A 112,977-nucleotide genomic window follows, 5' to 3' on the forward strand; every position below is an offset into this window, starting at 1 on the left:
GAACCAGGTCACTGCCGCTGGTTTCCAAGCAGCAGAGGTTTGGAAGAGCAGAGGATCATTTAGCAGAGCGACAGTGAAGGTTCAGAGCAGAACCTTCAAATTACACGCTACAGAGCACTCTTCCTGCCTAAAAGGTCTCTGAAATGACTGTGGCGGCTCTGAAACGAAGCACTCTGTATGCAATTGTTCCCTGGGGCTTGCAAAGGAGACAGAGCCGGGAGAGGAGAGGTGGGTCTGCGGTCCCTGGCACGGGCAGCTCCTCATCAGACGAGGACGCACGCTTCTTCTGGGCTCCACAGCACAGCCGTGCCGCTTCCCTAAATCTCCCCAGCTGTTTCTACCAGTCGTCGTATTTTTTTTTTTTATTTTTTTTTTTTTTATTTCTCACTTCCTGCCTTGAACTTCACACAGCTCCCGGCCCCTGGCTGCAGAGCTGCTGCTCAGGGTGCGGGTGTCCCCAGGCCGGGCTCTGGGCCCTGTGCGCAGACCCACGCTGAACCCCCCCACCGTCATCGTTCTCGCCATGCCTCGAGGCACACCTCAATCCCGCAGGGAACAACGGGGAGGAGAGAGCGCTCAGGGGGAATATTCTCCATCCTTTTCTCTATTTCCCTTGGCTCCTTCCCATCCTTCTCCGCTCCATCCCCTGGCAGCTCGAGGTCCATTTTCATCAGCCAGTGACAGACACCAGGAGACGCGGTCTCAGCGCCAGCCATGCACCTGACCGCGCAGCGCCGGGGCACCACGCACAGCCAACCTCTGCCTCTCCCACCGATGCATGGGTGACAGCACCCGCATCCGCAGAGCCACCACAGCGCTGCTCGCCCACCTGGGGAACACGAGCTGCCACCCTGGCGAAGGCAGCTGTGGGGTAGGAGCGCTCCACAAAGTCCCGGCACCCAGCAGAAAACCGTTTCTGGACCCTCACGGAGGCTCCGGTGATGCCCAAGAGCTGGGGCAGCTGGAGCTGCGCTGGGGGAGCCCTCAGAGGGTGCTGGCACCACCAGAGATGCCTTCCCTCCGCTTGCACAGGGCCCTGGGAGCGCTCGGCCATGCGAAACCCCACACTGTTGGTTTTACTTCTCCAAAACATCGCTTTGGGAGGTCACCTGAGGGCAGGCAGCCAGGGCACCGCTCGCAGCCGAGGGGCAAGCAGGAAGGAACCCAGTGGCCACAAGAGCTTTCGCAAAGCCAAATTTGCTCACGTCTAAGGGACGGCATCGCGCTCCGTCAAAGGCGGCGGGGAACGAACGCACACCCCAGCAGCTCCCCGCTCTGACGTCAATGAAAACCTCCGGCAGGTCTGCGACGTCAGCCGCGACGCTTCGCCACCGGCCAGAGAGCCCTCGGGATGCCGAGCCCTGGGCCGGGGGAAGAGGCCGCTCAGCATCTCCGTTGGGATCCCCGACGATGCAAACACCACCGGGCTCAGGCGGCTGTTCCAGCTGCACGTTTCCAGGGGTAGCGGGAATGGGACACACACACACACGCTGGAATTTAGCTGGAATTTAGCAGCTTAAAGGCAGCTGCAGCAGAAGAGCTCGGGGGGGGGGGGCCGGGGCTCCCAGCCCGCCTTCCTCCGGGGGGGCTTCAGATGCACCAAGTCCCCCGGCGTCCGCATCCCCGCACTGGCAGCCGGAAGCACCGCGGCCACCCGCGGGCTGCGCGCACCCGTGGGGCCGGGGAGCCCCTCGCTGCCCCCCCCCCCCCGCCCCGTGACGTCACCGAGCTAGGGCCAGGCTCGCGCTTGGGGGGTCGCAGGCGGAGGGCGCGGGGGGGGGGGGGGGAGCCGGAACGGGCTGCGGTTGCAAATGCGAGTGCGGTGCGATGGGAGCGCGGGCGGAATGGAGCGCTGGGCAGCGGGAAGGGAAGGGAAGGGAAGGGAAGGGAAGGGAAGGGAAGGGAAGGGAAGGGAAGGGAAGGGAAGGGAAGGGAAGGGAAGGGAAGGGAAGGGAAGGAACGGGAAGGGAAGGGAAGGGAAGGGAAGGGAAGGGAAGGGAAGGGAAGGGAAGATGCCGGCAGCGCGGCGGGGACGCGCTGCCGCCGCCGCCGCTCCAGCGGCAGCAGGAACGCAGCGGGCCCGGCGGCAGCTGCGGCTGCAGCCGCCGTTGCGACGCGAAGCGAGCGGGGTGGCAAGGCGGGGCGGCGGGCAGGGCCCCCCGCAGGCCGGCAGAGCACGGGGGCTGCGGCCCCCGCCCCGCTCGGCCAGCCCCTCTCCCCCCGCCAGACAACGGCTGTCACTCCCCGCCCCCCCCCCCCCGCCCCGGGCCCCCGGCCTCCCGGGGCCCGCCTCGGCCAGCGGGGCAGAGCCGGGGCCCGCCCCGACCCCCGGAGCCGCAGCCGCAGCCTCCTTACCTGGCGGGCCGTGCCCCGCTGCGTCTCAGCGGCGGCGCTGGGCGGGGGCGGCCCCGGCGGCCATCCCCGGGCGGCCGCGCCGCTCTCCGCCGCGCCGCGCCGCGCCGTGCGAGCCGCCTCGGCGGTGTCAGCGGGCGGGAGCCCCGCGCGGCGCCGGGAGGGAGGGGAGGAAAGTCGGGGGCATGACCGAGCGCCGTCGGAAGTGCACGCGCGCCCGCCGCCCTGCCCGCGACGGCGGCGACACCTGCCGGCCGCGCCGCGCGCCGCCGGTAACGGGCACCGCGCGCCGCCGGTAACGGGCACCGCGCGCCGCCGGTAGCACCGGGCATCGCAGCGGGGGCTGGAGCGACAGGCACTGCGCATCGCGTACCGGGCACCCCACGCCAGGCGCTGGGCACGGCACACGGGGCACCGGGACCCTGCACCGGGCAGCGGTTGCTGGGCTCTGGGCGCCAGCAGCCGGCATGGTACGGCAGCTGCTGGGCAGCACACGCTGGGCACCGGGTACCGGGCACTGGGCGGTGGGCACCCGTACTGGGTGCAGGGCAGCACCCCTCGGGTGCTGGCGCTGGGCACCGGGTGCTGCCCGGCAGGGTGAGGTCCCAGGCACCGCGTGCACCGGGAACCACACACCAGGTCCTGGATCTGGTGGGCTTAGATCTGGATTTGGCTCCGGGTCTGTGCCTGGATTTGGGTCTGGGTCCGTCTCTGGGTTTGGATCCACATTCGGATCAGGGTCGGACCACATGTGGGGCTGCATTTGGATCTGGGTCTGGATTTAGATCAGGATTTGGATTTGGATGAGGATCCACATCTGGAATTGCATTTGGAGCTGGATTCAGATCCTCATCTGGATCCGCATCTGAATCCAGAACACCCATCCTTTGCAAAGGATGGAGGTGGCGTGTCCGACCCCCCGCTCTCCGAGCATCCCACGGCAGCCCCAACGATGCACAGAGCACCGTCATGGCACGGGGTGCTCACGCCCCGAGGGTGCTGCCTGCTTTCCCTGCCCCAGGCGGCTTGGGGAGCCCCGGGGGAAAGCTGGGGGCTGCAGCAGCCGTGGCAGGAGCCCCGGCCTCCGAGCCGAGGGGAGGGACAAAATGGCAGCGGTCCCGCTGGCCTTGGCTGTTGCTCAGCGGTGCGTCTGGGGCTGAACGTGCTCCAAGGAGGAGCTGAGGTCAGGGAGGGGGACGAGTGCAGGAAACATATTAAGTGAGGAAAATTGGCTGCAGCCAGCGCTGCTGCCTAATGCTTGCTTGGGATTTTCTCTCCATCAGGTATCTGGTATAAGCCCTTGCTGTTCAGCCGTTGCAGCTGGTTAACCGATTGCATCTCAGAGGTGCCACCGGCCCGCCGGTGCCCGCTCTGCATCGAGAGGGGTAGCACCCAGGACCCCTCCTTGCTTGTGTCCCCGGTGCTGACACCCGGCTTCAGCCACGGCGATGTGTGCAGGTATTTTTAACGGGAAGATTCTGGGCTCTCACAGCCCGGCTGCTAATTTATAATCCTGTTTTCCTATTAAAATAAAAGCCTCTCTCTTATTCCCGAACATGAGAGCCAAAGCGAAACTATGAGGAAGTGCCCTGTTTGCAGAACACGCTGTGAAACGCACAAAGGAAACGAAGCGAAAACAGCGTTTTGCACGTTTTTTAGCTTCGTTTTAGCTGGGACTTGGAACCGCAGAAGGGAAATCTTTTCCAGCAGGATGTGCACAGCGGGGGGGTGCGTCGAGCTGCTGGTGTCTCTTTGGAACAGGGCCACCTGCCTGCCAAGGGACAGCAACCTCTGCGGGTCCCTGCTTTGTCCCCAAGGGGTGTCAGGTCCCCTGGAGGTCCCAGGGACGTGGGCTGGAGCAGCGTGTCCCCCGCGGGGCCGGCCAGGCGGGGATGGCGGCCGATGGCAGGAAATACCTGCTGCTCCACAGCTTCTCTGGCCAAAGCGAACAAGAGGGAGAGTGTTTGGAGGGCGGCTGTGGCCGCGTGCGGCAGGAGGAGCCTCCAAGGGACACACGGGCCATTGTTCCTTGAGCACGCGGGGCGGAAATTCAGATGGATCCGTTGCGTGCCGCCCTCCCAGCACTGTCGGGGACTGATCCTGGGCTGTGAGCGGGACCCAGGAGCTGCCGAAGCGGATCAGGCTGGGAATTCATCAAACCTCGTGTCTGGCAGCTGAGCCGCTCGTGGCGGCGGTGGGACAACCCGCTCGAGGGGGCTCTCTTGCTCCTCGTAGCTGGAGCATGGCATGTGCCCAAGGACTTTTAGCCATTCCAGAGCTCTTACTGATATTTGTCGTGGCCCTGCGGTAGCACTGCTGTCTGTCCGTCCACACCCCCACCAGCGCCCTGCAGCAGCCTCGCAGCCACCTGGAAAGACATTTCACGTGGTCTGGTTTTGATCCGCGCTTTGCCATTTCTTTAGGCACTCCCTGGTGTTTTCCTTTCATTTGTACAGCGCCTTTTACCACCAACACTCCCCCATTTCTTGAAAAAGGAAGAAAAAGACTTGCAGAATGTGCCCAGCCTCGCAAATCCCTAATTACCCTCCACACGTCCTAGCAAACGGGCTTCCCTTTGAGCAGCGAAGGGTTGCAGGCTCTCCTCAAAGCGACCGATCACGCCGATCCTCCCTGCTGCCCTCACAGGGAGAGCAAAGAGGGGTTTGTCTCACTGCTCCCACCCAAGCAAGCAGCTGGCTCCGCTCTCCTTCCCCCCAGCGCCCGTCCCCGCGCTGGCTTCCAGATCTGAAGAGGTTTTCTGGGAGGGAGGCTGCAAAAAGGGGGAGAGAAGAGAACGTGCTGCTCTCCGTCCTGGCCTCCGTGCTTTGCCCTTTCTCAGGAACTGGCCAGATTGTTTCCATTAGGAGAAGCTGAGGATCCAAGTATTTGTCAATGGCCAGGAGAAGATTTGCTGATCATAACTGCCGTTCCTTAGAATAACGTTGAGCGAGGTGCTTGGCACGTAACCATCCTTTTATGGTAAAATTAGGGATAAACGCTCGGTGGATTTGCATTTGAAGTTGATTGATACGTGGCATTAATGCACGCGTAGATAATTTTGTATTTGGAGATTGCTGAGCAAGGAATAATTTTTATTTTGGGTCAAAGATAAGGGCATTGTGTTGAGATGAAATATGCAGGGGTTTTGATCCGTGTCACAGGCGGTGCGTTTCTCTTTGCTGGGTAAGGTGACGGCAGGCCCGCATTAGCCATTCCTGCCCTTGCTTTTAAGTGCTTTGGGTCTGTGCCCGATGCAAGGAGTAATCCCCCGCTGCCACTTAACGCTGGGACACGGTTCCAACTTTCTGAGCTTTGGAGTTTCCCATTTAAAAAAAAAAAATAAAAGAAGAAACCTCTGTTTTATTTTGCTTATTTATTTTTGTGCAGGCAGAAGGCTCTGCCACTGAGAAACATTAATAAATAGAGCAGTGCAGCTTGATCATTATGGGAAAGGTGCAGGCAGAGCGTTGCCAAGCCGGCGATGCCTTTCAAACCCACCTCTGGCAACCTGGACTGAAGCCGTCGGCAGCACCTTGGCCCTCCCAGCTGCTCAGCGCCAGTCCCTGTCCTTGTGCCAGCCCTCGTGGCGCATCCCGGATGGGGTGGCACGGCTGGTGTCACACCGGGAGGTGCACGGGGCTCTTGGCTCCCTCACATTGCTCAGCCTCTTGGGGTTGCTGCGTGCTGAATGCAATCAGGCTTTTGGGAAGCTGGAGCCTGGGGTACGTCCACCTCAGCCGGGCATCTCCTCCCTTTGCAGTAAGGACATGGGCTCAATCCCCTTGGGGACTCAGTGGTGGAGGAGAGGGGCTCCCCTTTGGGTCCCCGAGCTGCCAGGGCCAAGGAGCTGGGGGCTGCTTTGCTAAATGCATCAGCACAGGGCACCTCTGGACACGAGAGGTCATCCACGAGGTCATCCATCCATCCATCCATCCATCCATCCATCTCCCAGAGGAGGCTCCAGGAGGGTGGCTTCCAGCTGGAGCCCGTGGGCTGTTTCGGCAGGGGCAGGCAGCGGGAGGCGATGCCATTCGTGGGGTAAAGGGAGCTCTAACGAGAAGGAACCACGCGGACATTAATTAGGCAGGCAGTGAGATCCTCAGGTGCAGATAACTCAGCAAAAGCACCGGGCCATTTGCATGCAGGAGATGGCAAACGATTGTGTCCCACAGGTACGAATTGAACCCTCCGGCGTCCCTCCTTGCCCTTTTGGTCGGGTCCCAGGGCCACCGCAGCCGGCGGGGCAGGGGCTGGCGGCGGGGGGCTGCATGGCAAACCCCCTCCTCCTCCTCCAAAGCAGGTGGTGGGAGGAAAAAAGGAAGGGGAAGGAGGAGGGAGCAGAGCTGAGGAGCAAAACAAGCTGCGCTACAAAGCGCCCCGAGCAGTCACTTGTGCTTGAGGCCATCCCTGCTGTGTGGCCGAGTGGCTTTTTCCAGGCCTGGCAGGAGAAGCCTGGAAGGGTGGGAAGGGAGAGGGGGGCCAGGGAAGGAGGGAGACGGCCCCAGCCCTGCCAGCGTGCGTTCAAGCCTCAATAGGTTTCAGAGGCTGAGGCTGCGGCGGGTTTCGGGGATGAAAGCTGCCCTGGGGCCCCTCCCAGCGAGCAGCAGCGCTGCGAGTAAGCTGCAGGCATCGTGTTTGTCTGGCTGGCGACTTCCTTGTTACGCTGCAAATGGTATTAAAAAAAAAAAAATTAAGGAAAAAAAAAAAGGGCAAAATGTACAACAACAACAAATATAGCACCAGCCCCCCTTCCACCCCCCGTCTCCACCACCCAACAACAACCAAGAAAGGCAAGATCTTTCATAAGCCCGGAAGATGTCACCATAGAAACAGAAATCAGACCCACTCCAAGGATCCTGCCGCCTGGGAAGGCGATAAAATGTTTTTTATCGATTGCTGTCGGGAAAGTCACTGCTGATAAGCCATCCGAGGAGAAATGGAGCGGGGATGCAGGGACGCAGCAGCTCTTCAAATGAGCCTCCAGATGGTCCCTCGGTTGCCCCTGCGCAGCGGTCGGGGCCGAGGGACCCCGAGCTCGCCGGGGGCAGCTGCTCTGCCCCGGGCTGGTGCCAGCGCGTGTGTGCAGAAGAGGAGGTGCGAGTGTTTCGTGCCTTTGGTGTGGCGATGTGTGCGTGCCCTGGCTGTACTAAGCACGAAGCGGAAAGCCGGCTGCCTGCTTTCCCCTTTGCTTCTGCAGCAGAGCAGCTGTTCCTGGCGAAAACGCGCCGTGTCAGGGCGGCTGGCGAAGGCGGCTGAACTTTCCCTTGGCTCCCAGCATGGCATCGCCAGGCTTTGGCATCCTCTTGCCTCCCCTCGGTACCGGCAGCGCTAAACCCTGTAGTGCTGGCGTGGCTGGGCAGCACGGCGCCCACCGTGCTTGTGCCCTCGCAGGACTCAGGTCCCCGGTCCCTGTTTGCACGCAGGAGGCTGCTCTGCAGTTGGGAGCATCCCTGCGGCTGCGGCACCGGCCAGGATGTGCGGGATCTTCACGGCGGCTCTTCCCAGGGCGCCGCACAGCACTGGGGCCCGGCTCACGCGCCCTTTGAAGAGACGGAAAATCCTATTATCTGCTCATTCTTCTCGCAGTGTGAAGCCTCAGAGCATTCAGCAGCAGCCGAGTGTGGTCTGCTGCCTGCAGCCCCACGCTGCCTCCGCTCCCACCCGTACGGGAAGGTCTCCGGGTCATCACAGATGGGCATCACCTTCGCATCCCCGGCCCCCAGTCCGTACCAGAGCTCGGGGATGACACAGCTCTCCCTGCAATGCCATTTGCAGCATCCAGCGGTGGGGTGCAAAGGTGGGGTGTGCAGGGAAGCGGGGTGGGGGGCTGTGGGCTGATCCCCTGCCTCCGTGGGGAGCTGAAGCTGCCACCGCCGCCTGCAAAGCCTCACGTCATTAGGGCCGGGAAGGTGGTAACCCATCTTGCATGCTCCATCCCCGCGCCATCTTTGCCGCCAGTAATTGGCAGCAATAAAAGAGGCAGTTAATCCAGGCCAGCGTGGGACGCAGGCACATTGATGTCTGCCGTGAAAGGCACCCTGGCAAGGAGGAGCTGGGGAAGAATACGCTCCTGGGCACAATTTGCAGCCCTGGAGAGCTGGTTGGATGCCACGGGGAGCATTTGCTGGGGATTTTGTTAATGATGCAGGCGCAGCCTTCCCAGCTTGGCCTGTGCTAAAGCCCTGGCTCGCGCAAGCTGAGGCTGTTTGGCTTGAACTTAGACCAGCTGCTTTCCACTGGCTGGTGGATTTGTGTCTTGTCACTGGGTGGCTCTGTGTGGGAGAGGAACAAAGGAGCAGTGAGTGGGTGATTTTACCTTGGAGGGGTTTTTTTTGGAGGAGGAAGGAAGGGTTAAACCGGGTCTTGTGACTCAGTTATTTTAGGATGGTAGCGCTGAAGGGACCGCAAGAGGATTTCTCTGCATGTGGGAAGATGGAATTTAATCAATATTGACAAGAGCCATTCAACAAAACAGGCTCATTCGCTAATGCAAGCCAGACCTGGTGACTCCCCGGGGAAGGACGGCTTTGGGAAAGAGGGGAAGGAGGCACTGGGAAAGCCAGGGCTCCCTCTCCCATGCCGCTGGTTCTTATGAAACCAGGCTGCATTTGGGGTTGATTTTCCCAGCACGGAAAGGCTTTGGCTTGTTTGCCTCATAGCTGCCGGATGCCCAGGACCGGCCCTCCTGGCAGCAAAGCAATGGCCCCATCCCTGCCTGGGGACCTGGGTCCAATGTCACCCCCCAGGCACCGATGTCCCAGTGTCAGGCAGAGGCTGGGACGCCTGCGATGACAGCAAAGCGAGCCCCGCAGCCGTGGCGTGGGGTACAGCGGGGCAGGACGGTGGTGCAGGGCTTTGCCCTCCAGCTCAGACCACAGCTGGGGTTCCCCGTGCAGTGAAGTCTCTTTCCTTGAGCGGAGATGTTTCCACCCAAGCCATGTAATCTGTTGGGTTTTATAGCACCTATTTAACTCAAAAACCCACCAAGGCGGTGGGAGAAGAATGTTTTTGTTAGAGATTTGTGTTTTCTCCTCTATCCTTGCAATTAAAAGCAGCAAATAGCCAAGACACCTCTGAGACCAGCCCCTTCTGACAACATAGCACGTGGAGAAGAAACCTAATTTCTGTGGTTGGCAGCTGGTATTTCCCCTTCGCTGCCAGCTCTGCGCCCTGGAGCCAAGCTGAGCTCACTAACACAGCACTGGGGGCTGCCCAAAACCCCGCAGGCACAGCCGGGGGCTCGGGCATTGCCCAGGGGCAGCTGGGGCTGCCGGTCCAGGACCTGCCTGGGGATTTCCCTGGGCACGCCGGGGACCGCCACGGGGCCGAGCCACGGCCAGTCGGCAAGTGTGACCTTGCAGGCACTCCAGTACCTGCAGCTGCCTCCTGGCCTCCAAAATCACTAGTCTGGGCTCGTTGGGCTGTAAGTTTGACTCTGAGATTTAGGGTCTGACAAAAAGTGCAGCCATTCACCCCCTGTGCGTCCCCAGCCTCCTGGAAAGCCATGGAAGATGTCAAGCCCGGGCGTCCTTCTGCTCCATCGCAGCATCGGTGCAGCGCAGCGACCCGTCCCTGCCGTGGGGAGGGGTTGGCTTAATTTGTTGGGCACTTTTTTCTCCTTCTAAAAGGCAGTATCTCATCCCCCAGCCTTCTGGTGCGGCCGCGGGGCTGCTCCCGGAGATGGGGGGGCTGAACAGGATGCAATTGGAAAGAAGGAAGATTTTGATCCCCCGCCAAGCCCACACAATCCCGTCCAAGTTCACACTGGCAGATAATGAGCTTTAATGAGCAGGCCACACTAATTGGTAAGTGATTCCAGAACCGTCTGTGGCAGAGGCGAGGGAAGAGCTGTGGCAGCTCCGGGCGAGGAAGGGGCCAGGGCTGTACAGCCCGCGGCGCTCCGGAGGGCATGGGCTTCCAGAGCCGGGGCTGCCCGGAGCAAGGACTGGGGCTGCCTGGAGCAAGGACTGGGGCTGCCCGGAGCAAGGGCCGGGGCTGCCTGGCACGGCGGGTGCCTGCTGGGCTGCCGGTGGGGATTGCAAGCAGGACCATGAGCGGGGTTTGCAAGTAAGATCGCAAATGGGGTTTGCAAGCAAGACCATGAGCGGCGATCGGAAGCAAGACCGCGAGCAGGGTTTGCAAGAGCAAACCGATGCCCGGCCGGCTTTGCGAGCATCACCAGAGTGAGATGCGTGGGCAAAAAGAGCCACGGGAATAACCATGCCTCCTGCTCCTGAGTTCTTTAGCAGGTGAGAAATGGGGTGCAGGGAGATGGAGGCATTTGCACTGCGGGGTGATGACCGGCCAGTTTACACCCTCAGCCCTTGAACCCAGAACAGGGCAGGGTGAGCCCGGGTGGCCGACCCGAGCGGGCAGACGTATGCCGCTGCCAAGGCAGTCCTAATCGGAGATCATTGTAAATTCCCCTCTCAAATGGAGTGGAAAAATGCTATTAAGCTAATATAACATCACGGGGGAAGGACGTTCTGCCGCCGCGGTCTCCAGGGAATCGGGCCGTAATGAGGGGAAGGAGTAGGAGGTGACAGCAGCCGGTGTGCTCGGGGTGGTGGGAGCGCAGACCGGCTCAGGACCACCCAGCCCTGCTTTGCTGTGCCCTGCCTCAGTTTCCCCACGTGGCCAAGGAACAGCGAGCTCTGCTCCAGCAGCCAGGAGACCCCAGGCGCTGGCTGAAGGGCTTATTTGCCGTCGACCCGCTGTACAGTCTGGGGAAACTGAGGCATGGGAGAACTTGCCAGAGTCACCTAGGAGATCAAGGACAGCAGCAGGATCCTGCATCCCCTGGGTGTCTCGGTGCCACATTCCCTAGGAAAAAGGTGTATGAGGCACCTTGTTTAAATAGAAACGTGTCCAGGAGGGCAGCTGGAGCCGGGGATCACCCAAACAGTGGGATTTTGGGTGCCTGTGCCAGCTGGCGAGCAGGAGCCGGGGAGCAGCACGGGCCGGGGGCTGCTGGCGTTGCTGCTGGGGGCTGCCCTGGTTGATGTTGGAAAAGGCGATGACGGCTGATGCGGGCAGTGCCCGGGGAGGGACGAGGACGTTCATCGGCCGCCTTGGGGGTGCAGGGCTGGCAGGGGATTACGCAGCAGCGGGGTGAGGTCTGCCAGCACCCCAAGGGACAGGGCAGGGGGGTGGAGGAGCACGAGCCCCAGCCGGCCCCATTAGCAATAATTAGCGGAGCCATCGTTAAATGGGAGCACCCGCACCCAGGGCAGGCTGGGCTCTGCCCGGGGGAGCTCAGGCACCCCGGGGTGTGAGCGGGAGCCTGGGGAACCCCCCAAGGAGCAGAAGGGTGGCCTGTCCCCAACCGCAGGTGATCTGCCAGGTCCCTGCAGCAGCCGTGCTGCCTTCCCAACACTAAGTGGCAGCCTCTGCCCGGCTTTGGGGCAGCCCCTGCCCGGCTTTGGGGCAGCAGGGCCTGGGCAGCAGCACCCTCGACGGGGGGGTGCTGCAGCATCCTCTGGCTCCCAGGACTCCCAACCTGGCGGACACCCGCCTGGGTGCAGACCACACTGGGGGTCCTTGCCAGGGGATATCCTCACCCACACCGCCATGGGTGTCAGGTTGAGCCCAGCTCGGGGTCAGATCGGGTCAATGCTGCCTGCTAGAAGGGAGATAAGAAGCAGGGTTGGCAGCTGTTGGTACCATCTGCTGAATTAGAATCACAATGCACTAAACAAATAGTGTCTTGGGATAAAAACGTGCTGCTTAAGGCAAGGAGGTATTTCTGCTGCAGGTATTGCTATGACTCGGTAACCCGGCGTGGGGATTTGCAGCGCTATAAAGAAGCGCAGGGATATAAATGAGTCCTGGGAGTTGTATCCTGCCTGTGTGCAGGTCTGCGTGTCTGTGCCTATGGAAGGACGCTGGGTCTGGTGCTGTATAAAGTGCTGACACTTTGGGGAAATGGTGCTCTGGATTTTCTGCAGCACAGAATGGGGAAAAAAAAATAAATCCAATGACCATCGTGAGGGTTTTGGTGGAAGCCACCAGCTCAGTCCGGCGTGAGAGATCAAAGAGACGGGCAGCGGGGCAGCCCCCGCTCCCTCCCAGGCGTTGCCCTTGGCACGACACCAGGTTTTACCCTTGGGAATCACACCCAACTTGCCAGGATATTCCTGTGCAGAGCAGAAACCCTCGCTCCCACACCAAGCTGCTGCTGGTCCCGCAGCCTGTCCTGCACCACTGGGGCACGAAATGCCGCATGGAAGGTTGGGATCTCCCCAGCCCTGGTCTAACCCAGCACGTGCAGGTAATACAATCCTGCGTGGACCTTATAAAATAGATATAGCAGGCTATATTATACGTGCACCCCATCCCCATAGTCATCTAGAGGGGAAAATGCAACCTGCAGGGCTGCAGACAGTTTTTCCCCTGGGCTGGGGACAGGTACAGCTGATGGTCACCCGAGGACGCGGTGACTTTTGGCAGCACACAGGTCCCAGCCAGCCCCACTCCCCAGAGCTGACGCCGACGCTTTGCAGCTGCGAATGCCGATAAAGCACAGCCTGGCTCATCGGCCGCCAGCTCACACGCATGTAAGCCCCTCGGTGCCGATGCTTTGTCACAGCTAAGCGCTCACGCCGGGTTTAACACAGCCCAGTCGGCTGGCACGCATTCCACTCCACATTTATCCCTTCCAGTTTTGGAGCAACCAGCCGCTCATAACCATTCGCCCTACTGCAAACAGCCCCGGGCTGAGCTCCGTGCCTGATCCCCTCCTGTCCTGCACCAGCCACGCTCGGGAAGGCTGCATCTCCTGCAAGCTAAACGAGGTACATGCTGAACACCCCCAAAATCCTGGAGAAACCCAGCCTCCAGCAGGCTTGGGAGGCCTCCAAGGAGATCTCTTCTCCCTGGTATCCAGCGATAGCACTCGTAGGAGGGGTTCACAGCTGCGCTGGGTGGGGGGTTTGGACTGGACATTGGGAAGCATTTCATCACCGAGGGGGTGGTCAAACACTGGAACCGGCTTCCTAGCGAGGTGGCCGATGCCCCAAGGCTGTCAGTGTTTGAGAGGCATTTGGACAATGTCCTTAATAACACGCTTTTACTTTTGGTCAGCCCTGAAGCGGTCAGGCAGTTGGACTAGATGATTGTTGTAGGGCCTTTCCAACTGAAAATACTCTATTCTGTATTTTGAAACACATTCCCACAGCCACTCCAAAACCCCTTTGGCTTTACATATCTCCCCCATCCACCATGCCCAATCTCGGGCTGCTGAGTTATTTCCATCGCCACCGGACGGTTTGTGGCCACCTGCCACCGCTCAGAGGACGGGGACGCTCAGATGAACCACCCAGCATCTCTCCCCCACTCTGGTGTAAATCAGCACAACGCAGGCGATCTCAGCGGTGCTGATTTACGCCGGCAGAAGGACGCTCCAAAGTACGGCCATGATTTAGCAATCCCATTAGGACCTTGCCACTTCTGCAGAAGAGGCATAGTAGGTCGGTTTGTTTTCTCCTCCCGGAGAGAAAGATGCAGCGATGAGCAGTGTCGGTGCTGGCAGCTGGCCGTGCCGCTGCTCCCCGGCCAACTCCAGCAGGATCAGTGCTCCGAGAGCACGGCTTCATCCCAGGAAGGTAAAACCTCCTCTGTGATTTATAGCAGGCAAGAGAAGCCAATCCCATCTGCTACCCCAGGCACCTACTCTCTTTTTTTTTGTATTAAAGCATGAAAGCTAACTGCGAAAAACAACAGAGCTGCAGGAAAAGTGTCTTTGATGGGCATGGTTCTTGGGGAGGCAAAAGCTGCAAGGCGGTGGGAGCTGAATTTACCTCCATGGGAGCCGTGGAGAAGATGAGCATCATTTTGCAAACGGGAGAGTGAGGCAGACAAGCCAAAAAAGTCACCCAGAAAAAAGAAAATCTGTTATCAGTGCTCTCTCATCCTCCTTTCCCTGACCGTTCCTCTGGTCTCCGCACACACTAAAGACATTTTACCCTACGTGATGCTCTGTGCACAAGCAGAGCACAGCTGCGCAAATCACCCCTCGGCCAGGCTAACAAATAACTAAACAACTGCAGCGGCACTTTGCAGCATCATTTTTTCCAACGGCTTTAGCAGCAGACTGGCTTTTACGGTGCAGCTCTCCCTTCAGTCGCTTTATCCAGCCTCTGTAATGTACCACCCCCTCAAGAAAAAAAGAGGAAAGCAGTTAAAAAACAGGCCATTTCAGAGAAACAGCACCCACGTACAAAATGGCTCCTTGAGGGCTGCTGCAGCCCTCCATGCTCTGATTTAAAGGCCAGGCAATTAGCGCAGCGAGCTGGGAAAGTACTTCGGGTAGTGCTCAGGTAGGAGGTTTGCTGCTATTTTGGGGTGCTGAGGCTGGGAGCAGGAGCTGAGCAGCCAGCGTTCAGCTCGGTGCGGGGGTCAGGGGGAGGTTTGCAGGTCCCACCGGTGGGAAGGGGTTGCTGAAGATGAGGAAGACCTCTCTGGAGGATGCAGCTGGGGGAGATGAGCATTGGCTGCAGCTCCTGGGCTGGATGCTGAGTGGCCTGGTTGAAGGAGCCCCTGGAAAACATCTGGGTGCGGGGTGGCTTGGGCTGACACAGATAACACCAGCCCAGCGAGCAGAAGGGTGTTAAACTTCCCACAGGCAAAACCTGTCTCTCGCCTGGCTCGGCTGCCTTTCCGCCTCTGCCTTGCTCATCGCAGCCGTGGTCTCAACGTTGTGGGCTGCTCCATGCATTTTTGGGGGAAGGCTCCTGCTGCATCGCCCCAGCAAACAGCAGAGTCCCACCAAGCACAGCCTCTCCCGCCTTACCTGGACCCCCCCAAAGGCTGGTTTACTTTCTCACGGCATCTTTGCCACTGGGAGCAGTACATCTTGCACCTCTTCCCTTGCTTCTTGGCAGCAACACCACCAGGATACCCCATCCTCGTCCCTGGAGGTGGGGGACCCACGGGGCCACCCCTTCCCCACCACTGCTCACCCGGCAGCTGAACAAGAGCTGCTCAGGGGCAGCTGATGGGGAAAAAGGAGGTTTTAACCCAAGCCTGACCCCAGGGAAAAAGGCTTTCCCATGGAAGTGTTAATTGAGATTAATAGAGCCACAGGGAAATGATTTGCATTCACCAAATCAATCACCTGCTGCTCATCACCCCAGGTGCATTTTGCTCACAAGCTGCTACTTAACCTGGGCACATGGCCAGCATTGAGCTTTCCTGGTGTTACACCCCAAAACATGCTCCCGTTTCCCTTCCCCAATGGCTTTCACCTGCTTCCCCTGTCCCAAAGACCCCCGAGACCTTTGCCGGGCAGACGTGTCTCCTCCCGGGCGGAGAGGTTTGCTTTCCCAGCCTTCCCCCCGGCTTCTGCCCTCTGTGTCTCATGGCTTTGGGGTCCCCCTCACGCCCCTGTCCCCCACCCCAGGCGCTCGCCTGCGGGGACGGCTGCCCCAGCACGGCTGGCTCAGGTCGGTGGCACTGCCAGAGCTCTGCCCGATGCCAGGGCGGCCGTGGGTGCCTCTACCACGGCGGTGCCTTCCCAGCGCTCTCTTCTTGGGGCAATTTAGTGACGTTTTGGTTCCTTTTTGCAGCTTATTGTAACAAATGTCCTCAGGTTGTTTTTTTAGCGCTTGAACACATTATATATGTGCTGGTGTGCTTGCGCGGCAGCCCGCGGCGGGGTTTTGTGGGTTGTCCGTCCTCCCTTTCCCCTCACCTCTGCTGATGGCAGGATCGGTCCCCGAGCTCAGCGCTGTCATCGGCTGCGTTTTGGGCGTCGAGAGGGGAGCTGGGGGGGAGAGGAGCTGCGAGCTCTGGGGAGGACACAGGGCATCTGGGGGACATCCCCAGCCCTCGGGGCAGGGTTTGACCTCCACCAGCCAAATCTCCCTCATCTTTCGCTTCCTCCTTCAGGAAAACAAAACTTCGGTGGTTCGTCTTCCGCAGAGCTTGGGATGAGGCGATGCCGTGCCAGCAGCCGCAACCTTGGAGAGCGGGGACACACCGTCCCTCCAGGGAAACTCCCTGAAAAGACAAGGCCAGGCTGGCACCAGGTCCAGCGCGCTCGGAGGAGGCTGGATTTACTTCTGACTGTAATAATCATGTAATGCCAGAGCCTTGCTGTGTGCCCTTGGTCACATCCCTCGCTCCTGGCGATGATGGTGCTGTTGGAGACCGTGGGTGAAAATATAATCGTGATGGAGGGATGGAGCATGAGGCTGCCGGCCACACGCTGTGCTCCTGGCAAGGCTGGGAGCTGCAGATGTGTAATGCCACTTCTCCCTCGCGGTCTCTAGGATTAGCTTAATAGCACGGGGAAATAACAGGATGAAAAATTTGCTCCCCTCCAAGCACTAAAAGCCAAGTTTCAAGGTTAATTGTCTGCCCTGTAGGAATAGCTTTTGCACGCTGCGAGGGGCTTAATTAGCGTCATTTTAGCCAAGCAGAGAGAGCGTGCCCTGAACCCATACCGCATGCCCCCAAGCCTATTTTCCTCTCCACATGCCGGGGCGGAGAGGTGATACATTGCAGGCAGCTTCCCTCCACCAGCACCCGTCGGGGCCGGATTTGGGGCCGATCATGAAACCCCAAGATGCTCCTTGGCAGCTGCAACGCTGCCGTGGCCTCGTGCCCTATCCCTGCACCCACCGCACCCCTGGGTCCTGCGCCCGTGGGCCCTGCACCCGGTGCTTTGTGAGCCTGCTTGGGTTGTCCCGTCACGCTGTAAGCTGACAAAGCGGGAGGAAAGCATCCAGATGCGATCGCATGGGGAATATCTGACGTGGGGGGACGAAAGGCAGTGTTTAAGGAAAGCCGGAGCAGGCTTGCAGGGGGTGCAGGACAGCTCAGAGTCCTGCCCAGCACCGTGGAGGCGATGCCTGCCTGCCATGCATTGATGTGCTGCAAAGCAGCTGGATCCTGCCTCCTTCCCCACATGCACCCATGTCCCCCTCGGCCGGGGGGCACCCATCCCCACTGAGCACCCGCCTGGGAGAAAAAGCACACGCCGCCAGGCTTGGCTTTAATGAGAGGCACAAGGAGATGGAGGTAATTTCTCGTCCCAACTAGCGTTGTCCTGCATGCCCCCACCAGCTGTGGGACATGGCCGCTCTCCACGCAGCTGAGACTTGCTTGCAGCCCAACGCCGATCCCCGGCAGCTGGTACGGGGCCAGACGCCGGCCGGCACTGAGGGAGGAGGAGAGGCAACTGGTTTGAGCCCTGCCTTGGAAACCAGGGCCAGTACCAGCAGTGGGGTCTCTGGTGGCACAGGGACAGCCCGTCTGCAGGGGCGACCCAGGGCTTTCCCATCGCAGCGTCCGCAGCAGTGGGGGGGAGCAGGTCTCTGGGTGCCCCCACGGAGGGTCCCCGTGCCCTGGCGCAGAGCCACTGGCTGCCCCCCGAGCGTGGTTTCCCATCACCCGGCATCCATCCTGGCTGGGCTCCAGCTCGCAGAGCCCGCGGGGACAGCCGTGACCTCCTGCGCAATCCGGGCCAGGAGGCTCGCCGGGACGCCTGCCCGTCTGGGCTGGAGAAGACCTTGGAGAGGAGCAGCCTGTTGGGATTTAAAGTTTTCCCTATGCTGAAGAATTCACGGCAGCCCCCACTAAACCCATCTGCTGGCAAAGCTTTCTTAGTCCTGCTCCGGCCGCGCTTCCAGCCGGGCTGTCCTCCTCCCACCCCTGCCGTGCCCACGTCCCGTGCCCTGCCATGGGGCTGCGGCTGGTGGGTGCCAGGTCCACCCCGTGCTCCCAGCCCCGCTCCAGCCTCTCATCCTTCCCCTTCTGCCCTTTGGATTCAATTTCTCCCCCAGCAGCCGATGTCCAAACGGGGCCCCAGGGGCGTCAGCGACAACAAACCGCAGCAGAAAATATCCATCCCGATGGCCGGGGCCAGCACGGAGCCTCTGCACCCCTGCCCGGGCAGCGACCTGCAGCCCAGCCGGTTGCCCTTTTTATGGGGATCTGCAAAAAAACCCCAATTCTTGGCAAGCGAGCGATGCTGCAGGCAGGCGCTCTGGCAAAGGGGATGTCTGGGTTTCGGTGCTACCGGGCGGTTTCTGGCTTCTCTGGGTGTGGGAAGAAGGAGGGATGTGTGGAGGAGGGAGCAGGGACAGCATCTTGTCTTTAGCAATAAGGGGATTAAACACCTTAAACTTTAAACAAGATAAACAGTCTGCTTTGATTTAGGTGGGGAGACCCCAGCCCTTTTGTTTCAGGCCCTGTTTTCTACACAGCAGAGATCCGTTTGCACTCAGAGTTCTTCATCTTGCTGAAAAGGTGAAGGAAAAAAAAATTAAAAGTTGGCTCCAGCAGCTTCTTTTTGTTGAAACGACCTGAATCGGCACCCAGCAATGCCCCCCAGCTCCCAGTCTGCCTGCAGGGAGGGTCATGGCAGGGAAACCTGGGTGCATGATTTGGGGGGGTCCAAGGGCCAAGGGAGGAGCCCCCCACGGTGGGGAGGGGGTCGGTGGGACAGCTGGCGCACACGGCTCGTCCTCCCCTCCTGCCGCTGCGACCCAGGGCTTCAGGCTCACGGTGGTGAGGAGCAATGTATTTTTAATTTGTTTAAGGGAATTAAGCTCATCTGTGTCTGACGGCTCACATTGCCTCCGTTTTCATTAATTCCTGAGCCACTTGCCTGGTTTCCTTTGGCTCTGGCAGGGGTTTGGCATCGCAGGGAGACCAATTTCCTGCAAATTCAACAAATGCTGTGGCTGGGGAGCGGCGGGAGACCCCGTTAGCCCCCTCCCTGTGGTGGGGGGCACTTCTGGTCACCCACCACATTAGTCCTACGGGGTCCTGCTGCCTCGTGACCGGCCACTGATCGAGGGATGGCGCGGGGAGCTGGCCTTGCCCGGAGCTGGCCGTCGAGCAGGAGCGGTTCATCCCAGCGGAGGAAAGTGTCTGGCCAAAGTTTGGATGGGAGTGGAGCAGAAAGCCCCTGGGATGCACCAGGGAGAATGTGGGAAAGCTTCTGCTGGGCTTCTACACCCCTTCTGCTTTCAATATCAGTCCAGCCTGGGGCGAGCACGATGCCCGGAGAGGAGGAGCTCGCTGCTCGGGGGGCTGCCGTGCCCCTCGCCAGTGGGACGCGAGGGCAGAGCTCCTGCCCATCGCGTGTCGCTGGGAGGGCACCACGCTGGGAGCCGGGGAGCACGCTGGCCACAGGGCTTCTGCTGTCCTGACGTCCCCAACCTTCTTCCCAGGGTCCCCGAACTTCTTTCCATCTTCCTTTATGTGATGCAGCTCACAAACAGCCGCAGACGCAGGGGGGAAAGAAGAGAAGATAAAAATAACAGCAGCAGGAGCGGGTTTGAAGTAAATAACGACAAAACATCAAAGAGGAGGGGGAGTGATGCTCTGAGGAGGTATTTATAGCCAGCTCTGTGGTTCCTCAGGATAAACCTGTGTGCCCCCACGGAAGCCTCTTCCCGTGAGCGAGTGTTTGTGTCCCAGACCTGCAAGTCAGCCCTTCTCCAGGGGCTCCCCGGGTGCTTTAAGCCCAGAGGCAGAGTACATCCCTCAGCTTTGAGAGACTACTCAGGGAAGGGCTGTTGCCCCAAATAAGCTCCAAGCCACAGCGCTGAGCACCGGGGCCGGGTTGCCTGCTGCGGGGGCCGTCACGCACGGCACGAAACAGCCCCCACTGCCAGGCTTTGCCCCCCACCGAGTCCTCGATGAGGGTGTTTTTCTCTCCGCAGCGCTCCTGGGTGTCACACATCTGAGAGCAAGGCTGATTGCCCTGGAAAAGCCAGCCACCAGCGGAGTGAGGGATGAGAGATGCCCATGGAGGTGATGCTGAGCACCGTGACTCAGCTCCCTCCATCATCCCTGCTGTGGAGAGCATTAGGCAAGCGTCTGGATGGCTCAGCATCCGAAACCTGGCTGCTTGGCTAATGGAGACACCCTGATTATATGTGTCTGGAGCAATGCCCCTTCTCCCTGGGCTGATGACATGCAGGAAAGTTTTTTGGAGGCTGGTTCAGCCCTCTGCAGCTTGCACCATACCGCCAAAGGTGCTGGGGGTGCACAGGGTGGTTTGTAGGTGCAGAGAGGACCGGGAGGTGCAGGCAGCCTTAGGGAAAGCTGCCCGGCCTCTTTGGATGGACCCAGGGGGCAATGGGGGTTGTTTCCCCGCCCCGGCGTGGGACATGCTTGTGGCCAGGGGACGCGGTAGCAGTGACCTTTTCAGCTGCCTCCTGCTTTGAGAAGCCTCAGCTTCTCTTAAAGCATCTGTCCCCTTGAAAGGTACCTTCGGAGGGATTTAAATGGAGGGCTTTGGGGGAGAGCAGATTGGCAATAAACCCTCCAGCCAGCTGTGCAGAGGCAGGACCTTTTGGAGAAGAGAAAGCCGGGGGGATTTCCACCCTCGGAGCCCCGAAATGTCCTCCCTCCTTGCAGCCATCTCCCAGGCTGGGTGAGCAGCCGTCGCTCTGCCGGGCTGCGGTAGCAAGGGCTTCTGCACACCCTCACTGCTGCTCTCTAATCAGACACAGGGTTTGCAATTAAGCGACACGGAGTACCCTGGGGACAGAGCCTGCTGTCTGAGCCGAGCTCAGACGAGTTCAGGGAGGGAGAGACCTGATTTCCCACTTAGCAGACAGGTCACGATCGGTGGATTCATTGATCCCAGAAAGTAAACCCTCCGCTTCATTAGAGACATGCTGGTGATGAACGTGGCCTCGGGGAGTGGGGAAGCTGTTGTGCATCCTTCCCTAAATGTTGTCTCCACCAGGCTCCGAGCGCAGATGCTGGGAAGCTCCTCCGACAGCGTGGCTTCCTTCGGAGGGAGCCTGCTCCTTCCTGCTGCGCCCATCACGCGCGCAGCTCCGTGGGGCACTGGAGCTCCCTGGAAATAGGCTGAGGCTGGAAAGATGCACCTTAGTGCCTCTGTGTCCGTCCCCTCCCTCTGCGGCTCGTCCCACCCATGCGTGACAAGGGCACGATGCCCTGGGTTAAAGCGAAGCAGGTTGTGGCTCTTGCCAGGGCAGAGCACCGAGGCGAGACCCACGGGGGTGCTCCCTGGCTCCGAGCTGCTGATGTAAGGGTGTACCTGGGGTCAGCTGGGGTGTTCCCAGAGCCTGGGGTGCTCACGGGGGGTGGTGACCCAGAAGCATGGACATGGCCTCGGAGAGCCAGTTCGGGTGCAGGCAGCACAGGCAGGGCAGAGAAGAGGCAGCCGCAGGCGATCGGGACACACTGATGCTTGGCAAGACCCTTGTGCAAGGTCCTGCCTGCTCTCCTGCTGAGCCAGGACCTTGCGTACGCAAAATGTTTTGACTGTAAAGGCAGAAGGGCCGTTGTTATTCCCCTTTGCCTGCAGGCAGGACAGATCCTGCTCTGTGCTCTGCTGCGTTTCTTATTTGCCCTCCCCAGATCAGCTCTCCCCGGAGGGAGGTTTCCTCGCTGGCTCCTGCCAAGAGTTACTGGCAATAACTTCTCGGTGCCCTTCAATGCAGCTGCTCAAGACAGCAGATGGGGACGTGGGTTGTAGCTGTGCCAGGCCGGTTGCTCTGTGAGCCTGGTTCAAGATGAGCCATGCTTATTCAAGTACGCCCAAAGGTCCCACTCCCTCCGGTAAACACCTCTTGAGATACTGGTGTAGTTACTGGGAGCACAGCGGGAACAGCTTCACCAGGGGTGAGCGTTGCCCACGAGCTGGAGCAGAGCCCTGTACCGTCCCCTTCGCTGCATCACGACTGCACATAAGCTAGCACGATAACAACACCCACAGGCGATAAAGCAAGGGAAGGACTGTGAGCCTTCGACGTGGAAATTTTGGAGGTTTTCCTGGTTCTCTGCGTGAGGGGAGCCACGCAGGGGAGATGGCTTTTAAGGAGGTTTCTGCTCCAGGGAATCACGCTATGCTGGCGGTTCAGGGCAGGGTTGTGTCATCCTGCTCCCGCAGGTGTTAGGACTTCTTATTGCTAATTCTTTCTTTCAGGAAAGCATCTCCCATGGGCAAACCTGCCTGGCAGGACGCCCCGACACCTACACAGGCATCCTCAGCTTTCAACGGCGACAAGCCTCCCACGCCGTGACACGTCCCCTTCGCAGGGGCTGCTGTTCGACAACTGCTCTAGGGGCAGATCTCGAGCTCCCAGGCATTTGGCTCTGGTTTCTGGCTCGTGCCGATACATGGAGGAGCTGGAAGCAAAGCATCCTCTTCCCAGCCTGGCTTTCAGTTTGGGAGCACCTCAGGCTTTTGGAGAATTTAGGTGCATGGAGTTGATCTTGGCTGCTCTCTGCATCCTTGGGCATTTCAGGGAACGCATGGAGCAAGCGGGGCATGGAAAGAAGGAAAGGAGCAGCTGCCTCTCCGGATTTACAGGGATCAGGAGCCAAGCGAGTCCCCAGCAATAACCAGGGTGTAACTGGGAGCAGAGTCTGACTCACATACCATATGTTCCCAATCCACCGCGTTCAATCAAGCCTAATAAAATTGATAGGGGAGCATTGAAAATCTCGTGATTAATTCTTTATGATCTGTAATAGGGGAGCTGTGTGCCAATTACTCGAGTAAATCATTCATCAGAATATAAATAGAGCTAACCTCCAGCACAAACACTAGAGGATTTCCACTAGGATTGCAGGTCCGGATTGCAGCATTGCGCCGCTGGTGACAACGTGTTATCTGATGGAGGACAGAAGAGTATCTGCAATTTTGCTGCTTCTGCCCAAGGTTTCAGCTCTGTGCTCCAGCGTTATTTGCTTTTCTCTAGGCTTGCAACGCCATCCTTTACCACGTGTGTTTTGATCCTCTGTCCTTGATCTCCATGACCCATCAGTCCAAGCCCTTGCAGGTTTGCAAGGGTTAAAACCACGGGGGTCAGCTTTATTTCAGGGCGGGTTTGAACTTGTGGACAGTGACACGGCCCTTGGGAAGGGGACAGAAAGGACTGGGAAAAAGGCCCCAGCCCCACACTGCGCCCATGGGACCTCTATCAGCAAGGGACGTAGCTGGGGTGGGACCAGGCGGATTGCAAGCTCGGATCTGAGAAACCAAGGTCGCCAGCAGAAAACGGCCCTCCCTGGTGACCACCAAGGCTCGCTGGGGACAACCATCACGTCTGGTTGGCCTGGCTGCAGCGATGGGCAGGAGGGGGGTTATAAGAGCTGCAGGCAAGCAGGGAGTTCAGGAGCTCGTCCCGCTTCGCAGAGGATGGCAGCAAGAGTCACCTGCGGAGAGCGGAAGCTGTGGCTGCTTTATATCCCCTTTTTTCCCTTTTTCTCAGCGAGGAAACCAATCCTTTGGCCTGGAAACTTTCTCCTGGGCTTGCAAGGAGACATGCCCCTCTGTGCTGAAGTTCACCTGGCTGCAGTTTCCCAACCAATGTCCCATTTCTGAGGGAAACCCACCCGACAGCAATCCCTGCCCTGGATTTCCATGCGTTGGGAGTCCTCTGGGTCTCCTCGTGTTTGAAATGCTCCTGAGCAAACTGCAGCTCACTGAGCCGCAGCGTCCTGCTAACTCATAGACAGCGACTGGCGCACACATGCATTGCTGAGCTGCATGCGATGAGCGTGTCAAACATGTGGAAACCCTTCGGTGCCGCTGCAGCAGATGCCAGCGGAAGCAACGGCGGCTGCACAATCCCTGTGTGCCGTTAACGGCTGCCAACTGGCGAGCCGGCTCCCGGTCCTCCCTCCGACAGGGCAGCTCATTGCTGCCATTACAAGTGACTCTAAGTGCCTTCTGCCCACGCAGGCATTTGCAACTCCGTATTCATCGGTGATGTCTCAGGGCCGTGGTGGGATTTCAAAGGGCGCTGGGGGGGTTCAAGCTGAGAAGGGACTTGGGAAAGCTGAGGGCAATGCCCTCTTCCTTAGCTCAGTGCTCAGAAATGGAGAGCGGGATAAAAGGCACGCCACGGGGAGAAGGGGAGGGATGGGGACACAAAGAAAAATCCAGTCCTGCAGAAAGCCCTCTTTGTCTGCTTCACAGCTGCCGGGATGTTTCCGAGGTGAGATGGAGGCCGGCGTGGAGGGGCCCTGCCACCGCAAACAACCCTTGTCCTTCTTACGTGGAAAATGTTCCCTGGACAGGGGATTTGGCAGCGGGAACGGTGTGGGGGCTCCTGGGTGATTCCTTGCCCCAAACACAGCCGAGCTGGTGGTAGGGCACTGGGTCCTGCAGCACATTCACTGGGTGCCCCCCAATGTGGGGCGACAGGACAGATGTGTCCATGACAGCCCCGCTCTGCTGGCCTCGGGCAAGGAGCCAGCGAGACAGCTCACCCCTCTGCACCTCCTCACCGCCTGTCCCTCCCTCCATCCCTCGGCCAGACCCATTCCTCCTCCCAGCCTGCCACGGCATCCTTGTCCCTTCCCAGCTGGCACCGCTGGCAGCACCGGGATGTCCTCACCTTTCAGAAGGGAGGACGCTTTGGAGAAGGTTTCTCCCTGCTAATTCGCTCCCTGGGGGGACGTTTCCCCCTCTCTGAAAACAGCCATCATTGCTTTCCCCACCGCGTCCCCTTCGCCCTCTCCGCTGCCCCAAGCACCCAGCTGGTGGGACTCGCAAAATAAACATCCTCCCATCTGCTCCCGCACCCCAGCCTGGGAGACGACAGAGACGATAATTACACGCTCAGCACGGCAAAATTATCCAGCGTGAGGGAGAAGAGGCCGGAAGCAGCTGGAGATCATCCGTGGGGAACGCTGCTCCCACTCACAGCGCCTTCCCGTGTGCCTCACCCCCAACCGGCCCGGTGCTGCGATTTATACTGTGAACGTGCTCGTCGGGCCCGGGCGGGATGGGGTCCAGCCCTGGGCGAGCACCCCGAGTGCAGGAGCTGACCCCGCAGGCGGGGAGGTGGGGATGCGCTGCTGCAGCGAGGGGTTTGGAGCAGCGGAACTAAGGAAACGCGGTTTCCCATGGGGCTGAGAGTCGTAGCTGGGATCCCCTGGGTCTGTTGAAGCGCATCCTCCGAGGATGCCGTTTTACTGGGGAGGGCTTCACGTGAGCCATCACTCACGCACATTTTCTGTGCCTGCTGGGGCACGAGCGCTCGGACATCCCGTCCCTTCCCCACTCCCGCGAGACCTCTGGGAAGGACACTTGCAGCTCATTCACGCGGCTTCCTTCATATCAAACTCCTGTTCGAAGACAATTTATTTCCCCTCAAAGGAGGGTCTGCGAAAGCGGATGGTCTGTGCGGAGACCCTCAGAGGTCTGCGGGGGTGATACTACCCGATTCCCTGCGCACGGGCAGGTCTGGGACTGCAGCCCGTGAGGTGCGTTAACTGGAGACATCCTAGAGAGGAGCGAAGAAGAGAAATAATATTAGCGTGAATAATAACAGCAATAAAAAAAAAAATAAATTAACACCTGCTGAAGGCAATAGGGCGCAGCGGACTGTCCTTAAAATAGATCCAGACTTGATGGCTTTACATTTTGCCCTGGAATGAGTAATGGTGGGCACGCAACGTTGAATTTCCGCAGCCTTTCCAGTAGCAGAAAACCAGCGGAGCCGCTTCCCTCCCCCGGGCCGGGCCGGGCGCGCTGCCCACGGGCCGGGCCTCTGCCCCCGTGCAGCGCCGGTGCCCCTCTGGGGTCTTCCACCCCCACCCCACGCACGGCCCCGCGGTCGGCCCCACGCCAGCTGCGCGGTGGGGCGAAGCCGCGTCCCCGGGGGGCCCCGTCCCGCCCGCTCCGGGGGAAGGCGGGGGGTGGCCGAGGCGCGCCGCGGCCCGGTTGCTTCACCGGGCAGGGTCGAAGTCCGCGGGCCGGCAGAACGGGCCGCCCTCCCCGCCGCCGCGGCCGGAGACACGCTCGCAGCCCGCGACGGAGGCGGCCGGGCCCGCGGCGAGGTCAGTGCTTCCCCGGCGCCGCTAGGCCCGGCCCGGCCCGGCCGCCAGGCCCGGCTCCCCCCGCGCCCTGCCGGGGAGAGCGGCGGCGGCGGAGGCGGGACTACGCTTCCCGTCAGCGCCACCGCGGGGTTCCGCGCTCGGCCGGCCCTGGGCGGGGGAGGCGGCGGCGGCGGCGGCGGCGGCGGGGCGACCCCGGGCCGCGGCCCCGCGCCATGGCGGGGCGGGCCGGGCCGGGCGCGGGGCGGCGGGCGGCGGCGGCGGCGGCGGCGGCGGGCGGGGTCCGGCCTTTCCCGCGGGAGTGCTGCGAAGGGCTGGGCGGCCTGGAGTACGGCCAGGTACCGGCGGGGCCGGGGGGGCGGGCGGGGAGCGCCGGGCTCACTGCGGCCCCGGGAACGGGCCCGGCCTGGGGCGCTGCCGCCCGGCTGCGGGGGGCGGCCCGGGGCCGGACACCCCCTCCCCAGCCCGGCCTCTGCCGCTGCCGCCGCGGGGCTCGGCAGAGCTGGTGGCAGTAACCCCCCGGGGACGCTCGGTACCCCTTGCCCGAGGCGCACCCGCCACCGTCCCTGGCCCGTTCCCACCCAGGCCACGACGGCACGCTCTGGCCATGTGGCAAGGGCTGCACCGGCACCCACACCCGCACAGGAGTCCCGTGGGTGCTGCCGCCGGCTCGCCCGGGTGCCCGTGCACCTCTCGCCCCGGGTGCCTGTGCTGCTCTCGCCCGGGTACCCGTGCATCTCTCGCCTTGGGTGCCGGTGCATCTCTCACCCAGGTGCCCGTGCATCTCTCGCCCCGGGTGCCTGTGCTGCTCTCGCCCGGGTACCCGTGCATCTCTCGCCTCGGGTGCCCGTGCATCTCTCACCCAGGTGCCTGTACATCTCTCGCCCTGGGTGCCCATGCATCTCTCACCTCGGGTGCCCGTGCATCTCTCAGCCAGGTGCCCGTGCAGCTCTTGCCCCGGGTGCCCGTGCATCTCTCGCCCCGGGTGCCCGTGCATCTCTCGCCTCGGGTGCCTGTGCATCTCTCACCCAGGTGCCTGTGCATCTCTCACCCCGGGTACCCGTGCATCTCTCGCCCCAGGTGCCCGTGCATCTCTCGCCCCGGGTGCCCGTGCATCTCTCGCCCCGGGTGCCTGTGCAGCTTTCGCCCCAGGTGCCCGTGCAGCTTTCGCCCCGGGTGCCTGTGCATCTCTCACCCGGGTACCCGTGCATCTCTCGCCCCGGGTGCCCGTGCAGCTCTTGCCCCGGTGGCCACGCAGCTCTCGCCCTGGGTGCCCATGCATCTCTCGCCCTCCCTGACTTTGGGGCTGCGGGCAAGCAGGCAGCGTTTGCCACTGTTATTTATCGCCTGTCGGGGAGGAGGGGGCAAAGTTGAATGTTCTGTGCCCAGCAGCTTGCAGAGACAGCTCATCCTAACGGGCTCCCCTTTTATCCCTAAAAGCACAAACTAGGCACAGGCCAATCTGCCTCCCGCTGACAGCGGCGAATTTGGTTGTTGAGGAGGAGAAAAGAAGGTGAGTGCGATGTTAACGATGTTGCCAGCCAGGAGTTAGTAGGTCAAGAAGCTTTTGTTCAGCCCGTGCTGGCGGTGTGCCTAGCGCCGTACGAAACGAGAGGAAAGAAGCTGTCCTGGTCCCACGGGTTTGCACTTGAAGCGGGACCAGACAGTTCGGCCCCGGCACCAGCAGCTGTCTCGGTGCCCAGGTTACAGCTTGACAGCGCTCGGTGTGAAGGGATGAAGTCTGGTGGCGAAGGGCTGCTCGGGGGTGAAGGGAGGTGGGGAGAGGCTGGGGAGAGTGGGAATAGGGGGAGATGGGTCAGGATCAGGCCCTGGGGGTTGTTCCCTTCGTTCCTTGCCATCAACTGCATCCTGAGGGCTCGGATGGAGGAGCCCAGGGGAGCTGGGGCCGTTTGAAGGCAGCCACAGACCCCCGCGGGGTCCCCCCATTTCCCCAGGGCCGTACAGCCTCTGCTCGTGCGCTTTGCACCGCGGGCGGTCACGGCTGTGCGGGAGGCACCCGGAGCAGCTGGACGTGCCCCGGGACAGCATGGGAGCCATTCCCAGGGCCTTTGCTCTTGGGTACAAGAGACGGCAGGTTTAGCAGCCCCTCTCCATAAATCCCACTGCAGCTCTGGTTCCTTTAAAGAACCCATGAAGAGCCAGTGGGAATTTCTCCCCTGGATGGGCAAGGTGGAGCCGATGCCTTTTCAAGGCTTTCCTGTCCCCTGGCATGCAAAGGACTTGCAAACACAGCTGTGTTTGGGAAGCAAAAACCTTCCACGGCTCGGTGTTGTCTTGATTTTCATTCAAGCGAGGGAAGGGCTTGGGCTGGGTTATTTTGTCTTTTGTTTTCAAAATTTTTGGTAAAAAAAAAAAAAGGCTCTGGCTGTTTTTCATCCAAATACCACTGCAGGGAGAGGGGGCGGGGAGGGAGAAGCAGCATGGCTTATTGCACGTAAAAATGCTGGCAATATCAGGGAACTGTCCTGGGAAAAATATCTCTTTCTTAAAAGGAGAAAGGGGGGAAAACCAGCGATCTTTAAGGGGTTTTTGTTGTTGTTGTTGTCATGAAATAAAACAGGAGGGTCTTCTGCAGCTTCTTACAATGCAAATGCATGCCCCCTCACTGTGGAGGGGGTTTGCATCACTCCCACTTTATGGAAGGCAAGTTTGAGGCTGACACAGTTCATTGCTTGGAGTTTCCACGCAGCCCAGCATCCCTGGGACAGTCCTTCGTCCCTGGGGACGCTGAGGCGCTGTGAAACGGTGCTTCCTTTCTTGCAGCTTGGAAACACGCTTGGCTTGGCAGCTGCCCCGTAGGGCTGGTGCTCGTCCTCACAGCAGCAGTGTCCTCGCAGTACCCGTGTCCTTCTGGGTGCTGCTGCAACCGCGGGGCTCCCTGAGAGCCCGGTGCCCCTGAGGTGTGGGGGGAGACGGCTTGGAGGAGCCCCCATCCCTCTTCTTGGCTTTGCACCCTGACATAGTGCTTTGCAAGCCCTAACAACGTGTTGCTTGGGGCCGTTAAAAGATTCGTCTGCTCTTGCAGGGCAGCTGATGCATTTGGTTTGAAATCAAGCGCTCCGTATTCGGGCGCAACGCCCGGTGCCCCCGCAGGACCCCGCACCCCCAGTAACTGATTCTTCCTCCCCAGGTGGATGTGACAGCCATGGCGCGGCTCTTCGGCTACGTGGACGTGACTGACTCTGGCTTCATTGCTGCTGTCCTCTCCATCGCCTTCAACCCGCTCTTCTGGAATGTGGTAAGAGCTGCCTGCGCGCTGGCCGCCCCATTATTTTTAGCCTTCCTTTGCCAGCTGCGGGGGGATCTCCTTTGGGCCGCACTGGAGCAAAAGCCTTTTTTGGGGAAGTCTGCTGGGCTGGGTGAGGCGAGCAGTGCTCGGTTATTAGGTGTTAGAAGTGGGTAGGCAGGGAGCTGTGCTGCAGAGAGAGCTCCTGGGGCAGGGGGTGGCTGTGATGGGTGTCACAGAGGAGGTGAGGGTGGGAGCCAGTGTGGGATGCAGAAGGAATTAGGAGCTGAGCTTGGGAGAGGGGGCAGAGCAATCAAACCCATCCTTCAGTCACCTCCTGCCGCATCCTCCACCCCAGCAGCCGGGCACCGGTCACCAATGGGACTGAGCATAAATGGCGTTAACACCCGGCGGGGAGCTGTACTGGGTACGTTGCCCGCTGCAGCTGGTTGTGTGAATGGCAGGAAGCAAAAACAGTCAGGGAGAAGTTAACCTGAAGAAATTCCCCCTCCACCATGCTGCAAAGTCTGGCAAAGAGCTGCAGAGCTGGCAGCAAGCCAGCCCTAAGCAGGAGTGGGGATACCTGTGCACGGGTGATGCTCGCTGTCTCTGTGGGTGCCATAGCGCTTCGGGAGCTGAGACTGGAAGAGTCTCCGCTGGCCTTCACCGCTGCGGTTTGCTACCTCCCTGCAAGAGCAGCGAGAATCATCGCCGACCCCATTTTGGAGCGTTGCAGAGCCAATGTGCCAAGCGGGGAGCCCAGGCTGGCTGCAGGACAAGGTGACTCCCACCCTGCAGCACCCTCGGCAGTGCAGCTGAGGTGCGGGGCGAAACCTTCTCCCCGTGAGCACTCATGGGAACGGGATGTCATCTCAGCCAAGATTCCCAAAACCGCCTGCCAAACCTCCCCGCAGGGATTCTCACCCTGGGGAAGTCTCCTTAAAAAGGACTTATTTTTCCAGAGGGGGAGGATTCAGCTCTCTCTGAGCGCAGGGGCTCTTGAGATTGCCTCACGCTGGGCTTTGGAAAAGCGAGGCTCTCCTGGCTGTGAGTCACTTTGGAAGCCTCCGTCGGGGCTCTTTGTTGCAGCCTCCCTAATTTTTCATGCAACTCATTATTAAAAAGTCTCACGGTGTCTGAAATGCGAACTAGAATATGCCACATTATTTCGATTGCGGAGTCATCATTTAGCATAAAGAATCAATGAACAAGAAGATTCAGGATGTGGTCTCTGGGGGGAGAGAGACCGGCTCCAGCGAGAAACTGCATAAAAGGGAAACAAAAAAGTACTTTATTAGCGTCTGCTGCTACGCCTGCGACTCGGGGGACGCCTGCAGCTTGGGAAATAGCGTTGCTTTTTGGAGCAAGAGTTTGGCTGCTGTTAAAGGACAGGGAAAGCTGATGTAACAGCAGGAAGTTCATTGCTCTGCGTTGCTGTTGTCCCCTTCCAGCGTCTGAAGAGCATTGCCGTTAGCGGCAGGTGGCACTGCAAGCAAGATGTGCAGGGCCTGCGCCTGGGAGCAGAAGGCATCTCTGCATGGGTTTGCAGTCAGCAACCTGAGCTGGTGTGGTGGTGGAAAGCTCTGGGGAGGTGAGCGTGGCACTAGATGTTTCCCCGGCTGTAGCGAGCCGGCTGGCTCTCGCAGTCCGTGTGCCTTCCTCCATGCGCTTGCTCTGCGCAGGCTCCCCAGCATCTCCCTGGCGTTTCCAGGCTCTGCCAGTCCCCGTGTATGGCTTACTCCAGGCACTGCTGGAAGGCTCTTGCAGGGGGGCTGTGGGACCTGCAGCCCTGAGCAAGCCCCGGCTATCAGGTGTGTTTTAGCAGGAGTGGCCCCAGCCATCCCTGGATTTTCCCTGACATGCTTCCCTTACCTCCTCCCCATCCTTTTTTCCATGTGATCAGTGTTCCCCGCCTGCACCTAGCCAGCAGCTCTTCTTTCTTTCTCTGCATCCCTGCACAGGCTCCCTTTGTCTTTTGCTATTTGAGTTCCATCCCAGCAGCTGAGATTGCTTCTGCATCTGAATTACTTTGGGCTTGCAGGAACTTTAGTGCAAAGACTGGATTTCTGTGCGGTGCCAAGCACTCTCTGCTCTCTGTGCTTAATAAGTAACGTGGGACCCTGGTCAAAAACCCTTCTGTGCATGAAATTCCTGATTTGGGTAGAAATTGGGTGGGGATGCAGTGATTTAGTTCAGTGTCTTAATTCCCCGTTTCTGCTGAACTCTGGCCAGGTCTGCCTCTTGCAAAGTTTGGCGCCGGGTTGTCCTCGCTGTGCAGCGCCTCTGAATAAATATGCGGTGGGGAAACCCGGGCTCCGTACCGTGCTCGGCCGATGGAGAGGCGCACCTCGAGGCCTCGAGCATAGCGAGGCGTTTGCCCTGGTAAGCACCAGGCATGTTTCTTTGGGACAAAACCTGCAGGGTTTGGGGACGAAGAATGAACTCCGAAGGCTGTGGGGGGGAGCGTGGTGCCGGAGAAAACCTTGAGGTTTGTCGGGTCTATTTATGTACTTCAGTTAAGAGAGCAATTTAGAGGACCAAAGCCTAAGTGGGGCAATTTGCAGGACTCCAGCCGGGCTGTGCTGATGCTCCCTCCTGTTCTCCACAGGGGAGAAAAGCTCACCAAAAAAAAGCCTCAGGACTCCCCATTCTCACCCTCCTCCCTGCAGGCATGTGCCAGGGGGTACCATGAATGTCCCCCGGGGTCGCTCGCTGCGTTTTCCCACCAAACCCAGGGCTCACACCCCCTCTTCTGCTTCCCCCCCACTCCGTGCCAATTAAAATCCCGTTCGCCCCCCATGGCCCCCAGGTTACGTTGTCCACGGCACAGCTTGGATGCGTTCCTGTGTTATTCTCTGTTTTTTTTCTGTTTTTTTTTCATCTCTCCTCCTCATGCTGTCTCTGCTTTCCCACCCACCGCGGCTGTTACGAAAGGAGCTGCTGGGAGCCACGATCCCGTGTGAGGTAGGGTGCAGGCAGGGCCCCGAAACGCAGCGGTAGAGCCATTTTGGGGATGGTGTCGCTTAAAACTCCCCAGGGATGTTCACTGCAGCCGGGAGACCTGAGCCGCTGTGAGGCTGTTGAGGGGCACCCAGCGAGGAGTAGGCGCGTCGCTGGAGCTGTGCTGTAAAACGTTAATGAGGTCAGAGTGGTAGAAACTTCAATAAATCCCATCTGTGTTTGGAAAGCCGCAGAATGATGGGAGAAACTTCCCATCCCTTGGTAACTGAAGAAGATATTAAATAACAGCTCCTCGGGGACAAACCTTTTCAAGCCAGGAGAGGCAGATAACCTGCATGCGGGAGGCTTTAAAGAGCTCGCTGAGCCTTGGCACACAGGGAGTTTCTAGAAAGCTGGAAGGATTCTGACACGCTCTCAATAGCAAACAAACAAGTGGCATAGCCGTGAGCCAGGTAGTCTGACGTCCATCACCATGCAAGTGAGTTTCGAGTGGGAATCGCATCCATCAGCAATCCTTTTCTTGATTTGAGCCTCTTAAAAATTTACGGCTGGCGTCACGGACCGATTTAGAAATGGCACATCTTCAGCTGCCGCCCGAGAGCTTGCTCCTCCCGTCACCTCCGGTGACCCCTCGAGACACCCATGCCTCTTGAGGGAATCTGCAGGGCGAAACCTCAGATGTCACGGTTAGGAACAGGCTTAGCGTAATTTAGCATGATTTTAAGGAAAATAGACCCCATCAGACAAACGTGATTTTATTCTTCAAGGTTGCAGCTTTTCCTGTTCAGGGTAACAAGATCTCTGTTCTAGACTTCTGTCAAGTGTTTAAACCGCATGAGTTTTTGATTAAAGAAGTAGTTGCACAGGGACCTGGGCTGACAACGCCTGGCTCCTGATGGATGTGTATCTCTTGGTTCATTTATTTTTAATTTCCCATCCTTTTCTCCTTCTTTGGAGACTAGAGGAATCTGCCAAGTGGGTAAGAAGAGCTTGTGCTGGTGGGGAGGGGGGAGTTTGCAGGTGCTGGCAGCCCAATTTCACCTACCTCTGACCACTTCTTGCTAAACTCGGCCCCAAAACTCCCCCACGCTGCTGGGAAGTGGCCGGAAGCTCGGGAGCTGTCGGATTCAGACCTCAGTGAGTCAAACTCCGAGAAACCTTCTGGGGGCAGAAGACAAATGCCTGATGCTGGGGGATTTCAGCAGCTCTCCCTGTCTGTCTTCGAGAAGGGAAGGATTGAGCGGTGGCTTGATGGCGGTGTGTTAGCACCTCGCTGGGGAAAGGAAATTGCAGGGTATGAAACGGCTGTGCGAGGGCCGGGGCTGGAGCGGCAGGCAGAGCCTCGCGGGGAGTACGCCTCGGTTAGCTGAAGTTTACCGGGTTGGGAGATGAAGGAGTCAGTGTGATTTCATGGTCTTTTCTGGCCTTGAAATTCTGCAAACCTGCAAGAGTTTCGTGGGCTCCCCCGCAAACCTCTGCCTGCCTGCAGCCGTGGCTGAGAGCAGAAAACCAGCCCTCAACCATCTTCTGGAAAGTGCTTTTAGATTCTGTTGTAGAAGCCACAGCACAGTAACGATGATTATCTGCTTATAACAGATGCTAGATCAATAGCAGGGCTTCAAGCTATGCTGCAAGGCAATTGACTGCAGAAAGCGTTTCTTTATTGGGGGAAAGCTGCGCTCGCAACGAAGCTCGGATTCGCTCTTACATCTCCGGTCTTAGAAAGTCACCACCAGCTCTGGTGCCTTTCATCCTTTGTGCAGGGAGAGAACGCACATTATTCGTAATTGGACTCTCTACCAGGCAGCAACAGCCGTTTCCATTTCCTACAATGCCTGAGAAAGGGTGAGGATTTGCTTTTTTTTTTTCCTCCCCCAACAGCATTGAGTGGCAATTTTATTCCGAGTGACTTGGTAGCGCTTCCCACTCAGGCGGCGAGGGCTTTGCAGTGATGCTGTAATGCGTGCGGTGAGCAGACGGCATCGATTATCCGGCCGTCTTGTAATAGAGCGCGTCCTGGCCGGGTGTGTAACACTATGCCTGTTTGGCTCCTAAATTTAGCTTTTCCAGTGTGTCGGCACCGCTGCGAGCCACATAACAGGCACCAAAAGTGGGTCGCATCCTCCGGCCTGCCGGCTGGAGTGACACAATTAGGATTGCTGATTGCTGTCACCTTGAGGGAGAGCCACATCCTTCATCCCAGCGCCGCTTCCCTGCAGCCTCCCAGCTAGGGGTGGTGGTGTTTTCATCTAAATCCTCTTTAAGAAGCCGTGCAATATCTTTTTACAATGTCCTTGCAGGCTGAGCTGCCTGTGATGGGGGGGATCGTGGAGCCCAGCCTGGCCAGGCAGATGTGAGCTGAGATGCTTCATCTGTGTGTCGAGCCAGGCAGGGTCTCAGCCCTCAGGGCTCCAGGCGAGGTGGTGGCAATCATTTGAACAGCTGCCCAGCCACCGTGCACGGGTACCTGCCGAGGCGGGGTGTGCTTGGGTTTCTGTGCCCGTTCCTAGCGTGAATTTGGGATGCAGCTGGTGCGCAACATGCCTGCTCAGCATTTCTCTAAACTGAGGTCAGAATCTGTCTCTTATCGCACAGTCCCCTGTGGATCACAGCCAAGCTGACCCGAAAAGCAGCCTCCTTTTTTTTAGCTTCTGCAGAATACGTCTCTAGAAATCCAGGGAGTTTGTTGTATATACTGGACTTTTCTTGTTTAGTGTTTTAAAAATAAACTGTGGGCTGCTGGCAGCTCTGCTGGAATAAGTCAGCGCACGCACAAAAGATAAGAAAATATATTTAAGCCAAGAGCCTTGTTTCCATATGCATCACAGGATTAACTGTAGACCCTAGAAGTTGGGAGAGGCCCTTTCCTCTCTGTCCCACTCCATCCCTATCCTGCTGTGCTGCTGCTGAATACTTTCTCCTCCTTGATGAGGTGCTGCTCAACGATGTTAATCAATGAAATGGCAAATCTATGACCACCTGCATCCCATGGAACAAGGCAAAAAGTGCAGCTGGAGGCAAAAAAGATAGTGTGATCTACCGGGAGGCGTGGAAGACGGCGTGTCCTGCCGTGTGGCCCTGGGCTTTGGCAGCATCTCTGTAGCCTCCGGGCTGGGAGCTGCTGGAGCTCTGAGCAGGGAAACCCACTGCCTCCCCCGGGACATTGGCTGTCCAGGGGCCGGACAGGGGCTTCCCGGCTTGCGTGCCTGCCGCAGTCGCAGACGTGAGCTGGGTGTTTTCTGGCTGTGCCGTGGCGCAGAGCATTTAGGAGAAGCCTGCCCAGTTCCCAGAAGGACGGGATCTCCCAAAATAGGCTGCTTTGACGAAGAAATGCAGAGACACACAGTCTGCTCTTAGGAGGTTATTTCTGTAAGACCCACTGCCCGGCTTCCGTCACGATGCAATTCCATCTCCTGCGTGCCTGGGGACTCGTGGTGGGGAGGGAGGCATTGGGGTTTCATGGTGCGGGTGCTGGATCCGGCTTGCGGCAGGCTGGTGGCACACAGGGTTGGCACCCCAGAGAAAATGTTTCCTCGTTTTCTCTATATTCTCCCCTTTTGATGAACTCCGAGGGGACACTTACCTCCAGTTGTGCACGTGGCAGTAGCAAATGGGTAGTAAAGTAGATCGGTAAATCAGTAAAGCAAACCCTTCCTTCTCTTTTCCACCTATATTGTGTCCCCAATGACACGAGTAGCTGGAAGTGGCACTTGGCACAAGCAACCCACATCCCTGCTCTCTTGAGTGTGAAACCAGATAGTTCAGCAGCCCGATCACAGCAGCACTTGGAGGGCACTGGTTCCTGGTAAATATTAGGAGCCTCATCTCAGTTAAAGCAAACAAGTATCTGCACTCCCCCCAGGGCTGCCTGCCTACATCGGCTCCCTTACATTCCCCTTTCTAAGGCACCCTGACAAAGCTTTAAAACACCTGTACCCCAACGCGGGGAGAAATAGTATATTTTTGGAAGCTGGTGCTGATGTATTACGTTGATGGAGGACATGAGCTATGGACATAGAGCGTGCCTGGGCAGTGGCTTTGGTTGATACGTTGCAAAGGGATAGGAGCAGCGGTGCACCGGCTGTTCAGAGCAAGGGGCTTTGATTTCAGAGGGTGGCCCCGACCCAGGGCTGCGGAGTGGGATGAAGTAGCCCTACCCAGCAAGCCGCTGCCTGATTTTCCTTTTCCCTGCCAAGCCATCCGAACCTCCGTGCTTGCTCATGTGCAGGGAAAGAGGGGCAGCTCTCTTAGAAAATTAGGAATTTGGTTGCCAGAAAAAAGCTGGAAGCCCCAGGCTTGTGCAGCTGCCTGTGGCTTCATCGAACTGCCCCCATCTCCCAGCGAATGTTAGGCTCAAGGAGAGGAAGGCTGGTGGGAGCTCTTGACTTTCCCATGTGTCATTGAAATCATGAACGCCCACGGTGCATTACCTACTCGTCTGGATTTGGCAATGTCTTACTTGGTTTTTTTCTTTGCAAACACGTTTTTTGTTCCCTCCCTTTACTCCTCCAGACCAGGGATGATGCAGCCGTGGGCTTGTTCTGCAGGTCGGGACGTGCGAGCTGCTGCTTTGTCTGGCTGAAGGGTTTTCACTTGCTCTCTGTGTAGGCACAATTATTTTTGGTGTGATCCTTTTTGCGCTTTTGGGAAGAAAAAGCAGGCTGTGAGCAGCTCACACCCCTGAAGTGGGTGAAATGGAGATGGGTTTTAGCAATTTTCTCTGCCTTCAGCTGTTGCAGGGAAGCCTGACCGTCAGGACTCACAGAACGCCTTCGTCGCCTCCTTTGTGCGGTGGGAGGTTTGCTCATTATCTGGTTTGTGCTTCGCTTATAAAAGAAGCTGTAATTGTGGCAGCTCCTTGCCATAAAAGCACAAAGACATTTTCAGGGAAGGAAAATGTCCATGCAGCTTTTATGATCCTTTACAGAACTCCTTCTGCCTACTTTTCTCGCCTCCTGCCCTTTCTCTAGCATCAGCTCTGTGCCCAGTGCTCAGCGTGACTGCCTCTGCCTCGAGCTTCTCCTTTGCTATAGAAATGCTCCTTTTAGAAAGAAAAAGTTGAGCATCCTCCTCGTCAGTCTTGCTGGGTGAAGAGAAGAGGGACCCCAAATCCCCCCATGTAGTCGGGTGTTCGTATTCCTGCCTCTTCCCTCAGAGCTGTTTTCTGGGGTGAGGCCGACTCTGCAAAATCCCGGGGAGGATTTCAAACTGGGGAAAAAAAGCCCGTCCATCCATCTGTGACTACAGTGTTACACCTGGAACAGGACTGGAGTAGTACCAAATCAGATCACTTTGGGGCACACGTGGCTGTTCGTATTAAAAACCTAATGACCTCAGACGAGATACAGTATTTTTAACTACGATGCATTCCTATTAAGTGCCCTTTCCTGTTTATTTTTACCAGGACATTGTTTTAATGACTGCAGAGTTACTCATTTGATTCCCAAGGCTGGAGAGCAGCAATGAATTAGTTTCATTTCGAGACTTTGTCGTGCAGTCATTTTCCAGAGATTGATGTACTCGGAAGCCAAAGCGAGCGCATTGCCCGACTGAGGAACATTACTTCCCTGCCTGTACCCGTCAGGCTTTGGTCCCTGGTGCGGATGTGCGGGGATCCTTAGCTGGAAGGACTTGCTCAGCCTCCCCCATCCACCTCGGTGCAGGGCTCCGGTACAAATCCATGGAGCAAAAGACTGTAAGAGTGTTTGAGCACTGCATGCCGGGCTCATACGTGCATCTCAGCGTCGGGCTTTGAGGCTGCAAAAGTGGGTAGGAGCTCCCCTGGGGTGCAGATCACTGGGTCTGGGGATGACTGATTGTTCGCTGCGCTTTTGGGTTACGTTTCTTGCATTGAACAAATACCGTGGGGCACGTGGTTACACCCATCAACACCCACAGGAACCCCAGAGATAACACCAGCAAGCCCGAGGGGTTTGATAATTGTATTTAACCCTTCAGATTGTTATTACTTGTTGTGCCGCGCCGTTTGAACATCTCATCCCCGAGGAGAGGGGAACAGAGCGCGCGGCTGCCCGTGTTACATAAAGATCAAATTGTCCCTCTCTATTGTTGGCCGCCGGGACGACGGCAGCATCGCAAACATGCGTGTCCTCGGCGCCGTGGGAAATGTTCCCAGGGGAGGCTTAACACGGAGCGTGGAACGTGATATGTCGAGCAGCGAGGGGACGGGAGGCCCTCCAGCCGAAATCGGCGCTGCGCCGAGGGCGGCCGGTGCAATCAGTACCTCCCTTCCAACGAACTCTCACTACTCTGCGAAGGGGTTTTAGATTTCTCTTGCATTTTGTGCTCTGCGAGGCGTATTTATCTTTTTTCTCCCCCCTTCCCTGTCCCCCCCTCCCATCACAGCCCCTGCGGGAGCGATGAGCGAGTACACGCTGTCCAGAGGACGGGCGTGTTGGGAGTCCTTATTAGCAGACTTATTCCAGAGAATTAAACCCTAATTTCACAAAAGGGCAGCAAGAGAGTGGCTGCAGCTCTGGGAGAAGCCGAGCCGGCTTTGCGTATTGTTTGCAAATGGCACAAGAAGTCCTGGTCTGAGACTGCTGGCCCTGATCACTGGGGTATTATGACCAAGAGAATAATTGTTCTGTTTCTTTACTATTTAAAACAAAAATTACAAAGTAGTGTACAAGGAAACCAGTCATGTCTCCTCTACCGTGCTGTCACTTGTGCCTCCGCTTGTTTTGTTTCTGGTTTTAGGCAGGGCTTTAAAATGTTCCTAATCATCTTGCACTTCACCTTCTGACAACCTCGCTGCAAAATGTGCCTCTGCGACACCCGTCATTGTTTCTCCCTGAGTTAATTGTTGTGTGTAATTACGACCTGCCGCAGGACGCTGTCTTGCTCTATTAAAAAGAGAGATGCTAATGAAGAACATTGGGTACCATATTACGGGAGAGCAAGGCTCGACTCGCTGGGACGCGTACTTGGCGTACTGTTATTGCCAGCCCGGGCAGAAATGGTGCTTCTGTCTCTCGTCAGTCACTGGCTAATGATCGAAATTTTTACTTGCTGAGAAACTCTGGATATAATGGACTTCATTAACGGATACATGAGATGCTACCAGGCCTGCATTAGGGGGAGAGAGGAAGAAAACAACCCCTGCGTGGAGGCAATTTTATTATTTATTTGTAGCAATAGGAGTGATCCAGAATTAGCGTCCGATTCGGCATTGTGGCTAATGAGCTGGGCTGAGCTGGAATCCAAGCAAACCTATTAACGAGAGCAAATTGCAAAGATGATGCCCGAGTCTGAAAACCCTCGCATCAAACACAAGATCCCAGGCAGCACTGGGATGGCTCGGCTGCTTTTTCCTCCTCCGCGTGGGGCTGTGTGGTTGCGTGTTGATGTGTTTGCGTCTCGAGAGGCTTCTGCTTGCTGATCACCCCCAGCCTTTCCCCATCCCCTTCTCTCCTCCCAGCTCCGTCTTACTCTTGTGTGTTGGGTGAGCTGGAGCTTCTGATTTAATCTTTAAGGCAACAGAGCCAAATTATTTCCACTCCCATGGGCCACATCTGCTTGAAGAATTGCCCGACTTGAAATACAGCGGCATCCAGCCCCAGTTTTTGGTTGCAGGCAGTGGCACATCTGCAGGTCCAGCTGGTTGGGGACACGGTGGCAGAGCTGGGTGCTCACATGGCCCCTGGTACCCGAACGCATATCAGAGCCGCAACTAAATACAGGTCGTGTGGGAGAGCAAAAAGGCATTTGAATGAGCTGCCATCTCTGGTATAGCTTTATACGGTCTCTTTGCAATGAATCAGAGGCTGCGAGAAACGTCAGAGTCGTTAGGTGACCTCAATCTCCTTTTACCCGCAGCCAGTGAAGACTTGTCTCAGTTCTGTAAGAGGGTATTTCTTACATAGGATGCACTTGGTGAAGACTGTTCATTTTTATTCCAGCTAGAATAACTGGTTTAATCAGGCTGACCTTATTTGCAACGGTGACAGCAATTTGAACTAGGTGTTTGCAGCAATCGTTGGAAAGCTTTGAAGAGCAGGATAGATGCTTTGTGACGGAGATAAAAAGCTTTGTCCTCACATTTAAAACCAAACCCAAGGTGTTGAAGTCTGCAGCGAATTAAGAGGGATTTGACCTCAGCACTGTGGATCTGCTGGGATCCAGGGCCTGATTTGGAAATAACACAACGGAGCGGAGGCACGAAAATAGAAGGGAAGTCTTAAAAAAAAGAGAGGCATTTGTCTTGTAACGTGGCATTTGTACTGAGCACTTGCTGACGGTGTGGTGCAGCAAAGAGCTTGCCTTTCTAAATCGATGCCAGTTCAAACATCGTCAGTGCTATTGTTGGATCGCTTTGTTTGAAAATGGGTCTTTTGGGTAGACGGCCTGTTTCGGTAAAGCGGCTGTGTGTGTAACGCTTCAGGCACTTTCCCCAGCTTTGCTTTTTCTAGTGTTGCATGAGTATGAGCAACGGGGAAAAAAAATAAGCAAATACAGGATGTGAGATGGGCAGAATAGTCTCAGTCACCCAAGAGACCGACACACGCCTTTGCTTCTGATTGGTCTGGGAAGGTGCCTGCTATGGACTGCCGGAGCAAAATCAGACCTGTTTCGCTCAGAGAAAACGCTCCAAACTTCAGAAAAATGTATGAAAATATGAAGTTTGTGGTTTTCTGGGTGGGAACTGTGTGCAGTGGGAAGCTGAGTGTGGTCCAAGTCATCTGAGCATGGAAGATGAGGAAAAAAGATCTGGTAAAATACCAGGCAAAATGCTTCCCCCTCCTGTGCACGAGATGCTCATCTGGCAGCACTTGCCTTCCCTCTGGGCTCCAGCAGAGCCCCGAGTACTTGAGTATGGGCAGCCTCTGCCTTTCCCTGATCTTGGGAGATTATTTTATTTGGTTGTATTATTGGTTTAGAGGAGCTGGGTGGGTCCTGGCTGCTCCCCATGCAGCCTGTGTCCCTCCCGGTGCTTGGCCATCCCCACCACGTCCCAGACTGGGACTGGAAAGATCCTTCCTTCTCCATCCCGTGCTGCACTCTGGAGAAATCATTATTTTGCAAATACTTTTTCTGTGGGTTTAGTTGGCCGGGAGAGTCCATTCAGGCTGTCCATGCTGGTTCCCTGCGGCTGGAGCACGTCGCCCTTCCCCTGCTCAGTCTTGGGGAGCTGCTCATAAGGGCTCCCTATGCCCACACTCAAAATTAACGCAGCTCGTTCTGGGTTACTCAAAATCACCTGCCTTCCGCTTCCATCTCTTCGGACATAAATCGTGAGCTCCTTGCCTTGAGGAGAAACCGTTCAGATTTTGTGTTGGAAATTGCTAGCAAATACAGCCCATATTCCATGTCATTTTTGTTTTTATTGAAGAGGAGAGGATGTGGCTCATGGAACATCAACAGACCCGGGCTGCCTTGGCGTACGTTAAGCAGGGGCTTGTTTTTATTGCAACCGGCTAATGAGATGGTACTTTGACAAATCACATAAACACTATTAGAGAAATGAAATTTATTATCTAGCTCTTTATCATGAGTGGATTCAAGGTAAAGACTCGTGTGGAGGTAATCTCAAGGGATGGCTTTGAGGTAAAGCGTACCTAGTCCTTATGAAACCCTTATCTGTTTACCTGCTGCCTTGTTTTGTTTCCCCAACTCAAGGCTGTTAGCTGAGGTGACCTGTGCCATTTCAGTCCAATTACTTTCACTGAGGATGGATGCAACGGGGGTTATTTTTTAGGCTAAACTCACACATTGTGGAGGCAGGCTGGGTTTCTTTAACAGTCATCTTTCCACTTCTAAAGAAGTGGAGTCACTTGACTCTTCTCCGTGTCGAAGTGCTCAAACTGGACCCTGTTGACCCCGTCAGCGGCCGCGTTTGTTGGGAAAGAGTCACTAGAAGAGGCACTCCAGCTTGCGTTTTGTCCTCTTAACCCGCTCGTTTGGGCGATGGGCATTGCGGGCAGTGGGGGTTTGTCACGCCGGCTCGTCTCAGCGCTGCAGCTCCACAACCATCCCCTTGGCTTTGGACAGGACCCCCCCCGCTTTCCACTTGTAGATAGTTGTCTTCTTCAGCCCCTTGGACGTTCTTATTTTTTTGCAGTCTTTTGTGCTTTCCACGTCTCCGGTTCCACTGTGAGAGCCTGCAAACGTGTGGTTTTTCCCTCCGTGAAACTCTCTCGTCACCTGGGTGTACAGCCCCGCCATTCCAGCTGGCTGTTCCGTGCTGCAGTATCGCTGCATAGCGAGTCTACGTACCAAAACCCCGTCTCTCCGAAACCCCGCTGCTGTTTCTTTTGGCTGGAATAAACAACAACCCCCCCATCCAGAGCTCGTGAAAGGCAATGGAAAACTCTTCCCTGAGTCGAATCGATGCCTTCCTTTCCAAACCGAAAGCTCTTGGCAGACACGGATGAGCTCAGCCGTCCTGCTTGGCTGTGGCTTGCTGACAGCTGTTATTGCCATTGTACCAGTGGGGAAGTGGGAAAGGGGAAAAACTAACTGGTGTAGCCTCCTGGGGAGACCTTCTGTGGCTGAGCCAGCCCGTCCCCATCTCCTGGGACATGTGTCAGGTCTCTGATCATCAGGTCGGGGTGCCCGGAGCTTCCAGGCTCCAATGGTGATTCCCTGCCCTGCTCCAGCTCCACGTGCATGGGCTGTCACCCATTGTCCCCAGGGCGCATTGCTCATCAGCAGTCCCGCTCTGGGTGCATCTTTTCTTGGTGCATTACCATAAAAAAGACCTTTACAAGCTGCATGGGTGAAGTCTCCGGCCTGTGTTGTCTTACAGCTCACGGGAAACTGTTAAGACAGTGCCTGTCTCTTCTAATATCGCTTCAGTGTTTTAATTGCATGAACTGGAAGCCGCTGCTCCAGTACTTAGTGGGGGAACTTCACAGCGCTTTAATAATTTGCTAAAAAGCTTTCGGGCTCCATTACCGTCTCATGGCTCTCTGTAATTGAGTGCCTGCGAGTTGAGAAGCCTTCAGAGAAATAACTCGGTCTCTAGATGGGGTAGTCCAGAGCTGCTGTGGCTTTCCCCAGTGCAGACAGGAAGCAATTAAACGAAGTGGAGCCTGTTGGGGTGCTGGCAGGAGCTGGCAGCCTGTGCCCAGCTCCCCTGGGGTGCTGCGCTGGCAGGAGGGACAGAAAGTGGTTTCACGGTCACCCCTGAGCACCGACTTCTCCTCCTGCCTCTGGAAAGTGTCCGGCTGGGGAGAGCTCAGCCTGCTTTCCCCAGGCAGCTCCGCAACGCCAGCTTTTCCCATGGTTTAGTGCTTGCCCTGCAGCACCCGCTCCCAGCCAGCCCTGGAGCCGGTGCCCACCTCGGCTGCGCCCTGCAGAGGGGTCCTGCGGCACAGGCTGTGCCGGGAAGGGCAGGGGTGAGCAGCGAGGGACCCCCAGCAGTGCGGCAGGGGTGGGATAAGGGCTTGGGGAAGGCTGGGTGACAGCTCGGATGGGCAGAGATGGGGGCGATGCTCCCGCCCTGCCAAAGGGACAGCAAGCGATGGCACGTGGGATTAAGGCTGCTGGCCCCGGTGGTGGGGCGCAGCTGAGAACTGGTGGCTCATAGCATGTAAGAGGTGGTGGATGGGGGATGCACGAGGGACTGGCCCGCTAAAGGCTGGAAGAGGGAAGACATCTGCTGTCTGCCTCGTGTTGGGAGTCACAGCAGATGCACGTGTACCGACCGGCGATGGGCACCACGGCGGGTGCGAGAGAGTCACCGCAGCCCAGTGCATCACTGCCCGTCTGCCGAGCCCCAGCCACGGGCTGAACCTCGTGGGTTTAGGGCACTTTCCCAGGGCCACGCGCCCGCCCGGGGCTGGCCCGGTGCTCCCCAGCAGTGCAGGGAAGGCGGTTCTGCTGAGGGGCGCTTCGTATCGCCGCTGCTGCTGCACGGGGAACGTGACTGTGGGGAGGTGATGGCTAATTGCTGCAGCGAGTCAAGGACTGTTTAAGCAGCTAATTAATTCCTCCTAATCAGCCCTTGATCTGTTGAAAACTGCATGGCATTATCTCCTCTGCTGCAACACCTTGATAATTCCTGTCTGAATGGCCTTCACGGAGAACATATTTAAATAAACTCAATAGAGATTTCAGACAGATAGCAACTATAATTACCAGCTTGTACAAATTAAACCGTGGTTTGTTCTGTTCTTTTTCTCCTGCCTTCGCTGCCCAGAGCTCCTGCTAATCATGTTCTTGCTGCCAGTGGCACGCTGGTCCCCGGGGCGTTTTCTGCACATGCCTTCGGAAAGCCTGTGCCGGTGCCCAGTGCTGGGGTGGGCGCTCGGCAGGCCAATGTTTCGGATGAGGTTGCACATGGGCACATGCCAGCCTCGGCTGGTGCTTCTCCTGTGCCAGGGGCTCAGCGCTGTGCCCGTGTCGTGCTGGCAAGCTACAAGAACAGCGCCCGCACACCCCTCAGGGCTGCCGTGCACGATCCCCCCCAGGACCAGCCCTGCGGTTTCCCCTCCCGTCTCTCCTGAGGTTTGCAATCTCCTAGAAAAGCAGAGTTTTTCTCACTTAGAAGTAGCACGAGCACTCGGACATTTGCCTCGAGCAGCCGCAGGAGCCCAGGCTGGAGCTTTCAGCCTGGCCGTGGTGTTCAACCGGTGCTGCCAGCGCTGCCCTGCCGGCACGCAGGCAATAAAGTGTCCGCACTAAGTGCTGCCAACTGCAGGGGTTCAAGCACGGTTCGTTAGGAGGGATAAGGTCAGGCCACGCTCATTTCCTCCGCGGTCACTCGGGACAGCCAGAAAGGCTGGCTCCTCTGGCATTCGGCAAAGGTCAGCCAGCCCCAGCGTGCGCAGGCGGGCGATGGACGTGCATTTACATTGCAGCCTGCTCTGCTGTTGCTGCTCTGCATCGGTTCTGCTTCCCTGCTCGCTCCTGGGAGCATCGCAGGCAGGCTTCGGGTGCTCAGGTGTATCTTTTTCCTCCCTCTCTTTTAGAAAAATGTAGTAGCTGCAAGCAGGGTTGTTTTCCAGCATCTGAGCAGTGACAGAGAGCAGAGAATGTTATTACGCTTTAACAGGGGATTCCCAGGAAAAAGAAAGGAAAAATGGATTTTTTGTAACAAGGGAACAAGTCAGCGCCTCTGGTCCCCGTAGGTGAAGTAAGGGTAACATCAAGTTTCCTGCCCTTTCATCAGGTTGTGAGCTAGCCAGCGCATGTCTCCTGCGATGGGAGATGCTCACACGGAGCCACCCAGAGTCGGGGTTTCTCCTGCCCCAGCACCCACAGGAGGCTGCACCCCCACGGCTGGCCTAGGAGAGGTCAGGCTGAAGGAGAAAGTTTAAAAATTTGCTCAGGTCGGTTTTGTCTTAAGGCCTTTTTTGAGTTTGGGCTGAAACGTCCGTGCATGCAGTGCTCACCTTGTGCACGCGCATCCTCTCGGGACCAGGGTGCAGCCATGCCCCTAGGAGCTGATTCTCTTTCCTCTGGGCTTTTCATGGAATCTCTGAGTCTTTAAGTCTCTCGGTGGGTTGCTTCCTAGAGCCCATGTGATGGGGCAAAATCCTTCAGGCTGGCAAATACTGCGTGACAGGTACGGTGAAGGTAGCGTATCCTATTCACTGTCATCTTTCCTCCAGCCCAGGCTTGGGCACTGAACAGTTTTATGCCAACAGCTTGGCCAGGGCAAGAACATTCCCAGAAGTGGGCAGAGCATCTCCCTGGGTGGGCAATGGGTCTGGGAGTTCTCGGGACGTGGACACAGCTCTGCCACCCTGCTCCCCGGAGAGCTGGGAAGCGGCTGCTCGCCTCAACCCTCCAGTGCCTCAGTTTCCCTTGGGTTGTAGGGAGCGGCTAATCCACCCCAGCCTCCCAGACGTGCCACAAGGCTAAATTCACCAGCACCCACACGGTCTTCTTCAGATACTATGGCGATGGGGCGATGTGAGGACATACATAGAGCGGCTGATTAGCATCGAGATGCAAAACGTCCCTTAGAGCTGAGCCTTTGGGCTATCTGGTTTCGTTCCCCATCTCTGGGGCGAGCTAGATATAGAAATGGAGTCATGCGAAACAGAACAAAGTCTCTATTTCAGAGCTGGGCTTGAGCAAATTAAAATGTAGCGTGTTCAAAAGCCAGCTTCCCTGGATGGCAGACAAAAATAATCAATTTCCTTGAAACAAATACTAAATATTAATGAGAGGCGATGGTCTGCCATGCACACAGAGCTGTAGAGAGCATTTCCCCTTGATCAACTGCGGAGGCAGGTTCATGAGATGAAATTGCTTTTTGAATGGTTATTTGTGGCCCTTCTTGAGGTGGCTCGGGAAGGTTCTGCCTGCCGAAAAAAAGAAAAGAAAACTCAGAGCATTTCCATTTTGCATCAGGCTAGCCGCTGGGGATGCGTGCCGGTGCTTTCATTTTTGTTTACGCACTTGCCTGAGCGGTTAGGGAGATGGTTTGGTTCGGTTACGTAGAAATCAGCCCCGAATTTACGTAGAGGAGGCGGCGATTCCCTGGGAACTTCAGCTGGCTGCGCCTGCCCCCGACCAGCACCGAAATGGCCTGCCAAAGGCAGAACATGGGACCCAAGAGCACTCCCTGGCTTTGCAACCACATCCGCTCGTTGATTTATTTCGGTAATGAGCATTGGGAGAAGCATTAAAAAAATTACTTACAGCCCTCACCCTGTATCCTAAAGTGAAAGCAGAAGGCTGGGAGCTTTGGAAAAGGAGTCTTGAATTTTTCTATTGCTTTGACCCTTGGGTAAGTCAGGAAACTTTGCATTAACTCCATTTCCAAACTTGGAGGTTGAAAGAAGAATAAAAATGTTCCCTTCCCTCCCTCACCAGGGCACACAGCCGTGGCATGGGGCTTTTCCCCCCGATGCTGTGCTCGCCTGTGGGCAGCACGGTGCCGGGAGGGCAAACGGCACACCGGGAACGGCTGCAGCAGTCCCCGGGAGGCCACCGGTCTCAGCCCTGCCGTGTCCCACACATGGCCGTGGAGGATGCTGAGAGCATTTTGCATCCGTCATGCAGTAAATAATAACACATTGGCTCATGATTTTATAAAACCATTAAGCCAGCTGCATAGCCGTGGGTCAAATGAGAGCTAATATTAGCTAGAAATGACTAAAATTAGAAAATTAGAACCGAGCCAGAACTAATTAGTTGTTCAAGGAATAGAACCAGAACCGGAACAAATTAATTGTTGCTGAAATATCGCCGCGGGGCCTGGCTGGCGCCGCCGCTTCCAGCCCCACGCAGGCTCCCGCGCCGCTTTGCTCATGATTACTCCCGCGTGGGCTCAGAAAGGAGACCGGGGTCCCATCCAAAGGCTGTGACAGCCAAATAAATGTTGGCGTCTCGGTCCCAGCCGGGGAAGTTCGCAACAGTGTGATGCAGCACGAGCTGGGCTGTGCTGGGAGCGATCCCAATGCAGCTGAGCCAGCTCCGAAGGGCTCGGAAACGCGTCCCCTCGCCCCACCATGCTCCGTCGCTGCCCAGACGTGCCTTTCTAAAGGCGAGGGTAATTACAAGGCGGCCTCAACGGCTCCCAGCGGCACACGGGCTCTCCCCTCTGATCCCGGTGCCGCTGCCTTCCCTTTCAGCTCTGCCGCCGGCTGAGATGCTTCGCGAAGCTCTCGAAGCGAGCCAGGAGCTGCCATCCATGCAGACGCCGCCAGGATAATTTCCAGGGAATTAGGAAGTTGGTACAGATAACTGGCACGTGGCTGCATTTTTCCATCTGTGACTCAGTCACCTGTATGGTCACTTCTTTTTACTTTCCCAAGGTGGTAACTCACCCTATATTTCTTTCTTTCACAGCACTCAAACAGCAGTTCCCATTTTAGCAGCAGCATGACGCACAGTGTTTTAAATTCAATTTAGAATACAAACTATTTATACCAGCCAGAAAAAGGCAGTGAAGCAGCTCTTTCTGTCATGAGTGGATTTGTAATTTCAGAGCAATCATTGCATAACTAATTGAATCAGCTCTCAGCATGTGAAATCAGTGCCCTGCTTATCAGAGGTTTTCATCGTTCTCCCCTCCTGAAGCCAGCAACCCCCCTCCACCGGCAGCACTTTGTGCTTCTGTATCAGCCTGGGAAGAAGGCAAGACCTGCAAAGCAACCTTTCTCTGCTTGTCGCTTGAATAGAGCCAATAAATCACCAAATGCATTCAGAGTAGATGAATAGCTGGGTTGCAGGTGCCCCCCAAAAGCTGCCCGGGCTCCATGCGAGGGGGTGAAGTGCATTTGAAGCTAATGAAGTGCCAGCCCTGTCTGAGAAGCAAATTGGGGCGAGATGTTCTGCTGACTCCCACCTCCCACTTCATTGCCCAGGTGTGCTCTGCTTGGCTTGAATTTAGGGTCTGATCCAAACCCCAGGCTTGGCGCCTGAAAATAGAGCCTAAAAGAGGCGATAAATACAGCGACAGCTTTCTGCGGGATACGGGAAGGGTAGAAAACAAAGTAGCTGTAAGGATTTTCATCAGCTTGGGAATGAGGGTCCTGGATTTGGTGACTTGGGTGGATCCAGTCCTGCAGATTTTTGGGAGCAGCTCCAGCCACCTGCGTGCAGCAGCCTCCCAGGGTGAGAGGGCACCTCCTCAGCTGCGAGGCATTTTGGGCAGGGGCCCATCAGCTTCTGCTCTGCAGAACGCGGAGCTTAAAACTGCACCCAGAGAAAAAACATAAAGGATGCTAATGCCTCCCCGGAGACGCTGCCTGCCTGCGTGTGTGTGAGTCCTGGGCTGTCGCTGACGTGCTGTATGGATTGCGTTGAGACAGCCGTGCAGGGATGGGTGAGGAGTGCGGATGAGCCCTTAATGACAGCAGTTGCTGAGTGCTGACGAAGGCCAGCTGGTTCAGCCTATACAAGTGGAAGCAGTTCTCGGGGCCAAGCTGGCAGGTCTTATCTGGGGGGACTGCTTACAGCCTCTTCTGGAAGTGAGCAGGGAGGGGTTGTTCCTGCCAGGTATGATCCCTACAGCTGGATGTAGGAGATGGTGGAGTCCAGAAAATGAGAGCTGGGTGTCCCTGTGGTCCATCCCCTACTCAGGCATCTGTTTTCCTTCTAGGAGAGCAATGCTAGGCTCCATGGCATGGGCATGTTGGCTGTGGTGGCCCAGGGACAGCCTTAGCAATACTCTCAGCCTCGTTGGACATATGTTGTCCAAGCCCCATATTCCCCAAAACTGATGTGTAGGGCTTTTTTTTTTTCCATGAGCCAGTGCTTCAGTGCTGCTGGCTGGCCTGGTGAACAGGGCAATGCTGGCATGGGTAGAAGGACCTTTCATCCCCAGGCTTGGTTTAAGCCACGTCCCATCAGTGGCCTCCACTGGCTTCTCACACAAAGCCATGTAGATGGTGTGTGTCCTCACGTGGGGCCGAGGCCACGGGGCTCGCTCCTGGGGTAGCACGCACCCCGGCACCCCCAACTACCCGCTCTGTTTTCTGTTGTCTCTTCAGGTAGCCAGATGGGAGCACAAAACGCGAGCGCTCAGCCGAGTCTTCGGCTCTCCACATGCTGCCTGCTACTGCCTGGGTGCTGTTATCCTGATGCTTAACTGTGTGCGGAGCCATTGGTAAGGAGCTAACCCTACTGCTACCTATCCATGCAAAGAAATGCCCCTCCAGGGTGGGGGCGTGAGGGATGTTAACTCTGCAGTGTTGCTTTTACATGGTTGGATACCTTCAGCCGGCAGCAGATTCATTCCAGGATTTGTAATAAAGACGAGGGATGCGGCAACGTGGTCAAAATCATCGGTGGGGTGTCACAGGTTTCCTTGCTCCGCTCCTGGGGGCGGTTTCGCCTGCCCTGTGAGCAGCCCAGGTGACAGGAGGGCTGTGTGCACAGGGTGGGTCATATGTAACAGCAGAATTGTTTAATTTTCTTGTAAAACTCATAAACAAAATTAAACCGGTTTTTAAGAAGCCGCAGTTTCCTGTGTAGAAGAGCAGGATTATCTGTGCACTTAGCAAGCAGTCTCTTTAAACTCTTATCTGCGATCTCTTTAAATACCACCTGTGCTAGCTAATAGTATTGTATGACTGATGCACCGTACACCATGGGAATACGTCCTTTGACGTTCTGAGTGCAGCAGAGAGGTTTACTGTAGAAGATTTCCTCAATGCCAGCAATTTATCTGCGATCTGGTAGGCTTTATCTTCAATGCTGTTAGGAAAGACAGACTCTCTTACTAAATTCCCAGGTTCAATTATGCCAGGGTCAGAGCTAATGGGTTGTTTAGTACTTTGGGTAATTTCCCAGGCGCCGAGATCTCAGGTTGGAATTTGCACATGTATTTAAGAGCTTTGCCTTCCTGGAAGTGACACCGAGACCTGCCCTTGCCCTTCTGCGTTTGTCCCAGCTACTGCTTATTGCAGAAACGGTAAGAAAGCTTGCACTGAATGGGGCTGTAATTGAATGCGGGCAATGTGGAGGGCATGTGTGTGTTCTGCTGATGTCTTAGCGACACAGAGGACTTGGATTTCGCTGCGGAATGTCTCGGCAGTCTCTTGCACGAATGACATAGTCGCTTGTTGTCTGGGAAGCTGTGCTTGCCTTTAATTAAAAACACAGCTGACGGAGGGACAGTCTCTGTGCCCAGTGGTCCTGCTGGCTCCTGGGTCAGCGAGGCTCGCTGGGCCACAGCGAGGCACCGATGGGGAACTGCGGCGAGAGCCAAAGAGGCCTCATCTGTCCCAGCCCTACATCACGCTTTCCCCCTGCAGACCCCTCTGTGCCCTACCAGGGCTGGCATCGCTGGCGGTCCTGGCTCTGCTCTGTGTCACGAGTTTGTGAGTCCTGTGGGACTCGTTGGGGGCAGCTCTGCCTGCGCAGCCCATGAGTCGGGCCCTGAAGGAGACAGCAAGGTCAACCCAGGGGACTGGAAAAGCCCCACTTGGACCTTGGTTTTGGAGGAGGGTCCCTAGAAGCAGCTCACCCCCAGCAGAACAGGGATGAGACACCAGCCAACTGCACTTGCCAGCCCACCCGATGGGCCAAGGCCATTCCAGATGATTGCAGTGTGAAGTTTATTTTGCCCAGGTGTTTCAACATGGTTGTGTTATTCCCTTACCTTTCCTTGACACCGAATTTGGCCCCAGTGACAGCTAGCAGACTTTGGAGGCTGTTCAAGCAAGGCAAGCCCTTAACTGTGGAAGTGATGGGATGGTTTCAGGGGGGTCATCAGAGCAGCAACTGCTGGAGTTGCCCTGAAACACACCTGGTAGACTCACTGCCTCCATTCCCAGCTCCGCAAGCCCTCTGGGGCTGTGCACGGCTTATTGCTCAAGCCTGGAGATGATGTGCTGTTTGGGAAGGATTCATCCTGCCCCTTGCCCTCGCATGAAGATATCAGCCAGGTCCAAAATGGGGTTTGGCTGGCCAGAGGGGGTTTGTGGGTCACACGCCACAGGCACTCTCATCTCAGTGGCCAGTGATGCCGGGAGGGACGTGTCTCACCCACTCTTGCTATTTTGCTTTTCCCATTATTTTATTTTCTGAGTCACTTGTACTCAAGCCCACTGATGAAAGCAGGTTTTCTGCTCCTCAGCCCCGCAGAGGCAATGCAGCCGGCGAAGCGCAGGCTGTTCCTCGTGCTTCGGCTGTGCGTGGCGGTCGGGGTTGCTTGCACACAGCGTGCTGGCTGCTGATAGCGAGCGAAAAGGCAGCCTCAGGGGGTCCCTCCACCCCCAGTGCTGTAATCCAGCCTTTAAAACTCCTCCCTGTGTGCTTTGGGGACTTTTTATGTGGGTGGGGGCTGCCAGGGAGCAATTGAGGAGCCCATGGGATGTCTCTTTTGGTTTTAAAAACCTGCTTCCTTTTTGCATCTGAATTTTTGAAAGGCTCCAAGCTGGGGGTGGAGGAGGGGAGGGCAGAGCACAGGAACTTTGCGAGCGGGTTGGCATCGTGGCTGAAAGCTCCCGGGAGCTGGGCTGTGCGGCTGCTTCACCGCCCGCCCTGTGTACGGGTCTCTGCCGTGGTCCTGTCCCCGGTTCGGTGCCGTGATGCTCTCATGCAAGCTTTGCTCAAAGGGATACCTTGGGTGTAAGAAGAGGAATGTCTTGTGCTCAATTAAGCAGTTAGGTGCTTCCCAGCTCTGAGCTTCATTATCAGCCTTGGCTTGCTTCTGAGAAGCAATCCAGAATGACCTGTGACCAGGGGGGACCTGCTTAGTCAACTGCACAAGACAAGCATCCTTAATTGCTTTGGTGCAATGATTATTTTCATTACAGCCATGTTCTTTCTGCAAGGAGGGAACTTCCATCACTGAGCCTCTTATCTGTGAAAACAATTCCTGAACTTTTGAACTATCTGCACTGCATGCATTACCCCAGCGGTTTATGACTGTTATCTGTGTGACATGGGACGTGACAACCTTCACTGTCCTCCAGACTTGCATGCAGTGTCGCTCTCTCCCGCCTTACTACGTTGTTGATATCTTTCCCTGCAGCAGCTCTACAATTAGCCGCTGGCGCTGCCTCCGAGCCCCGCTGAGCTCCATTTTGTGCACCCTGGCAAACTCCCCGTCTCAAGGCAGGCGTGTGTGGGCAGCTTTGTATGCAGGGAGCTTATGAACTTCCCACCTTAAGGGTCTCGGGGTGTTCTCCTGAGCTGTAGAGGCAACACCCACGTGCACGCCCTGAATGGGGGGATTTGCAGATGCGAGGGTCTTGGGGTGCCCCGGGGCCATCATGCCTCCGGTGGGAGCGAGCTCCGCAGAGGCTGAGCGAGGGCAGCGCCTTTGGCAGTGTGCTCGGCAGGTACCGCGCTGCTGGCTGCCATGGAGCCCTTCGTTGATCCCACCTGCTGCGTATTGCCTCCTGCATGGATGGGCTTCTTGCTTGGAGCTGATGCTTCCAAGAAAATGAATCCACCCTGGGACGGGATTTTGCACAGGGAAGGGGTTGTTTGTCATTGCCTGGTAGTGCCTCTCAGCTTTATTCTCAACTTCAATTTTATGAGCTAGTACCATGAACGAGCGTGGTGTAAACAGTATCGATCGGAGAACCACGTGGCCTTTTGTGCAGAAGTGACCGACTTCGATGATGGGAATTGAGCATGGCCTGAAGGAGCTGATGTCCCCTCTGAGCCACGCTACCGGCAATCTCTGATGGCTGTCCGGGAAAAGCCCCAGGCAGCGAACAGCAGCTCCTGTCCCTGCTGGCGTGGCTGCCAGGCATCAAGACGAGGAAACCGGGTAGCTGAGATGCGAGGCGGGGGGAGAAGCTGCTACAGCCCCCAACTGACCTAAATAACATGCACATCAGCACTGGCAGAAAGGCAAAGTCATTATTGGCAAAAGAAGCTGTGAAGATGATGACTGGGCTAACAATTGCCGGTGGTATCGGCAGGGTGATTTTAGTGTTGTTGGGGTTGCTTTTTTCAAATGAACAAGATCTTTTGTTGCAGCGTGTGCTGCTGGGCACCACTGGCTGGTTTTACCCCCGTTGCCTCCTTTTGCCGAGAGGAACAAAACCTCGGCCATGGGGGACGGACCGACGTCCCGCGTGGTGAGCGCGGCACCTCGCAGCGGTGGCTGCCGCCTCCGAAACCCTGGCCGCCTGCACCACCGCTGCTTCCTTGCTGCCTGCCAGCCCCTGCCCCAATTCTGCCCCAGTTGCATTTGTCAGCCCCAGTTTCCAGGCTGATTTTTGGGATCGGGCAAAGGGAGTGCTGCTGGGCCGCTCCCAGCAGCGACCCAGTTTGCTGGACGAAGTCTTTGTCCTCCTTTGCGGGAAAGAGTTTACAAAACATGTTCACTGTGGGCCACTGAGAGAGGCCCAGAGACCTAAAAAGCTCAGCTTCTCTCTTAGTATGGTATTGCCAGGTTTGCTGTGTGCTCCGTGCGGCTTTTGGGGATGTATTTGGCGCTGCGGGTTTGATAAGTTTCCTGGTGTTGCAATCGCCGTTCTCTGGTTGAATAAATCAGTGCCTGTTTGTGCAAACCTGGCCCTGTGTCCCCTCTGCGTCCCAACGAGAGGATCTGCAGCCCATTTTCCTCGCTCCCACTTTCTTCCAGCGAGCCCACCTGCGTGACATCTCCGTCCCCGTGCTTCAGTACCATTTTGAGTGTTTTTCCAGTTCATGTGGTTTATTCATGTGGTTTATTATGTGGGAAACTAAAAGAGGGTAGATTCACACTAGATATAAGGAAGATGTTTTTTATGCTGAGGGTGGTGAGGCACTGGCACAGGTGGCACAGAGAGATTGTAGATCCCCCATCCCTGGAAACATTCAAGGTCAGGCTGGACAGGGCTCCGAGCAACCTGATCTAGTGGAAGCGTCCCTGCTCTTTGCAAGGGGGTTGGACTAGATGACCTTTACAGGTCTCTTCCAACCCAAACCATTCTGATTCCCACAAAGCAGCGGCACACGCGCCGCAACAGCTGAGTGTCTGAGCAAGCGCATCTCTGAATGGGGAAGGGTGGGCAGGACATCACCCGCTGCCTTGGCTTCCCCGTGCAAAACCCTGCGGCACGCTGTGGCAGTTGTGCAGCCCAACAGCAGCCGCTGTGGCTGCTTGAACCCTGCCAGGAATTGGCCAAATCTGCCGATTTGGCCAGAGCAGAGCTGATGGATTTGGGTTTTTCCCCGTTGGGGTGGAGAACGGGTGCCTCTAGTATCATGCTTCACACCGGCAAGCGTGGGGAAATGTGAGGGGAAGCCTCAGTTTCCCAATTTCCATTTGCCAAAGCTGGGGGCATCTTCCAGGCCACCCCGATGGCCAATGTCCTCGTGATAGCAGCCGGGTATGGGATTAAAGTAGGTCGCAGCCCACCCACCCATCCCCTGCGCTGGTAAGAGGGATGCTCTTCACCATGGCAATCGCTCCGCTCAGCACATAAAGCATTTCCAGGTACTGGGACAAAGCGTGGCTTTAATTGGTGTCCTCTTGGGTGCCGAGCTGGGCTGCTGCCTTGTCGTGCAGCCAGAAATAAACGCTGTAACAAACGTGACTCAGAGGCACATGGTGGAAGGGACTGGTTTCATGACAGATCGGCTGCATGACTAGCTCCCCTAGCAAGGGAGATGGCCAACACCTTGTCCTCCCCCTGCCAGGGAGGGTGAAATGTGGTGCGGCGAGGCTCCTCCGCCGCTGAGGAGCAGTCACGGATACCGGAATAATTGACGACTCCGTGCTGCTTGTCATGGCCTGGCATCATAAATGCTTAAAAGGTTTATTTACCAATTCTGAAAACTCCTGTGTGCATCATGTTTAATGCAAATAGAGAGTGTGTTTAGGAAGATATAAAACATTACTAGAGGGAAAGGCAGTCCATTATCTCTGTGCAAACACCTCCCTCTCTAGCTGTAAGCTGAACAGCAGGGGACCGAGCAAGACATGCTGATGAGGGTAACTAATGCAGGCCTATCCGACCATGAAAAGGAAGGATGGGATCATCTGGAGCAGGGGAGGCAGCTTCGCCAAAACAAACCACGTCACGTGCTGGTTGCAAAACCTCGGAGGCTGATTCGCAGTCAACCAGTTCACGCTCTTGAAGCCACCTTTGTTCTCCTGCTCCGAGGCCAAGTCAGGTCACCAGCGTAGGATAGAGGAGCCTCAAGGATGTAAGACAGCATAAATCCAGCTCATGTGGAGCGAGAAGCAGTGTCCGAGCACTGTGCTCTAGCTGTACCTCTCTCTGCTGGGATCCAGGTGGGGATCAGCTCGGTGCTGCTCTCCCAGACCTGCCTCCCCAGGGATCAGCAGCAGCTTTTTCTGATTGCTGTGAGATCCCTTCCCAGTGCTGGTGCCCTGTGGAGAGATCCTGGCCAGCTGCGGAGTCAACCCCCCAGTGCTGTGAAAAGGCGTTAGCATCTTCCTCTGCGGGAGCAAAGAGCTCCGGAGCATCCCGGGGGATGTCACATTGTGCTTTGAGAGCATGGCCAGGCCAGGATTGCTCGGGCGGACGGGCCCATCCCCGCAGGAGGTTTGCTTTCCTCCCAAACCCAGGCAGCGCTGGTAGCTCGGATGTGGATTTGGGCTTCCTCATAGCGGGGAGACTTATGTCATTTAAAAAGAAATACCAGGGGAATGTTGCAAAGGGTTGTGCAACTGCTGCTGCTTCACGTTGCAGCCAGATTTCTGTGTTCCCATCAGTAATGATTTTAAGCTAAATCAACGTGAGCCTGGTGAACGCAGGGAGGTGTGCTGGGTGCTGGAGGAGGGCCAGCCCGGGATGCGTGCCGCTCCATCACCCCGGGGCCACGCTGTCGTTCCTCTGCCTGTGCTCCACTCCTTGGAAAAGGGAATTTCCCTGTAATTTTCAGCGTGGGGGACAGAGTGTAAATCACCAGGATGCTGTGTTCTTGCTCTCTCCCAAGCACTTTGCATTTATTCTGTGTTTTGTTTCCTTGCTCCAGTCCAAAGTGAAGATGTAATGGCTTGCTCTGGGGTCCTAAAAACGCCCCGACAGTAGAAAACCTAGTAGGAATGAGCTTCAAGGAAGACAAAAAATATTATCCAGGTCCCTAAATCATGGGGTTTAAATACCAACCTGGATTTTGCTTGGTGCACGTAACTTGCCATCTGGTCTTTGAGCCTTCGAAAGGTGCATTCCCAGCCGCTTGTCCATCAGCCGGGCGGGCAGGATTGTCTCTCTCAGCTTTTGTTTGGGCAACGGAGAAAATCCAGGGATTTGCAGGGCTTGGGGAAGCTGGACATCGGGGGAAAAATACTATCTCAAGCCCTGCAGGTAGCGTCATGGAAGCACTTTCCAGCCGAGGAGCCCGGGAGCACGGGCAGGAGCAGCTCTCCTGGCCTGGTGCTGGCAGGCAGTGGTCTACGGAGGCATGGGAGAGCTGTTATTCCACTTGAATTTCAGCCTCCAGGGTGCTCATTAAAAAAAAGGCTCAAAGTTTCCTACCTCATGTGTCAGCAACATGTGGAGAAACACTGTGAACGGCTCTGCGGGTCTGTTATCTCCTCTCACTATTATTAATGGGCATTTTTTTTAATCACTGTGTTGTCTCCTTTGTAGTCATACATTTGTATCGGAGCTGTGTGAGATGCTGAGCCTGCCCAGCCCTGCTCCGGGCGAAGTTCAGGGGGCTGAAGAGAGGGGTCACAATTATTCCACTCACAAATGAGTATTTGGAAGGTCAGACCTGAAATGCCTGAACAAGCCTGGAGCTGCGAAGCTGTGTTCGCACTTGAAAATGCGCGTCTCTAGTATTTTCCTTTTGCCGTTCCAATCCTCCCCCTGACTGTCAGGCTTCAGCCGTGAATCACTCCTGGGCACGTGGCTAATACATGAACGCTGCAAAATATTTTGATGGAGAGGAACGGGGGTGGGAGCATGAGATAACCCAGCCGATTGTTCCCAACCCTTCAAGTCCTATTGCCAAGGCATCACAGCCTCCAGCATTTGCAAGGGCGTCTTTCCCAGAGCTCCCAGTCACGATGAAACCTGGGGTTTGGTGAGCAAGGCAAAGCTTTTGATATTATAGTTCAGCGGGGTTGGTATTTCCAGGAATGAGCAAGGGTTGCAAGTAGAAATAGCTGCCCCCGGTCAAGCCCCGGCTGCTCACAAGGCTTTGGCTCCTTGCTTCTCCCGTTGGGAGGTTGAGTAGGTCCAGGTGGAAGAACGGACCCAGCGAAGGGTCCTCCTCAGCAGCATCCTCTCCCAAAGCTCCGCATCTCCCAGGGAGAGGTGGGTGGTGTTAGTGATGAGTGGCCGCTTTTAACAGCCCTTGTTGTCTCTTCGACAGCTTCACAGAAGCCATGAAGAGCCAGCCGAAGCTGGAGGGCTTGGAGTGCCACTGGGCCTACTACTCGGGCTTGGCCATCTTGGCTGTAGGGACCTTGTTTGTCATCTCCAGCTTCTTAGCACTGGGATTCACCGGGACGTTCCTAGGTAAGCAGTAAAAATTCAACGTCTTAACCATAAAGTGGATTTAATCCTTGCAGGGGTCTTTTGCTAGGGCAGAGTCCTGTAAGAATTTCCTCGTCCTTGCCTTCAGGGCTGTTAGATTTGGTCTTGGCTTTATGACACCAAAGCGTGATCTAACCATGCCGTCACCTCGCACGGAGAAGATGGTGCAGTGGTTTTATATGGTAAGGCCCATCACCTTCAGTGCCAAGCCTGACATTTTGGAAAGCAGCTGATCATCTGACAGTCCAAATGCCCTCCAGAAAAGGGACCCCACGTGCAGACCTCGTGAGCAGGTTGGCAGCGGCACAGCGGGTGCGAGCTGTCTGGCAGCCTTGCTCTGAGCCCCCACCCACCCGACGCACGCGCCAAGGCAACATCTCGTTTGCTCTTCCCTCTGCAATAAACCTGACATTCGTTGACACATTCTTTTATCTGCCGCTTTATGGCAGAAGGCATTTTCCACTGTGCCTGCTTTCACATTTAGAGAGTAATTCTGTTAGCGTTGTTGACTTTAAAAACATGCCAGTATGTGTGGAATTCATAAAAATAAAATAGAGACAGGAACAATAAATATCTAAGGAAAGGGGCAGCTCCCGCTGGCTGAAATAATCACAGCCCCAGCTTTGACACTGCATTTAGGCTGTGCTTTTGCAAGTGCTTTACAAACCAAATTCAATTAGCTCCTGCAGCGTCACCAGGAAGAAGAGAGGGAGGTAATAAGCCTTCCTGGTTTCAAGTGGAGTTGCAAAGAAATGTGTTGAGTTGGCCAAGATTCTGCCACCAAAAATAGAGCTCAGCACTCCTGAATGTGTGCCTTCACCCTTCATTTGTGCGGCCCCACTCCTGGCCCCGTGTTACACCCCTGTCCCCCAACTACCGGGCACCAGCATCCTCCAAAATCACCCGCAGCCCCCAGGAGCGATGCTGTGCCTGCGGAGACGTGTCCAGAGAGACCGGGCATAGGAGTACCTGCCGGCAAGGGCTGCTTGAATGCTCCTGAAGTTCAGCCAGGTCTGGGGTTGTTTACGTAAAGCCTGATTCATCTGACCAGGAGGATCCACTGGACTTGAACCGCTGGAGAAAAGTAAACAAGTGAGTCAGGCTCAGCGTAATCGGTGAGAGTGGCCCTGTCCCCCTCTGCTCTGCATGGCCGGTGGCTCCCATATCCCCCGGGGCAGGGAAGAGGCAGGCGTTAGTGGCCCGTATCGGGCACTTCTGCTCCATCCTCTCTGCCGGCGGAGGCTCTCCCTGCCACCAGCGCAGCAGGCTAAGACTACACAGCTCCAAGCCTTGCATGTTGCAGCAGGGAGCGAGGCCAGCTCTCTCTGCTAGCCGGGGCGTGATGGGCACCGGGGCAGAGCTGAGTCAGGGTGGGGAGATGCCAAGACCACGTGCTGGTGCAGCCAGGCTGGCTCGGGACCTCTGTGCAACAGAGGCATGGCCCAGCTGGAGCCCCACGGAGCATCCATGGACTGATAGCAGCTTCTCAGCTCCATGCAAGCCCCCATGAGTCCAAGTCAGCAAACTCTTAATGGAGAGTGCTCTTCAGTGTGGTTTCTTACCCAGCCGTGGGGAAGACGAGGGATCTGCAGGTCTCCGAGGATCTCACGTGGGATGTTCTCTTGCTCAGGACTCACTTGGGACTGGTACTTCCAACATCCTCCTGCATGCAGGGTTTTAGTGATGTGCTGGCGCTGCGGGAGGAGCAGGGTCACCCAGCAGTGATAGCACTTCTGACTGCAGGTAGCAAAGGGCTGCACTGCTTTGGCAAGAAGGGGGCATCCAGCTTCTTCTCACAGTCGATATCTGAGCTCAAGAGAAGTTTCGAGAGAGCCTCTGACACCCAAGCACTTCAAAAACTTACTGGAACAGCATTTGACCCTTCCCTTTTGGGTTTTCCTACAGCAATGAGGGCTGAACCAGGCAGGGCACAGAGACCGCATCGGGGCTGCCCGTTAGATTCCTCTTTAGCAGCACATTTAAGCTTTGGAGCAGCTGCAGAGCACTTATGTTGTCTCTTAAGTGTGGGCTAAACGGTGCAGTGGGAGCCCTGTGAGTCACCCTTCTGCAGCAAGCCTTTCTGTGCCACCCCATCTCCCGCACAGCAGCACCGACCCCAGCCTCTGTTTGCAGTGGCTGGATGCGGCTCCTCGCCCCGGCAGCCTTCTCCCCCGCAGAGCAATCCTCCCGGTGCCCCGTCTCGGCACCGTGCCCTCACAGGGATTCGGGCATCAGTTCAACGCTGACCGCCTCGCCGTTTGTCCTATTTCCCGATGAACGTAGGAACGAGGGCTTGGCTTCCCAGAGGCCGAGGGCACCACAAGGCAGCTCTGCCTGTCTGAGCCCATCTGTCTCGCACCTGAGCGTGGTTCCTTCCAGTGTTGACCAAGATTTCAAATAAATCTGACTTGACTGAAGTCTGTTATTGGGCTGTGGTGAAGCTGGCGGCTCTCCGGAGAGAAGCGGAGGTGGTGCTTCAGCCCAGGTTGGGCTCTGGGGACCTTGTGGAGTGCATCAAATGGCTTTTTGCTGCCGTGATCCAAAGAGTCTACCCTGCGCAGTGAGATGGTTGCGCTGACCTTCAGCAAAAAAGAACCCAAATTAGAATGCAAAGTCCCCCAGCCTGACAAGGAGCTGATTCCTGATTTGAGAGCTTAATGGAGGCACAGGAGGTGCCCAGGCTGATGCTGTGCAGACCAAGGCACGGTCCTTTCCCTTAGCACCGGCCTGAATATAAAAATATTACAGGTCCTCTCCAGTGGTCACGTTCATTTAACTGTGTGGGTTTAGAGGCAGGGTTTACATCGGAAAAGCTTGTGTCCTGGGGGAGCTGCCTGCTCCCCGCCGCTGCTGTGTGCTCTTGCTTGCAGGGAGCCTCCCCAGAGGGTCCTGCAGCCCCACCGGTGCCAGGCTCAGATAAGCGCCGCCAGCCCCACGGACCCAGGGCTTTGTGCGAACCTCCCCAGTGCCAGCACCGTTTGGGAGCGAGGTGTTCAGCCCAAAGGCGAGGGCGGGCAGGGTATAATGAAGCATTTTGACACATAAGAAAGCACAGAAGTGGGCTTTGGCGGGGGGGGTGATGTGTTCTTTCTACCAGAACAATCTCAGAGATGCAGTGCCAAGTAACTGTGAGAACATATAGTATGAATACCAGGCAATTATCTCACTTAGTGGCCTGTAGTTAAAGCCCAAAAGCATTGTCTAATTGGGCAGGCGCTGTTTATCCTTAGAAATAAATGTTTTTGCACCATGTGAGGTCAAAGAAGTTACATTACGATCCAGGTAATAATAATAAGCTTGAATAGTTTGCACTCCTGTAATGCTTTTTAGCTGGATTTCCAAGCACTTTCTCACCATACATTCATCCTCACCACCCTCCGCGCTATAAGAAAGACTGATGTTATGATCGGTGTACAATAGCACTGGGAGGGACAGCGGAGACTTGCCCAAGGTCAGGGAATGGGCTGGCGGCAGAGCTGGGAACGCGGCCCAGGGCTGTGACAGCTCCCTGAGCTGACGGACCGGCACTGCTCCTCGCTGATTGATGCTGCGTCTTGTACAGTGGACACAGAGCAAAATCCTTGCTGAGCTTCGTGGTCTCACAAGTAAGACCAGCCAAAATCAGAGCTTGGCATCCCAGCCCTTTCTCCCCCCTGAAACGCTGCTCACAAGCTGCACAACATCTCCTTGCTTGTCATTTCTTTTCCAGGCTCCTTTCAGGAGGGTGAAAGGATTACTCCGAGGTAGATGGGAAGCTGGTTGGATGCTGACAGTTCTGAAAGCTTTCCTCATTACAGATGACAATCACCTATTATCATCATCATGCCAATAATTGAGTGTTTTGTAGGCAGAGGTGCTATTTTCTGAAATTCTGAGAAATCCTCTGAACTATGAGATAAGGGTGACACTAATGAGGGCATTTGGTGGTGGTGGTGGTCATGATTATAACATCTCGAAACACCATTACAGTGCACTGGGCTTATTTCCCCATTAAACGGTTTTGATCCTGTGCACTTGCTTCCTCATCAAGTGGCATCAGATGGGCAGTTTTCAAATGAGAAAGCCAGAATCAGCCAGTTGGGACCTCGAGACCTGCCTCCCGATGAGGGACGCGGCTGCTGTAGCCTCATTGCAATGCGCAAACCTTCCTCGTGGGCAAAGAGCCGTTCCCGGAAAAGCTGATAGACACAGAGTAAACAGCCAACCTATTTGTTGCCTTTTTCTCAGCCTGGAAATCAGCAGCAAAACCCCTTCTTTGCCTTTGCTCTGCCTCCCTGGCAGGGATGCCCCGTGGTGCGGGGAAGGTATCAGCGTGCCAAAGCCCCCTGCGACTTCCAGCTTCATGGAGCCTAAGAGAAACCCTCTGTTTGCTCTGCAGGTGATTACTTTGGCATCCTGATGGAGGCAAAAGTGACCAGCTTCCCCTTCAGCATCCTGGATAATCCCATGTACTGGGGCAGCACAGCCATCTACCTGGGCTGGTCCCTCATGTGAGTACGTGCCCCTGCCAACAGCACCGGGTTTAGGGCAAGCGCGGGGTCTGTGCTCGGCAGGGCATGAGGTGCCGGGCTGCATCAGGGGCCAAAGAAACTCTTGGTGATGGCAGTCAGCAAAAAAAAAAATGACAGGGAAAGTGCAACGTGCCCTGACTTCTCGCTTCCTGACTATTTTTGTGCGTGCAAAAATCTGCTGTCATAAAGGACTTGCAGCATTAATTGTAGAAAAATAAATAACGGCCAAGTGCTGGGGAGAGGAAGCATCAGCAAATGCTCTGCAGCTGAATGAGGTCCTTGGCAGGCTCTGCACGTGGAAAAATCAACAGTCAGGGCCGAATTCATGCCGGGTGTCACTCGGCAGGGGCAGGGAACTGATACTGGGGATCAGCGTGACCCTGTAATTACCTCTGAAAAAAGCAAAACAAGCCAACACACCCTTTCCCCCACTGCACGGTGATAACACTTCCGAAACACTCCTCATGTGATACAACACAGCTTAATAGCCTGCTTAGGAGGAAATGAATAGGCTGTAATTTAGCAGTAAATGAGCAATATACTCTATTCTGTGTAACAAGTTTTATGTGGTTTTCATTAATATCACATTTTATTTATTTGCCCAGGAGAAAAAAACCCTGGCTGCGTTACATCGGGAGCCCGTAGAACATTGCAGGCCTTTATCACTAGATATTTTGCACTGGTGTTCCTGAGTGTGACCACCTCTCTTCTACTTCGGGGGAAAAAAATGAAGTGCTTTGCCACTCTCTGGTCACCTTTTCAGCCATGTGTGCAGCGCTTTCTGGCCGCTGGTAATAAGTAAAGCTGATAGTTTCTCTCCCGTCTCCACTGAGCCTTGCTGCTGTTCCTTCTGCGCTTGAAATCCCCCCCGGTGCCATCCGGGCTGGCTGCACGAGGCCGTTTGCCTTCCGGGCAGACCCACGGCACTACGTGGAGTCCAAACCCTGGGAAATGGTGCACAAGAGCTGGGGGTGAGCTCGCTGCTGGGGCCGTGGCAGTGCCGGGCAGGAGAGCCAGCTGCGGGGTTGGCAGCGGGGATGTTGCTGCGGGGAGTGGGGTAGAGCTGGGGCAGGATGAGCCCCCCGCTACGGCAGCGTGGCTGGAGAGCGGCCGGCACCACCACCCCCACAACAGCACAAAATGAGGAATTGGACCAGGAGGAATTATAAGGAGACTTTTATTTGTTTAAGACCAGCATCGAACTATTTCCTGGAACCTTTGCAGAACCAGCTGAACCCTCCTGAGCTGTTTCTGTTGCAGAAATCCCTTCACCCCTGCGGGAGAGCAACCTCGCACCAGGTGCACGTTGCTTGGTGTTCCACCGCAATCCCGGGCAAAAGCAGCTCGAAGCGGCTTGAGACAACAGTGTGATTGCCTCCTTTTTCTCCTTAAAAGGCTGCCACCATAAAGCGCAGCGAGGCATGACAAATAATTGCTGTTAACAAATTGCTGGAGCTGTGCAAAGTGGCACCAGGACACCGCCCGCCTGCGCTGGGGAAGCTCTGCACAACCCTTCATGCGGTGGTTTTGACTGTTTCTCTTCCCTGGGATCTCATCTTGGGTTGCTGAGGTTTTTTGGGGGTCGTGAGTCTCTTCTGAGGTCTCAGGACTTTCAGATGTTGGGTGTCTGCCCTTGGAGGCCAGAGCTCATGTCCCAGCTCCGTGGCAGTGGGAGGGATGCTGGAGGAATGTGTTTGCCATCCGGTTTTGGACAAGACCTAAAACGTAGAGCGTATTTGTCCTCCCTCGGTGATGTATCGTGCTCCATATCATGGCATCGGAGCCCAAAGGATTGATTCCTTTTCATCTGTAAGGGCACATACCACATAAAGTAAGCGAGCCTGGCAGCGCACCAGGCAGCCTGCCTTCCGACTCAGGTCCAACCTTGAAAAGCATCGCGTGGGGCGAGAGCCGCTGTTTCCTCCCTTGCAGGATATTGCAGTTATCCCCAGCTCGACTAATGGCAGCTCTGCGGCCAAAAAACAAGTCCGCCAAATAGGCTGGAGAAGGCCCCTCTGCAGATCACCAGGAAAACAGGAGCTTCAGGAGGAAAGGGCAAAGCGGGTGTCCCGCATCCAACACCTGGGACCAGCGAGGCCGGCGGGGTAGGATGTGAGCCCACACCATTGCTCTTGCAGACAACCCACAGCCACGGGGAGCTGCAGAGGAGTTGGGGATGGACAGACTTCCTACCCCCAAAAAGTCCTACAAAGACCACGAAACCTTTCTGGCTGACTCTTTGTCGACCCTGCTACAACATGAGCCGTTGCCCAATAAGTAGGTCGAGCTCGGAAGAGGAGAGAAACAACTCACCCCAATGCTTCTCATCGCCCGCGTCGAGCAGCCTCGTTTCTCCTGAAAGACAAATGGAGCATTAGCTGTTTGGGGACAGCTTTGTGTATCTTTGGTAGGGAAGTGTTTTAACTCATGGCAACAGGCTGTGTAAATCAGAGCTGGAGCCGCAGCCAAATGATGCAATTAGAGGTCTTGCTGTCAACAAACAATCATGCAAATTTGTTCTCTCCCATACGAATCAAGGAGGAGACATGACTAAGCATGTAATAGCAGGGGGTTGGGAGAGGAAGAAGTTACCCAATGCTTCCTGATGAGGGAAAAACTTATTGCAAAATGGGAACAGTGAAAAGGTGAAGATTTGTGTGCGGCTCTCCAGGAATTGATGCGGGCAGCAGTACCTGGCAGCAGGTGCAGTACAAGGTTTAGGTAGTTTGGTCTCTCCTCTGAAGGCACGTTTTCCCAACAGGACTAGTCCCCTTGCACAACTTGCAGGATGTTTATCCTCACCAAGGACTAGCTAAGTACTTTTTTTTGCTGACAGCCAGCTCTTGTCCCCCTCAGATCTGAGCTGCGACCAGCAATTAAAGGCAATCAGCAGTGTCCTAATTAAGGGCAACGCTTGCAGCCATTAACTGGAGGTGTAGGATGCAGAAAGGGTGTTTGGGGGGGGCTGGTGCCGGTGGTGAGCCAGACGCAGCCACGCTCCTCGCTGGGGAGATGGGGCCGGGACCTCGTGAGTGCTGGGTCAGCAAGCGGGGAATGGCTGCTGGTGTGGCCGCTCTCACCTGGGGGAATTTGCACACCATGGGATGGTGTCAGCACCTGGTTTGGGGACTGTAACCCACCCGCTAAGATCCTGGTGCCTTAGCAAAGCCCCCGCTGCCTTCGCCGGCGTCTGCCTCAGACACGTTTGGGCCAAGTGTCGAAGAAGTGTCTTCACGTGGGCAGTGCAGGTTTGCAGCCTACGTTGACATGTCTCTTTAGAGCAGGAGGTGATGAGGATTTTTTTGGTCCCGATTCTTCGGCTTAGGTGCTAAAAAGAACAGCCATCCCCGTTGCATCCGCAGCCCTCAAGCACCTCTGCCCGTAACCAGGTGGTGCGGTGCAGTGGGTGGCATCGGTCCCCCATGCAGTGCCTGGAGACCTCTTGCTGAAGGACACCATTCAGCTGGGCCTTGGGGAGGTGAAAGGACGTGTTCCTAAAACATCTTGAAACGGTTTTAAATGTGAACCAAGCCCCCACGCACCCAGCCCTGGTGCAGCACCCGCCCGGCATCCTTTGCAGGGCAGTTATGGACCTTTCCATCCCGTTCCATCCCCAGCCCTGCAATGGCTCAGCCGCCGTTTCGATGTATACGGTACCATACGCTGCTCCGTCTGCCAGGTGTCTCCTGCACCCTGGGTGGCCCGTCTTTCTGCGCGCATCAGGCATTTCCCTTATAGCGCTGGCTGGGAGCCACAGCCATACGTAAGCAGCTGCTCAGCGATTAAACAGCCTTATAATCTCAGGACTTAGCATCAAAGCAGAAGCTCTCTTAGCAGAGACATGCAGGGATCAGACTTAAAAGAAGTCGCCGAAGTAGGCTGGGGAAGAGTCTTTGCCAAGTAACATCTGTCTAAGACAGTTAACATTAAGTACAAAAAAAAATAATCACCCTTTTGTTCGCTTCTGTTTAATGAGTGAGAGAGTGCTCTCATGGAGCCCAGCGTCTCATTTCACTTTCTAAACCAGGTCTTGCATAAGCCCATGTACTTACCTGTTCTTTTCCTTCTCTTTCAAAACAGGCATGCAAGCCCAGCTGGCCTTTTGCTGACAGCTGTAGTGGCAATTTCCTACACAATCGCAATGCTGTATGAGGGGTGAGTAGCTTTGCAAAACTGGAGAGCTTCTAATTAGTTCTACCAGCTTTAAATCCTGAGGTTTTCGGGGAACTGCACAAGTCGAGATGTTTTTTCCAATTAATTCAGCGGGGAAGAAGGAAAACAGAGGATTGTTTTTCAATTGTTTTGATAATGGGCAGATTCCTCTCTGAAACTATTTGCTGAGTTCTAGGAACATTTATGCATTTGTTTATTTTTATCAAAATGAGATCTTTTTTTCTTTCGGGTGCCTGATTCTGTCTGTACTTATAAAGAACAATAAGGAGGGCAGTGGGAGGACTTACTGTGTCATCTGAAGAGACCCTGCAAGAAGAGCTTGCATTTGTAGTTCCTTGGATGGGCTTCTCTGATATTTTGCACCACAATAGCCCAGGACAGAGCAGTCCAGAATTATTCCCAGAAGCAGCAGTTGTGCTTCAGCAGTGAAAAGTCTTTTGTGTTTGCAAGGGAGGAGGAGATGCAAAGAGAGCCGAGGCTGGTCTGCATTCACAGGGAGTCCGAGTGCGTGCTGAGCCTCATCCCGCTCGGTGCAGGGATGGTCCGGGGTGAGAGCAGCTTGGAGCCGCTCCGTGGTCCAGAGAGACCGGGCCGAGGATTGGCATGGCACAGGAATAGTTGGGCTGTGCCAGCCCCTGAAGGGCAGAGTTTCTGGGCCCAAGGGAGAGCACACAGTAGTCTTGATTTTAATTCTTCCCCCCTTCTTTTGCCCCTCTCTTCTGTCTCTCCCCAAATTCCCATCCTCCCAACCATAGGCCTTTCACAGAGGAAATATATCGGCAGAAACAGAAGGGAGCGAAGAACAAGTAACGACAGGTATGTTTGCTGATCGGTGTTTCAGCGAGAGGGGCTGCTTTGCCGGGCTCCCCCACCTACGAGCACCTTAGATGGGGACTGGAGCACCACCCGCCCTCCCAGCGCTCCCCTGCCAGCCCTGCCCTCCCCGGCTCCTCCGGAGCCCTTCCTGCACTTCTCCAGGAATTTGAGCTTCAAACCTCCGCAAAAACCCAGGCAGGAAGGCTTTCCACAGCGGCGGTTGTGTCCGCCTCTTGGCACCCAACCAGCAACCCCCAAATTGTTTTGATTATATACTTCAGAGTCAGCGCGAGGGAAAATTGCTGGGGAGCTTTGAGGCTCCAGGCTTAGTCGAAATCAGGCAGAAAAAAGCAGCTATTGGCCATGGCAGGTGCTCCAGTGAGCGGCAGGGATGGTGCGAGAGGGCATGCGTGCCCGACCACCCGCGGGGAAATCGTGCATCCCTGCTCCAGACTGCTCCTTGCCCGAGCCGGGAGCATTTCTGCACATGGGCTTGCACCGGCTCACCCCAGAAACTCAGCCTGGGCTTGCTTTTTGGGCCAAAGACTTCTGCAAAAGCCCAAGTTCCTGCCCAGGCTCCTTTCCCCGGGGTTAAATGCCACTCTGGAAACCGCCGGTGCATCAGCCCGCTGGTGGTTGGAGAGGCTGGACAAGCAGATGGCACTGCTGAGCTTTTGGCAGCCCCGTAGCCTCTGCCCCAGCAAAGATGCTGTAGCACCAAGTGAGGTCCCTAACAGACTCTTCTCTCTTTGCCTTTTGCAGTGAGTGACTCGGATACCTCGGCACAGCGTGCCTCTCCGGTCCCCACGCTGTCCAATTTGCCCGTTTTCCTACTGAGATGTATCCTACTAATTAGTCCAGCAACCCTTAATGAGCCAACTGAGCACCCTGGAGTATTGGAATTGATCAGAGGAAGAGCCTGAGCATGGCGGGACCTCCTCACTGCAGCCCACGGGAGCTGGAGGTCCCTGTCCTCAGGTCCTTGTCCCCATTGCCGGTCACTGTGGCTCCTGCCACGAAGGCAATGCTTTCCCGGGAGCCACATGGCACGGGACCTCCTGACCTCTTCTCCTGCACCTATTATTGGAGATCTGCAGGGGAAAAAGCAACTCAGCTTCGGCCCCGGACTGGAGGGTAAGCAGAATAACAAGGGAGACAGCGGGAGCCTTTCATAAGTGAGCTCTGAGTACGGAGAAGCATCAGAAGATCAGCTCTGGCTGATCTGGAAGATATCTGAAGATGCTGCCAAAAAGCCATGGGAAGCAAACAAAAGCTCGGGTGAAGCGGCGGAGGAGGCTCAGGAGCCCCTGGGGAAAACTGCTGCAAACTCAACCACAAAACCTGTTGCAAACCCAACAACAAACCCCCTCTTTTCTGGAAGAGGGAACCTCCCCATCCAGAGCTGCGGTGTCCCACCCGTGCAGAGCCCTGTAGCATCTCCGCACTATTTGCAAAGGCTCCGAGAAAGGTGACTGAAAGCACATAGATACGAACCTAAAATATGAACGTATGACCTAAACCACTGCCCGAGGGGGATGGAGGGATGGCAGGCGTCCCGTGGGGAAGCCCCACCATGGCGAAGACCAAGAGGAAGAGTCAATCCCCAGCCACACCCTGCAGATACCCCATCCCTAGCTGTGTCAGTGCCCCGGTCCCCTCCACACCCACCCAGACCCTCTTTTTCCCCGGGGGCCACGTGAGGGTCCTGCCTGCCTTCCCCACCACCCAGTGCCTTCCAGCTATTTGTCACTGCCTTGCAGGGGCGGTGGGTGGGAGGGAGGGAAAGAGCTGCTTCTGCCTTCCGCGCCGTGGAGCAGCCGGGTGCAGATCTGCCCCTCTGCCCCCGCCACCAGCCCTCGACGAGTCCCAAAGAGCCTGGCGCTGGATCCTGCCCTGAACGGGAAGCTCCCAGGGGTGATGCTCCAGACCCAGGCTCGGTGTTTACAGATTCCCAGAACAGTTTGAGAAATAAGCTATAAATGACCAAAAAAAAAAAGCAGCGTAAAGCCCCCGGCAGCAGCGCTGGAGAAGGGAGCTGCGCTGCTGCTGGCTCCCGCGCCGGCATCGGGGTGCGGTGCCATGTCTCAGCATCGCGTCGTCCCCTCCGCAGAGGGTCCTCCCTTTTCTCAGTGTCACCTCCGCAAAACGGTCCGATTTCCTTTTGCTTTTGCATGTTGTAATTCACCCTTCGGGCATTGCTCAGCAGGAATTAAAAGTGTTGGTTTCTTTTCAGTCCAGCCTCCGTTTCCTTCGGCCGAGCTCACGGACGCTGTGTTTATGTTTCACTGCTTCAGAGCATTACACAAGGATATTTTTTTTTATCACCATCTCAACGACCTTCCTCTTAAAGACTTGGGCATAGTATTTTATTTTTAGATAAGTTTCCACGTCCCCTTCATGGTTAATGTTTATAGATGGAGGCTAAAACAGCCCAGTACCCATAGCAACCAGCAAGGAGAGGATACGTTGCATTATTCAGACAATTTATGTCAGAGTTGCCAGTCCTGGCTCAAAGTCTCTGATGTAAATAAATTCAGATTTGTTGATAGGTAAAATCAGTATTTACCAAAGAGACACGTGCTTGTTTGGGAAGGATTACTCTTAACGGGAACGCAGCGAGGGCTGTATTCGTGCCGCCTCCTTCCCAGTCTGGGGACCACGTACGCCCTTCCCCATCCCCACAGTGAGGCCGGGGGGACCCCAGTTGTACCATTGCCATCCCCAGCCAGGACCAGGTCCCCCAGATGGGTGTCTGTCACCATAAACCCCAGTGACGGAGCTGCTTCCCCTCCCGTGCCCACAGCATCCCAAAAGCGCAGGGGTTCAGTGCTGCACTGAGCCCGGCTTCATGGACTCCTTCTCCCTCGATCCGCCGTTTCAAACCTAACCCTTCCCACTTCCCAGCCGCTCCATGTCGGCTTTGCATTGCACAAGATTTTTTCTGGGGCTATGCCAAATATATCCCCGTTTTTAGTAGCTCTTCCCGCAGGAGCCAGCGCCGATCAATGTGTCGCTGCGTTTGCGGAACTGGTTCTGGCTGCCGTAAAACTGGAGTTTGACGTTTCAGAGGCGTCTGCTCTGTTCCCTAAAGCAAAACCGAGGAGCTGGAAGGTGATGTTCACGCTCATCTCTTGGCGTCCAAGCCTGCCTTTGTCCCTCGGGTTGGGGGGTTGGCCCTGGCCGGGGCCAGTCCCCGGCGGTGCTGTGCTGCTCACCCGGGGCTGTGGGGAGGAAAACACAGAGAGACCGTTATTGACATTGCTTTGTAGCGTTTAACAGCGAGGGATTAAGGGACGCTCCCTCCCTGGTTTTAAGGGAAAAAAATTAATTCCTCTCCAATTACCTAATATTTCTAAGAATTTGAGATTACAGAGGGTGGGGATGAAACCTTCAGGCTGAGCACGAAACATTCGTGGTGGCGGAGCTATTTCCCCCTTCCCCTCCCCATGGCCAGTGCCTGGCCGCGGCTGGGCCGTATCCTGCACTGATGCAGGGATGGACCTGGTGGCCCCCAGGTCAGGACGTGAGACTCTTGCTGCTTCCAAAGGGGACACCTGCACCGTCAGCCCCCCCAGGAGCAGCCAGTTGCAGCCCTGGCAGCGTGCCGGCACGGGTGGGTGCATCCCTCCGGCTCTTGGGGAGGAGTTGAGCACCAAGCGGGGTCTCTGGAAATGTGGTCATGGCTCCGTTTTCATAACTTCATGGCTTCAAGCTCCACTGTGGGGCTTGCTGGGCCCATCTGAGCTTGGCGGTGGGTTTGTTTGCAGCCTTGGGAAACGCCGCACGTGAGGTTGTGTGCAGATGCCGCAGATAACGCTTCCCTTGATGTTTGGGACGTTTCTCAGAGCAAACACTGGGAAAGGAGAAACTAGTTAAATCACAACTCATCCTGGCAGGGATGGCCGGGTCCCCAAGTCCGTGGCACCGCGCTGCCTTGGGTCACCCCGTCCCGCCGCGCAGCCCCCGGCAGCAGCTGTGCCCACCCTCACGTGGGTTTTCCCCACACGGCTGTTTGCGTGGCTCCCCCGCGTGTGTCTCCCCTCCCTGAAACTGCGTGTGATTTTTTTTTGGGGGGGAATCACCCGTACAAACCCAGACGGCCCCAGCGATGGGCACGCGATGCGGGGCCAGCTCCATGCCGGTGGGATGCTTCATTCAGGGACGCTTTGGGCTGCAAAGGGGGGCTGCGTCCTGCGGTCCTTTCCCTGAAGGCAACGGGATGGTGAGCTCATCCAGAACCAGGGACGCGTCCCCAAAGGCCCTGCCCTTCGTTGTGACCACCCGTAACCCCACGCCCGTGTTTGCTTTCACCCAGCGAAGCTGCGCTGCCTTCACCTGGGGGAGGGACGGCCACTGGCCCTTACGTGGCAAACAAACACCATCAGCCAGGAACGGAGAACAAATGCGGCGCAATCAAGGCAGCGCGTGTCGCATCGGCGAAGCGATGGAGAAGTCACAATTCCCACTGGGATCTTGCCAGGCACGGCTTGCTGAGTCTGCGCTTTTGCTGTTCGGGAATACGGAGGGAAACGGGGCGGCTCAGGGTCTGGCGGTGGCTCCCGCACCCGTCCTGACGCCGAGGCTGAACCTCGGTGGGCAGTTCGGTGGGCAGGGGAGACGGGCTTGTCTGCCAGCGATTGGCATTTGATGCAAAAGCAAAGGTGAGCGTTGAGCGCAGGCAGTACGGGGGCTTTCGGGGGCAGTTTGGGCACTGACCGCTTTATCAGGGATCCCTTAATCCAGAGGAGGCAGGTGGGGGACACGACAGGACTTACCTTTACAGGGGAATAAACCAGTCTCCTCTATCCCCACTGCGTAGGGAAAGCAATCTGGGCTTTAAATGGTCACAGAGAAATGTGATGGGAAGAATGCCCTGGTGGGAAGCGATTTCCAGGTGGGAAACCGCCGGTGTTGGAGCCCAAACAAATGCCTGGGGCAGGACCAGGATCCGTCCAAGCAGAGCCAGGCTTGAGCCTCGTGGGCAGTGCTGCCAGGCTCCTGCTTTGGGGTCTGCAGCCCCCGTCTCGTGGGTGCCCGGGGGATGCTTCAAAATTACCCCCCCGGTGCTGGGAGAGCAGTGGCACCCCGTGCCCGTCGTTCCCGCTGCCCTTCCCACCACTCCTGTCAGGGACAGCGCGGAGATGCCATCCAACCCACCCCGGCCCCAGCCCCCCTCCGCCCTCCACCCCAGGGGGGGCTTTTACGCACGAAGCTCCCGCCATGTGCCAGAGGACAAGTTACGAGGCTGTTTTCTTTAATCTGCACACTAAAAAGCCACCCCAGGACAGCCCGGCAAGCTGGCCACGCTGCGCTGCATCCTCCTTGGATCTCATTTCAAAAAAAATCATAGGAATGTGCTGCTTTTTCCATGTTGCGTTTTCTTCGGAAGGGGACTGTTTACCCAGCACGGCTCCTTTCTAGATGGGCAGCGGGCTCGGCTGCTGGCCTGTCCCAGCCTCAACCCAGGCTCTGCCCGCTCCATCCCTGCCCCTCGGGTCGTGGCGGGGAGGCAGAGCCCCCCGGGAAGGAGATACCGGGGCCGGGCTCTGCCCGCAGCTCTGCTTTGCTGCTGCACCAGGGCTGAGCATTTGCAGGAGCCTCTGGGGTCCTCGATTTGGGCACCGGCACTGAGCAGGGCTCAGCCCTTGCCCAGCTCAACAACCCCCCAACTCTGACCCCCCCACCCACAGCCTCAAACCCTGCGCTGGCCTCAGCCCCCTCCAGACCCCACAGCCAAAGCAGTGGGGACGGATGCGGGACCCAGACACGAAACACCTCCGGGGTCCGAGCCCTCGGCCCCGGCCACGCATCCCTCCACCAGCTGCAGTCCTGCTGCCTCCTCTTGGGATTTTAATTTTGTCCTGTAACCCCAGCAGCCACTGCTATTCCCATGGGAACCCTCCTGAAATCTGTAGCAACGCGTCCGCCGGGGTCACCGAGCCTCCCTCTCCCCCATGCCCTATATTCCAAGCCCGGTCGCTGCCCATCTCCGGTTACAGGTGACATTTCTCTCTAATCCCGGGGAGGCTGCCACTCTTTGGAAGGGAGCAGAAGGTGCCGGAGTGTGGGGACACGTCCAGGACATGCAAACGCCTTTGTCCATGCTGGATGCTGGTGGAATGCTGCTGCCTCCGAGCGAACCCCGGGCGAGAGGATGGTGTGAGATGGGATGGAAACCAGCAGCAGAGGATTCCCGGGGTGCTCCTGGCTTGGGGAACCCCAGCCCTGCTCTACACGTAGCTCCTGGCCCAGCCGTGCTGCGGGATTATCGCTGATGGGTTAATGTCAGCTCGGTGCATTCGGAGGGGAGATGCTTCCACGGCCTCTGCCGGAGAGCGGGACACTGTGCCTGGGGCGGCTGGGCAGTGAAGCCAAGCGCCCCGCAGTGCGGTGCTACCGAAACCCCGGCTCTCACCGTGTGCTCGGCCATCCGACACGTGTTTGCGCTGCCGGTAAAGAAAGCAGCAGCACTGAGCAACCCGCCGGAGCACGCCGCTTCCCCGGCTTTGCACTGCGATGTGGGCGTTCAGCCCCTTCCCTGGGTTTTTGGCGAGTTTATCGCAGCAAGCACACACCAAAGATGGGAGAAGGGGAGCGGATGCAGACAGTCCGGAGACCACGGCATGGCATGAGCCCGCTCCGGGAGCTGCATGTGCTGGGCACGGGAATGGCGTCTCCAAGGGAGCTCTCGCCACCCCTTGCCTGGGTGATTCAAGGAATTGGGGATTTGAGACATGTCTCAGGCTTTCAAATTCTCTGTTAATCAAATCCCAAATGCTAAAAGGAATCGAGCGACATGAAAAGTGTTGCAAAAGAAGTAGGGGGTGGGGGAAGGAAACAAATAAACCCACCCCCCCAGTCCCCAGTGACAGAGCAGCCCGCTTCTGCATCATATCTCATCTGGGGGAAATTATATGTTGTGAATTACGTGCTTCTTTTGAAAAGCCTTAAAGGAGATTTAATAAAATGAGACAAGCTAATAATATAGGGAATGAATAGCAACCCTGGATGCTGCATCTTGATTTAATCAGATGCTTTTCCCCAGGGGGACAAGCAAGAGCTATAGCTAACGCCTCCCTTCCCTTCCCTACCCAGCTGCTCCCCTCTTCCTCCAGCCCCTCGCTCCTTCTCCCGACCCGGGGGAGCAGCCAGGGCAGGATTTGGGGTCCCACAAGACCCTGCTGTTCCCTCGCAGCCGCAGGGCAACACACAGCCCATGGCAGTTATTTGTGAGCGGGCTAACGAGCAGTATGCCGGGGTGCTGTACACCAAAGAGGGAGAGGGTCCCTGTCTGAAGAACAGGTCCCTGTCCGAGGGCAGGAAAGCAGGAGTTGGGGAGCCAGGAAAGCCGGGCTGGGGAGCGGGCTTGGCCCCGTGTGCGTACTTGCAAAGCCCCGGTATGGAGCCAGGGAATGCCATGTGCTGCTGCGCAGGGGACAAGCCCTTGGTAGGACGTGAAGCATGTTAACAGCAAAGATAAGGAGCTCGGGTCAGATGTGCTCCTCTCCGTGGCCCGGGAGAGGCCACGGGATCTGCCTGTGCCAGGACGGGAAAGGCACAAACGGCTGTTCCTGTCTTGGACCCATAGGACCCAGCCGTGAACCGAGGCCGGTTCGACGCTGGGGTGACGATACTTCCCGGCTCCGCAGCATGCTCAGAAATCAAAGTCATGTTCTGATGTAATTGTTCTTTTCTGAGTATCCCCCTGCTCGCCTGTCCCTGGGCCGGCGGCACGATGCACGCTCCTGCCTCCCGGTACATTTTGCTTCCTACATTTTTGCAGAGGCTGGTGCTGCTGCGAGCTCTATTTTGCTGCTTGCACAGTTCGTCCAAGCCGGACCCTGGGGAGCCGCATGTTCTGTCACCGGGATGTTTGTGTGACTTTCGGGGAATTTCCTTTCCTCAGCCACTTGCTCGCGGCCGCTGGGCGGGTTTTGTTGCTTTGCGGGTGGGTGGTAAACCCGGGAGGGTGCAAATAGGGAGAGAAATAACAAGAAACCAGGGAATGATCTGTGCTGAAGATGTTCGATTCCATTAAAGGTGTCTGCGGTCGCTGGGTTTCATGCACAGCAGCCTGCCTGAGGCTCTTGCTGTACCACGCAGCTGCGTGAGCGAGCGAAGAGCCTGTATCCTCCAAAACCACGCAAGGAGCAAACCACCCCACAAATGGCAGGATCAAACTCTGTGCAGGCAGTACGGCAGCCGTGGGGGAAAATGCTATCTTATCTGCCCCTGCTTAAGACTATTTGCAGTCAGGTCAGAAATAGGTGGTGATTTCTAACAGAGTCATAACCGTGGGAAGGCTTTGCCTCGCAGCGAGGTGAATCCTTTATCATCCATCACCGGCAGCCGGCTCCCGGCAAATGTGCTCTGCTTCCAGCAGGAGATGAGTTTCTAGGTGATCTGGGGGGGACTCAGCCTAATGCCTCGTAATGCTCCTCCTCCTTTTAGGCTCTGTGTGACGCCGCGAGGAGCCAGGCTCTGGGATAGCATGGGCAGTGCCCACGTCCTCTTCCCGGGAGCTCCCACTGCCGCCAGCTCTCCTACACCCGCCCGGGGTCCCTGCCCTTGCTCCTGGGGGGTCCCCGGCAGGGTGGCTCCGGTCACAACCCCGCACCCCTGAGCCGAGCCCGCGGGATTCCGGCGGCATCTCCTTGTGGTGTGCTCTGCCTTTGCTGTGGCCAGGCAGAGGGAGCAAGTGGATTTTCCATTGCTGAAGCCGGTTAACCTAAGAGTAGGCTTCAAGCAGGCTATTTTTACCTGTTCCTGGCACTACTAATAGTTGTAGGTTAACGATAAACACCAATTGAGATATTCGATTTGTCTGTCCTCCAGAGGTCGGCGCTTCCTATTCCCCCTGTTGTTTTCCATCAACCGCTTCAATTAAATGACCTTTTTGTTATTTTGGTGGCGATACATTTGTGCTCTGTAATCGGCTGTTAAATCTCTTCGCTGTCTCGCACACAGATCAATAAACATGGGAAACTGTCCCACTTTCTCTCCCCAAAGTCTCCTTGTGCCTCTGCTGCCGGGCAGGACGTTTCCCGGCGGGAAGGGATGGGGCTGTTTAAACCGCGGCTCCCACCCCACAGACCATTGCGGTTCCTCCATAAACCTTCGGACAGCGTTTAAATTAATATCCGAGTGCGAGAGCACACTCGGGGGAGATAAAAACCTCAGCAGCATCCGTTTCCCAAGCGGTGCTGATGAAATGCACTGCGCTCCAAGCATTTGCGTGCTCTAGCTGTGCCCGAGGTCCCTCTCGGAGCTGTAGCTGAGGCTTCTGCTATCCCGAACCTTATTGAAGCATCACCTTTTGCTGAGGTTTTTTGCTAATAGATGCTCGCAGGTGTTTTTAATTCAGACTTTCTCATCAGCCTGATGTGAATGAGGAGCTTGGTTTTCCCCAGGCCCTGTCTCTCAGCACAACACCGCTGCCCCTTCCCCGGGTGCCGCTGGCTCAGGGAGAGGCGGGTTCAGCCCCGCACCGCTGCCCGCGGGCTGCAGCCCCGGGAGGCTGCCTGGGCCGGCCCGTGCGTCCCGCTCCAGCGAGACCCACCAACTCAGCACCCCGCAAGACCAAGCAGCACAGCTGCGCTCACGCACCCTGCCTGCCCCGGCAGCAACCCTGCTGCCCGCACCGCGCCTGCATCCCTGCCAGCATCCTTCCTCCTCCTCCACGGGGGCTGCAGGGCCCTGTGCTGCGGCTCACGCCCCCAGGCCGAGCCTCCCCAGCCCCGCCCGGGGCAGTACGCTGCCCGCGCTGCCCGCGCTGCCCGCGCTGCCCGCGCTGCCCGCGCTGCCCGCGCTGCCCGCGCTGCCCGCGCTGCGCCGGCCCTGCCCGCGCCTGCCCCCTAGCGGGGGAGTCGGCGCTGCAGCGGCCACCGCGCCCGGCGGGACCGGGGCCGGGATCGGGGCCGGGAAGGGGAAAGCCGCCGCGCAAAGCCCGCCTTCAGCGGGGCACGGCGCAGCCTCCGGCCCGGGCTGCCGGTCCCCGGCGGGGACGGAGATGTCTCTCTGCTCCCGTCCCCTGCCCCGCCTGCAGGCGCACCCACCGTTCGGGTCTTTCCGAGGTGCCCGCGCACCCGCTTCTGCCGCGAGAGCGAGTGTAAAACGGAGCCAAAGCACACCGGGGAGCGGGATGGGACACCCCCCCCCCTCCGGCACCCCCCGCCCCGGCTCCCTGCGCCCCGCCAGCGCGGCCGGCCAAGGGGTCCCGCTCGGGGCGACCCCGCTGCGGGGCGTGCGGAGCCCCGGGGCGGCTGCGGGGCGGATACAGAGCACCGGGGCCCCGGGCTGAGCTGCAAAGGGGTCGGCTTGCAAACGGGACCGGGAGCCCGGACCGGGCTGCGAACGGGGCCGGGCTGTGCAGAACCGGGAGTGCGAACCGGGCTGCAAACGGGGCCGGGCTGCGCAGCACCGGGAGTGCGAACCGGGCTGCGAACGGGACTCGGTGGTGCAGGACCGGGAGTGCGAACCGGGCTGCGAACGGGACTCGGTGGTGCAGGACCGGGAGTGCGAACCGGGCTGCGAACGGGCCCGGGCTGCCCAGCACCGGGAGTGCGAACCGGGAGTGCGAACCGGGCTACAAACGGGGCCGGGCTGCCCAGCACCGGGAGTGCGAACCGGGAGTGCGAACCGGGCTACAAACGGGGCCGGGCTGCCCAGCACCGGGAGTGCGAACCGGGCTACAAACGGGGCCGGGCTGCACAGCACCGGGAGTGCGAACCGGGCTGCGAACGGGGCCGGGCTGCACAGCACCGGGAGTGCGAACCGGGCTGCGAACGGGACTCGGTGGTGCAGGACCGGGAGTGCGAACCGGGCTGCGAACGGGCCCGGGCCGCGCAGCCCCGGGAGTGCGAACCGGGGAGGCGGCGGGGTGCGGGCCGGGCGCGGAGCCGCGCACTGACTCAGCCGCCGCCGCCGCCGCCGCCCCGGGCCGTGACGCGCCGAGGGGCGGTCGCTGCCGCCTCCATATAACGCGGTGGCGGCGGCGGCTGTGCAGAGCTCACACCGGCCTTTCCTGCGAGGGGAGAGGGGCTGAGCAGCCGGGCAGGCATCGCCTTCCTCCTCCTCCTCCTCCTCCTCCTTCCTCTCGGCGCAAGCTGCCCCTTCGCCGGCTTCAATGAAACTGGCAGCGATGATCAAGAAGATGTGTCCCAGCAAGGCCGAGCTGAGCATCCCCGCCAAGAACTGCTACCGCATGGTCATCTTGGGCTCCTCCAAGGTGGGCAAGACAGCCATCGTCTCGCGCTTCCTCACCGGCCGCTTCGAGGAGCAATACACGCCCACCATCGAGGACTTCCACCGCAAGTTCTACAGCATCCGCGGCGAGGTCTACCAGCTCGACATCCTGGACACGTCGGGCAACCACCCCTTCCCAGCCATGCGCCGCCTCTCCATCCTCACAGGTACTTGGCTGGGGAGCACCAGGAGGAAGTGGGGGTTCCCTTGCCAGGTTTCAGGCTTTCTTGCCCAGTTTGGGGATGTTTCTCCAGTCCCGGGAGGAGGGAGGTGGCATTTTGTGTGTGCACGGGGTGGGCAACTTTGCTCCCTGCACGGGGTGGGTGGGAGGATGCAGGACCCAGGTTCTGCCCGGTCCTTCCCTCCCTGGGTCACTTAGGCAGCAGGTCTCTGTGTGTGTCCCCATCCCTGCAGCCATCTCACCTTCCCTCTTTGTCCCCAGGAGACGTGTTCATCCTCGTGTTCAGCCTGGACAACCGGGACTCCTTTGAGGAGGTGCAGCGCCTGAAGCAGCAAATCTTGGAGACCAAGTCGTGCCTGAAGAACAAAACCAAGGAGAACATAGAGGTGCCCCTGGTCATCTGCGGCAACAAGGGCGACCGGGACTTTTACCGGGAGGTGCAGCCCCGGGAGATCGAGCAGCTGGTGGGAGGGGACCCCAAAAAATGTGCCTACTTCGAGATCTCGGCCAAGAAGAACAGCAGCCTGGACCAGATGTTCCAGGCGCTCTTCGCCATGGCCAAGTTGCCCAGTGAGATGAGCCCCGACCTGCACCGCAAGGTCTCGGTCCAGTACTGCGACATCCTGCACAAGAAGGCGCTGAAAGGCAAAAAGCTGCTGAAAGAAGGGGGCCGGGGCAGCACGGAGGAGGCGTACGGCATCGTGGCCCCCTTCGCCCGGCGACCCAGCGTCCACAGCGACCTCATGTACATCCGGGAGAAAGCCATCGGCGGCGGGCACGGCAAGGAGAAGGACCGCTGCGTGATCAGCTAGGAGCCCCCGCTCGCCCCGCGACGGGAAAGAAGGAAGGAAGGAAGGAAGGGAGGGGGGAAAGATGCTCGTTTCCGAACTGACTTTGGGCAGGCAGGAGGGTGGGCAGGCACCCACCCGGGCAGAGAGGGGGTCGCCTCTTCCCTGGCCTCCCCTCCTCCCGAGGGATCGCTTTCATCGGCTCCCTCCCTCGGGGGTGCATTTTGGGAGCGAGGGATGCGAAGGGGGAGGCTTTGGAGGGCAGGAGGGGGGAGTCACTGGGACCAGCCTCCTCCGGGCAGAGAGACAGGGAAAGGCTGAGCTGCCGGGCGGCCAGGCGGGAGGATGAGCGGGGAGGGCACAGACCTTGGTTTTTCTTTCCCTCCCAAACCACCCAGCCTCGAGCACTGCCTTCAGGATGGAGGGCAGAGGCCCGCCAGCGCCTGCTTGGGGCTTTGGGGTTGTTTTTTTATTGGTTTGTTTTCTTTTTTTTAACTTGAGAAGCTGTGCACGGACTCTGGCTCTGTGTCGTGTGTTCATCTATGTCTGCAGAACACGTGCAGAAGACACTCCTAAGCTGTTGCAAAGACATGGCGGAGTTACAGCCCCGATGGACCAAAAAACTGACTCTTGTTTACATTTGTCTTGTCTGATTTGCAAGATCTGGGGAGGGTGGGGGGAGTGGGAAGGGTTTTTTAAATAAGAAAATAATAGGCACTTTATGTAGGTATTGGTTGTCATTGACATGAACAAAAAAAATCGTCAAGTGTTTCTACCGTGGGTGAAACTTGATGTTTTATTTTTTCTACAAATTAATAAAATCTTTTTAAAACGACACCTGTGGCTTTGCTTTTGCTTCCTCGCCGGGCCCCGTAGCAGAACCAAATCCTGTTAAACCGAGACCCGAGCCCAGCTCCGAGGTGCTAAAAACGGCCTCTCAACTCAATCCCTTTATTCCCCGATTTTCTCCGACTCCCAGTGCAAAGGTTTCCGTCTCTGCAAGCAGCCGATTTCTTGCCACACGGGGTAACGAGGGGCCACGCACAGAGTTAGTTACTCAAGCGGGTAACCGAGCCAGGACTCTTTCCTCACTTCACTAACGTCGAGTTATGATCCTGCCAGCCCCGTGACACGCCGGGCATTGGCATGTCATTCACGGCTGAAACCAAGCAAACTGACATCACTTCAGTTTAAAGAGCCGATTGTGTTTCGTGCTTTTTCCTGATTAACTAAGCACACTTTAATGATGTCAACAGAGAATGATTCATTTGCGCCCCGTCCGGGATATTGTTTTTATTTTGCAATATGAGTAAAGGAAGTACTTTGCTCGAAAGGTCACCTTTGCATCTGATGGTTTTTAATCTCTTCCTAATAACAAATCACAGTAACCATTGCTAAAAGTGAAAGGGGAAAGCTCTTCAAAGGACAGCTCTCCCTGGCTCCAGCTTCTGTTTCAGTTCATTTTCAGCCCCCGTTCCCCCCTCAAACAGCAGAACAAATCTACATTTCATACATATTAATGGCAAAAAAACTCGATCAAAGCCACAAAACTAAGGTGGGCGAGTGAGACTGCAAACCAAACCGCTTCAGTTTCATTTGAAACTTGGATTCAAGTTGACAGAGTTAACTTGTTCCTGTGTTAAGTGCCAGACGTTTCTTTGGAAACACGTTGTTTCTCCGCATATGCCCTGATTTCGCAGGAACAGCAATTGGCAAAAAAAGGGAAACCACTGTCCAGGCAATGAGACACAAGAATTTATTGAGCTGGGACAGGCAATGGCTGGCAGAAAGGTAGTTTCAGTAATAAGAAAGAGTGTACATTGTGCTTTGTTTACCTTGGTGTTCTGCTTTACTCAGAGTTTACACACTGGCACCTTCCCAAAGAAAGTACTAGTGAAGTATCCCAGCGGGGACAGAGTAATCTCTAGGCTACAGGTGTGTCACAACCATCCCAGCTCTCAACGAGCAGAATTACTTGCCTTTTGGTTTAGGAAAGGAAAACCCTACCCAAACAGACCTCGCTTCTCTTCTGTTGAAGGCACGAGTGCTACCTGCCTTTGGACACCGGTTCTCAACAGATACTCTATTTCACTAGCTGGTTCCACTACTGACCTGCACCATCTTTCAGCATAATTCAGAGAACCGTGAGATTCAAGGTCCCAGCACATCTTTGTTAGTCGGGGAGATGCGGTGCTGCTTACCAGGTTGTCATCTGCCACCGTAAGAGCTAACAGCAGGAGGACAGAGAGCAGCGAGCCCCGAGATCCATCCAAATGCGATACAACATTTGAGAGCTTTCCATCAGCCGCTGCCAAATGTTCAAGCCACTCAAACGCTTGTGTTTGAGGGAAGCCCCTGGAGCACTCTGGATGTGGAACTGACCTGTCCTGTGGAGCCTGGCTTCCGTCACGTATGGAATAACTAAAAGCTCTTGGCATTTATGCCCTTTGTTTTGATTCTGCTTGCCCCTTCTCTATTTTAAGAGCAAGATACCCAACGTACTGCCTACAAGCTGCACTGGCCCAAGGAGACTTACGCACCCAAAGCCTACCAAAATCCACTCCCCTGGCAGTCCCTGCTTTGCTCTCCCAAGTCACCCTGCTTCCAAAAAAGCGATGTAAAGACAGAGGAGCTGGGCCCAGGCTACGCACGTCCTCTGTGCTGCCTCAGTCCTGCCCCTGCTCAGCCCACACCCACTCAGTGAATACACAACAAGGGCAGTTTGGCATTTCTACATCTTTACTCATCTCAGACACAACCATCGCTTGTTTAAAAAGAGAGAGAGAAATACAAAAGTAATTAAAAGCAATCATTCCTCTTTCGACACACACGAACTGGAAAGTGCCCCAGAGACCCCTTCCAGGAGCAACGCCGAACAGCTCATGCTTCCCTCTTATGCTCCCTTTTGATGTCTGTCCACTTGTGTCAGTTCAGAAGTGAAAAAAAATTGCAGAAAATGCCCTCTTTTTCTTGTTGAAGTTAACCAGCAGGTACTTTGACCCTTAGCGAGGAGAAAACATAATGTCTCCTGCTTGCTTGAATGTAAAAAAAAAAACCCCACCCCAAGAGAAAACAGAAGAGACGCATGTATAAATGCACAGTCCTACAGCAGATCAAAGTGAACGTACCGCTGTAATCATCACATGTGAAGCACACAGTGTTCTGGTTCAGTGTCACATGCCTGTGATCCACACAGACACAACTTCAGAGCAATGCGACCAAAAAAGCGTAAGAGAAAGAAAAGTAAACTTCCGACACCTTTTTCTCTCCTGTTCAGCCAGAAGAGGAGGTATCTCGGACCCGGAGGGCAGAGCTGCGCCCTTTCTACTCCTTGGGGATTTCAAACATGCAAAGGCTCTTGTACTTCTGCAGCAGTTCATTTTTGGTCCGGACCTGCTCCCGCAGGTTCTGCAGCTGCTGCTGCTGCTGCTCTGGACTCACACCGATGCCGGGCATGGAGCTGATGAGCTTCCTCATCTCCTGGAACTTGTTCTTGAGTTCATTCAGCACCTGGTGAACATCCTGGCTGTCCTTGTCCATGCTGCAGAGGAAAAAAAAATCGAGACATTGTTGAATCCTCCTATTGGAAACACCCCTTCAGCCCGTGGGGGTGACTGTCATTTCCAGTACAACCAGGGCTTAAACTGGAATTCACTAGGAAACTTTTGGCCTTGGTTATCTAGCTACACACACCTAATTCACCTATCCCAATAAAATGGACACAGATAGATACACAGACTGGGTAGCCTCTGGGGCAAACTAGTTTCCTGCTAATTTCCAGCACATAATCCAGTTACCTCAGGACCCATCAATCGGGTTAGGAGCCGGTCTGCAGCTTTAAAACGTTACCATGGAGCAGGCTAAATTCTCCCTCTGTTTGAACTCCCGTATCTCTCTTTGGGGAAGGTAAGATTACATATGTGTGTTCTGTGTAGGTACCTGGAAAAAAACATCTCAGTCTCACCTGTGACCTGTTGCTGCTGTAATAGAAAAAATCAATGCAGTCAAACAGCTTGACAGCGGAAAATAGAAACTGCTCCCCAAAGTATCAGAGAGTATCCAATGGCAGAGAAAACGGTACTTTGGAGCTTTAAAGCGACTCTCTGGGGATGTATACCTAATAAAAGAGAAGCGACAGCTTTTTTTTTTGTTGTTTTAAGAGCAGCACAATTGGTTCTGCAGCCAGCTCTGTGCTTTTCAAGGATCAGTGTTGTCTGAGGCAGCGTCTGCCCTCAAACCTTCATTAGTATCTGCCTCAGCTTTGTTAGCACCAGCGAGAAGTTTTACCAATTCCAGGCAAAAGCAAGTCCCCCCTTCCAGGGCGCCTGTTAATAACGAGAGCGGGATTCTAACGGTCTTTGAAAACTGGGAGCCTGTTCAATAGCCAGACCTAAAAATAAATCCGCTTGGCATGACCAGGGCAGAGAGGTGCTCGATTATAACTTTGGGGAATCATGACATAGCTGAGAGCAAAACTTTTAACCAGATGGTCCCCGTTCATTTAAAAACCCTGTTGGAACAAAATATTCATTACTCCCTTCTAAATAAAACTGCAGCTGGTACTATAATGTATCCCCATTATGCAGGCATTCACGGTCAGGTTGGCAGTGGAAAAATACAGGCACACACACAGCCCCATGGCACATCTGGGGAAGGATGGGTTGACACTGCCTTGAATCTATGACAGCTGCAGGCTGGCTTTGCGAGGGACATCCTCCCCGCACCAGGTCTCCCCAAGTCTCGTTCCCTTCCCCACACATAGAGAACTGATGGCTGCCTGTCCGGTTGGTTGATCCAAAGGAATAATTATTTCAGGTTTGTGGATTTTTTTTCTGATGGGTGGTTTTCCTGCTGGATCGAGCCACTGAAGTGACTCCCTCTTTGAGGCAGGGGTGAGGAGCTGTGGGAAGAGACTGCAGCTGCCTGCGCTAACACAGAATTCAATGCAACGTCCAACCACAGCCCGTGCCGACGGACCGCACGCAAGACCTCCCTTCAGGCACAGCGTTCTTCATTACACCAGCACGACCCACCGTTGGCGGAGTCACGTGCTGGGACCTCAGCAGTGATGCCATTTGACTGTACAAGGGTGAAAATACCAGCAAGCCCTGCTTGGGAAAACTTTCTCGGGACCCAAACAACAGGAAAGAGCACGTGTCCTCCAATGTAAGCAAATTTATGTGATATATCCTCGCACCCGAGCGTAGAGTCACCTTGGAGATGTGTCTTCATGGCCAAGTCAGTATCAAAACAGCAGGGCTGGGCTCTGCGACTAGCAGCAGTGCTAAAGGATAATATGTTTGCCATCTGTCAGGGACATGAGGCAACACATTCCACTGCTTGCCTCTGTGGTCCTACCCGTCTGCAGCACTGTTCAGCATACCTACATCTGCTGAAGCCACCCAGGAAATGCCGTGTGCGAAGCCGAGGGAGGTAGCTGGGTAGTGGGAGTGGGTGGCTCAGTGGGACAGGGCACAAGATATCCTAGGGACTGTCATCTGTGGGTCACCATGACCTGCTTGATGACATAAAGGAATCTGGGAGGTCTCAGTCCATGGCTACTGCCCACTTTGCCTATATACCTGGCAATGGGCTTAGCCTCATTTGTGTGGTCTGGACAGATCAGACAGAATCGAGGTTGGGGGCAACTCCCACCTCCAGCACAATGGGAAGACTGAGGGAAATCAGAAGGCTTGCGTTCTAATGCCCGTTCTGTATCCGGACCGGCGTGTCAGGGGGTATTCAGTCCTTCCTTGCCATAGCTCTCAGGCTGCAGAGTCATTAAGGGTAAACCTCTCTCACCGTTCAGGTGTGCTTGATAAAAGTGAAACATCAGCAGGACACAAACCAGCCTCAGCTCCTAAATAAGTGCACAGGGAAAGGGCAGCCAGGCCCACAACCAGTAACAAGGGAATTCATGCTTCCCATGCCCTCTGTCTTGTCTCGCAGTGTGCCAAGGTGAGAGCACGGAGCCCGTCTGGATGGATGTTCATGGCAGAGCCATGCCCCTACCAGGACCTCAGACAAGCATCTCTGAAGGGGTCATCCTGGGCCAGAAACATCCCAGTTCTCAGGAGCCTTGTACAAGTGCCTTTTACCCCTACAGTACTGATCTGGAACCGGGAAGAGAACAATTTAACCTGTACCACTGCAGAAGTCATCCTCCTTTTTACACCTCCCCAGAAACGGGCTGCATTCCTGCCCCAGCACTGTCTGTACTTTCTGAGGCTGTTATCAGCCAAACAGTGCAGTCACCCGGAGCAATAACCCTGCGCAAGTACAACGCTCCTGCTCCGGGGTGTTAATGGTGGGGCAGTGTACCCGGGCCATCGGAGCACCTGCGCTGCCCGGGTGACCCGAACACCACCCAGGTATTGGCGTGACTCAGAGCGGAGATGCACTTGGGGCTGCGCCAGCTCCCTCTGACACTCTTCCCAGGAACTATTGCTGGGAGAAAAAGGGCGAAGGAGATGCTGGGAAGTTGGAGAGCATCACTAGAGGGGTGACCCCATTGCCCTGCTCCCCATCCAGGGCACCCCGAGGAGGTTGGTGGTTGGAGAGCGTAATTAGGAGGAGGATCCCATTGTCCTGCTCCCCAGCCAGGGCACCCCCGGGATGTTGAGGGCTGGAGAACATCCTCAGAGGGGGATCCCCCTGCCCCACACCCTGTCCAGGGCACCCTGAGGACGCTGTGGGTGGGAAAGCATCATTACAGGGGGGACCCCTCAGCCCTGCTCCCCACCCAGGGCACCCCGAGGGCGCCGGGGGTCAGACAGCATCATCAGAGGGGAGTGGCTGGAGCAGGGAGGAGGTACCCGGGCCGGGCCCGCTGCAGGGCACCTCCTGCCATGCGGTGCCCGGCGCGGGGGGCCCGGTCCCGGCGGGGCCGGGGGGAGAGGCCCGGTGCCGGCGCCCCGCGGTGCGGCCGGTGGCCGTGGCCGCCGTTACCATTTGATGATGTCGTGGACGAGCGGCAGGAAGGAGAACTCCTCCTGCGCGGGCGGCGGCGGCAGCGGCGGCGGCTTCTGCTCGGCGGGCGGCTCGGGCGGCGGCGGCTCCTCGGCGGCGCGGGCGGCGGCGCCCCCCGAGGCCATGGCGGACCCCGACCGGCGGCCGCGGCGCCGCGCAGTGACGGTGCGGGGCGGAGCTCGGCCGCCCCGCCCCGCCCCGGCAGCCGCCTGCGCCGGGGCCTGTGCTGGGCCTGCTCCGGGGCCTGGCCTGGGCCTTCCCCTCAGCTTGGGCCTGGGTCTAGGCCTGTGCCGGGGCCTGGGCTGGGCCTTCCCCCGAGCTTGGGCCTGAGCTTGGGCCTGGGCCTGCACCAGGGCCTGAGGCTGGGCCACGGTCAGGGCTGGGGCTGAGCTGAGGTTGGGGCTAGGGTTTGGCCCGGGCCTGGGCCTGGGCCTGAGCTGGGGCCAGGACTGGGGCTGGGCCTGAGCTTGGGCCATGCCCCTGCAACCCCCAGCAATCCCCCCTCCCACCCAAGCCCCATGCACCCCGCTGGCGCATTGCCCCACGCGGGACCGAGCTCCGCACAGGAGGTGGGAGGTCAGAGGAAGGACAGAGCGTGGGGTCCCGCACCCCCAGGGCAGAGCGAGGAGAAGGGGTCCCAGGAACCATCCCGCGCTGGCCTGGCGGCACCTCCCAGTCCCTCGGTGGGCTCAGATCAGTGTCCCAAGCCTGTGTGCATCCCTCCCTTTTGTGCCAAATCTTAGGGGAGAAATTGGGTTACTCTGTGTTAAATCAATAACCACGGCAGGGTTTTACTGTCTCTTCTAGATCCCACCTTCCCGCCATGTTTTTTCATGAGTTGGTGTTCTTAGTTTAATGCAACTGGGGACAATATGTTGAGGGGGCTGAGTGACGGGGACATGGTCTTTGTAATGCCTTAAAAACGGATGCTTACGTGGGACCAGGCCCGAGGGAGGAAGCACGGCTGACATCAGTCGGAGGGAAAGCAAGCTGGAGCGTTGGCTGAGAGCCTGGGCTGGGAACTGGACGAATCTGGAGGAAGAGAGACAGAAATCTGGTGTCAGGGCTGAGACCGCTGTGAAGCTGGGAGAGGGTGAAAAAATGGGGCTCTGGCATGACTGACCTGCGGGTGGAAGAGGCAGCTTGAGATGGCATGTGGTCAAGGTGGGGAGATGGAGGATGATGCCCCTCTGCACCAAACAGCCTCAGAATTAACTTCAGCAAACTGCTGCTGCTGTGTTTAAACCCCTCTATCAACACAAAAGATCGCAGCCACAGTCAGAAGTTTTTCTTCCTGTGTTGGCTTGGAGAAAATGCATAATTTAATTTTTCATCTGAAGTATTGAGCCCCCCTGCTCAACAGTTATGGGCTGAGGATGACTGGGAAGGCAATTTTCTTTTTTAAACCAATTTCTTTTGAAAAGCAAACAGAGGCTATTTATATATCAAATAAGAACGCTGGTAACCATTTAGACACATGCAGTATTGACTGCTTGCTCTAAATATAGCAGATGCAATCGCTCACTTTGTTCCTACCGTCAGGAATAGATCCCGGCTTGGGCACTGATACTGGAATGTGCGAAGGAGCAGGGGGAGCCCAGCTCCTGTGGAGCAGATCCCTGTGGGGAGGCTGGTGGTATTTATGGTCCTTGCGTGAGCCAAGCAGGAGGTACAGGATGCTGCGTCCTTTGCGTGGGGCTGAGCCGAGGGGTTCATTTCTGTCGCTTTTTATGGGCTGTTGCTAAAGCGAGACTTGATTCAGGCTCCGTGGGGGACACTTTCCTCTGTACTGTGCTGGTTTTAACTCTCCCCTTGACTTTATGGAGGAGGGCGGCTAATTGCTATGCTTCTGGACGGCTGCCTCTGATGGGTGAGTCAGGCAGTCGTTAGAGCAGGTGACAACACGCAGATACTATTCAGCCGTACCTAAAGCGCTGTCAATCAGCATTTCTTTGTGCCATTCAGTTCCCATTTTGGGTCGTGTTCCTACAGCAGCTGGAACACACAGCTTTATCTAGTTGGTGTTCCTCCCTGTCCCTGCCTCTTGCCTTCCCTTTCTCATGGAAACAGTTCCTCCAGCTCCCTCAGGTGACCCGTCTCTGTCTTTGGGGCTTGTCATGTCTCATGGCAACTCCAGGGAAGACTGAAGATGTTTTGCAGTAGGGTTGTGGTTCAACAGGCTCCTCCGTCACTGAAGATGCTGGTGAATTGGTTGGATGAGACTCTGTGTTCACCATTTGAGCGTCAACCTGTGCGAGGGGCACAGTAGAGCTGTTGTCTATACCATGATGGTGTGTCCGTATCCCTGGTGTGGACTGGAGGGAGAGGTGAGACCCAGCTGACAGGTCATGAAGGGAAGAGGAGACGTGCTTTTGGGCACGGAGACAAGTGTTGACCTCAGCTGAGGAGCAGTGCTGGTGTGCCCTAACCTTCACCTGCCCTTGTGGAGCTCCCAGCTGTGAGACCCTTGTCCCCATACGGTGACTATTTGATGACCTGGGTTACGTCCTTGTAATGCAGTTCCTAACAGACATCACCACCAATGCAGTCTTCCCCCTCCACATCGCTTTGCAGTCCTGTCAGTGTCTCCATCTCGGACGGAAGGGCTGTGTCTGACCATCCGCTGTTCTCATGTGGAGCTGGTATTGGTCTGCAGTTCTTCCTAATTTCCAGTCTGGATTTCTTCACCCACTGTCAGATCCTCAGCAAAAGGACTTGAATGAATAACTTATGAGAACTCCTAGTGAGGCAGCTAAAGCATGAACAAAGGTGCTTAGTGTTGAATGAAGAGAGTAATTTTCCCCCTGGATTTGGTAATAAACCTGAAGTGCAAACGATCGACCTGTTTTTGCTCAGTGTGCATTTGATTGTGGCTCTTTGTATAATTCACTTGCTGGATAGCCAGTTTCTGAAGTGTGCAAATGTCTCCAAATCACCTCATCTCCCACATCTTAAAGCCATCACGTACGCTCGTTGCTCACCCAAACATTTGATTAATCCATTATCCTAAAAACCAGCTGATCAAATAATCCGTATCCAGAGCCTCTTTTGTTATTGCCTGTTTCCTTTATGATACCAATGTTACTCTTTTTTTCCTGTCACTTCTATACAAATCGCATCTCTTGTCTGCTTCCAAAGGTAACTTTTGAGGGATTTACCACCAGTTATTTAATTCAGACCCAGGTGACTCTGTCCCTTTCACCATTTCCTTACAATGACTTCATGTTTTTATATTGATGGTCTGCCATTTCACTGGGCTCCGCTTCTCGCTGCCGGACCATCTGGAGCTTGTTGTGCTGTTACCACCAGCTCTGTTATCATTTTTTACTATATGGCTATCACCAGGTTGAACTTTATCTCTTCCTCCTGCCCATGCGCTGCATCATCAGCCTGAATTTTCTATTTAAGTCTTGCTAAGCTGCCGTGGTGGGTTAAGTCTGTATTGCTAAGTTGGGAAGGTGGTGTCAGGGTTGTGGCCAGCTGGGACAGGGCGATAGGAATGACAGGTTACAGCTCCAGCCCTTGGCTGTGGTCATCAGCACAGAAATGTTGGCCCTTTTTGTTAGGTCATGGCTGTGATAGTGCAAATGCTTGGGTTCCTGGCCAAGATCCCCCTAATTTTGACCAGATGGGAATTTGGCCTCAGGCTCTTCCTCATCTTGACCCCTGGCATCATTCAGGGACCATTTCAGGGCCCTGGTTTCCCTGGCTCCTCGGAGGTGCTGATGGGAATGGCAGGGTCATAAGCTGAGCTTCATCCTTCGAAGCAATGATTTAGCCAGAGAGATTTAGGCCCGGGAGGTCTGGCTACCCCCAGACACGCAGCCCTGTGCCACCACGTGCTCCCAGAGCTGCTGGTGCCCTGAGTGCCGTTGGGATTTAAGATCCAGCTGGTGTCAACAAGCAGCACCAAAGGCATCCAAAGCACCCCGGTGCCTCCCGGAGCTCACCCTGCTTTGGCAGAGCTGCCGGCTGCTGGGGAACCCCTGCAGGGCCCCGTCCCGGGGCTGCCGTGGGTAGGAGGGCCATCGTCCCATGGCCAGGGAGATGCTGTCCTCCAGGAGAGTGGCTGCCTCTCCCAGGGAGCCCGGCATACAGGACAGAGCCTGGGACAAGAGGTGGCACAGGAGGTTTGGCCAAGCTGCTTGTAGCTCCGACTTGGGTGTCGGAGCTGCAGGGCATTGGCCTGGCCACGAAGGCCAGTGCTTCGGTGCACAGAGCCTCGAGGGGAGAATGGGGACAATTCAAGGGCACAGGGAGTGTCCAGCAATCTCGTGATGCTCGCTGATGCCACCCCACCGTTGAGCAAACACGGGGGCCGACCCAGGCTGTGTGCCACCCCGGGGGAGGCACCCAAGCCAGTGCGTGGGCAAGGGGAGCACGGAGGGCTTCTTGCGCAAGGTCAGCTACACAGAAACATGGATCCAGGAAAACACGCAGGCAGATCAGCCACAGCCCCCAGCCTGGCCCATCTCCGGGCGCAAGCGTCTCCGAAGCTTGCCCTCTCCGTCAGGCAACGCTCTGCCCGTGGGGCATTCCTGGGTGGTGGGTCCTGGGAGCCACCAGTCCCCACAGGGTCCCACCACGTCATCCCAGAGCCGGGCTCCAGCACTCCCAGCCTCAGTTTCCACCCAGTGCAAAGGGTTGAAACTCTCCTTGCAGGAGCTTGGAGTGTGATTTTGGGGTGTCCCTAAGGAAACCTAGCCCTGCAGAGGGAAGTGCCCTTGTTACCGCAGGACAAAACCAGCCCCGGATCCCTGCTGGTTCCCACCCACAGCGGGTGACTCAGCAACGTCCCTGCCATTATTTACAAATAATGAGTTAGCCACAAAACACGTGCCACAAAACACACGAGGCAGCGGTGTTTGCGCTCTCGATACGTAATCATGGGCTTGAAGCAATGCTGCAAGAGCCTGCACCGGTGCCCAGCACCCGGCCTGGGCAAGGATTGTTTTCCTGAGCCCCTGGATACACACCCTGTGCATTGGGAAGGTGCTGGAGTGGGACAGCACGTACGTGTGCATCCCTGGGCACACGCATCCCTGTGTGCATCCCTCTGTGTGCGCATCCCTCTGTGCATCCCTGTGCCCATCCCTGTGTGCATCCCTGTGCTCATGCATCCGTGGGTCCCAGAGCAGCGCTGCCTGGCGCATGGGCATGGGGCAGGTTTCACAGCTCGCTCTGTTCAGAGGACAGACTTGTTGAGATAAATTGATCTGGATGCATGTAAGCAGAGACTCGCAGGGGCCGCATTAAGGACTTTATTGAAATCCCCGCTCCCTTTCTTGGTGTAGTTCTTGTTCTGCTAAAGTGGGTCAGGCTTTGTTTGTGTGTTTGTCAGGTTCCCTTCAAGTGTGGCAGGAAAAGCTATTACCTGATGTTTCAGCACATCAAAATGTTGCTCTTTGGTTACTTAATGCAGGGGGAGAGGAAAGGAGCTTTGTTTGGACTTTGTTTTGGCACCACTGAAAAGGCGTCAGGTTAAGGTTTTAGCCTGTCCTCTGCTCAAATTGCAAATACCATTTTGCTATAATTGGCCTAATTACTGAAAACAGACAAATTTTACATGGGCTTTGCAAGATGAATCAGGTGTCCTTGAAGAATACAGTTTTATATGCCAGAGCAGTGGGTTTCTGGGGCAGCGCTGGCGTCGTGGGAGACACATCTCTCTTGCAAATCAAGGCGCTGGGAGATTGAAGTCGTCTCCATCCAGCTCCAGTGAGAAACTGTTTAATCCTTCTCCTGACCTGGGGAAAGGTGCATTTCTGCAGGGCCGCAGCCACCGCGGGAGCAGCATTTTGGTGAGCCTGCCTCCTCCTCCCAGCCCTGGGCTCCCTTTGGCCACCGCAGCTGAGCCCGGAGCCCCGGGGTGGTGTTGCCGTCCCCCCGCCCGGGGCAGCCTGCCCCCTCCTCGGCCGTGCCGGCAGCACTCGCCCGTTTTCGGGGCTGGCAGCCCGCAGGGCGGCTTGCCACGGTCACACATCCCGGGCCCCAGGGAGCCCTGTTTGCCAAGGGTTTAATGTTTAGCCGCTAATAAACAAAGCGTATCAGAGAGGTTTTGCTGACCAGGTAGCTAAGCTTTCCTGGGAATTTTGCTGGCTCTTGCAGCACAAACAAGGCCAGGATGTGGTGGCATGCTTGCCTCAGATAAAGTTTGCAATGGAAAATGGCCTGGGTTTTCCTAGAGCGGGCTCCCCGCATCCCTCCAGCTCCCACTCCCTCGCTCCCAGCTGCCTCTCCGGCATCAGCTGGCGATCCGGTGCTCAGCCACGTCCATCCTGCCCCAAAGCTTTCTCACCATCCCAGCCGCAGTCTGACTTATCCAAGGAGGAGTTGTTTATCGGGCTGGGATTGGTTTGGGGTTTTGGCTCCGAGCAGCTGGCGGGGAGCAAGGCTTGCTTCATTCTAGCAGTGTCAAAATAAGGTTTTCAAACAATGTCAAGGGGGAAAAGAAAAACCCTCATTGTGGTTCTGACTTGAGAAATGAGTGAAGTTGTCCTTTATGCCTTTACCCCATGGGCATTTCTCAGCCAGAAGCCTGACTTTTTCCCCCAAAGGAATGTGCCCTAAAGCCCAGCTCAGCAGCCGCTGCCCGGCTCGGTGACCATTGGGCGCCCATGGCTCGATCCAGCCTGGAGCCAGCTTTTGCCCATCTCTACCTTGTGGATAAAGCTGAGCTCAGCCTGACTTCTCGCACAACAGCAGCCGGCGGAGAGGGAGGCCAGAGCATCACGTGAAGCAATTCAGTCCATAACACCGTCATCTAAACCCAGTGTGGCTCAGCCCATTTCATCATTAATCCAAATGCAAACAAATATCATTAGAGAGGGGCATTCGGCTCTCCGATAAACACTTGCCCATCCTTGCTCTTACTCTTGTGCAAATCCGGCCCCCCTGGCACTGCACGAGGCTCTTCGGATGCTCCCGCTGTGTTTTGCTCTTCCTCCATGGCAATGGCAGCTCCTGGCAAAGCTGGGTGCCACATTTCTCCTGCCCAGGGATTACACTGGGAGCTGGCTGCCGGCCGGCCTGTACCGGCATCTCTCAGCAACTGCAAAGATAATTGCCATAAGTCTAATTGTTCCTGCTGGATAATGAGCATTTTGCATCATCATCCCCAGCTGCCGAGAGCATCATCTGAGTTGCTATTTTAGGGGCGGAAAGCGGCTCCTCTGGGCTGGGAAAGGCTGAACCAGGCTGGATCCGGCCACCTGAAGCAAAGCCCCCGCACCGAGCCCCCACTGACAGCAGCGCCGGTTTGCGAGCGTGCTTTGGGACAAGGCACCGGCCAGGGACTATTCCCATGGAGCAGCCTGCGCATGAGGGCATGCAGCTGTGGGATTTTCGGTGTGCTGATGAAACACGGCCAAATCCCCAAGGAGTTTCTCCCACCCAGACATGACATTGTTCCCGTGGGACACAGGGGGCTGGAAACGCACGTGCACACGGGTAGGCATGCACACGTATGGATGCACACAAGCATAGGTGCATGCAGGCATGCACACCCGTGCAAACACACATGTGTGTGTGTGTGTGTGCGCGCACAGAGCTACTCCCTCACCGGGAAGCTGCGGGCCCATTTCCCGGCTGACCCGGTGGGCTCCTGCTCCAGCCTTCCCCCAGTGAGGGCTGCGGTTTGAACCCCACCTTTGCACAGGCACTGGTGGCCATGAGCTCCGGAGGATGGGGGATCTCTGAGGTCCCCCTCTTCTTCCCTTTGCTAAATTTTATAATGTTTTAAACTAGCTAACAGGCTCATAAACCAGACAATTGCAGGGGGGAGCTGGCAGATGAGCAGACAGAAACCTACTCCCCTTAGAAACCAAGCTAGGAAGGAATCGCCTTTACAGCGCACAGCCACTGCTCGGTGTAACGAGCTGTGTGTGTTCTCAAACACGCCACGTTGCTCTTGGTCCCGTGGTGCCCCTCCTTTTGGGTGATGCTGTTGCAGACAGCAGGGCTTGCCACAGCCTCCCCATGCTGTTGCACTGGGCAGACCCACTCCATGCTGGTGAGACACGCGGCCCGGGCTGGGACTGCAGTGAACGTCACCCTCTCCCCCCGGGCGATGGGGCGGATGAACCAGCCACGCGGCAGAAACCCCTGACTGGGCATTGATTTCTCCTCCACCAACAAGCGCTCTGCAAGACCCAGGAACCCGCCACCTCCTACACAGGGCCGACCACGGCCGAGGCTGCTCTGATGCACGAGGCTCGCTTGGCAGCAGGAGCAAGCATTTGAGCAAGCCGAGAGCACGGTGCTTCGCTCCCTGCACCCCATCCAGCACCTGGCATGGCTGCTGGTAATTGCTCGGTGCCACAGGATGTATTGAGTAGCCAGCTGCGGGATCGCTGCTCCGCTCATGCTCACAAACATGCAGTTTTGGGGCAGCATCAGCAGAGGCTGTCCATCCCGTCTGTCCCATCCCATCCCATCCCATCCCATCCCATCCCATCCCATCCCATCCCATCCCATCCCATCCCATCCCATGGCTCCCAGCCCAGCCTTGGGCTCTGCACCTCACTTGCTTTTTATATATTTTCCACAAACCAGGAGGCTGCAGCCGACTGTCAAATGCAAACCGTGCTCTCAGAGCAGCACGCCTCAAGTTAACCCTCCAGGCTCCTCGGGCTTGCAGAAGCTTTCAAACACCATTTTTCCCTTCCGTGCTCTGGAGGTTGCATGGCCATGGCCCAGCGGCAAGGAGGTGATGCTGGGCATCGGGGGCCGTGCTCTGCCACATACGCCCTGTGACTGCGGCCAAGCTGCCTTTGCCATACTCTGCCTTGGCTGCTGGAAGGGGCTTGGAGACATCAATGTGGCATAAAGATGTAAGGCAAAAAGGCTTTCCTGCCAGGTTGTCAGTCGTGCCTCTAATGCTGTACACAAGCCCCTGGAAACGGGTTTGCAATGGATGCTGCTGAGCATGCCTTGGGAAAGGGTGATTCGGGGCTTGAGACAAGAGTCCTACGAGCTGGCTGGGAAAGGAGAGAGAGGAAAAAACATCTCAGGGCAAGAGAGGGGAGAGATAAGCGGCACATCTGGGCTGGGAGCATGAAGCCGTCAGCCTCCCTGGCGCCACGGGGCTGCGGGGTGGCCGGATCTGGGCTGGGACAGCCTTGGATGGAGCCGGCCACGCAGCAAAGCCTGCTTGCTGGCAGGGCTTGGGGAGAGCCGCGTGGGAGCCCTCTGCCAAAACCCTCTGGCTGCAGAGGGCAGGGAGGAGGCAGCCCTGCCCAGGGACCCCCTCCAGCTCCCAGGGGCTGTGAGGGGAAGGGGTGATGGGGACGGCTCCCCCCAACCCCGTGCAACCCACACCCCACTCTCAGCCCCGCTTGCTGCCAGGGTTACCATCCCAGGGCACAGGGTTTGGTATGTGCCAGGGCACGGGCCATGCTCGGGAAGGGAAGATGCTAATTCAGTGCCATGAGCTTGTTCTGTCGGTGACTGTATGTTACACCTTTGGGAATTGCAATGCGCTGCCTTTCGTATCAGCTCGAGTGTTTGGGGCTAGGGTAGGTTTTGTACTGAAACAGCTTCTGCCACTGCCCAGAGGGCGGTTTTGGGGGGGGTGGGAGGGCAGGCACCGTCCCCGTGATCCAGCTGGGACCCCGTGGCGGATTTGTGCACGTTGCTTCTTAATTGCAGTTCTCCATGTTCTCTCAAAACAAAAGGCATAATTAGCCGGAGGATGTGAAAGGCAGGGAGCCGGGAGCAGCCTCTGGAGCTGGCGGTGAGGGGTGGCTGCTGGAGGGTCAGGCTGTGGCTCCCACTTTTGCAGGATCCCTTCTCCCCCCCACCAAACCAGCCGCTGGCATTTCTCCTGCCACCATCCCCATCCTCCCTTGGTGTGCTGCATCCGCTCGGGCATCCTGGGAGGAAACCCGTGCGCTGGCAGCAGCTCTTCGCTCTCATCCCACCACCGCCGCACCCCTGCAAGCACACAAACACGCTTCTCTTCTGCCAGCTCTGTATTTGCAGCCACTGTATATACAGTATAATCCACCCACAGGGTATCCAAGCTGTACTTGGCCAGGAAGGACAGAACATCCTTGTGATTCGAAAGGTCAAAGCGAATGTCAATACACTGTTGGCTTGAGTCAGCACGAATGCCAAAGCTGCCTTGGGGACATAGGGTGCTCGGAGGGAGAGTTGCGGCTGTCGGGTACGCTGCTCCCTGCACAACAGGGTCCCCGAAAGCGCTCTGCTTGCTGCAGGGTCAGGCAGGGCAACTGTCCCTAATAATAATAATATCATGGTGTGCAAACGGCTCTGCCTGCTCAGCCCGGAGCTCCCTGTACCCTCTCCACTCCTGGATAGCGAGGGGATAAGCAGGTCGTGATGCCCCTCCGCAACATCCTCCCAGCCTCCTCCACTTTCTGGCTCCGAAGCCCATCCCTGCCTTCTCCCCAGGGCCCTCGTGGAGGATTTTCCTCGCAGGGCTCAGCCACCTCCTGGCTGCGGAGGCTGGTCCCAGTCCATGGGCAAAACGCAGCCGTTTGCTCTGGGATCCGGAGAGTGGCGAGTCCCGCAGAGCCCCAGGCCGGGAGCAGCCGTCCAGGACTCAAGGCTGGAGCAGGACCAGTATCCGCCCCGGTTGGAACTCCTCCTCCTCCCTGATGGAGAGAAGCTGCTCTTGCTTCGAGCCAGGCTGGAAGGAAAACTCAGCTTGGGCGGGTGGCTGGGATTGATTTCCAAGTGACAGAGGTGCTCGCCTGTCCCTTGAGCTCCCGGCACTGTGCCTAATGATTTTCTCTGCTAATAATCTCCGCTGAGCAGGCGGCAGTGCATGCAGGCACCGAGCATGGGGACGAGGGGGATAGTTCAGAGCCTGACGTGGTGATGGCAGGGCCATGCCGCTCTTCCTGCCGTAGGAATCCTTTGCATTTCTCCCCCACCCAACCCAGCAAGAAGGCTTCCCACAAAGCCCTCGAAGCCGGCGGCACTGGCCCCTCTAACAATGGCCCCGTCTAATGAGAACGAGACTTCTTGGGGCTTAGGGGATTGAAGGTGAATTAGGAAATCCCTTCATGGTGGCAGGGCAGATCCCGAGAGCTGATGGTGTTTTGCAGCGGGGCTTTGGGGGCTTCAGGGCCATGCTGGGAAGAGGGAGTCCATGGTGTGGTCCCCCTGGACACGGCATTCCCACGCCCCTTCCCTCTGGCAGGGAGCAGGAACGAGAGCATGAACTTGCGTGCAAGATTCTCCAAACGTGGGCTTTCAGGAAGGCTCTCGCCAGCCCGGCGCTGCCGGCAGGGAGCCGTGCGGCTGGGCAGGAGCAGTGGCACGTGTCGGTCCCGCGTGTGCCGAGGTCGGGGCGGGCGGCGGGAGCTGGCAGTGCCGCCCAGCCTGGCAGGGCTCTTGTGGCCCCGACCTTTCTGGCTTTGAAAACACGACGGGAACAAGACGCACTTTTGTTTTCAGTTTGGGAGCTGGGACGGGACCTTCGGGCTGTTCCTGGGATGTTACCGCATCCTGGCTGTCGGCAGTGGGGGGGAGGCTGCGTCCTGACACCCTGAGCGGCCTCGCTGCACCCTTGCACCATTCCCATTTCGTCCTTCGGCGGCAGAGCCCAAAGCTCTCACCGTCCTCTCCTGCTGCCAGGCTGGCTGGGGGTGCTCCCATGGGGCCACCGGTGGGGACAAGCGGCTCTCGTGAAGGGACAGCCTTCAGCTGGAAACCCCACCGGCTCTTGTTGCGGCTCATGTGCCCGGTGAGCCCCGGGGAGGTCAGGGAGTTTGTGCCGCTGCTTGATGCAAAACATGACTGTTGCCCTCGGTGGTGCAGAGCACTGAACTAGAAAACCAGCGTACGAGGAATGCAGGTGCCCCCACCTTGTCTCACCCCTAAAACCCGGCTTGTAGCCACCAAGCAGCCCCTGGCAAGTGACACCAGACTGTGCTGCAGGGACGCAGCTGGGGACAGGAGGGCAGGGAGCGGCTGTGACTTGCAGCAAGGCCATGCTTATGCCCATTGCACAGGGAAAAATGGGGTTGAGCCCCGCATCCAGCCACGAGCAAAGCCAGCTGGTCCTTACCCGGGGACCTGGGGACCTCCAAGTCACAGAAATTAGGGACGATATGACTCTGCACCACCAAAATTAAGAAGATGCCCCTGGGTAGCCTCTTCCTACACAGGGCTGGCACCGTTTTGCTGCTCGATATATTGCCCACGAGGTGGGCAGGCAGCCGATGACGAGGGTATTTTTTTCCTCTAGTGTGGAAAGGGCTATTTCGAGAAAAAAAAGGCAAATCAACGTGTCCCCCCAATAGCCGGTGGGGACCTGGCACCTCCTTGTCACCCACCGCCTGCCCCAGAGCAGCCCCAAGGACAAAAAGCTCAGCGGCTCTCTGCTTCCCGGCCCCGCTCCTTATCAATCTCCCACACCCACAAATGGAGAAATAATCTGCGGGTTCCCGTATAAGAGATTGCAGAGCTGGCCACTGTTGAGAAATGACACGGGCCCTGCCACGTCGGTGTGCGCAGCAATCGCCGCCGGCGCGGAGGCTCCTCCAGCACTTCCCGGCAAATCCCTGGGATGTGCCCGATAACTCCCCGGGAGCCACTCGCGCTCACCCATCGGGGTCACCTGCCCCTCTCGTGTGCCGAGAGTCCATTTAATCTTGTTGAGTGACAAATTCATGCCACCCTTCGCAGGCTCAGGCTTTCTGTGGCAGCCGTCATGGCAGGGAAACATGTTCTTTAAAAGAAAATCAAGATTCCCAGGTAATCTCAGCAGCGGGGACTTGAGGAGTTCACTAGGAAACATAAAGCTGGTTCTCAACCGCCTGTGCCACAGAAAGCCAGTGCGAGGCTCTGTGTGTGTCCTGTGGTGTTTGGTCCAAAATCTCCCCAAATCCTTCTGCTGGCAGAGCTCAGCCAGGGCTGGGTAGGGACAGGTTCCCATGGGCCGGGAGCCGCTATGGGGCTGGGAAAAGGAGGGTTTGAAAAGCATGGGGCTGGCAAAGGGGGTGGGGAAGGAGCAGGGACCCCCCGGGGCAGCTCCGACCCTGTCCCCTTTGGCCACAGCCCCTCCGCAGCACAGTAACGCCTGGCATCGCCTTGAACCCCCCAACGCTGCGTATTCCTGCCCCGCGCCCCCGTTGCCCTGATCAGTCCCTTTTCCTTGTGCCGGCGCGAGGGTTCACGCAGGAGCTGGGTCAGGGACCGGATCCGTCTGGAAGCATCCGCCCTGCCAAAGGCTTCGTGCCCCAAGTCCCTGCACGGGTCCGGCTGGATCGGTGCCGCCCCGAGGTGCCGCGGTGCCAGCACCCCCCTGCTCCGAGCTCTTGTTTGTGCCTGCGGGTAATATCGTCCCTGTGAAAAACATGATCTTTGTTTTTGCTGCCTCAGGGCTGAACCGTTGCCCTCCCCAGGGACAGGTCCCTGAGTGCTGGTGGGGATTTATAGCTTGCCGTGATTTATGCTGGAGGTGGAGTGGGATGGAGCCGTTGCAGCCGGCACCGAAGGGACCCAACATCAGGACTGTCCTGGCGTGACCTTACCTGGCCGTGCAGGGCAAAGCCCTGAGGACAGACAAGCATCCCCTGGAAAAAAACAAATGTGAGATTCTAAAATGCAAATTTTTGCCTCTAGTTCAGGGGTTTGCTCCTCTGCCTCCATCCAGGAGGGACGTGGTGGGAGCTGGCACTGCTGGGAGGGACACCGGCTGACCCAAAGGCAACGTAAAGCGGGGTGAGCCGCGGTGGACGTGGTGATGGACTTGGGGGAATCGGCTGAGCAATATAGCAAAGCAGAGCGGCTGTGGCAATAAGGGTCCACTGAGTAAGCGGGCCTGGGGACACACTCCAGGCACCCCTTCTCCCTGCACCATCACCCTCCTCTGCAGAGGCTACGAGGGGGAGCGCGGAGGGGAGAGGGCAAAGCGAGTCCCAAAAGCCGACCCCAAACCCCAACCACTGCCCCTCCGCCCTTGGCCCCCGCCGCTCCCTTCCTGCCCGGCTCCTCCTTATCGGCGCGGGGCTCTGGGGCCAGACCAAACAGCCGCCCCCGCCGCCGCCGCACGTGGGGCAGCATGGGAAGGGTTGGGACCCGGACGATTAAATAAAAGCATCTTGTCTTCTGCAGGGTGTCGAAATCCAGCCCTGGGTGCCCCCAGGCGGCTCCGCTTTCCCTGCTCTCCTCCTCTCCTGGGTGAGAGGTCTGCGGTTGCTCAGCTCTGTTTACTAACCATGGATTTTTCCCCTCCAGCTGTTTCTTTATTTTCACTGCAAAGCGATGCAGAACCACCTCGGCCGAGAGCAGGTGAAAGCCCAGCGCCAACGCCGGCACCAGTTCAGACCAGCAAGGAGCTGGGTATCCTGCCAGGGTGGGTGGGATGGGACACGCAGACGTCCCTACGGCAGGATGGGGTGCGCAGGGTTGGGGGTGCCATGAGCTGGGGGACACCTGGGGTGCTGGGGCATGCGGGGTCACACTGCAGCCAGCGCTGGCTGGGGGACTGCTGGGGACCACCGTCCTCCGGGGCATCTCAGGAGGGTCCTGGGGCCATCGGGACAGGGCTGTCCCCATTCTGAACCCAGGGTGGAGGCGTCGCCCGCCTCCCGCATCACCAGCATCCCTCCTGGGACAGTCGGGGACAGTGGCTGGCCTTCCAGACAAAGAGCCTTTGGTGATGAAATGCCTCTTGAGCAGCTCCGTACCAGTGCGGCTGGACACACGACCAGCCTGTGCCGAGGTCACGCTCTTCCCACTGGGTTTCTACCAGGCAATGAGTTATTGCAGGAGGAAAAAGAGATGATTTAGCCTTAATTTAACCCTGATGCAAAGAGCCGGGCATCTCTCCCCACAGCCCCAAGCCTGTGTGGATCCAGGATGGTGGGACCCTCACCCCGCTCCCACCGCACCCCCTGCGCATCCCTCGCTGCCTTGCTCCTGCGAGGTCCCCACTGCCGACCTGGTGTGGGGGGGTCTGTGGGAACCCCCTGCACATCGCAAACTTCTTCCAACACACTTCCCACTCACTGGAGACTTTCAGGGACTTGGGCAGACCCTGGATCAGCCCTGTTTTGGGTCCTCCCTGGGTCCCCAGGCTGGCCCCGCTGCCCAGCCGGTGCGGGCAGAGAGAAGGCAAAGGGCTCCAGCACACAGGGGCTGTGCCAGCCCCGTCCCCGTCACCGGTGCTGGGAAACACCCCGGTGAGCCTGCAGGATTGTACTCACAGGAGTATTACCCGATCGCTGTTGCTGATAACAGCCTTTTACGGCTCTTGCCCAGGCTCTCCGGGAGAGGTGAATCAGTTCAGCCTCCCACAGCCCTATGGAGAGGGGAGGGAGGCACAAAGAGGAAAAAATGAGTTTGGGGAGAGCCAGGTCCAGGCTGTGCCAAGCCCTTCTGCCTTCCCAATAGGTATCGAGGCAGGCATCGCACCCTGGGAGAGCCCATTTACTTGCCACTCACCCCCCACTAATATTTTCCAACTCCAGTGCTCATTTTCACCCAAATTGCACACAGAGGTAGAAGTCAAAAGGCTATTTCTATGCACGTCAGGAGAATTGCCGATGGAGAGGAGAGACAGCTCCTGCTGAGAAAAATGCTGCAGCGCGAGCCCAGCCCTTTACTAGACATCGGAGCAGCCACAGAGCAGCAAAACTTGATGGGAAATCTGGCTTCCTTGGGCTGGCCGCTCGCAGCGTTGCTGGGTTTGTTTTGTTCTGGGCTTGAGATACTTGTCAGACAAAAAAATGCTTTGTAAGTATTGAATTAAAAGGATGATGCAAAAGCCGTAGGGTGCTTCGACTAGAAAATGTGAGCGGTTTGCAGTCGGCCCCGGCGAGGCGCAGGCTGTTTGGAGAACATGGGGTTCCTGCGATTAGCCTGCTCGCATGACTCAATATATAACCACCAGTTACACACTAGATTTAATCTTGGGTCAAAAGTCATGGATAGTTCAAACCACGCAGAAAATGTTGATCGCATGCTTGCTGGAGCTGTTTTTTCTGCTATTCCTTGTTTTGCCCAAACAACCTCTGCAAAGCAAATGCACCCTGGCGCAGAGCAGTAGAGGGTCGGCATTACCTGTGCCGGCTCCTGCCCTGGCCGGAGCGAGTTCCCCTCCCGCTCCAGGAGCCACATGCTCTGCCTGCATCCCGCATCCAGCTTTCTGAGCCACATTTCATCTCGTGCACTTGCTGCGGGGGAAAAAAAGGGATGATTCATGCCCTAAACCTCCTGTCTGAAGCATGGCATGGGTCCTCAGCCCAGTTATTTTGCTGTTTGTGCAGGTGACTGCAGTGAAGGTGCCCTCCTCACCCCAAATTAGCAGGGGTGTGGATGCTGCCTGCTGTGTCCCTGTAGCAGATTGGGTAGCCGGCTCAGCACATTCTCTATTTCCATCGGTCCCTCTTGGGTGCTGCCCCAGTTTCTTGTCTTGGGCAGTTTCTTTCCTGACTGAGTCATAAAAGCCAGTCTGGTATCAAAAAGATGTCATGGGGATCTTCGGGAACGTCCTGCCTGGTTAGGTTAATTGAGCAAAGGCTTTCAAAGCAGCGTCTCGGAAACATTGATCGGGGTAAAGATCTTGTGCTCTGAAGTTTCAGCGTGGGCTGTGGGGAGCATTGGCTGCTCCGTGCACCCATGAGTGGATTGTTGCTCTCTCATTGCTTTCTGGAGGCAGCAGCCGGGATTTCTTGTGAGCTGCTTGTCTGATGAAGGCTTTGCCAAAGGGAGAAGCCGTCCTGCAGTTCTGCAGAATACTGTCTTGCAAGGATGGTTATTCGTAGGCAACGCGTCGTCCCATCTGCCAGTGGCAGCAGACGTCTCTGCTCGGTTGTTGCACCGGGACAAGGGCCTGTCATGGACCACGGCTGAGCTCATCCATCACTGAACCTCCTCTGTGCCTTGGTCTCCTCTTAGGTCATTAGGAAGGATGAGTGATCCCTTCCTTCTCTGGCAAAACCCTTTGCCGTGCAGCGACCGAGAGAGGGATGCAAATAGCCCCTACGAGCACAAGAAAGCTTTTCCCCGCCGGAACACGAAGGAGGCAGGGAAGCAGCATCATGCCCATTTTGCAGTCAGGAGAGGCAGCAAGACAACGAACTCGCCCATGGTTGGGCACGATGATGCTATACCCCATCTCTGGGCAGACCCTCCCGGTCCCCGGCTGCTCCTGCCCTCACCGTGGAGCCACTGGCTCCAGCCCGGCGGTGCTGACACAGCCGGAGGGTTTTGCCGGCAAACCGGGGATCTGAGCCTGGGCTAGCGCTAGCCAGAGCCTGGGAGGGCTGGTTCCTCTTCCCAGCCCCAGTACGTCTGCACAGGGAAGAGGAAAAGCCCTTTGGGACAAGGAAGAGAAAGCACTGGAACCGGCGTAAATAGCTTAGTAATAATACTAATGATAGCACTTAGCACGTAGGCAGCAGTTTGCAGAGCAGAGCGCTTTACAAACATTAATTAGTGCTGGTAGACAGTTCAGTGATACGGTTCCCATTTTGCCAACTACGAAGAGCAGAGACCCGACCATCTGCTTAAATCCTTTTTTAATTTAATCCTGGGGCATTCGTAGGAAAATCCGGAGACCGTTTCAGCATTGAATGAAACCGCCCAAGTGCGCACGGGCCCTTCAGACCCTCTCGGAGGGCGGCAGATGCCAAGAATCTCAGGAGAGGGATGTTTTGAAGGGTGTTGGTGGCTGCGGGTTGTGCCCAGGGTGGCTGTTTTCCGCGTCAACAAATACACGTAGTGTAGCCAGAGTGCTGGTGGTTTCCCTAAAGACATGTTATGTTGCTGGATGGAGCCTTTGGGGTTTGCCAGCTGGGGATGGAGGGTTTGCTTGGGCTCCCCTCGCCCTTCGCTGGTCTCTGCTTGACCTGCGGCAGTTTTTATGACCTCTCGGGACACCCAGTTCATTAGCAAAAATGAAAGCAGCTGCCAAGAACGATTGGGGCAAATCAGATGGTTAAAGCTGTACTGGGGGCTCAGCCCTGCGGGGTGGCCATCCTGCCTGGGGACACGTGTGGGTGCTGGATGCGGCAGCTGAGGATGCCTGGTACTGGGATAAGCTAAAACTGCTTAATTTAGGGTATCCAGTGCTTTTTTTCTTTAAAGATACCTGCTTTGTATTGCAGAGCAAGCAACATCCCTGCAACACCCCTGCATCGGGGTTTTGCTAAGGATGGGGGTCAGGGCTGGGGGCTTGGCCAAGGGGCTGGAAACAAGTTTAACGCCAGCACAAGCCGGACGCCGGAGCAGCACCCCAAAAAAGTCCTGGGGGAAATGCAGATATCGCAGGGGGTCGAGCCAGGAGGGCGAGCGGCCGCGGGCGGCAGCCGGCTGGCGCTGGCACGGCTCGGTTGGAAGCAAAGCTGCTGTCGGACCTTGAGACGGCAGCGCAAACGGCGTGCGGGACGTGCAGCCATGCATGGTGTTTTTTCTGCAGCTTTCGCTCTCTCCACGGATAATTTTCAGGCAGGAAAAGAGGTAGATGAAAACACGGGGGATGGGAAAGGCCAACCCTCCCGCAAGGAGATCCCCTTCCACTTCAGCAGCGGAAAAACATGTTTGTCTGCTCTTAAGCTGATACTGAAACCTGCAGCCCTTTCCCAAACACTGCATTTAAATTTCCCACTGCATGTGAACGCATCAACCCTACGGATGGAAAACCCTGCTCAGCTATGGCACTGGCTAGTTTTCTCATGCTAATTTATTAGGATTAGAGGGGGGTTTTATTAGGTATAGATGTAAAAGTCCGTAATGATGGAATTTTTCCTCCTCTCTCGGCAGATGGGTCCTAACACAGAGCATGGAGGAAAGGGTCAAGTAGGGCTTACAATGAATTTTATTACTTCTCCAGACAAAAGAGCTCCTGAATCACTTTGTCCCTGACTGAGCACACCACGTATCCCCCTTAAATCCCGTGCTGAGCTGGACTTGCACCTACATTGCAATTATGCAGATGCTTAAGTGCTTGGCTAAATCAGGCCCTCCCACCCGCTCACCATCTCCAGGGCCTTTCCAAATTATTCCCAGCCTGGCCCCATTTTGGGTCCAGGATGGTGCAAATGGTCCAGAGAAGGCTGATTTCGGCAAGATCCTCCAAGCTCAGGTTCAAGCTCGCCCCGCGCACCTCGGGCTCTCGCTCGGTTTTGCCTTGCGGATGGCTTCCCCGGGCAGCTCCCGCGTCCCGTCTCCACACCAGGTTGCCTTGTTAAGTGTCTGATTTTAATTTCTCTCAAGCAGGAGCTGAGCCCAAGCAATTACATAATAACGAGCTATTCATCCAGAGGGAGAGCGCGGATCTAGGTTAATTGGTCTGACAATTGAACCCAATCCTTTCCGGTTTTGCCCAGTTTTCCTTATTTTTCCCTCCTTCTGCACAATATCTGCAAAGCTCTCAGCCTTGTTAATTAAGAAGGTAACATCACCCTGAGGGCTGTGTTGTTCTCCCCTCCCTCCTTCAAAAGCAAGAATAGAAAAAGCAGCAAGAATTAGCTAGTTTGGGACGAAGCAACCACCTCCGAGCAGGACGGAGCCAGTTGGGTCTGACGGGGGTCAGACCGCATCGAGCTGCCTCTGTTCTCCTGGGCTTGGGGGAAACAATGCTGCAGAGCGAAAGCAGGTGCTGTACCAGAAACGCTCCTCCCAGCACGTTCGACGTGTTCGATAGACACATCGCAAAGCTGGCTGACGCAGAAAACAGCAGAGTCCCTAGGGCTGGCCGGGTGCTGGGTCATCGCCAGGGCTGCAAAGCTGCAAATTTGGGGGGAGAGATGGACAAGGGTTTATGGCTTCTTGGGAACACGCAGCCCTAATGGTTTGGGCACATCTGAAACCCTTTTAGCCAACAAGCACTGCTGCAAAAGTCCCGTGCTAGGGGGTCCGATGAGAGGGGGATGCTGGAGTCCAGCATCGTGCTCCGAGGCTGTGCCAGGCAGAGTAGAAATGAAGCTTTGACCTTTTTTGTGGACTCTTTGTGGTCTCTATTTATGAAAACCCAAAAGCAGGGACCCCGACACAGAGCCGGGCCCTGACCCATGCCGACCGGGGTGGGACACTCGCCTCCTTATTTTCCTATCACCCATAAGCGCGGACAGTCCCAACCCCACTATATATGAAGGAACTATAACATATTTTGTGCCTCCATTTTCATCATCTGGAAAGTCACTGGCAACCCAGAGATTGATTTTGGACTAAGGAGGTGTAGGACCTGCCAGGTTTATAGGCAGATGTGTTTCCTTGCAGGCTGGTATATCTTGCAGAAGAATAAACTGGCATCTGCAGAGAGGAGCCCCATTGCAAGGGCAAAACAGTCCCAACACAGCAGCGCTTGTGTCCGAGCTGCAGCAAGGGGCCGTGCCCGGCCGGGCTGCGGCTGCCGCCTGCCCCAGAGCCTGTCTCCAGCTGCCAGCCCGGGAGCGCTTTCCCCGTGATAAAAAAGGACGTGTACAAGATGCATGAGCAGGAAGCACGGCCGTGAAACCACGCTGCTGGGCTGGAAAGGGAAAATCTGTTATAAAACAGGCATCCAAGGCATGGGTTTGCTTTTCCAGAGGCTGCGGGGTGCTGGGGCAGTCTGGGACCGAGAGCAAAGGCGATGCTTGCAAGAGGAGGGAGTGGTAACACCTGAAAAGCTTCGGGGACCTGCTCCCTGCGATGCTTCCTGAGGGCTGATGGAGTCAGTAGCTGGCGTGGCGGTAACTGGGAGGGGAAGCAAGCAGGGCCCTCCGGCAGGACGGGGCACGGCTCGCCCCAGCAGCCCCCGCTGGGTTGGGGCGATGAGCCAGGTGGTTCCCAGCCCGTGCCCGGCCAAAAGCCTCGTGCAGGCGGGCACGGTGCTGTAAAGGGTAATGTGCACCAGTGATCCCAGCCCTGCCGGGATGGAGAGCTGGCTGAGAGCAGGCACTGGCTGTCACCCGTTCCCGGCTGGTGCCTTCAGCAGCGATACGGCGGTGATGGCTCTGAGCCTCGCTCGGGTGGCACCGGCGCTGTGTGCAGGCGGCTTTGCAGCACCAAGAGTGGCAGGTCCCTGTCTTTCCCATCTCTTTGCCTGGGAAGGACTCACTCCGTGCAGCACGAGCTGCTCCCTGTCCTGACGCATCCCCTCGCCTCCCCTTTACCAAAGAAAGGCCAATTCTCGGCATCCACAGCTGCACCCGCTGCATCTCCCAGCACCTTTGGGAGTTTCCCAGACTCCGCTGGCATTTTGGAGCCGTCCCCAGGAGCCGTTGGATGACTCACCTCCATCACTGCCATCGCCGGCGGATGGGCAAGCGTTGAAGGCAGTGCAGGTGCTGCCCAGCTGGGCTGGCATGATGGAAATGTGCCACGGGCACCAGGCACGTCACAGGGGACCTGTGGGGCTTGGGGACAGCCAGCTATGTTTCCACAGACCCTCAAGTGCTCTCGCCCGCTATCTCACTAACAGGTTTCAGTTGCTGCTGTTAATCTCCCTGTTGTGGATCTCAAGAGACCAGAGGCGGCTCCAGCCCTGGCTACCTGGGGATGCTGAACGCAGACTCTGGCACATGGGGGATTGGACCCAGACACAGCCAAGGCAAGCTTAGCGCAAAGTCTGGCAAGTTAGAGTTTATAATGGTATGTATTCAGGGCGAGTCTGTTCTGGGAGAGGAGCAGCACCATTTTCCCAAGGCAGCCTCTCCGTCCCGGGAGCATTGCTGGCACCCGCCAGCCGGGGAGGAGCGGGCGGTTGAGGGAGCTGGGGATGGGGACGGGCTCAGACCCGTTGAGGGTGGCCGTGGGAGCAGGGCGTGCAAGCTCAGCTCCACGGGTGTCTGCCCACGGGGTGGCCTGAGACCAGTGTCCTCCCCTATGACGGGTATTTATGGAGCTGGACGGGATCCCTGGAGCCCTTGTGTCCATGCCCCAGCGGCTGCAGGACACCAGGGCTGTACGAGATCGTGGTCAGACCCTTCCCCCAGCTGCATCCCTGCTCCAGGACCGTGAGCTGGGAGCCTCCGGCAAGGAGCCGCTGGTGGGAGGTTGCTGGCAGGTTTGGTGGTTGGTGGGAATGGCAGGCGAGGCGGCCTCGTGCTTGGGGTTGCCGGTCCCGGCGGTGCTCGCGAGTGCAGTGTCAGCAGCGTCAGCAGCCCATTTTGGGCAGCCGTGAGCCATGGCCCCGTATCGCCCATAGGCCTGGCCCCGGGGAGGCAGGGAGAGGGTGGCATGCTCATGTCTAAACACAGCGTGTTCCACAAGCGTGTTTGTTAACACAATCACAAATAAACATTTTGTAGGATCTTTGCCAGGAGGACGGGCTTAACGTGTGTGGAGCCCTGAAGGACACAGGAAAGCTGATGCAGCCCATCACCGTGCGGTCTGATCTGGCCTCCTTCAGCACTGCTGGGGCAAGGGAAGCTTTATTCCTCCCTGGGGGCTGCATTACTTAAGTCCTTGTGTACAAATAGAGAAGCAAAGCCCGTTAATCCTACCAGGAGGGAAACCATACTGTGGGGCTGGGGGAGAAGGGGAGGGTGAGAGAAAACCACCGGAAACCGCCCCGGTTCCTCCTGCCCTCACCACCCATGGCTCTGCCCCTCCTCTGTCCCCCACAACAGTCTTCAGCTTCAGGGTGAATGGGAGGAAAAAGCAAATTAACAGCCCTGGGTCCTTGAGGGATTTCAGGCTCGCAGGGGCAGGATGAACAGTCGCAGCCCTGGGAGAGCTGCGGGGTCCCGGGGGGGGAGCGGGTGCAGAGCCGAGCAGGGAGGCATGGAGGAGGAGGGGGTATGCCCTGGGCTGCCCAGGGCCCACAGCCTGTGTGTTTTCTGTATGGACTCTATAGATCTCCAGTTCCTCTTCCGACCCAGAAGTTTTTCATGCTTTTGCCCAGCTCATTTTCTGCCCCATCCCGCTGGGGGGGAGTGAGTGAGCGGCTGGGTGGGGGCTTAGCTGCTGGCTGGGGCCATCCCAGCATATTTCCCCAGCGCCTGCAGCTGCAACCACTTTCCCGGTACCCCTTGACACCCCACTTGGCCCCGGATAAGCTGTGCCCCCCAGGCTGCAGTGCCCAGCGGGAGGGATGCGGAGGGTGTTGGGAGCCCGGGCTGGGATGACCAGGAGGGATGAGGGCTTGGAGGGAGGACTGGCCCTGTGGCCGGAGGAGCCGGATCCTGCTCTGCGGCCGGGCTGGCAGCTGCGCGCTCCCACTCACGATCGCACAGTCCCCTCTAGTGGATATTTCTCCTGCATTGACACGGCTGTATTGCCCACGGGGCGTGGGCAGCACTGGGCTCCGGACCCTGGCCCCCAGCAGTGACCCCGGGGCACCATCCCGCTCCTCTCCCGAAATCAGCGGGGCAGCCCCGCAGAAGCAAAGCCCCGTCCGGCTGCCACCGTGGGCTGAGCCCTCGCTGCCTCCACTCCTTCCCCTCCTGCGTATTTGGGTGATTCATCCTCCCGCCGTCCCCTGGCCTGGCTTTGTCCCGCACCACCCGATGCCCTTGCGTCAGGGCTAGCCCCGCTGGCCCCTGCAGCCCTCGCTCTCCCCCTTCGCCGGGCTTCGCACCGGCTAGGAGTTATTTGGGCATCGGCCAAGGTGAGAAAGAGCGAACGACCTGCATGGCGACAGCTTCCGAGGGATCCAGGTGGAAGCATCGCTTGCTCCCACCCTGCCGGGTCCTGCAAGCTTGGTCCAGCTTGGACCGGGGTGAAGCGGGCTGCTCTCAGGGTCAATTCCCTAAGGGAGTTGGGTGCTCGCACCCCCACCCTGCTCCTGGCAGCTGAGGGGTTTCATGCGAGGGCTGCGCCGGCTGCCCGGAGAGCACCCAAACCTCCTGGAACTTTTCCAGCGAGTTTGGGCAATGCCCAAATTCAGCCCCCAGCCGAGGGCAGTGCTTACACGTTAGAGACGGCATCTTTGCTTTTGGCATCCTTTCCTCCATGGTTGTGGTCAGCGGTGCCGCTCTGGCCGGGGTCACCTTCGCCCAGCCGCCCCTGGACATGGGAAGGGTGCGAAGGCTCCCACTGGCACCGGCCCGGAGTGCTCCCCTGTGCTCAGGGCCAGGGCCAGGTCACCACCACCTCCTTCTCCCTCCTCTCTGCCTCCGCCTGCCTTGGAAACTGTGCTTGTCACCTGGAAGATACGTGATATCTGCAACCTGAGGCTTTTCAAGGAAAAAAAAGGCACGCAGGAGAGCGTGGAGGAGCAGACGCAGACGCAGACCCGCAGGTCAGCTGCGTGCTAGCGGATCATGATGCTCCGCCAGCCCTCGCCAGGCCGGTGGGGATGCGTTCCCTTCACCTTGCTCCATCCTTTGCTGGGAAATGCACGGCCCTGACCCCGGTGCCACTGCTGTGGCAGCCCCAGCTTGGGGCAGGGCTGGTGTCAAACCCGCTGCCTCTGTCTCTGTGCTGGGGAAAGGACAGCCTCCGCTCCGGGGAGCTGGGACCTCCAGCGCAGGGCGAGGGTGGTGGGGAAAGAGAGGCAGCTGGGGCCCAACGCTTGCTGCCGGGCTTTGCAGGCAGCCCCAAAAAGCAGCTGCAAGGGCAGAGAGGTGCTTGTTACCCAAACCAGCCCCCAAGCATCTTTACGGGCCCCACAGCAGCATCTTGGGAAGGATGCACACCCAGTCCAGGCTGTGCTGCCCAAGCTGGCAGCCGAATCGCCCCGTCCCCATGCTGGCCAGGAGCCCTGGGTGTCCCGGCTCCAGCAGAACAGCACTTCTAGCTCACGGATGCGATCCTGCTTGCACTCCGTGTCATGTCCTGGAGTCACACCAGTGCAAGGACCATGCATCCCAGCCCCGGTGCAAATGCCCCGTCCTCCCCGCTGTCTCATGGTGTGCTGGGGCAGGTCACTGCTTCCTGTGGGACACTCCTGATCCCGGCGTCACGGGGAGCAGAGTCAGACCTCGCGCTGTCCAGCCGCAGCCGAGCACAGCTCAGGCCCAGAAAAGCACATCTCAGGCACGAGCTATGGCACAGACCACGTCTTGACTTGCTGTAGCATCTAGGCAGAGGCTGAGCTGTGGCAGGATTGGATTTACCAGTGAATGGGCTAATTTAACCTCCGAGTGCTTGTAGCCATTTAATGCAGCACTCTGAGCCGGAACAGACAAATCAAGCTGTTTTTAAAGTCGCACATAGTAGTGAGTTAGGGCTGCACTGAATACCAGGGAAAAAAAACCAAGTCCCATACTTTGCCCCAGCATCAGTACTCGCTTCCTCTGTGCTGTGCTGGTGCCGGCTACTTGCTTAGGGCAAGGAGAGCCTGGGATGGGCCACTGGAGCATCACTCCCCAGAGCCCAATCCAGAAATGGGGATTTTCCCAGCCCTGCAGGGATGGTCCTGCAGTCCTCCCTCCCTGCCTTTGATCCTGTGTGTCTGGCAGGGCTACGGCACTGCTTACAGCATGCAAGCGCCGGTCAAGCGCAGGGTTCCTCATGGCGCAGCCCCACGGCAAGCAGGGGAAGCCCATGGATGCCTCGCAGCCTGTGTGCCTGGATGTGGACCACCCCACAGCGATGGACAAGGTACAAAGCCCTGGGGAAAGCCAGCCCATGACAGCTCCAGCCTCTTTTATTGCTTCTGCTCTGTGGCCCAACGGGAGACACACTTTACAGCTTTATTTATTATAAAGGATCCTTAGGAAGCTGATCACTACCTAAACCCACCCCTATTTCTGCCCCCAGGGACTCTAATGGGGTAATGGCATTGCTGGGGGCTGGTTTCAGGCTTTTTGGACACGGGGACTTGCCGAAGCCCACAGCGAACCCCCCCCATCCCCATGCAGAGGGCAGAGCCGCAGGTGGGAAACTGCAAAACCCAAACTCCACTTCTAGGAAGCTGGATACCAATAAAACCCAGTGTTTATTGCAGTGCTCCTCATCGGCCTCGGTTTTATAGACATGCATTTAAAAATAAAAGCTCTGTGCATCTTAGCTGGCCACAGAAGAACTTGAACATTGAGAGAGCCGATCTGTCAGGTGATGGAGAACCACCTCCCGGCCCCGAGCTTGGCAGGAGCAAACAGGCCAGCTACCTGCACGGGATTTCTGTGCGTCAAGTCGGAGCCTCATGCATGAGAAACTCCAGCTCTGCTTTCAAGTATATTTGGCGTGAAGCCATGCGGTCTTTCTGGCATCACATGTCCTACCAAGGGGGAAAGACCCGCTGGCCCCCAGAGAGCCACGTCCCTCGGGTCCG

At 56.8% G+C, this 112,977-nt stretch overlaps 3 protein-coding genes across 4 annotated transcripts; 2 read left to right on the top strand and 1 right to left on the bottom strand.

Annotated features, from left to right (window-relative positions):
• Positions 1-26,425: 26,425 nt before the first annotated feature.
• PEMT (phosphatidylethanolamine N-methyltransferase) lies at positions 26,426-69,445 on the top strand. Its single transcript, XM_059826421.1, has 8 exons — positions 26,426-26,474; positions 29,288-29,395; positions 49,759-49,874; positions 58,010-58,155; positions 62,552-62,663; positions 66,765-66,839; positions 67,613-67,673; positions 68,436-69,445. The coding sequence occupies exons 2-7, from the start codon at positions 29,303-29,305 to the stop codon at positions 67,665-67,667; spliced, it is 597 nt and encodes a 198-aa protein (XP_059682404.1). The 5' UTR covers positions 26,426-26,474; positions 29,288-29,302; the 3' UTR covers positions 67,668-67,673; positions 68,436-69,445.
• A 9,287-nt stretch (positions 69,446-78,732) lies between these two features.
• Positions 78,733-80,500, top strand: RASD1 (ras related dexamethasone induced 1). 2 transcript variants are annotated; one of them, XM_059826473.1, is made up of 2 exons: positions 78,733-79,084; positions 79,360-80,500. In XM_059826473.1, the coding sequence occupies exons 1-2, from the start codon at positions 78,799-78,801 to the stop codon at positions 79,908-79,910; spliced, it is 837 nt and encodes a 278-aa protein (XP_059682456.1). In that variant the 5' UTR covers positions 78,733-78,798; the 3' UTR covers positions 79,911-80,500. The 2 variants fall into 2 exon arrangements, with proteins under 2 accessions (XP_059682456.1, XP_059682457.1); XM_059826474.1 differs by having other exon boundaries at positions 79,443-79,718.
• Positions 80,501-82,999: 2,499 nt separating this feature from the next.
• On the bottom strand, positions 83,000-86,980 carry MED9 (mediator complex subunit 9). The gene is made up of 2 exons (XM_059826537.1): positions 86,835-86,980; positions 83,000-83,427 (listed from the first exon to the last, which is right to left on the bottom strand). Exons 1-2 carry the CDS (start codon positions 86,978-86,980, stop codon positions 83,211-83,213), a joined length of 363 nt encoding a protein of 120 aa, XP_059682520.1. The 3' UTR covers positions 83,000-83,210.
• Between the last annotated feature and the right edge of the window lie 25,997 nt (positions 86,981-112,977).

This window comes from Gavia stellata, chromosome 18, assembly GCF_030936135.1.
Source record: "Gavia stellata isolate bGavSte3 chromosome 18, bGavSte3.hap2, whole genome shotgun sequence".
NCBI classification, from domain to species: domain Eukaryota; kingdom Metazoa; phylum Chordata; class Aves; order Gaviiformes; family Gaviidae; genus Gavia; species Gavia stellata.

Excerpts from the sequence above, each read along its gene's own strand:
- RASD1 (XM_059826473.1), top strand. The coding sequence starts at position 78,799 with ATGAAACTGGCAGCGATGATCAAGAAGATGTGTCCCAGCAAGGCCGAG. Across the intron at positions 79,085-79,359 it reads CCGCCTCTCCATCCTCACAG|GAGACGTGTTCATCCTCGTG; the intron begins GTACTTGGCTGG and ends CTTTGTCCCCAG.
- PEMT (XM_059826421.1), top strand. The coding sequence starts at position 29,303 with ATGGCGCGGCTCTTCGGCTACGTGGACGTGACTGACTCTGGCTTCATT. Across the intron at positions 58,156-62,551 it reads ATTCACCGGGACGTTCCTAG|GTGATTACTTTGGCATCCTG; the intron begins GTAAGCAGTAAA and ends TTTGCTCTGCAG. Across the intron at positions 66,840-67,612 it reads ATCGCAATGCTGTATGAGGG|GCCTTTCACAGAGGAAATAT; the intron begins GTGAGTAGCTTT and ends TCCCAACCATAG.
- MED9 (XM_059826537.1), bottom strand. The coding sequence starts at position 86,980 with ATGGCCTCGGGGGGCGCCGCCGCCCGCGCCGCCGAGGAGCCGCCGCCG. Across the intron at positions 83,428-86,834 it reads GTCCACGACATCATCAAATG|CATGGACAAGGACAGCCAGG; the intron begins GTAACGGCGGCC and ends TTTCCTCTGCAG.